Source organism: Acipenser ruthenus, chromosome 38 (genome assembly GCF_902713425.1).
Source record: "Acipenser ruthenus chromosome 38, fAciRut3.2 maternal haplotype, whole genome shotgun sequence".
In the NCBI taxonomy this organism is placed as follows: Eukaryota; Metazoa; Chordata; class Actinopteri; order Acipenseriformes; family Acipenseridae; genus Acipenser; species Acipenser ruthenus.
In genome coordinates, this window is record NC_081226.1 from 2,503,233 (window position 1) to 2,644,061 (window position 140,829).

The following is a 140,829-nucleotide window of genomic DNA, read 5'->3' on the forward strand; positions in this document are numbered from 1 at the left end:
ACAAACTACTCATTTTAGACACTGACGTGCTGTGACTGTTAAAATCTAGAGCTAAAACTGATAAATTTCTTAAGAGCAAACATGTGTCTGGAGGCAAAAGCCACAAAGGAAATAAAACAGCCGCTGCTCGTGCTCGGGAATACCCAGAAATGTGAGGACAGAAGTAAACTGCAGACCGTGCTTGTCGTTTCTGAAGAAACTATCAGAGCCCAGTTTTCTTTACTTCAATAGGAAAGCATAACTTCAAACACGTGACACACTGTCCTGAGAAAATGGAGAACATTTTTTTAAATTATTATTTTTATTTTTCTTTCAGTCAATTTTATTCAGAATCAACACTATTTGAAAGAATATGACATTTGAGGGAATTGTTTTTAGCATGTACTGTAATAAACTTTGAAAACAGCCCTATAAAAAAAATATATAAAAAAATAAGCGGGTTGGTTTTAACTTTTAAAAGGCTACTAGAGAATTCAAGCATTTCTGTTGCAGAAATCGTGGACCGTTGCTGCAGAATTTGGAAACATATGCAGCACTTTTCATGGGGGACTAAATGTAGTTGATGTAAAATAAGGGCTCTGCTTTTTCAGTTTGCTTTATTATGAAGGTAACACCACCCCAAGCTTGGAAAATCCAACCCTGTGACAGGGCAGACGCCCTGCACATGTAAATAGTGTATTTTTATTTGGATTGTAAATTAAGTTGAAATTCACAAGTGTGTGCTAGACATGGCAGGGCTGGGAGTTTGAATCTCATTGTAATGAAACAGGTGTGGCCAGGTGTTAATTGATTAATTGGCTGTCGATTAACCCTGGACATCGTCAATAAAGGAAAAGCCAGAGCCTTTGTTCATTCTACGTCTCAGCAAACAGAGATGAATTTGTGGGAAACTCTGCCGGCTGCAGTGTGAAGCAGGGTGAGCAATGGGTTATCACTGTATGTAGACTGGGATAACCACAACTGTAAGACAGGGGTTCATTTAGATCAGGGCTTCTCAAACCCGGTCCTCTGGACACCATGTGTCTTCTGGTTTTCATTCCAACTGAGCTCTCACTTACTTAACTAAACCTTTAATTGAACTAATAATTTGCCCAAATTAAGCCTTTTTTTAATTGTTTTCACCTCTTAAGCAGATGGAGAGTTCAAGTTAACTCTGAAATTGTATAAGTAACTTGAAATGTGCAATTTTGTAGGAGCTGAGAACAATTAAAAAGGTCTACTTAAGCAAATTATTAGTTCAAGTAAGGATTTAGTTAAGTAATTGAAAGCTCCGCTGGCATGAAAACCGGACACATGGGGGTCCCGAGGATTCTATTCTCACTCAGTTTATTTGGGTTGGGCAGAAGGTTCCTGGAGTGGGACCCTCCTTTTAGTGGAGGTAGCGCTCAGCCGCCTGCAGGCCAACTTTGTTTTATTGGTTGTGTGTGTTCAGTCTTTTTATTTTGAATTTTTATTGTAAATAAAGATCACAACCTCAAGTCTCTCTCCTATCTGTTAGGGAATAGACCCTTACTAAATCTATTCTTTTCTGTTGTGCGGCCTCAAAGTAATAATATAACAGGAAACTGTAAGGCAGTGAGAATAATTGCTAATTACTAGAACAGTAAATGGATTCATTTGTCAACAATATGAACTTTGTGTTTCTACAGGGCAGCTGAAGAATGGAGTGTATAGCTGACTATGCAAAACTACTGGCTGGGGTGGAAAAACTAGACTTCACCGGCCAACAGAACCCTTGTGATCTCGCCCTAACAGGAGACGATGCATTTCCTATAGCCATGAATGACAAAGGCCAGGTCTTGATAGCCGCTTCCAAGTATGGCAAAGGCCGCATGGTGGTCCTGGGCCACGAATCTTATTTGGTTGACCACAAGCTCTCCTGGTTTGTCATTAATGCTATCAAGTGGCTCAAGCCAACACCCGATGCTGTTATTGGAATCCAAGCAGACCTCGCCTTCATAGCCAACAATCTGATTTACACAGGAGACAAGGTGCAGTTAAGCGACTGCTTCTCTGATAGCATGGGGGTCTACTGCACCAGCGCCTATGATGAGGAGCATGCCGACAGGCTCATCGCGTTTGTCAAGCAGGGAGGTGGCTTGTTGATAGCCGGCGAGGCCTGCCAATGGTCCGGCGATAACTGCGGCCAGCATCCTTTCACCAGTTTCCCCGGCAACAAGATCACTAGCGTGGCTGGTATTTATTTCACTTCTAATACCGCTGAATGTGGACTCTGTCCAGTGGACAGAAAGATACCTGTAAGCTGGCTGTCGGTCGTGTAAGTATATTCTATCATTTATATGTTTTATAATAATAATTTTTTACTAGTGTTTTTTTTGTTTGCAATTACTTGTAATCTGATATATCTATCTATAGTGATTAGAAAGTTCAATGCTATGGTCAAAAGTTTTGCATTACCTAGAATTTTATAATTGAGACAATTAACAACAACAAAAAACAAACTATTAACACAATTTATATCTTTCATTTAATCCAGGAAATCACTAAATGATATTGCAAAAGACTACCGGAAGCCATAATAGTAGTATAGTATTTCATGTTCGATTCAATTTGTCAAACTACAAAGCAGTAATTCAATATGTTAACGTAACATTATTCAGCAGGTTTAATTTGACTTCATGAAGCAAAATTTGTTAATGTTATAGGGTGATGGAAAATCTTTGGCCATAGCTATGTATTGTGAAAGGGCACCCCTAGTGGTTGGAAGTAGGCGGCTCATTTCAAGTAGGGACCCGTGTGTGCAGGTGGAGGCAGACAGACAAAGCAAGACTCTTTAGAGCAGGGGTGCCCAATCCTGGTCCTGGACGGCCGATGTCCCTCCTGGCTTTTGTTGCAACTGTGCCCTAAATTACTTAATTGGACCAATCAAGCCCTTATTAGAAGCTTAATTGGTCCAATTAATCCATTTAGTGTACAGTTTGGACAAAAACCAGGAGGGCATCGGCCCTCCAGGACCAGGATTGGGCACCCCTGCTTTAGAGTAAAACGCTATTGCGCTCGTTTGTGTTTAGCACTCTCTAGTGCGCTGCTCCAAAATAACAGAATATGATTTCTTCATATAATAAACAAACAAAAAACCTGTGCCGGAATATACTTTACCTAAACAGAGAACTGCCATAACTAATGAGGAGAGCTATTCCCTTTACCTCAACAAAACAAAACAAAAAACACAGTTCAAAATTGCTGAAGAACACAAGATAACATTGAACAAAAAAGAAAGAAAGAAAAGCACTCTGACCTCTTTACAAACTTTCAGCACAAATCACGTTTTGCTTCCTCTCCTCAAACTCCCTCTCCCCTTTGTCTTCCAGCTTGCTCTTTTATATTGTCTACAGCTGGGACCCTTAAATTGGATGTTAATGATCTAGCTATAGCCAATTTTCCCACAACCATTTATTTAAGAATCCTCATAATACTGGCCACTAGTGGTCATTACATGTCCTACAGGAAAAATACATTAGATTAGTCTATTATTCTGTTGATGGTGCTAATGCCTTACCCCGTCACTAATATACTCTGCACATTTTTGGTTCAAGCTGTGTTGAACAGGCTATGCTATTGTTTTCTCATTCCATTAAACACAATTGTTGGATATTCAGAACCACTTAAATAAACCCTATTCACAAGCCACTACCGCAAACACTGACCTAATCCCCATTGAAATGATCATAAATCCATGAATGTCATTCATTAGGTAAAGTTCTCTTGAAAGACAATAAGCATTTAAATACCCAACAGCAACCATCAACACCAAAACATGCCAAAGGCACCATGATAAATAAACGTCTGTCTGATTGTTTTCTCTTCTGTCACAACCAGACAAGGGATGGACTTCAAAGAAGATCTAGAGTTCCTACTGAATGGGGTGACTCAGTTTGAGTTAAATGGCAGTGGAACCCCCTCTTCTGTGCTGGTCCACGGGCCGATGGCTTTCCCCATTGCCCTGGATGAGCACAACCAGGCCTTCATAGCGGGGGCTCGTTACGGGAGGGGCCGGGTCATTGTGATGACGCACGAGGGCTTGATGTCTCACGCTCCGCTGAAGCCTTTCCTCTTCAACGCCATGCGGTGGCTCGATGGGGGCCGCAGGGGCCAAATCGGCTTTCACCCCCAAATCCAGTCAGGCCCAGCTCTGTACAGCCAGGATGGCTTCACCTGCGAGCTGACTGATTTCAAAGAAGGCCTGAGCGTCTACTGCTGCACCTCCTACAGCAGCCAACATGCATCGGAAATCCACGAGTTTGTGGCAGAGGGAGGGGGTCTGCTCATCGGTGGTCACGCCTGGAATTGGTCGTACCAACACATAGATCAAAATGTGCTGGTCGATTACCCAGGTATTGCTACTTCAGGCATTATTATTATTATTATGAATTGGTTATTTAGCGGACGCTTTTATCTAAAGCAACTTACAGAGACTAGGGGGTGAACTATGCGTCAACTGCTGCTGCAGAGTCAGTTGTAATAGGACCTCGGTTTTACGTCCCATCCGAAGGACAGAGCACAAGGAGATGAAGTGACTTGCTCAGGATCACGCACAGTGAGTCAGTGGCTGAGCCGGGAATTGAATAGGGAACCTCCTGGTAACAAGCCCCTTTTCTTTAACCACTTGACCACCAAGCCTTCTAACCTAGCATAGGATGTGGACTGTAATCTCAGTAAAATTCAGAACAAAAAGTAGGACGAATTACTGTGTATTTACATAGATACTTAGTAAATACATGTGTACTTACACAATTAGTGTTATTATGCATAGTTACAATGTACTTGATGTGTAAATTATTTTGCATAATATAACCTTATCCCATTTCTGATAATTGTGTGCTTGCATATATCGTGCAAAAAGATTGACAAGTACATAATAACATTGTAATTATGTGTTACTACACATAATTGGAGACCCGTGAAGTGTTACCAGCCTTTCTCATTCCCAACATTTTTTATGCTCTTCTCAGGCAACCAGATCCTCAACAGATTTGGGTTAGGCATCCTCTCCTCAACCCTTGAGGGTCGTACTTACAAAGCCCCAGAATCCGTCGAGCACGCCATGAAGGCCTACCATTTTAGGACAATGCTGTCCAAGTTTGCCGAACATGTCCTGGAAGAGAAGGAGTTGGCGGAACATGAGTCGTCTTACTTGAAGAAGCTGGGTCAGGACTGCTCCTCGTTCCTGAGAATGAAGGCAGAGCACAGCCCTTCGTACGATTCCATTCGCCAGCTTCTAACCCAGCTGCTGAAAACGTCGGGGGTCCCTCAGGTTTGAACTTCAACCTTCACCCAGGGGTGTCAAACTCGGCTCCTGGAGGACCACGGTGTCTTCTGGCTTTTGTTCCACTGGAGTGCTCAATTAATTAATTAATTGGTCTAATTATTTGATTAATTGGACAAATTTAACACTTTTCTCCAGGTCTCAAAATGTTTCGCAGCTAGTGCACCTTGAATCAAGTGCGTTTTTTTAAATCAACTGTAAAAATATTAAACATGTTCAATTGAACAAATAATGAAATCAGTTAAGTTCATTGAGAGCTTAAGTCGGAATGAAACCGAGAAGACCCTTGAGGGCTGGAGTTTGGCACCCCATTTGATTTCAAACACAAGCATAGGAAGTCACAGAAAGGATATCACTTTATTCAGAAATACCAGGAACCATCATCAATCAAATGGGTTACTGGAGTAATTCAAAACTCATAGTTGTATATTGAAATCAATCTCATGTTTTGTGTGAGATTGTAATAACAGTACACAAAGTATAATATTGTGTAAATGGTGTGCTAGTAGAGTCTTGATGGACCCAACAACCTTTTCTAGTCCCAGACAAGTTTATATTCCTATTTCCAGGCATCAAGATCAACAAATTTGGGTTAGGCATCTTCTACTCAACTATAATAAACACCCACAACATGAAAGTTGCTATGCTAAAGCCTTGGTCACTTTAATGCTAATATACATGTATGCTACTCTGATCCCTAAGGTGTGCGATGAGTGTCCAGTGAAAGACTTCAAGGACAATGTTCTGCTCAACCTGGGCATGGAGCTCTACAACGTGACCCCTGATCCAGATGCCATTCTTCATTATATTATCAAAGACATGCCCAACCTGCCAACTGTGTCTGGCGTACAAGTTCGAGTTGATGCAACAAATGAAGGTAACTCAAACAGCGGGGGCCCTATTGCTAAAGTTTTAATTCGGCATTGTACCGAGAGCCCTGCTACTATATAAATAGATAGAAAATCTACTTGATGATTTTCTTCTGAGTCTCTTTATTGATTTCTTTTTTGGAATAGCTGATGAACTTTGGAGAAGTACAGGCCTTTTTCTTCCTCCCGGGAAGCCCACACACATTTACGTTCCCTCAAAACTGGTTGGATGCAACTTCAAGGTAAGATTCAATTACAAATACATGGCATCACAGTTGATGCGTTGTTAAAACAGTGACAGTGGCTAACTCTATCATGCTAGGTGCTGTTTTAGAGCAATCTGCTGGCTTTATCATGCTGTTGGAAACTGTGGGTTCTAATGAATGGGGCTCTGGTGGGAAGCTGATTGGAGTCGTTTTGCATTGCAGGTGCAGATTGGTTGTCAGTGTGATAATCTGAATAACGCAGACGTGCTGAAGCGTGCTCCCGTGGTCACACAGAGGTTTGGGATCGACCAGGAGAAGATTAAGGTTTCCAACTTGTGGGGGGGTCTGATCTACATCATAGTGCCGAAGGGAGCCAAGCTCGGTCCAGTGGATATAACTGTGGAAGAGGCGGTCATGGCTCCCTATTACAAAGGAGGTAAGTACTATAAGCCTCAGTGGTATGGTGTAATCGACCCCAGGTCTGATGGGGTGTAATGAATAATTTTCCACACTGTATCATTGCAGGAGAGACCAGTACCTCGGATTGGCTGCAGACTGTCCGCCACTACCCTGCTCCGTGGGCTGAGTTGGAATTTGATAACATCATCATCTCCATCCCATCTGAGGAAGTGCGCGGTCTAGACAACCCTGACACTCTCGCAACACTGTGGGACAAGATCATGAAAGGCATTGCTGAGCTGGCTGGCATTCCTCACAGATTCCCGAGGAAAGAACGCTATGTGGCTGATGTTCAGATCTCTCATGGCAAGTGTTTATCAGTTTGTTTGGATCATTTATCCATTCGTTTTATTTATTGCTCTATTTATTTAACCAGGAGATTTACACATTGAGACCGAGGCCTCGTTTACAAGGGGGTCCTGGAAAATACAGACGATCACAAAGTATAAAAAAAACATTGCAATGAACAAACAACACAATAAAAACAGTGTGGTTCAAACTTAATCGGCAGCATGCAGAGATCATAGAATAATAGCATTCGCAGGTGGTTCTAAGCAATTCTCTGATATGATCTTTATCAAATTCCACCTTCATACTATAATGGAAACTGTTTCACATCTTTGGGCATTGATATGCAAATGATAATCTCCTCCCCCCTTTCGGAACCACTCTGATTACATTGACAACCGAATTCACTTTGCTAGGAGTGAGGTAGGATTGGGATGTGCCATTGTATTAGCCCAATAACAAACTCCAGGGTGTTCAGATATGATCCAACATGTTATACAATAGCGCAAATGCTATGATAACATTATCGTTAATAGTACCAGATGCCAGAATATGTGATTCATGATTCTTCTTGTCCGGATTTAGGATGGATGCATGCTGGATACCCCGTTATGATGCACCTGTGCTCGGGAAAGGAGATTCTTGACGTTGATATCATAACAAAGAACGGAATATGGGGCGCCATTCATGAGCTTGGCCACAACCAACAGAGAGGGTGCTGGGAGTTTCCTCCACACACCACAGAGGCCACCTGTAACATCTGGTCTGTCTACATTCATGAGACGGTGCTAAATATCCCCAGACACGAAGCTCACGGAAACATGCAACGAGAGATACGGGAGAACACTGTCCGCCAATACCTGGAGAATGGAGCCCAGCTTCAAAACTGGAGTGTCTGGACTGCTTTGGAGACGTACCTTCAGGTAAGCTTGCGTCTTATCTTTTCAGAAAAAAATGGTGTTTAAAATATGAAAAGTTTATGGCCTTGGTACTGCAGTAAAAAAGTCAGCTCACTGGATGGATGGAAAATATTCTTTCAAACAGCTTTTAAAACTGATTTGGTACCCAATTACAAACATAAGGGAGGACCGCTTTTCTTGTTTTGAAATCAACACGTCTATCAATGGATTCATTGAATGATTTTTATTTTATTTTTGTATTACTTCTAAAAGACAATTTCCCCGAGTTCAAATGTAACACATTTGTGCGGAGTCCAGGGGAGGAGTTGTCTGAACCGGCTAACCTTTACGCCTGTGCTCTTTAGTTGCAGGAAGGGTTCGGCTGGGATGCGTTGAAGAAGGTCTACGCAGACTACCATGAGATGAAAACGTTCTGCAATGACAGGGATGGCAAGATGAACATGTGGGCTGAGACCTTTTCCAAAGCAGTAAACAAGAATCTGGCTCCATTCTTCAAAGCCTGGGGGTGGCCCATTAGTGACACAGTGACCAGCAAACTGGCAGCTTTGCCAGAATGGAGCGAGAACCCAATGAACAAGTATACATGTAACATGTAACATGCACCGAATCGTAATCCTGCTTTTGGAATTCGGATAATATTTGTTCCCCCGTACATGCATGTTTGTTTTTTATTTTCATGTACATTATTCCTGTGTAATGCTAGGGCACGGGAGCAGTGTTTGCAGGCTGTTATCATGCTTTATTGTAGTTGAGACTGGACCTGTCAGAGCGGGCTAGGGTTAGGGAAAGTGGTCTTAAAATTAAGGTTTTAGTTGAAAATGCATGGGTATTGACTTGTGTGCAAATAAAGATTACTGTGCTACAAAAAGTAAGGGGTTGCAAATATTCCGAAGGAACATATATTCTTTGACACCGACTAACTAGTTCTCATGAGGTTTAAGATTCTTATACAGCAGGTACTCTGCAAACCTACAGGGGTCATCAGAATCTGCACAAACTTACTGTAATTCTGCAAAGAGGCTGCATGAAGTACAGTTAAAATGAGTCAATGGCTGCAAGTCATAGAAATGTACTTGAAATGCTGAATTATCTATTGCAGATATTTTGAAGCAGGTTTTGTGGAAATGTTTTGCATCACCCAGTAAAATAAAAACGTTGCATCATAAAGTTGAATGAAAGCTGATGAATAATGTTACGTTAACATTTTTAATTACATACCGCTTTGTAGTTTTCCATATACTTAATGACAAACTGACACACATTGAAAAATGTGACATTTCAAGATCTAACATGAAACACTGTACTGCTATTATGGCTTCCGATAACCTTTTATAATATCATTGTGTAGTTTCTTTGATTACATGATGGATAATAGATCTAAATTATGTTAAAATTCTAGGTATAGATACCACAGCTGTAGATACTTGCAATTTTATTGTATGTGTACTAAATGGTGCTTCAAATTCTATTTTACAAATGATCTAATACCACATGCGTTTACTGTAAACTGTAAATACGCCATACGTTTCATGTTGGTCATAATGAAAGTTAAAATACCATTACCTGCAAAACAACTAGACAACCTTGTGACAGTCGGGCAGTTCCTACAGAACAGTACCCTAATCCCAGACACTGGACAATGACCACCCCAGCCCCGTGCACACACACAGAAAAAAAAATAGTTTGAAATGAAATAGAAGCCCAGCAGGGTATAGGTCAATCAAAGATCTAAATAGATCACTTTCTGTTTTGCTTTCTGGAATTTCCAGTGTCACACCCACATGTATTCGTATTCTTTTCCCCCTCGTCATTCAAAATGAAAGTTAAAATGCCTTCATCTATAAATAAAGCTAGTCATTGGATATTCCAGAATGTATTTACAGGTACATGTAACTGGCAGCGTTGTGTGTTGCGCTGCTGTTGCAGATTCTGTCCGCAGACGGTGAGATGAGATGAGGTTAAGAGCTCTATAACCACGAATGCAGCTCTTTTGTATAGTGGTTAAAACGCTTGCTTGGCAGTGCCTAGCCCCCGCCCGGTTATATGCACACCATTATCTTACACTGAATGTTCAAAACAAGGTAAATATTATGCAATTAGTTCTAACATTTAGCCTCCCGTACAAAAGTTTCTCATGGTATATTTGCAGCTTACCATATATTTCAGCATTAATGTCCTATGCAGTGGTCATTACCTGCTAGATAATTGAGCACAGAAAGGTGCATATGACGCTGTTCTACGTGGTTACAACCACGCACCGTGCTAAACCTGGTTCAGCCCCATTATTATACATGACTTTATAATCTACACAGACCATCTTACATTAAAATATTAAACACATTTACACAATCGTCTCCACTCAGCCTTGTGTGACTCTATGAAATGTAACTGTTATATGTGAAGTAAACTGCAAATCAAATGTGCTTATTTTTTGGGGTATATCAAACCATTTTTTACTGGAACTTAAACCCATCTTTAATGACCGGGTCCGTTCTTGTGTTGTGGTCACATTCATAGGTTCTTGGTCAAAGGTCGCTTAACCGGTTCTGTTGCGGTCAAAACACGAAAATGCACCCAATGGGGTGTTTACATAACAGCTGAAAAGAGAAAACATTGAGGACCACAAAATAAAAGCTTTGAGTCTAAGGCGGCTGCCCTGCTCTAGTTACAACTCTGGCTGGAAGTGTAACTACACTATGAATGTTTATCCCCACCCAAATTAAAAAAAAATGCATACATTACCTGTTTAACAGGAACAAGTACTTACAAATATATAAAGGAGCTTCTGCCTTAACTAGGAGGAATATGCATCTTCTAAGACTAAGACACATTTTGCAATGGATGTCTTCAAATCTTTGAAGTCGCTTGACACGTTTAACTTCAGTTTCATGGAATTAATCAAGAAATGACTGTGGTAATTGTTCTTTATTTTTTAGAGGATTTGTTGGACGATAATTTCTTTTGCCTGAGTGATATTTACTGGAACAGAGTTAACGTTGCCTTTTGTTTTCTGGGTCCAGTTTTTTTTGTTGATCTGCCTCAGTGCAGGTCTTCAAGAGAGAAGCAGGATCTGCTGTGGCAGGTTTAAATGCAATTGCTCGGTCAAAACATGCCTATCCATTTTCTACCCAGGCGCTTGCTGGTGTGTCATTTTGTTTCTAGATGGCAGGTATTTTGTCTGTGCAATGTCGGTGAACGGCACAGAAATACAGTTCACAAAGAAAGCACTGTCAAAAGATGCAAGATTAGAACTACTGATGGTTTGGTCCCAAGTAAGTATGTGCCATTTTTTGTAATTTTTTTTTGTTATGAATGAAATTCCTTACAGATCACACAAATTTACCAACAAGATGGTTAAACTAGCTAGTCATTGGATATGCTACTCTTAAAATCTAATTAAGTCTAGTACATTTACACCACTTCAATACATGGTTAAAAGCTATGCAGTATATATAAAGGCAATGAAAACAAGGGATATGATGGCTTCTTTCCATTATCATTATCATTATCATTATCATTATCATTATCATTATCATTATCATTATCATTATCATTATCATTATCATTATCATTATCAAGAATAGCCTACCTAGGACACATACCACTTTCAAATTAGTTCTGCTGATATGAAAATATGACTTCTGTTTAAACATTCTATATTTCAACTCAAGAGCAAGATTTTATTCAAGTTCACTCATTTAAAAAGACCCAGGTTCTGGATACTCGGGTCACAATCTCACGTAGTGTGAAACCACATACCTGGGTCATACTCGGGTTGACCCGGGTCACAGCGATCCATTTATCAAAAGCCGTATGAAATCTGACCCGGGTAGTGCATGCCAGTGTAAAAGGGGCTTTAGACAAAAAATCACCATTAATTTAGCTTTCATACCATCATTTCTATAGCTCCCTTTTCTGTATTACTGGGCACAATTATGCAGACAATAGGGTAAATAACACTTATAATGGGCACTCTAAATAAAAAAAAAAAAACACCTTGCTGATTGCCACTTTTGAAACATGTAAATACAAAGGTCCACGAGACAGTAATGCAACATCCAATTGATTTTAATAAATAGCAATACTAAAACTATATTATTAAAAAGAGTTTCTTCCTTTTCCACCAGATGTTTGGTATCGGAGCTCTCTGCTTCCTGTCGTTAATCTCTCTAGTACTCTACAAAGTCCGAGGCTGCCACATCAGACAGGGCTGTAAGTGGAACCTCTATCCTACAGAACAGGAGAACTATGAAATGGAGCTGGAGGCTGAACTGGTGAAGAGCATGCTGGCCTTCAAAAAGGATCAGATCAAAGACATAGTCATGCAATTTAAAGATGATCTCAAGACAGAAACTAATCCAAGTTTTGATCAGTGTTATGAAATGATGAAACCTTACGCAAACCCAAGGGCAACATAGAGAAGATTATTTCCCCATATAACCAGCTTCTAACAAATCACGATTTACATGTGCATTGGTGGAGTGTTGTGGAGTAATGGGTTACGTTACTGTAAACGGATTACTGTAATCGGATTACATTTATCAATAGCTTGTAACTAATGGTTCCCTTTTTCAGAAAGTGGGAACACATTACAAAAGGTGAAAAATAAGTATTTTTAGGTTCATAAAAAAAGGACCAAGACAAATGCAGAATATAGAAATCAGAAAGTGCAAATCAAAGCGTGTCACATGAATGCTGTTTTTATATCATCTTGCTAGAGAATGGCATCAAAAGAAACAAAAGGGTTTGATTGCTGGATCTCGTGCCTGGGAACAATGACATCAGTTAGGATATAATATCGCACTTTAATGTATATTTAAGAAGCTTTTTAAACTTCCAATACAAAAGACAACCCTTAACGTTGACAAGAGTAGTTCTACATTGTGTCATGCTCTTACCAGATCATACAGTATATTGTGCCAAGTCTATTTAATTTAAAAATTGTTACTATTGGTTCCTTGTGTTTATCTTGGTAGTCAGTGTTGGAAATGCTATTCAAAGTATCTCTGAATATTACCTGAATATTATATATCTTTTTTAAATCTATAAACAAGTCCATATATATTAAATGGTATAAATAATTTTACATACACTATTTTGTAAATAAACTAAAAACAGGGGCTAATCATATGTGCACTACAACACACAATAAATGTTTCTGAAAATGAATGTGGATCCTGGTTTATTTTCTATATACAGATCTATAGGTTGGTCCCTATGCTCAATTTTAACTTGTTCCACTTCAGACCAGTTCAACTAATTTACTGGATCTTCCGATTATTAGAAAACTATTCAGTACCATCAGCCAATCAGCTTTAAGCTCTAGCGGGCTCCTATCAGACGGTAGATGTCTGCTGCCAGGTCAACGCATCACCGGTGAATCAAATTTAAAATCAATCCGTGCAAGTACCAACTTTTCCATTTTGACTTTCAGTACTGAGAACTCAGTCTAACAAAGCTATTGGACAGCAAATACTAAACAAAGACACAGTTGGTCCAAATGTTTTTATTATCCACCAAAACCATCCAATCACAGCCAGTCACCTTGATGGGTGCTCAACATTTTTCAGCAACAAACCTGAGACACAGACAATTCAGTAGTATTGCTCCATTCAGATAACAGGCACTGTTCACAAACTAGAAGCAGCTCTGACAAGGAATTTTTTTTTTTTACTTTTTTCTTAGGTACGCTACAATTGGAACTCATTTAAATCATTTATTTGGGATTTTCTCAGTTAGTTGCTCGAAATGGACTAAACCACTGGTGAGCTGCCATTGACCCACAGAGACTGGCAGAGTGTGGTGAAGGTAAAGCCATGAAAATACTTGCATTTAATAAAGAAATGAATCAGAATTTTTATTTTGTTCAAATATAGATTACATTTATTTTAATATTTCATATCACATTTTAACTACTAACAAAAGAAAACACAAAACCTTGTATAATGTACTGTTTGAAATTTAGCCAATACTGGGTGGTTCCGCTTCACGCATGTTCTTCTCCACTATTTCCATACTGTGCTTCCTTCCTGCAGTACACGACTCCAACATCAAGAGGGCGCTCTCCATCTCGCTAAAATCAAACACCAAGGTGTCATTAGGGTCTTCCGAACCCAATCTCCAGTGCTTCTCCTTATTGGTCGAGATCTTGGGAAATATTAATGAATTTGATATTAATTCATAGTTTCGGTCAATGTACAGTATCAACAACATAAGTACTTTTGTTAATAATGACGCCATCTTGTGACAGCTTGAAAGTACACTTAGTATCCCGGATTCAATTTGAAAGCGAGTTTCAAAACGAAGGAGCTTGAAAACTAAAAGCCCTTGAAAGGTTTTTTAAAATAGAGTTCTTAGAATAACCAAGAGGCCATCATTTGCCAAACCATGAATAGTCTTGCAAGAGAGAAGCAGCATTTTTAAGGAACATCGTTTATATTCTGTACCTCCTCATCTGAAAGTTCTCCTTGGCTGGTGTTGAGGGCAGGCACTGGTTCTGCCTCTCTCACCTCTACCTGAAAACAACAAACCATCAATCACACTCGCTGGCAACACTGCCCTGGCAGACTTGGTGCACATGGTGGGTGCTCGGGTCAGGATCGAGGTGCATTAAAGCTGTGAGGTGCTCTCAATGTGCCCACCTGCATGCAATTCAGACCTGGCAGAGACTGCCAATAGCGCAGGTCACAACATCCCAGTGAGATTTTTTAATCATTAAAATGCAATTTCCTTTCTTTTAGCAGTGAGACCGCTAAAACTGATGCATCTGAAATGAGTCAGGATTTGTGGGGTGGTGTAACTGTGGTTGAACCAGACCTCAATTTAGCACCAACACAGTGGTCTAAGTAAGAGCATGTTGCAATTGACACCACATGTGTGGAATTGTGGTGGTGGTGTTTGGATTAATGTCCATTGATGAAACTCATTTCACTTGTGACCCGAGCAGCTTGATTGGAGCCCAGGGCTCCAGGGGTGAGAGGCTGGGAGACCAGTGCATGGTTTCTCTCTTGTGGGGAGATGCAGACCTCCTGATCAGAAGGGCAGTCCTCCTCCTCCTCCTCCTCCTCCTTCTCTTGACTGGTGTTTAGGGACGGATCACGTTCCTCCCCATTCTCCTCTACCTGCAAACAACCAAACCACGAATCACAATCACTGACAATAAGGAACTTCTGGGTAAGCTATCTAAATGATTCCTTAGGCCCATTTCACGTTATGTGTGTTACAACAACATTAAGGACTCCTTTTTAGTTTTTATAATTTTTAAAAATCTGTATAATGTGAAATAATGTATAATGTGAAATAATGTGATATCTTGTAACAATTGTAAGTCGCCCTGGATAAGAAATAAATAAATAAATAAATAATAATATGTACATCACAAATTGATGCAGACATCTGGAGAATCACTCATCAAGTTGAGATTGAACATTTCATTTCATAATTCTTACTCTATTCTGTACATTCAATGCATATGTTATGATCATCAACTTGCCCTTTGCAGTGATGGAAATAAGACTCCCATTGTGTAGCAGTTTGATTAATTCCTGGTTTTACTATGAGTTTAATGAGACACACCTGAGCTTGTTACCTATCCGCTGGAGCTAATCAAGTTCGTAGTAAAACCTGATGTAACTGCTATGCAACAGGAGTCTTATTTCCATCCCTGTTTTGTCACAGTTATGGCATGTGTCACTTTTTTTTTTTTTTAAACCAAACCTATCCGTTCTGCCTGTGATACACAGTACTTTATACACCTACCTCCTTTTCCATACGATCCCACTCCTTCCCCTGACTGGTGTGGAGCGCAGGGCGAGGGTCTCTCTCACTCTCCTCAGCTACCTGCAAACAGGGAACAGCAAGAACTGCCACAGAACCCTGAGATGGAGTTATTATTCCACTCATTGACCCAATCCAACAGTGGGGTAGGGTAGCAGTGTGGAATAGTGGTTAGGGCTCTGGACTCTTGACCGGAGGGTCGTGGGTTCAATCCCAGCTGGGGGACACTGCTGCTGTACCCTTGAGCAAGGTACTTTACCTAGATTGCTCCAGTAAAAAACCCAACTGTATAAATGGGTAATTGTATGTAAAAATAAGGTGATATCTTGTAACAATTGTAAGTCGCCCTGGATAAGGGCGTCTGCTAAGAAATAAATAATAATAACAGTGCCCTCTACCGGATAGTCTATATAGTGCACCAGGTGTAAACCCTCCGATTGAAACCTGGCGAAACAACTGGCTATTGACAGGCAATAACCTCATGCAATAAACCTAACGCTATTGAATAGTTTGAACTAGAGAGAAAATATTTGAGAACACGTTATGTGTTAAGTTTGTATTTTAGTACGTCATGGACCTGTGAAACAGTAATTCAACACGCAATTATAATTTAGATGACGTTTCATTAAAAATAAAATAACTTTTTTTTTTTTTTTTTAAATGCGCAAAGCACTTTTTTCCCCCAAAACATTTTCATTTGTAGCCGTATGGAGTTTTTTTTTTTAAATTTCAGAACCCCAGTCAATCGAGTATGTGCACTATTCAAAACACAAATGCTGCTTTAGACAACCAAACGTTTAGACAGTTTATCTTCCGTTGTGTTCTCGTGTTTAATGTTATTACATTCACAGCTTCAGTGTGTTTATTTTTTTCTGCACGGTAAACCAGGTGAACTCTTCCTGAAATAGGTTAAACGCATCTTACCTCATACATAACTGTATCAAACGAATTCCAATCGGAGAAAAATATAAATGGTGTCGGCTTTGTAGAAAACAGCAGCTTCTGCCAAGAACTAACAAGCCTATGGAAATCTCTCAGCTGAATCTGCAAACTAATTAGGAGGAGTTAACCCTTTGGTCACCGCACAACCGATTAAACTGCGCGAAAACTGAAAATCTAACCATTTTTTATTGCAAAAAAAAAAAAAAATGACTAGGTACATAACATTAAATAGGGATTTCCTGCTACACGAATTACATCACAAATGTGTACAGTAACGATATATTTTAGACATGTATAACTGTATGAGTTTAAGGATTGTGGAGAAGAGTTTTATTAGTTGGTGGAGCTTGCCAGCGATTTCACGCAGAAGAGACGCCGTACCGCTGTTCTGACTGATGAAGTGACGCTAATCCAGTCCAAAACTGACCGGCCAATGAATAACACTGAACTATGATACACAGATGTCAATAGTTATGGGCCCTGGTTCTTAATGTTATGCCACTAGATTTATTTCCATAAAGATAGCTCATTCTATCACAAAACCGTATGATTACACACACACACACACACACACATACATATTGTAAAGTGTGTGTCACGTTATTCACATCACTTGCTGGCAACAAGCACACCAGCTAGGAATGTCTTTTTACAATACACTATTTTTCAGTTTCAGAAAATCTAAATACACCATGAACAAGCCAGGAACAACGTTGTGCCATTAACCGTGCAGAAGGTAATGAAACTCCAGCCCTATGTTTGCCATTTTGGCTCCTGCTAAGCACGATATTACTACACTATACTGACAATATATTGGCGCCAGAATGACGTCAGTTGCACGTCTCTTATGGACCTCGTGATTAATTTTGTAATTATTGTTTAGTTAGTCCAAAAAAAGGGATCACATCTCATTCTCTTTGTCTATCATCTCTGGAATGATACGGCTACCATTTCATCTATCAACGAACCTCGCCTTGAAATTGATCTGGCAGAAGCGAAATGAAATACAGGCAGGGAAAATGAGTCTGACGTAAAGCTGTCTAGAGCAAACTGAACCACATTAGCCAATGAGAGTCAGAAGTGGGCGGGTTTATGCGGCATTGTCGGAAGGAGAGAACCACAACAAAGCGAGTTGCGTGGTGTGAGATATTTTCAACTATTTAACCTCACCACACGAGTCAGACTCAAAAACACAGTTCTCTTTTATATATTAAAAAAAGATTTACTGAAAAACGCAGTGGAACGCCGTCCTTATATCGTTGTCAAGGTAATAATCGATGTCGATAACGTTACCAACACATAACTGTATTTTACATAGCGATTCTTTTTCGGAGGTATATATTATTATGCATATATGGTAAAACCAAACACAATGTTTACCTTAGTATATTTACAGCCAAACACAATAAAGTAGTATGGTGCGCCATAAATATTAAGTAAAGTATCTAGAAGTTACTGTACTACGTTAAATTCAAATCATTTTAAATGTGGCGTGTAATTTAAGACTGTGGTCTTAATGCTCGCACTTAGGCCTGTAGCGCCTTAAAATACGTTTTTAAATATAACTACCCTCTTTCCCTTTCTCGTAACGACAATAACAGTTATACAAAAGCAATATGTAAATGTCTTCAGCCTGATTTTAAACTACTGACAGCAGTCCTTTTGTATTTTTTGTATTGACAATAAGAAACCCCAAAAGGCTGTTGCCCGCTAGGTCATCTAATTTATTTATTTTTTATTAACTCAAATCCTTGGACAATATTGGAAATATGTAGTCATTTTCTGTTCCACAGTTTAGAGTTAATCTTGAAGTTCTAACACTATAAGAAACTCAATATATCAAACTAAAGGTGTTAGCTAAAATGTTGGTCAGATTTAGTTAGACACATGTTTTCAGAGTTTTTGACTGACAAAAAAAATTATTAATCATTTGATATTTTTTTTTCTCCCGTAACTTTAAGCACTCTATTCCAAGATAAACAGTACTAAAAATAAAGACTGTTTAACATCTCTCGCCCTCTATAATTAATGTTACAAAAAGATTTGTGTGGTCCAGTGGTTAAAGAAAAGGGCTTGTAACCAGGAGGTCCCCGGTTCAAATCCCACCTCAGCCACTGACTCACTGTGTGACCCTGAGCAAGTCACTTCACCTCCTTGTGCTCCGTCTTTCGGGTGAGACGTAATTGTAAGTGACTCTGCAGCTGATGCATAGTTCACACACCCTAGTCTCTGTAAGTCGCCTTGGATAAAGGCGTCTGCTAAATAAACAAATAATAATGTACAATAAATAAATAAATAAATAATACAATATCTACAGCACCTCATCTAGTTTAAGAAGTACAGTTTTGCCCAGAGTGACCAAAACGTTGATGACAAAACATTTTAAACCTTATAAACCTTTTTATATCTACACACCACAACATTCTACCCAAAACATAAGAGTACAAATGGTTTCATTTTTTAAATAGCTGCTTCAGATCAGTTGGTTTGAGATGGATTACAATGTGGGTTCACTAATTCTCTTTCCTTTCACACACAGGTGCTGAAGAGACAGCGGAGGATGGAACCTGGTAAGATTCCAGAACAGAACTGCGCAACAATTCCAAAGCAGGTCCCTGGACTGGAACGTGTTCACATTAAAGAGGAGGTCAATGACCCTGAACTGGAAACTGATCTGATTGCTCGAGATATCAGTGAGATCGGATGTATCCATGTTAAAGAGGAGGCACCTGAACTGGAATGCTGTTCTTTTGCAGAAGACGTCAGTGAGTTAGGATCTGTCCATGTGATGGAGGTACCTGAGCCAGAGTCTGCCTGCATTAAAGGAGAGAGGTCTGAGGACTTACATGCTAATGCTGAAAAGGAGGGAACTGAACTGGGATCCAGTCAGAGGAAGCATCAGCTGTCTAGCAATAAACAGGAGTTATCCAGTCAGATAACATGTAAGTAAAACAGGTATACTGCACTTAAAACAGGACCAAAAACAACAGTGCTGCAATGTGCAAAGTAGAAATAGAAAGAAAAAAGGTCAAGTTTCTTTGTTGATTCCAACAGGATTGTCCTCTACAAGCTGTGGTTTTTGTTTGTCATTATCAGTTGACTTTGTGGAGTGAAGAACTAAGTTCTATTTCTTAGCAGATTATTTATTTCTTAGCAGATGCCCTTATCCAGGGTGACTTACAATTGTTACAAGGTATCACATTATTTTTTACATACAATTACCCATTTATACAGTTGGGTTTTTACTAGAGCAATCTAGGTAAAGTACCTTGCTCAAGGGTACAGCAGCAGTGTCCCCCACCTGGGACTGAACCCACGACCCTCCGGTCAAGAGTCCAGAGCTACAAAGAAGCCATAAAATGGAGGACCCCCCAAAAAATGTATAAGTACTGGCCTATAAACTAACTGTCTCTTCTGTCTTTCTTGTAGTGGCGCATGAAAGTGATTCCTATCCCTGTCCTCACGGCAAAATCTCTTTCACTGGGAGTCAGCACCTTGAGAAGCACATACAGGGCGTGCACCAAGACAAAGACCTTTCAGAGGAGACCCTGTATTGCTGCGTTGAATGCGGAGAGAGCTTCAGTTCGATGGACACCCTTAAAAACCACGTGCGAGGTCATGCAGGAAAGACCCCGCATCGCTGCGACGATTGTGGGAAGAGTTTTAGCCGCTTGGGCCACCTTGTAAAACACCAGAGAATTCACACAGGAGAGACACCCTTTCACTGCACTGACTGCGGGAAGAGTTTCAAAGAGTCTGGCACGCTTAAGAAACACGGGCGAATTCACACAGGAGAGACGCCGTATCACTGCACTGTGTGTGGGAAGAATTTCCGCGAGGCTGGCACTCTTAAAATACACCAGCGAATCCACACTGAAGAAACACCTTACCACTGCACTGAGTGTGGGAAGAGTTTCCGGGAGATGGGGACCCTTAAAAAGCACCAACGCATTCACACAGGCGAGACTCCCTATCACTGTAACGAATGTGGAATGAGTTTCAATCAGTCAGGAACCCTGAAAAAACACCAGCGAATCCACAGTGGGGAGACCCCCTATCACTGTAGCGATTGTGGAAAGAAATTTCGACAGACCGGGGATCTTAAAAAACACCAGAGGATTCACACGGGAGAGACGCCCTACCTCTGCACCGTTTGTGGGAGAAGTTTTCGGGAGTCGGGAACTCTGAAAAAACACCAGAGGGTTCACAGTTGATACAGGAATGGTTCATCTGCTTCTTACCAGAGCACAAAAGGACACTGTGGCTTTGGAGAGAGTCCAGCTATGAGCAGCCACACTAATCCCAGGGCTTAAAGGAATGAGCTGTGAAAATTGGGAACTGAATTTATTTAGCATAGCACGTAGAAGAGTTAGGAGGGGGCTTGATTCAAGTATTGAAAATCCTAAAAGAAGTTGACAAAGCTAAACCTAACAAACACAGGAATCAAGACCAGAGGACACTGTTAAGTGCAGACAGACTTTGAACACTTCTTTACAAAGTGTTCTTTACAAGGGTATGTTGATGTTGAATCATTGGGATCCTTTAAGACCCAACCTGACAAAGCAGGGATGGAAATAGGACTCCCATTGCACAGCAGTTTGATCCATTCCTGGTTTAATAAGACACACCTGAGCTTGTTATCTGTAGACTGTGGCTAATCAAGCTCCCAGTACAACCTGGAATGGGTGAAACTGCTGTCCTATTTCCATCCCTGAATATGGATTCTAAAGCCTTGGTTAGAACTAAGATGCTATGATAGTTATTGCGGGTTACTGCTGTCATTACTTGTGATGTGTTTTTCCCCTTCTTTGCTTATGTGCAAAAGATGATTATTGTAACCCATTGTTTTGTGTCCCTGAGACAACAGCAAATAAATACTTCTGAAATTGCATACTTGTGTAATATAGTGCAAATCCACAGACGTATACAAATGCATGCAGAAGTTAACATGATGAACTTTTTACATGTAGACGTGATTAAACACACTTCAAAGTGCAGCTGTTACCTGCTGGTTGTTGTCCCCTTTCTCTTCACATAGAAAAGCAATTAAAAAAGATGCTATGCTTTAAGAAAAAAAATGAATCCAGTAAGAATTGAACTCGGGTAATTCATCTGCCTGGCACCCCGTCTGAAAACTGCAGCGAGGCTTTACAGAAATGCATATGAATTCAAAACATGCACAGAGAGAAGCAGTGTCAGCAACATCAAAACGGTTTTATTTGCACAATTTTATCATCATGTACAAGCAGGCTGAAGCATGGCAAGGTGTTTTTTTTTTTTTTTAAATCAAATGTAACGGACTGCAGATAAGGCAAACAGCATCACTCAGTACAACTGGTATTAATATAAACAAGTTGCTTTAAATTGACTATTAGTTCATCAGAAACCAGACATTTAATTCATAAATCACAGTGATTCCAATAAGCTCAAGAACATGTCCATACAGTTTCAATGCAACCGGACAGTCGATTCTCAAAATAATCAAACATATCCATATTGATCTAATTGACATTGTATAGGTGGACCAATACTGTACCTGTTTTAAGGGATTTAAAGAGAGAATCATATGCAACACATTCCACACACCCATGCGTACATGCTCCTAAATAAAACACAATTATCTTTTAATGGCAATTCCAAAAATGTCTATTCTATATGGTTGTGGAACTGTGCTCATGCGAAAAACAACACAAAAACAGAGATTAGATTAGTTAAACTAGGGCGTGGATATTCAAATACTGTCCCACATGTACCTGACCCTTGTGGCTGATCAAGTCCACCCAACAATGCAGAATGTCCACCAGATAGGATTTAAGGAAATCCACGGATCTCATTCCAATTGATCTTCATCCTCTGCCAGCCTAATAGACGGAAAACGGGCTACAATACAACGTTAAGTGTCTTGTGGAATCAGTGCCACACAAATCTATGAGGAGCACATCACTGTAGCAACTCTACCTGCAGTTTACAATATAATAGCAGAAGCAGGCACACAAGCTTATGTTTGAGGACAAGCAGCATTCAGTGAAAAGGTGTGCTCCTTTACTATATTGGTGTATGAGCCCATGTGCTTGTGTAATAAGAACATCACGCTAGCACAGCCCCCATGACTGAAGACAAGTGCAAAGTCAAAACGTGGGGCCGAAGATGTTCAGAAATTTACAGTACTATACAAGAAGAAGTTGTGGTCCACTTGATAAAAGGACCATACAAAAAAAAACTTCTAGGTGGACTTCTGTTAAATGTTCCTGTTATTCCCTCTTATAAAAGTATTTTATACAAAGCACAGTGTTCTATCCCTCAATTCCAGTCACAAAGGGGCTCATCTGTGCGTTCGCTGGTGTTTCTTCAAGTTTCCCACCTGTGCAAAGCCCTTCCCGCACACAGTGCAGTGAAACAGCTTCTCTCCTGTGTGAGTTCGCAGGTGTTTCTTCAGGTCTCCAGACTGACGGAAACACTTCTCACACTCAGTGCAGCGATACGGTTTCTCTCCCGTGTGAATGCGCTGGTGAGTTTTAAGATCTCCCGAAAACCGAAATCCCCTTCCGCATTCCGGGCAGTGATACGGTGTCTCTCCCGTGTGAATGCGCTGGTGTTTTTTCAACGTTCCCGACTCGCGGAAATTCTTGCCACACTCAGCACAGTGATAGGGATTCTCTCCTGTGTGAATGCGCTGGTGCGTTTTGAGCTGTCCCGATTCCCGGAAACACTTCCCGCATTCAGTGCAAGGGTAAGGAGTCTCTCCTGTGTGAATTCGCTGATGGGCTTTGAGGTGAGCCAGCTGACTGAAACTCTTCCCACACTCGGCGCAGTGATACGGCGTCTCTCCTGTGTGGGTTCGCTGGTGTTTTTTAAGGTCTCCTGATTTTTTAAAACTTTTCCCACAGTAGTTACACTGAAGCATCGTTTTCTTTGTGTGAATTCGCTGGTGATTTGTAAGGGTATCCAAGGAATTGAAACTCTTCCCACATTCAATACAGCAATACAGAGTCTCCTCTGAGTAAATGCTGGCTTGGTGTGTGCCCTGGATGTGATTCTCAAGGTAGTGCTCCCCAGTAAAATAGATTTCACAGTGAGGACAGGGATAGGATTCATTGTCTTGGTCCTCATCACCTATAAAAAAAAATATATATATATTAGAACACCTCGAGATTTGTCATTTATATACCTACCTGTATTAAAAACTCGGTCTCATGCATTTGATCATGTGTGGCTATGTGTGTCTTTTCTCTTACTATTTTTAAATTAATTGCACGTGTGTTCTATTAAAGTCAAGTAATTTGCCCATTTTGCCAGTGTTCTAAGATTTTCAGTTCCTGTGGTTTGATTTCATCTACACAACAAATCAAAACTACAGAAGCAATGGGGCGTTCTAATCAGCTTGCACGCTGCTGTACAATACTAGAAACAGGAGTTTAGTGAACAAAAACAAAGCATCCCCAGGTGCAGAATGTCATAACGGATCTAATGGTTTGTAAAAATGAGGCTAAAAAGATGTGTGAAAAAGATCTATATGTCCAGGGGTAGAAACAACGATGCAATGGTTAATATCTATCAAATCTCTTTATTGAAATACTTCTATATTACAGCAGTGTAGCTGTTTCATTATGACCTGTAGCGTTGACATGGGGTTATATTGTATTGGACAACACTGGGAATGAAACTGAAAAATCAATGATCGTGGCTGTGTACCAAACATTAAGACAGTGATTCAAAGTGTACTGGTTGCCATCTTAGGTCAGATCAAAGTGAAGGGTGCTGCTAGATTTTGCATAACATTGAAGATCTGAAAATAGTAATTTCGAGTTAAAATGGTTTATGAAATTTTAGCAGTGGTAGGTGTGGGGATACTTCATTATGATCCAGCGTGCCGATGGTGTATGCTGCTTTAGTTCAAAGGCCTGAAATATTGAAATTCAGTCAAGCCCTTTTAAGACTAAACTTCATTCGCAACAATTATTATTTATTTATTTAGCAGACGCCTTTATCCAAGGCGACTTACAGAGACTAGGATGTGTGAACCATGCATCAGCTGCAGAGTCACTTACAACTACGTCTCACCCGAAAGACAGAGCACAAGGAGGTTAAGTGACTTGCTCAGGGTCACACAATGAGTCAGTGGCTGAGGTGGGATTTGAAACGGGGACCTCCTGGTTACAAAACATGGAAGAAATTAATTTTCATCCAAACATTTAATGGTTAGAACTTCAGAAGGCTGCAATTAAAATCCTGTATCTGGTCTACTGAAATTGGGAAGCAGCCTAATGTTGCGTAGGACCATGCGATACAGTACTCGACAATTCAGAGTACAACAGAAGCACACCCGTTTTACTTACATGGTATCTTGTTGTCTATGCTGGCCAAGTGATTCATTTCCACTATTTCTACATCACAGTCTTCCACTTTTGTCTTGACAGACTCAAGTTCAGGATCATCTAGAACACAGACCGCTCCAAGCTCACTGACATCCTGTGCCATTTGATCAAACTGTAATCCAGGGACCTCCACTTTGAAGTGGACAGATTCCAATTCTGGATCGACGATCTCCTCTTTAATCTGGACCAACTGAAGATCGGAGGCTTCCTCTTTTATAGTGGCCGATTCAAGATCACGGGTCTCTTCTTTCACGTGTACAGAGTCCTCTTTCTCTTCATCAGATGGCTGGTCTGCGAGCGGCTTTCTTATCGGAAAACCCTCCTGTTTTGAAACGGGTTTCATCGTTAAAACGTCTTTTGTATCCCCGAGAGCCGATGCCTGTGTCAAAAAGAAACGTGAACAACGTCTGAAGACCGCTTTGCAAGTTTGATGCCCTGTTCACAACTTATATTTGCTGCAGACTACAAGTCCTTCCAGCTCAAATGTGTGCAGACGAGACACAATCTAAAATACTGCAATACTGGAGTATTATTATTATTTATTTCTTAGCAGACTTCCTTATCCAGTGTGACTTACAATTGTTACATTATTTTTTACATACAATTACCCATTTATACAGTTGGGTTTTTACTGGAGCAATCTAGGTAAAGTACCTTGCTAAAGGGTACAGCAGCAGTGTCCTCAACCAGGGATTGAACCCATGACCCTCCGGTCAAGAGTCCAGAGCTCTAACCACTACTCCACACTGAGTAACAGAGCAATTAAAGTTATTGCAAACCACTGCACTGGGCTCAACCTCTGATTTGTGCCATTTGAGAAATCTGTATTTTAATTTTGTTTCATTTGACATTATTATTAATAATAATAATAATAATAATAATAATAATAATAATAATAATCTATTTTTATATAGCACCTTTCATAGCAGACCACCATCACAAAGAGTTTTACAGAGGTAGGCTGTGAACTGTGCATTATATGCAGAGTCACTTACAATAGGACATTGATTTAACATCTCATCCGCAGGATGGAGCACATGGAGGTGAAGTGACTTGCACAGGGTCACACACAGTGAGTCAGTCAGTGGCAGAAGTGTGATTTGAACCGGTGACCTTCTGGTTACAAGCCCTGGACTTTAACCACTGGACCACACTGCCTCCTATGTGGAATAAGTCGAGCTAGAAAATCCTGATGCTCTCAACCTTCTAAGAAATACAGTACACAAGTTGATATCACATCACACCTCTAATTGACTCTTAGCATATTCATAAGCCAATCCCAAATTGTACAAGTATTAATACAATCTGCTTTCGGGTCTCAGACAGTAACCCGCTTACTACCATTAATAACTGTTTGTCAAATTGTCACAATTCATGCTAAGGAACAAAACTTGCTAATTAAATTGTCTGTATCACTCTATGTTAATATTCACCTGCAAGTGAATTCACCTACCCACCATATACATTATATACAGACATATGATGCAACATCATTGTAAGAGTTTGTTAATAACCAACTCTCTTTGGCTAGTCTTGGCAAGTTTACCATGGAAAGGCTTGCAAAGCGTCCTGTAACTACAGACCGGTCCCATTTCACTTTCAAAATTCATTCTGTGTATACCGTAAAATAAAATTACCTTTACAAAAGCTAGCAGCACATCTCCAGTCAGCGAGGGCTATCTATTCGGTTACTTCTTCTGATTAACGTTTTCTTTGGTAAGGTACACACTGAGATACACACATCTTATCAATGCACTAGACTAGATTACATTTATTCATAGACCTCAACGTTCCTGCTTTGTTTCTCTCGCTCCTTCCTGATACATGTCATTAGACCCGCCCCTTCAAGCCCACTGGCTCCGGCTGTAGATTCTTATGTGGAGGACTGTGTTGATTGGTCTCTTAAGAGATCGACCTTGATAGGACTGCGACCTTCGGCCAATGTCTACGGTGGCCGGGAAGTGCAGAGGTAACACATCTGCACAGAAAGTTTGCAACACTGTTACAGAGAACTGAGAGAAGAGATCAACAAACAGTAATGGTTGAAACATCGAGTTTTATGCAGCCTGCTGTATTATAGATATAATTGTGTAAGCATTTTTTTTAAATATATATTTAAAGCGCTATGCGCTACTACATGTAACCTGTATAACTCCTCTTTTTCCCTCTGGACACTTATCACTTCCTTAAATGCGCTTTACTTGCTCTTATCTGCCCCCTATTTTTTGCATTTAATCCTGTACTTTAGAGTACTGTAATCTGTCACAATTGTTATTTAATCTGTAGTATTTTGTATTTAATTATATCCTGATGTAACTATCACTGACACTGTTATCTGCTACGTTACTGAATCGTATTTTGTCATACTTGTACTTGCTTGAACCAAAGTCATCGTATTTTTATCTCGCTCCTAATTGTATTATTACTTGTACTGTGATTCTTGAAATGTATTTTTGTTTACGACTGTAAATCGCCCTGGATAAGGGCATCCGCTAATAAATAAATAAATAAATAAATAAATAATAATAATAAAATAATAATAATAATAATAATAATAATAATAATAATGTAACTAGAATAGAGATCCACATATTATATTACCGACATTCTAAAGAACGTCCTTTCATCACAATTCGGTACGCGGTTCCATTGAAGTAAAGCTATGCACACCCTGAGATACTGACAGATTTCAAAATGTGTTACAGAATTCTTCACTTCCAATATAAAGTGGTTGTTTTTAGCACAGGTAGCTCAGACAATCCCTCACACAGTTAAGGAAGCAACCGTTGTTTTGATTGCACGCTTTACCAAATCCGGGTGTTCTGAGCTAACGTCAAACCAGTGAAGCTCCTTTGAGATACCATGTGGGCAATCCTGCAGGGCTGCCATACCACCTTGGATATTGTCATACCTCTGATAGTAAGTGGAGGCTGCTGAAAGAGGTGGTGTTTGCTCAGTGAACTCCTCCCATTGTGCCGGAGGTCAACCAATACCCCACCGTGGTGTTAGTATGGAGCAGTGTGCTGTCCTTCTGCAGTCTTCTCTACTCTCTGCAGAAGAGCTGGGGTATTATCCGTGGTGTCCTCATGGATTCACTCCTATACCGCGCAATACGATTCTATCCTGGTTGAATACCAATAAGAGGCAGGAAATAATTGAAACAAGATGTTGCAATGATTCCTTCCTTTTCACTCATCTGTTGCACTTGTGTGGGTGTTAGAGCAATGATCCCCCAAATTCATTATTTTTCATTTATATAACTACATCAAAAATCAAAATTACAAAAACAGAAAAAAAAACATCTAATTCCTTTCCATATAAATGAAAGATCATGAATTGGAGACTCCTGAGATTGCATGTCTTTTTATTACATGAAGATCAGGTCCACAGCTATAATGATGATCCAGTTATCCCAACTGTTAATCTCTGCTTGATAGGTGTCCAGGACAGAATCTAAATAAATAGACATAAAAACAAATATATATTTTCTTGTTTATTGTTTTACAGCATTACCAAACAAGATGTAAGAAGAAAAAAAACAGCATTGTGCCATTGTTTGTCTGCAGACAAAATAATTATTAATTATTATAACACAACCACAGACTTTTCAACAGTCTGGCTTGGAGCAATCCCTGCACTTCTCTGTATGTTCCCACTCATTGATCTAGTGAATATGAATAGCAACTAGACAGGCACAGGTTCCCCACTTATCAATTTTAAATGGCTTAACAGTCAATTGTGCAAAAAATGGTCTATTTCATTCTTTAAAAAGACAAGGATCTAGAAGATGGGAATCTTTTCTGCAAGCGCCAAAATTGTAATATTTACTATAGCAGTTGTTTCATCTTTAAAAACTTCAGTCTTCAGTACGTTGTCTAGGCTCACAGTAATATATATATATATATATATATATATATATATATATATATATATATATATATATATATATATATGTATGTATTTGCTGTCAGGATTTTCATCTTCTAGCCCTTGTTATTTCTGCTGCTCCTCTGTTTAAAATAAGTTCTCATAGTTTCCTATACTATCTAAGAGAAAGGAGTGTGTCTTTTAAACTTGAATGTATTGCTGGGTAAACGGATCTGAGCCTGAAAATAGCACAGGTTGTTTCACAGTATTTCACACATTTCTAGATTTACTATCTCTACGGAAACCTTTGTGGATATGTATTTTTTAATTTTCCTGTGGCAGCAAATTCTTTAAGAATGATGCATGAACTATGACTCACCCTGTATATGCATATCAGTACTGTACAGGGATTCACCATAATATTTCAACTTAGAATTACTAAATATTGTCCCTAAACCAATTACATTATTTTGACTTGTATATAAGTGTACAGTGGGTATTCAAAAACCCTAAAAGCCTTTTCCATCTTTTCAAAGTTTTACATTCAGTATTAATTCCTAGCTGACACATTTCATAATCTCTGTAGAGGTTCAATCTTATGTTTCCATCAATGTGGAAAGCGATACATTTTTCGGATTTTGATTAAAAATGTTTATTAACAAGCAGTAGTAAAACCTCCAGAGGATAGATTTTTTCACGCCTGGACCTTCTTATTATAAGCCCCATGGGCCTTGTGCACAGTTATGATGATGCCAACTGTCTGAAGATGTTTTGTGATACCCACTCTCTTTCTGGGGGCCACGTTGCAACTCGCAACCTAATTTCACTCCTGACCTGAGCAGATTCCAGCCAAGGACTCCACAGAAACGAGAGGCTGGCAAATTAGCTCACACTGCGCCGCCCATCCCTGAAACCCAGACAGGAGAGGCTAGTGAATTAGGACATCTCTAGGTCTTGATCACTGCAAGGCACCGTCTCATCGTTCTTGGCATGGCAGCATCACAAATATTTCAAGAACAGATGGAGAAAGATCATGTACACTTCAAAGCCCCACTGAATTTATCCTCGTGATTGGGTATAGAACCAAAAAACACAGAAACAGAATGTGTTTTAACACAACATACTGAAGAAAAACAAATAAAATCAAAAAGTATTTACAGTAAAGAATAATATGCCTCAATTGTGATTTGTTTAGTGAGAGAAAGAATTGGCCAGAGAGAGAGAGAGAGAGAGATCAGGATATCCCAATCTTCTCCCATCCCTAATTAAACTGCTAGTGTAGTTTCTGTCTTATTATTACTATTGCATGGTGTTTGCAGTCATGTGGAGTGGTTATGTGGAAGGCTGTGTTTTTTTTTTTTTCACAGTTACAACAGATTTCACTCTTTCCATCAGCTTTACCCATTGTCATGGAATATGTATTTGCCTGTGAAATTCCCATTTCTGAAACAACAGTGTAAATATTAAAACATATATATATATATATTACTTAAAAATAAATAGAGCAAGCGTTTGCCTTATTGACGCACTACCTGTTACCCTGCATTTAGGAACCTGGCAGCCTGTTTAGTTTGCTTCCGGGTAATGATTAAACACATTGCATAGAGAAGAGCGATTACTTTAAAATTAAATTCAACGAAAAAAAAAAGCAGATCAAAGGTTACATGGTCAAAGGATTTGAATAGAACGAAGATTCATCCCGGCACCTAGGATTCTCCAGACAAGCTCACAGCCAGGTAAAGGCAGATTGACAGAAAACAATTATAATCTAACAGTGTAAGAACAATACAACCCAGAATTGTTGCACACACAAAACAATACAAAAAGGAAATATGACAAAGCAATTAAAATGTAATTCGGAGCTACTTTAAGTAGATCCCTTACTGGTAAACCAGGCTGTTGCTAAAACGACCTCAATTATTTTGTTACAGACTATGGGCTCGCTCGCGTATAGAAAGCGCATCCTGGGTGCTTCAAGTAGAAATCGCCCGCAAACGGTTTCCTCACTGGTGCGCGGCTACAATCTCCATGGCGACTGGAACTCGTAGGGAGGGAGGGGGGTACAGTGGCTGGCATCAAAATTCCTCATGTACTTTCGTGCCTGAGGGAGGAGTTGAAGAGAGATGGCATGAGATTTGGTGGATCTAAAGTATTAAGCCTATATAACTGCACTTTAATCTTAAATATAGTGTTTACAGATAAGTACATGCACAATGCAAAGACCATGCATTCTTATACTGTTCTGTGAATGCTGTGGACATTTAATTTACATAAAAATCATTCTAGTTTAGGGGTCGCATACAACTCAGTTGCATCTTTCATACAACACATTACAAATACACTTGCAGTATAAAAACAGCAATCTACATTCACCTTTAAATATTAGAAATGAGCAGTTTTTAAATCATTTGAATGTATTTATTCATTAAGTTTAATAGGGTTAGGAAATTAAACAAAATCTACCAGCCTGCACACACAGACACGCTTACCAGGAACAAAGCCAGCTGTCTCCTTCCTTCTAAAGTCATGTCCTCGCCTGAAACAGAAAGAGGGGACAGTGAGAATCTAGGTCATGAATAAGGCTGTATTTTAGAATGGCCTTAAATACAAATAAATACATTAAATAAATAAGAAAGGGTTGAATTAAACGACTATTATGTTGGTATAAAGACACGTTTTTTGTTTTTAAAGGCAGACCCACCGACGGTCCAGGGAAATTCTGTGGTCTGGTCTGTCTGGTAGGATTGTAATACGGAGGTGCACCAGTCATCATCCACCTCATAGCGACTGTACACTGAGGCTGTGGGTAGAGGCAGGCAAACAGGTTAGCATACTGAGGAAGGCTTCATCTGCAAAAAGGACAACTATCTGTAACTCATTCCTCCTTTACATATGTTTTCTACAATGGTGGCTGTAAAGTCTAGTACAACATTCAAGGTGATACAGTATCTTGGTAGTCCAGTGGTTAAAGAAAAGGTCTTGATACCAGGAGGTTCAAATCCCAGCTCAGCCACTGACTCACTGTGTGCGACTCTGAGCAAGTCACTTAACCTCCTTGTGCTCCATCCTTCGGATGAGATGTAAAACAACCAAGGTCCTATTGTAAGTGACTCTGTAGCAGCAGTTGTTGATGCATAGTTCACCCCCTAGTCTCTGTTAGCTGCTTTGGATAAAATATTTTGACTAAATAATAATCTTATGTATTGCCTTCCTCAAGAATAACCTCTTCCAGTAAGAGCATGGCTGGCTGTATAGCCTTCTTTAGGAACAGCCTTGTAGTAACAGGGTTATCGTTGCATATAGATGTTACCTTCTTCAATAGCGCTGCTTGCACCCAGCCATTCTCTGACAGCACGGACCCCCTCTTCAGTCATTACCTTGGGGTACCTGTGAGCATCAACAATGTCAGAGGCACCATAGTAAATTCCCAGTTTTTTAATATCATTTTTTATCGTTAGGGTCAGTAGTAAACCTAAACTATTACAATAAAGCCCATTTCACCATCTTGACAGAAGAGTGTAACTACAAAATTCCAAAAGAATTAAAAAGTACCTTATTCCTGATTTTGATATTAAGACTTTAACGGCTTGTTTCACAGGCCCTGATTAGCACAGATCATGGACTTCTTTACAATAGGTAGTCCAAGAATAATGCCAGGTCTGTGAAACCAGCCTTAAATGCTTGCATCTTTCTTATGATTTTTATTCACTGTTCTTGCTCAAAGCCAACCATTTATCAATCACAAAACTTGGCTTCTGCATTACCTCACCTGAACTGTAGGAGGCGCAAGAGCAAGTAGTTCCCTCTGTTGGACATGATGTCCTCCGGACCTCTGTGACAAATAGAAAAAGAAAACAGATTCCTATTCTTATTCTGTATATACAGCCCCAATGTCTGAAGCCTGTTTGGAAAGCATGCAATAAAACCCATTCACAAGTAACTAACCAAACACCGCGATTGGATAAGCAGTCTAAAAAAAAATCATGACCAAGTTATGCATTTTAATTTGAAAATCTGTCATTTTTAAATAAAGAAGGATCTATCAAACCTACGTAGTTGTAATAATTTCATCCTTGGTTCGTCTTATGAGAAGTACAGGACCCTGGTACCTATAAAGAAAGCAAAGAGAGGTGTTGAAGTTTTGAGAATCAAATTATTATTATTATTTAGTCACTTAGCAGACGCTTTTATCCAAAGCGACTTACAGAGACAGAGTACAAGTGACTTGCTCAAGGTCACACGGTGGGTCAGTGGCTGAGCCGGGATTTGAACCGGGAACCTCCTTGGTATCCAGCCCTTTTCTTTAACCACTGGCCCACCATGCATATGTGTCCTTTTTATTTCCCTGTGCAACTACAGTAGGTTTACATTGTATTTCTTTGTCACAATCATGGCATTTGTAAAGTACAGAGGGCCCTGGGCTGCAGGAGAAAATGCCATCTTGCAAAGTAAACCGAGGCGTAAATGACATATGAAGTAAATAACACACATTCTACTGTACAGCTATGGATAAAGGTTTTGCATCACACAGAATTTTAGGATTGAGACATAATTGAAAACTAAAACTAAAAAAACCTTTATGAACAGAATATAGATCTTTTATTTAACTTCATGTAATCAAAGAAACTACAAATTGATATTGCGAAAATCTACTAGAAGCCATAATAGTACGATATTTCATGTTACATGTAGAAATGTCCAATTTGTGTCAGTTTTTTGTTAATTATACGGAAAACTACAAAGCAGTATGTAATTCAATATGTTAACATAACATTATTCAGCAGGTTTCATTCGACTTTAGGAAGCAAAGTGTGTTAATTCTATAGGGTGATGATGCAAAGCTTTTGGCCACAGCTGTACAGTGTTTCTCTCCTTTCTTTAATAGGTCACTTCATTGTAGTAACAGATTTATTTTACTCAAGGGAGTTTCTTTTTTTGTTTTACTGACATATGAATAATACTGTTTTCCATCTAATTTAAAATGTAAAAATATTTCTGAATATTCACTTCTACTTTGAAAACATATTCAAAACTCCTCCCAGCAATAATAAACCTCAATACCGACACTAAACAAGGATTCAGGTTCCCCTGAATCCATGCAATCAGGGGCAGGACATGGATCACTAATCTTCAGTACATTCAGGGAGATGTCTGGTTAGAAAAGGCTCACTTGCAAAGCTGCTCAGCGTTGTTGAGGTTCATGTAGTGGCGCACAGTTCTTGTTACAAGGGGCCCTAAAAGAGAGAAAGACAGAGGGGGACCATGTTAGAAAGAGCTAGCCACATGCTGGGGGCAGTGGGTCTATGAGAACAGTCACCTGCAGATGCTGTTAGCCGACTTGTTTCCTAAAGCTAGAGACAGCATCCCAGAGTCACATTCAAATCAAATGTTCTTGGCTTGGGTTTCTGCAATGATGACTGCCAATAAAAATATCATACTGAACGCTACACAGAGATTGTCCTGCAAAGCACGCAAGGCAGGTTTATGATGGATCCAACCAGCCAAGGCGTGTGGCTTTTTTGTGACAAGCAACAGACGTGCTAAAGAGTTCCTAAACCTAAAAAAAACATGCACCTTTGTTTCCACCACTCACGACTAAAGCCATTCTCCAATGACCAGTCAGTCAGTGTACAAATCACAGCCCCCACCACATCAGAAATCCATCTGCTGGTGGTACTGATCTGAACTGACGCAAATCAGATTGCAGAGAAAATCCCAAACGGTTAGATCAACAAGTGAAATATAACCTTGCTGATTGGGACAGGGGTGGGGTTAAATCTATCCTTGCCAACAATCTCAGCTGTGGCCATTCTCCAATTAGGTACCAATTGGGGAATGGCCACGTGTATAAAAAGGGAGGAAAAGGTGTCTGGGGGGGGTGTTTGGAGTAGAGTAGAGTAGAGTAGCGTAGTCAGTGAAGGCAATGACCAGCCTGGATTCTGTAGGGGCTTTTATTGTATTCCGTGTATTCTTTTGTTTGAATTTTTTATTTTTGGCCCTTGTGCCCTATTTGTTTTTTTTTAAAAACATGCGCTTTTGCAGATGCATTGCAGCTTTCCAGTTTCCTTCCTGCTGGAAACAGCTTGGGCCGTGACGCTATCCTGTCACACTGATATTCTTCTTTTTCAGAGGAAAGTAAAAAAAAAAAATAGACAAGGCAGGTGACTTACTCCAGCTTTCAGGCATTACTTTGAGGGCAAGAGGCAGCAAGTCGTCAAATGAGGCGTCCAGGACCAGAGCACTGACTTCTGGGTAGGACATGGCAGCCCAGGTGGCTACAAGGAGAAACAGAGTTATAAAATTAAGTTCTTGTTGAGTAATCAGTGTCTTTCGTGTTATAATGTTAAATAATAAATAACAAAAACTAGTACGACACTGACGGGGGACAAAATACCCACAACATGAAATGAAAACAAGACTGCATTTTGAAACCAAAAAGGTTTACAGCCACGGGCGCGACCAAGGTTTGGGTTGAAAAAAATCGACTCCTAATTCCATTTCGCATTCCCTTTAACAAATTCCAGTTCCTCATTGATCAAAATTACAAATAGCAGTTTTCTGTCAAAATGAGCTTCCCACAGTGGCAACAAATGACTTTAACTGGAGTTGAACACATGAAAGCAGCTGAACAATCACACTGTTAGTATGTCTCAAATATCAATTCCAATTCCGTTGAAGAAACTGGAATGGATTTTAAAAAGGAAAATAGACCCTAACCCTGGGTGCACTGTTTAAACATTGAACATTTTGCTCAGCTGGATTGAGATCTTGAGAGTTGTGTTGGCCAAGGAAAATGGCAGAAGTCTGTCTCATAAATATGAGCAAGATCTATTTATGATTTTTAACGATGCCCTGTCACTGAGGGTAGTCAGTGGAGGTCCGATTGCGAGGCTGTCTTGACCAGAAATCAAAAGGACTCAAAAAGGAGGAGTGGGGTGGAAGTCCCAAACAAATGGCCAATGAGTGTAGCCCATGCATGAGGCAAATACCTGTGAAACCACCAATAGACCAGGCATAGATGACAATGTCCTTCATCTCGAAACCCAGCTTGTGAATAGCATACTGCACCACGACATCCATCGCATTGGCTTCATTTTGAGGGAATGGCACTCCCTGCAGACAGACAGAGAGAACCTCGATTGCTGTTTCTGTTTAGATCATTCTTTGTCGTGCTTATTCCAGCCATCTGAATGCTTCTCAAGGCTGACTGTGGGGAAGCAAGGTGGGCCAGCTTATCAGTGTTGCGCAGGCTTCAGAGAACAATGCTTGATCTATGGCAGGGGAGTCAATCTCAGTTCCTCTCAGGGCCGCGGTGTCTACTGACTTTCGTTCCATCCAAGCTCTCCATTACTTAATTGGTCTAATTATTTGAAACGTCCAATAGAACAAATGAATAGATGAAGTAAATTAATTGAGAGCTTAAGTTGGAATGAAAACCAGAAGACCCAGAAGACCCAGAAGCCCTCGAGGACTGGGATTTTACACTCCTGATCTATGGGCAATGGCAATATGCTTCCTCCACACCATATTATTATTATTTATTTCTTAGCAGACGCCCTTATCCAGGGCGACTTACAATGGTTACAAGATATCACATTTTTACATTATTTCACATTATACAGATTCACATTATTTTACATACATTATACAGATATCACATTATTTTACATACAATTACCCATTTATACAGCTGGGTTTTTACTGGAGCAATCTAGGTAAAGTACCTTGCTCAAGGATACAACAGCAGTGTCCCCCACTGGGGATTGAACCCACAACCCTCTGGTCAGGAGTCCAGAACCCTAACCACTACTCCACACTGCTGACCATAACCAGCCTTGCGAAGTTGAGTTTTGATTGAATTTAATGAGTGTAGGATAAAACGTTCTGAACAGAGAGAAGAGTATTTCTAGTGGACTTCACTCATATTCACAAAGCGTTGACCACCATGCTAGGTTACAATGCCTCAAACATTTTAGGAGCTCATACAAGCACTTTTTTTGTTGCTAGATCTGTAACATTAGCAGTTTGCTTTTTATTTTAAAAAGAAAGGGTGCAAACATAGCGTGGTGGTAAATGCCTTATGAATTAGGTCTTTGCTGCTTCAATGTGTGGCTATGGGTGGGACATTAATGCAGAATGGGTGTGAATGAAGCCAATACTCACTGTGCTTCCTCCAAAGCCAGGGTGGTTCCAGCCCAGAACAGAGTATCCAACTGTTATACAACACAGGGGCAGGTGTAAAACAATTTCAGGGTCACAGGGAGAATTTACAAGTCATTTTACACCAAAGATATAGCTGCAATCAGCCCATATGGACCTACAGCCCAAAAGATCAGTCCAACGTATAACAAACTCTGGCTTGTGAGGCTGGATTAAAAAAATATAGAAGGGTGTCTAAGCATTGTATCATATGTGATACAGAAATGGGCATTACAGGGTTAATTATTCAATAGATACGCAAGTTTACATTTTTTGGTGGGGGCGGGGGGGGGGGGGGGGGGGGGGGAAGGAATATTATTATACTGGAAACCCCAAAATGAGATAGGTCAGGTCATGGAACAGGGAAAGAGAAAGAGATTGAGGAAAGAATGACAGTAGTCTTACCTTCCAAAGGTGTGTTCACACAGCCCACTTCATAGAATCCTGCGTTTCCTTCACAGCAAATAACCTGAGGATCACAACACAGGTGGCTACAGGCTTTTCGGACTGAAACGACTCCTTGTGCATCGATGAACTGTGATACTTCTACGAAATATACTATCGTGACACATAACCAAAATTACATTGCAACTTGCAGTCACCCAAATGGTTCTTGAATGACTTTTACATGTGACTTAGGTTCTCCCAAGCTCCCCAACTTCATGTAAGCATTCTATGTGTTGTTTTAGGTCGCGATCTCCATGACTTTAATGACAACTGCTTGGGCTGGCTACCTTTAAGTCGTTGGATTGCAGCTGTATTGCTAAATCCTTTTCCATTCACTACTCATGTTTAGTATAGGTACAACAACAATACAGTAAGGTCCACTGCATGCAATTTACAAATCTGCGTTTCCACCCTTAAAAAATCAGCTTTTTAGAATCCTCCTTCGATCCCCCATCCCAAGTTCAATTGCTCACCAGTTTCTTTCCTCTCTCTCCCTGGCTGTTCCTCTTGTCTACGAACATGGTGTCAATATCGTTCCCATCACAGGCCACCAGCTTTGCCCTCTGACCTCCACACTGGGGGACAGAAAGTGAAGCACAAGACATAAGGGTTCGGCTTGAACAGTTTGACATACTATCAACTGTCCAGTTCACAGAGGGGGCACCAATGCTTCAGAAATACACAATCGAACCTGATGCATTATTACAGTCCCTTACACAGAGAATCTTCCTGCGTGTGAAAACATGTCAAATACAAAAATTGCAGGTCACATGGTCAGACCAACCATTATAAGGAGCAGGGGTTTAAATTCCTAAACTTGAAACTAACATAGAGAACGTTTAACCAAATCAGAAAAAAAACACCCCTCAATATTTTTTTTATAAATCACTGCAATGTCCATTTGTGTATAAGACTGTATACAGCATTTAACTGAATATGACAATATGTGAAGAAATATTGTATATAAAATAAATTGAACTGCACTGTACACTTACAGCTATGTTAACTCCGAGGTGGACACCTATTTTTGACAGCAGTTAGCATTTAGGAGCAATGCACAACTGGCTAACACTTAAACTCCCTTAGTAGTGAGTTGCAATGCAGGAAGTGTTTCGTTACAAGGAAATAGCAATAACTTTCCATCTATAGCGCCGTCTTTAGGATTTCAGCATAGTACAAATGTATGCACCAAAAGGCTAGAGCAAAGAAGATAAGGAAATGCATTTAAGGATGTTGGTGAGCACTCCTTCAATAAAGTCTCAGGTGCCAGCTGTACTTACCTCCTCTACCAGGCGAGCCTGCCCCTGGTTCAGCATGGGCATCATGGCTTTCTGCAGGAGGCAAACCGATCCAGGGTACAGCATTCTCCGCCCAAATGAGTTAGCTATCAAGTAACTACAAAGAAAGAGTTAACAACGCGTTACTGATAATATACAGTATACAGCCATGGACAAAGGTTTTGCATCACCTAGAATGTTAGGATTGAGACAAAAAACGATATCAACATCATTTTGATATTTTATTTAACATCATGTAATCAAAGAAAAAAAGTGTACCGGAAGCCATAATAGTAGTACAGTATTTCATGTTAGATTTTGAAATGTCAAATGTATCAAAGTTTATGGAATTGCAATTCAAGATGTTAACGTAACATTATTCAGCAGGTTTCATTCGACTTTATAAAACAAAATTAGTTAATTCTCTAGTGTGTTACAAAACTTTTGACCACAGCAGTGTATGACATTCTATTCTCCGACACTGAAAAGAAGGCGTCAAACGAAATGCTAGTTTGCGTAACTTGGTTTCTTCCAGTCTCACTCTTGCTGCTAGTCTCGCTCACCTGATAATCTGACAGGGCAGCTTTCCCACAGAGTTCAGAACGCTGTCTGTCGCTCCTCTGTGTTTTGGCTCTGGCTTCAGCAAGGCCACGCCACCTGGAGACTGTCCCTTCCTGGGAGAGCCAATCACAATCACACAACACGCAGGTTACCGTGGGAATGTAGGCGGAGCAGCCAGGTAAAATGAAACAACTGCTCCACTGTCAGTCATTCTGCAGTCTGGGGTACCACTGCAGCTTGCTCCTTAAAGTTTGAATGTGTTTGAAGAGCTGATGATTATCTATTCAGTGACACCACAAGGACGCAAGGGGTCTGTTTGGGGCACAAATGATTCACCCCAGTCATTATTCATCTGTCCTAATACTGACTAGGGGTTAACATGCACGGTTTCATTATTGTTTTTTTAAATAGATTGCTGCTAGATAAGTTTGTTTGATTTGTATGTGGGTGGTTGGTTTTATGCCATGATTTTTTTATTGGCGCTTTACCAACTTTGTGATTCAGCGTTCCCCATTCTACAGGAACACCTACAGAGATGACTATTCAACACAGCCTTGCTCATCTGTTTTAATCTTTTTTAAATGTGTAAGAAAAGTATCTTAAAACATCATGGACACAACACCTGTAAGACCCATTCCTCGTTACCTGTGCTACAGTTTAGAGCACACACACCCTCCTGCATTGTAATGTAGGCTACATACTTGGTTTAACACATATTTGTAAAGTTAAAGCCAGAAGCTTCCGAAAGCAACATTTTATTGATTCCAATTTTAAAATCTCATAAGGAGTGATTTCCAGAATCCTTAATGTTGCTGTAACACACAGAATATGGAGAGGGCCTAAAAGGATGATAGCATATACAATAAATCCATACTCCACACACCTTGCGTTGTTTCCCTATATAGGTCCCATACCGTAAGCAGTTTTGAAAGAAACACATATTACAGCAAATGCTCATTAGACACTAAATATCTGGTGGCGTACTGAGTTAAATAAAACTGCTAGTTTTACTCTGTGGTCTGTTACACGTGCATTTCCCAAGTCCTTTTCAGCTCAGTGTCAGTGCAGGCAAAGCATGTCACTGTCTGCAAAGCATGTCATTAGAGAAGCACATAACATTGCAGACGTGAAATGAAGGAAGGAAAACAGACCACCAAAAAGTGGTCTGTTTGACTTAATTCCTTCATTTCCCCTCTGTATGTCTCCACGTTTCACCGACATGCAAAGCGAGAGCTTTCTCTAACCTTGATACCAGGTACCATTTCAAACTGAGATCTCATTGTGAATGGAAGTGCACGAAAGGTGATGTTAATGGATTCCCACCCACTGGCTAAAACATCTTAATAAAATAATCTCTAAAACAATACTGTTACCTGCTACTGACTTCATCCCAACGGAAATCGGCAGGCCAGCTTCGGAAGTCAAAGTTATAAGAAGCCAACTTTTTCTGGAGGGGGGGGGGGGGGGTGAACGACAAGAATTACGAATGACCAGAACATTCATCAGTGTGAGAGATATTGTCTTGTAAGTAATAAGATAAACATTATGGCCAAAAAATTTGCATCACCAAGAATTTTAGAATCTAGGCTAAATATTAGTTGTAATGATGAAGTAATGAGTAGAGCAATGATACCTTGTTCTCTGGACTGTTGTTCTTCTTGGTCTCTTCCAGAATAGTGATGAACTGGACGTACTCAGGGTTGGTCCATCTTCCGATTCCTAAACAACAAACATGAAGACCTTTAACCCTATGGAAGCTCTCTTTAACCCTCATTGTTGGGACCTGACAGCCGGATTAGAATATTTTATACATGCAACTGCATTGAAAGCTGTCACTCATTCAAGCTACGCGACACCCACACACCACCCCTTCTGAATGGATGTCATAAAGCAGTACGTGTTTACTCACCTCTCAGACAGGCCACTCCCAGTAAAAGGATGAGCAGCGTTCCAGTATACTGACCAATTGGGACCAGTTTAGACAAGCAGATGTACCCTGAGACACAACACATACAAAAATGGATCAGAAGTTTTCAAACTCCACAAATCAATCTTCAAGCAAGCCTGCCACAAAAGTGGCCAAAGAATATTTTTAAAGAATTTTAAAAACAAGATCAACATGTGTCCATGGTCTTCCCATTCACCCAGCCTCAATCCAGGTGACAAATCTGTGGGATATCATGGAAATTACCAGGAATTAACTCTGTTTGAAGAAGTCAAACACATGACTTGGGCCAAAGACATCCTTCAGAAATAGCTTTATTGTTATTTGGTGGCGAGCAGTTAAATATAGCATAGTATATATCGGAAAGAGTTGATGTGATTTACTAAAACTTTTTTTCATTAAATATATTTTATTATAACTACGTACGCTATCTGATGACAACAATGCATGATGAAATTATAAGTAATAATAAAACACCATGAAAGGAAATTGATTTTGTTTTTAAAACAATGCATTTAACCTCCACTATCAGTTTAATAATGTGAGAAAAAAAGTTTTCTGCCATTGCCTACCTTTTCTGTAGAGGTAAAACACGAGGAGTGGAGATGTGTAGTAAGAGAGAGACCACAGAATGGAAGCCTGGAAACAACACAGCGCTGTTATATAAGCGAGGTGCACACTACCATACATCCAGAACTACAGTATGAAACAACACAGAACTGTTATACAAGCGAGGTGCACACTACCATACATCCAGAACTACAGTATGAAACAACATAGCACTGTTATACAAGCAAGGTGCACACTACCATACATCCAGAACTACAGTATGAAACAACACAGCACTGTTATACAAGCGAGCTGCACACTACCATACATCCAGAACTACAGTATGAAACACAGCACTGTTATACAAGCAAGGTGCACACTACCATACATCCAGAACTACAGTATGAAACACAGCACTGTTATACAAGCAAGGTGCACACTACCATACATCCAGAACTACAGTATGAAACACAGCACTGTTATACAAGCGAGCTGCACACTACCATACATCCAGAACTACAGTATGAAACACAGCACTGTTATACAAGCAAGGTGCACACTACCATACATCCAGAACTACAGTATGAAACACAGCACTGTTATACAAGCAAGGTGCACACTACCACACATCCAGAACTACAGTATGAAACAACACAGCACTGTTATACAAGCAAGGTGCACACTACCACACATCCAGAACTACAGTATGAAACAACACAGCACTGTTATACAAGCAAGGTGCACACTACCATACATCCAGAACTACAGTATGAAACAACACAGCACTGTTATACAAGCAAGGTGCACACTACCATACATCCAGAACTACAGTATGAAACAACACAGCACTGTTATACAAGCAAGGTGCACACTACCATACATCCAGAACTACAGTATGAAACAACACAGCACTGTTATACAAGCAAGGTGCACACTACCATACATCCAGAACTACAGTATGAAACAACACAGCACTGTTATACAAGCAAGGTGCACACTACCATACATCCAGAACTACAGTATGAAACAACACAGAACTGTTATACAAGCAAGGTGCACACTACCACACATCCAGAACTACAGTATGAAACAACACAGAACTGTTATACAAGCAAGGTGCACACTACCATACATCCAGAACTACAGTATGAAACACAGCACTGTTATACAAGCGAGGTGCACACTACCATACATCCAGAACTACAGTATGAAACACAGCACTGTTATACAAGCGAGGTGCACACTACCATACATCCAGAACTACAGTATGAAACAACACAGCACTGTTATACAAGCGAGGTGCACACTACCATACATCCAGAACTACAGTATGAAACAACACAGCACTGTTATACAAGCGAGGTGCACACTACCATACATCCAGAACTACAGTATGAAACAACACAGCACTGTTATACAAGCGAGGTGCACACTACCATACATCCAGAACTACAGTATGAAACAACACAGCACTGTTATACAAGCGAGCTGCACACTACCATACATCCAGAACTACAGTATGAAACACAGCACTGTTATACAAGCAAGGTGCACACTACCATACATCCAGAACTACAGTATGAAACACAGCACTGTTATACAAGCAAGGTGCACACTACCATACATCCAGAACTACAGTATGAAACACAGCACTGTTATACAAGCGAGCTGCACACTACCATACATCCAGAACTACAGTATGAAACACAGCACTGTTATACAAGCAAGGTGCACACTACCATACATCCAGAACTACAGTATGAAACACAGCACTGTTATACAAGCAAGGTGCACACTACCACACATCCAGAACTACAGTATGAAACAACACAGCACTGTTATACAAGCAAGGTGCACACTACCACACATCCAGAACTACAGTATGAAACAACACAGCACTGTTATACAAGCAAGGTGCACACTACCATACATCCAGAACTACAGTATGAAACAACACAGCACTGTTATACAAGCAAGGTGCACACTACCATACATCCAGAACTACAGTATGAAACAACACAGCACTGTTATACAAGCAAGGTGCACACTACCATACATCCAGAACTACAGTATGAAACAACACAGCACTGTTATACAAGCAAGGTGCACACTACCATACATCCAGAACTACAGTATGAAACAACACAGCACTGTTATACAAGCAAGGTGCACACTACCATACATCCAGAACTACAGTATGAAACAACACAGAACTGTTATACAAGCAAGGTGCACACTACCACACATCCAGAACTACAGTATGAAACAACACAGAACTGTTATACAAGCAAGGTGCACACTACCATACATCCAGAACTACAGTATGAAACACAGCACTGTTATACAAGCGAGGTGCACACTACCATACATCCAGAACTACAGTATGAAACACAGCACTGTTATACAAGCGAGGTGCACACTACCATACATCCAGAACTACAGTATGAAACAACACAGCACTGTTATACAAGCGAGGTGCACACTACCATACATCCAGAACTACAGTATGAAACAACACAGCACTGTTATACAAGCGAGGTGCACACTACCATACATCCAGAACTACAGTATGAAACAACACAGCACTGTTATACAAGCGAGGTGCACACTACCATACATCCAGAACTACAGTATGAAACAACACAGCACTGTTATACAAGCGAGGTGCACACTACCATACATCCAGAACTACAGTATGAAACAACACAGCACTGTTATACAAGCGAGGTGCACACTACCATACATCCAGAACTACAGTATGAAACACTCAATCGGAAGATCTGGAACCCTGGAACACTTCATCAATATCTTACTAACAGAATGTGCAGTTATTACAGACAATACTAAACGTCCATGTGTTGTACGTTGCTATAAACCATGTCAGAGTTTTGTGAGTGATCAATCCCAATGCTTCAAGCCAAACAAAGGGACTTTGATTTGCTTACCGACCTTTAGAAAGGTTTATCACAGCATTTTTAGCACACTTTCTCTATAGATCTAGCACAGTCTACCTTGGTTTGCCATGTATATTAACATACCATACCTCGCTATTCTCTACAATGCTTACCTGTGCTTTCTTATACTTTGCTATGCTTTTACTATGGCAAGCTTTTATAAGGGGCGATCCATGTAAAAAACATTTTAGAAGGGGGTGGGATTTTATCTAAACACATGGGTAAAAGATGTTGTTTTTATACAGCGTGCCGTGTGTGAATTGAATGTGTTTCTTCCAGTGCAGACGTGCCCCATTACAACAGGTGAAAGAGCAGCCCACTTACCCAGTTGAGGATGCTGCTGGTGTGTCTCTCCAGGGCTCTGGGCTGGTAAGGCCATCCCAGCTGCTGGAACCAGAAAACACAGGAGCAAATTAGGCACACTTAGGGAGCTGATTTCAGTGAGCAACATAATGTCTTTCAAGGACTTTGTTCAGAAATCAAACCTAACTTTCTAGTATCAGTGGAAGTTTTCATCCTCCCACGTTTCCTTCTTATCTCACTCTATAGTGACACTCTCCCGGGCTAATTCCTACGTGCTTTGTTGAAACAAAGGTTATCGTTGTTTTGTACTTTATTTTGGACCATTTTCTGAGGAATATGTTTGCGTTAACGTTATCAATCTAGCAATAATCTACAAAACGGAGGAGTTGAACAACTGAACACTCCTTCCAGCATTTAACTAAGAGGCAATCGTTTTTATTCCTCTCATAAAATGTGTGGTTGTCTTTTTAACTTCCCAGATAAGCGCCATTGTGTTTAGTATTACAGCACACATAGCAAGTAAAGGTTATTGAGAGACGGCTGACTGCGACAGGTACGCAGGTGCAACCGCACACACATACATATCATTCATGTCCCTGGCATATTATGTCATGTCAACAAATACGCACATCCGCATTGAAGCTTGTTCACAACAGTGTGTCAACAGCAATACAAAATGTAACAAAAATATACACTTTTCATTGCTTAACAGAACGGAGGACGCGTTAGACAGGCTGTTGCATCATACACAACGGATTTAAAGAACGACGGCAAGTCTCAAGTCATTGAAACTTACCCGGACGCCACCCAGTCCTGGTCCTGGTCCGGTTCGGTTTGGCTCCGCTCGATTCGGGTCGGGTTCTCTGTGAATTCGCTGTAATTTGGGCCCGGTTATGCAGCGGAGCCAAAGGTTCATCATAACGCCGGCCTTTCTTCCAGCTCTGGTGGGTACGGATGCCAAAAAAGGACAGAAAACACAGCCTCCCCTGTCCATTCACAACGTTTTGAAACGCGAAGCTGAAAATAGGGTTGCAGAAGCTGAAAGTAAAGCTGTCTTTGATTTTCTAATTGTATTTCTCAACGCCTTCTCTTTCCCGGACGCCCTTAGAAACGAGATGTATATCTCAAGGGCTCGATCCTGGTTAATTAAATCCAGTTGAAATCAGCTACACGTTTAGGGGTATACAGTATTGTGCCCAGGTCAAACTTAGGACCGATAAAGAAGAAGAAAAAAAAGGGTAGGAAGTTTTATAAGACTCGAGGTAAGCTTAAAATTAGAGAAGGATGGAATAGGTGGAATAGAAAGGAGGAGGTAACATTAATAAGGCTTCTTCTTCTTCTTATTATTATTTATTTATTTTATTTATTTCTTATAGGGCATTCAGTATTGAAAGAACCCTTATATAGAATTGGAGCGCATCAGTATGGAATGTAGTGCAAAGGAATGTGTTACATACAGGGAGGTGAGAGACGATATGTGGAAAGAAATTAGGGCTTTTAATATTTCATATATATAAAGAATATATATATATATATATATATATATATATATATATATATATATATATATATATATATATATATAGTTAATGGGAGTAAAATAGAAAAAAATAGTATTATTGGATGTATTGGAAAATATATTCGAAAAACCGGAAGATTCAAGAGTATTTAACATACTGAGAGTTCAAAAGTTTAAGTCTTCACAGCTGTTTTAATAGCCAGATCTGAACAGTAGGTGGCGACAATGTTATGACAGAAACTTGGTGGCCATTAACTACATGGAAGAAGAAGAAGAAGAAGAAGAAACTTCGGGCCGGGATCTAAGTTTCAGACCAGGGGGGCGAGTAAGACCAGGGATTCATGTTAAGCCAATGGGACCTAAACAGAGGGAAGAAAGAGTTAACTAAGGCCAGGTTCTCACTTGCACAATTGAACTAGCCCGTAAATCACTGCGATTAAGTTCCTTAGATTCATCATTTAAATGTAGTCATTTCCGCAACCTTGCGATATTGCAACTTCCACACATCTCTTGATTTTCACACTTGCAGATATTCACAATGCAAGCTGAGTTGTGTAAAAGCTGCATACAGTTGCAAAATCCTTGAATATCTGGCCCTATGCATGCACTATGTAAGTTGTTGTCAGGTATTTTTTCTAACCAAGTAAAAGTGTTACATTTATGTGTGTCAACAAAAACAGCGGTTAGCTGCAGCTAGGTTTCCTTTCTCTCCCTGCGAGCTGCTGCTGCTGTCTCCCTGTTTGTAATGTGTGAAACTGAGTGGAAGAAAGCAATAGAGAGGTGTCTTTAGCCAGTCAAGAATTGTATGTATCTGTGAACAGGCTTGAGTTATGGGACTGAAAACCAGCTTCTGTATCAAGAAGTAGTACAAATTTTAAAGTAACAATAGGCCTAATAATAATAATAATGTAATCATTTACTGCTGATTTGATACATGTATTTGATGTAGACTGCTTAAACCTTATTTAGTTCGACTAGAATGTCTGTTCAGGATGTCTGGCCTGCTCATTAAGTTTGGTTAGCATACCCCTTTAAATACCAGCATTCGTAAGAGCTGGCATTCAAACGTAACAACAAAGCAAATATGTTTTGGGGTGAATGCCCATCATGTTTACCTCACTGTAGTTTCTTTTCACTCAACCCCATCCCATGCTTACCTGCAGGCACCCTGTATCATTACCCTGGCCTTCACAAGGCATCCCACAATACACTGAGACACCCACTTCCTATAGCTAATAACACCTGACCTCCTCATATGGAACATCCTGTTATTGGGACTGATAAATAAAAATACAAAAATACTTTCTCCTATTTGGAAACGGGGGAAACAACGGCTACATATACAGTAGCAACATATATAGAATCATAAATGTTCAACTAAAACTATAATAATAGTCAAGTCGACAAAAATGTTGGTTTATGCTTTTAATGGCTTAATGTGTGAGAGATAGAATTTGATGCAGATACTATAGTTCATAGGCTATGGATGTATGGGATTGGGAAAAGCAATCAGAAGCAAATAATGATTGGATAGATTTATATTACTATTATAATTATTATTTACATATATACAACATGCATCTTAAATGACATCAACAGCGTAATAAATCCACGCATAAACTATGTGTGCAACACATAAAACACAGCTGAGAATGCTTAGGAATGCTTCAATGCTTCAGGCCACATTTGTACATCTTTTCAGAAAGTTCTGGGTATTTCTTCATTATACTTGCATGTGGTGAATCTTCAAAACCCCACTGTCGCCCAGAAAGCCAACTTGGGCTACTCCAAGGCTGAAATAAGGATACACTTTCTTGGGAAATGTATCCACCAAAGTATGGATGTGTTCCATGTTCTCAGCATTGTAGAAGGACACCTGACCACATTCCTTATCCAGATAGACCCCAACGACTCGTGCCCTATTACCTAGCGCTGGTCGGACAGGAGAAGCATCTGGGATCCAAAATTCATTGCCATTTGTGAGCCACATGGCCCAGAAACCATTCTGCGGAGTAAGTGGGAGATTGCCCTTTCTCTGCACAGACTCACTGGCGATGCCCACTGCCCACCCTTCTCTGCTCGGGACCCTAACCTCCCAATAGTGTCTCCCAGTGGCGAATCCCTGCAAAGACAGCAGGTCTAGGCAGGGCTCAAAGCTCTTGGGACTGAGTGCTGAGCTTGGGAGCCTGGGAGACTCTTCTACTGAGGTCTGGTCTGCAGAGAGCAGGAGGGAAGGGTGAGCAGAGACAGGGTCTAAGGTGAGAGGAGCAGGGACTGTAACAAAAGAGAAAAAAGTATATCTGAAACATACATCCCCCACCAGAGATCTAAATTCAAAATTAGAGCTACAACAAAAAGGTTAATGCTGCATATCAACAGTATGTAAAGAATAGAGACGCCTTCATATATCCCCACAAATTGATTCTCAGAATAATGTACTAAATAATGTTTCATCACAATTGGATAAGGTGTGCCTCTTCCACACCTGTATCTATGACGCTCCACATGCGCTTCCACGCTGCGTACTGCAGGGGTCCCCGGTGAGCTCCATGTCTCAGCTCATGGCAGATCAGCTCTGGAATCTCCTCATCATTATTTGACCTGTAGGTAAGAGGGATGCAGTTCCTTCTTATTGTCAAAGAATACATCGCCTCCTCATATGGAACATCCTGTTAATGGGACTGATAAATACAAATACGATAAAAATACATGCAGGCTGGATGTGGGGTATTTGGGTACCGCTGCACTTGTGGGACAGAATAGAAAGAAAGAAAGAAAGAAAGAAAGAAAGAAAGAAAGAAAGGTGACTTACCTCTTACAACTGTTGAGTGTGAGTCTCTCCTACATAAAAAAAAAAAAATAAAACTGAATTACAAAATTAATATGGAGCAGTATCGGTGACTTTTTTTAAAAAATACAGATTATTATTATTATTTATTTCTTAGCAGGCGCCCTTATCCAGGGCGACATACATTTGTTACAAGATATCGCGTTATTTATACATTCAATTACCCATTTATACAGTTTTTTTTTTTTTTTTACTGGAGCAATCTAGGTAAAGTACCTTGCTCAAGGGTACAGCAGCAGTGTCCCCCACCTGGGATTGAACCCACGACCCTCCGGTCAAGAGTCCAGAGCCCTAACCACTACTCCACACTGCTGCCAGATAAACACTGTATGTATAGTTTCACTATAGTTGGAGGACTGGTTCTCAATATACAGCTACAAATAGAACTAACGCAGTTTCAATAGGTAAAAGCTGTATAATATAATCTTTAATGACACTACAAAAATGTCTGGCAGTAAAAATGGAGACAATACCCACTTTTGTCTTCTCAGAGTCCTCGTTTTGGAGCATGGTCATTTCCATCTCTATGAGATCTTTCTCCTGGGTGATGAGCAGAAGCTGCTGTTCCATAGATTCAAGAGCCCACTTGGCTTCCTCTTGTAGTCTTCTGATCTGCTCCTTCTCATCAGTGTACAGAAACTGGTGCAACTGGTCAAACTGGGCTCGAATCTCGGTTTTCAGTTCGTGCAGCTGACACTAGGATATCGAAAAAAGAATTTCAACATCACTGCTACGCCCCCTGCTGTGTCACAGTGTAAACTGCAGCTTACAGGAGATAACACACTAAAATGTCACTGTGACTATTATACCACAACTTTTGTTACGTATACTGAGAGGCTGAGAGCAAGGCGTTTAATCAGTAAGCAGTGGTTTTAGAACAGGCGTCATTAATTAGTGTAATATTTTCTGTCAGAGTAACAACTCCATTGCTGACCTCCATAGAAAACAATGGGGCAGCAATATCTGCCTGTTGTTCAACACACAGCAGCTTCTAGCATTTTACAGCAATTTACTACACTAAAAAAAACTTACTGCTGGATAGTGCAGTTTATATGTACTGGTGGTGGCTGTATCCTTACAACTAGTTAGGCTGTTCTCTAGCTAAAGGCATGACTCTTGTACAGACAGAGCTCCACCACATATCCCCAGATTCTAATAGTCTCATTGACTTCTATTTAGGAATGTCCCTACCAAGTTTCAGTGCACTTGGATATGAAGCTGTTCTCAGGGTAGAATGCAGGTATGTGTATGGTCTATATAGATCCCAAGTGCTGATGTGATGAGGCTGAAATGCACTTGCCTTGGTCTCTGTGGTATGTTCCCTCTGCTCGTTCCAGACCCGAGTCAGTTTCTGCCAGCGCTCTGTCAAGCGCTTCAAGCCTGCAGCTCTGTCTTTCTGAGCAAAAAACAAACAAGCAAACAAAAACAACCCCTACAGAAAAATGTGTGTCACAACTAAGAGAGTCTGGTCTACAACCAAATAATACAAGTGCCAACTACCGAAAACAAACACCATCTCAAATTTTGGCACAGGCTCCGTTTGTATTGAAAGGCCTGGGACAGAATAGTAGGCAGGGGGTGTCCAGGTCATTATTAAAGCACGTGACAGCTTGTGTTTACCTATTCAAAACTCTAAATCGAGTAAACTATAGCTAGTTTTTTTTGGTATATATACTTACCTTGTTGGAAAGTGCATTCGCTGCTTGCAATGGCTTGTTTGGTTTAGGACGCACTTCCTCATCTCTGCAGAGCTTCACCTCCTCGAGGCGTTGCGGGCTGTAAAACTCGTCCTGCGCACCTCGAGACTGTCCCTTTCTTTCTTTCTTTAACTTTAGCTGTTTGAAGCTCTCTACAATATTGGCGAGCAGTCGGTTGGGTTTGAAGTTTTTTTTCTCCGTGAACTCCTGTCCGCATTCGGGACAGGAGACCGAACTGTCAGTGCGGTTGGAATACTGGCGAATACACGGCGCGCAGTAGTTGTGGTCGCAAGGCAGAGAAACAGGATTTTTAAAAAGTTCGAGACAAATAGGACAACTTAGATCGCTGAGAAGCCCCGAAGAACTTATACCACCAGCAGCCATTTTTATGTATTCATTTTTTTTACACAGAGAAAAATCTACTTTCGATTTCCTCACAAACAGGCTCACCAACTTCTCAGTAAATAGACTGCAATGTGGGCGTGCCCACTAGCGCATTATGCAATTCACAATAGTGTGTATGATACTGGCTGCACATAGATAATGCGTGGTTATTTACCTTAAACTCTAGCGTGGCACATTCACGGACGTGATTAAATTTTTACTTGCAGTAAACTGTGGAGGAAATAAAGACACACGTTTTCCCATTTCTTGGTGTTTCCGGCGTTTGTTAAAGGGCTTTGAGGAAGCACGCTCGCCAACCTGCGTAAATATCATTCCTACAGAACATACGTGTCTAAATATTCAAAGGGTATTTGTTTTAAATACTTTCTGGTGGGTTTTATTTTCCCAAACTGCCTTAAATATTAAAAAAAAATCCTGACAAACCATTTGGCGTACTGATTTGCCTATATTTTGTTTATTTTTTAAATTTTATTTTCAGTTACATCTGTATGTTTGATGTGTGCGTGTGTGCGTCAAATCGTACATAGGCCCACTTGGGCTCATTCTGAATGTTGGTGATTTGGGAGGGGGCTACAGGAAGAGCACTGAACTTAAAAAAATAGGTAGAAGTGGAGATGGGGGTTGGTTCAGGTGATGGGGGTTATTAGGAAGGAACTGGTTCTCAAGGTATGGGGTTGGGGTGCCAGAACAAGAGATGGCGCACAAACCAAAATTGGTCCTCTCTCTAACTTCCATACAATAACTAGCCGATGTTCGTATTAAATTCAATTTTGGAGTTATTAAGAAAGGAGTAGAGATGTATAGAGCTTTAAATGAACATATAACTTTATATTAACCTGAGTCAGTGATAATCATTATTAATTGAGAGTTTAATCAATATTTTATTCATAACAGACAAACCCTTCGCTCGACGTAGAAGTGGATATATATGAAATTACAAATAAAAAATCGTTTTGCTTTAAGAATCATATCATAATTTTAACATAATTTGACAGTCCATTTTGCATTGGAAAATGTTTCAGCAATCGTGTCATATGAAAGCAATCTCATCATGAGTCTTATTTTTAGTGACTGTTGTTAAACCACAGACTTCCCCTTTCCACAGTATAGCTGTCCTCCCTGCTTTCTTTCAGTCTCATAGCTCTCAGTGTGTCTGTCAAGAGGACTCTGGGGGATAGCTGTGCACCATGAGGACCCTGCTGGCTCTAACTGTACTGCCATGGCTCACCCTGAGCAGCACCACAGGTAAGGGGGTTTGTCTGTCTCTCTGTCTGTTTAAATGGATAAATGAAATGCATGGTGTATCATCAGCAATCAGGGGTTCAAGAAATTGACCACAAAGCACAGTTATGACGCTTGGTGGTCTAGTGGTTAAAGAAAGGGGTTTCCAGTTCAATCCCAGCTCAGCCACTGACTCACTGTGTGTGACCCCGAGCAAATCACTTAACCTCCTTCTGCTTGTCCTTCAGATGAGATGTAAAACCGAGGTCCTATTGTAAGTGACTCTGCCCCCAGTTTCTGTAAGTCGCTTTGAGACTAAATAATAATAATGCAGGTTGATATATATGTGTTGTTTCTGAACCTTAAAATATTTTATGTTTTTATGTTGTACCTAATGATTACTGTTTATGTTAGATACAATCACTGTACTTGTAAGCAACAACAACATAAAGGGTGGACAGTAACATTGCTGTACATTTTTTTTCATTTGCAGTAAAAAATATAACAGTTCCGCCAGAAGTGGAGGTGGATTTTAACTGTAATGCGACAGCACTGCCTGTGAGATGGTTGTGGTTCCCCAAACACTACAAGTGTGCCGGGGAAAGCTCTACGAAGATCATTTACACCATCGATAAGCATGGAAACAAGGCATCAGCAGAGAGGTTTAAGAAGCGCTTAACACTGAGAGGAGATCCGAAAGCTGGAGAGCATGCTCTGGTTTTAAGTGATTCAGTCATGAGCGATTCTGGGACCTATACCTGTGCAGATTCAAAAAAACGTATACAGCGTTATGAACTAGAGGTTACTGCAGGTACATTAACCTTCTTTCTTTCTTTCTTTCTTTCTTTCTTTCTTTCTTTCTTTCTTTCTTTCTAAATCAAGACCACTGTGCAATAACTGTTTCAAATCCATTGTTAAGTTGCCATAGGTGGTAATGACAATTGCATAAATGGTATTTAAGACCTCGCTGTCACAAGGTAGGCAAATTAGCTGTTCGTAAAGTACATTCTAATTGCTGATTTACAGTATGTGGAATAACTTCTTGTGCTCTCAAGATACATGTAAAAATGTAACAAGCAGTACATATCCCCATAATCTAATACTCTCAATAACCTATTCTAAATAATACCCATTGTCATTCCTTTATCTCTGTTCTACAGGGTGCTATCACAATGTTCAGATCAAGAACATATTACGTTCAAGGACAGAACATGTCATATTATCTTGCTCCTCCTGTGCTGGCAGAAAGCAGATAAAGAACTTCAACTGGACCTTCAATGGAAAGCCAGTCAGTGATTTACCTGGCATTAGATATATAAGGAATTCAGTAGTAATTATACAGAATGTGACCGCTGATGATGAAGGGAAGTGGATCTGTGCGTCTGTGGATGACCCCTCTCAATTCTCAGAGTATTGTCTAGACTTGGGGTCAAAGACTGGACGGAAGAACAATGAGAACAAATATCCGAAAGATACAACACAGGCGACAGGACTGAATAAAAGTGAGGATGGACTTAACTTGAAAGACTGAGTCAGTTCTGCTAGAAATTTTTACATATGAAAAATTTAATTGTATAGCTAATCTTAATGTGACATAATTTCCATGTGATACAAACTGTCTGACACAAACACATTCTACTTGGCTGTGTAATATCAGTGTCTACTGTTTATGTTATACTGTATATCAATTAATATTGGTTAAGAGAAATTGTAGTCTAAATAAATAAAATTAACATTATCTGCACAAGGAGTGACGAAAGCTCTGTTTTTAGATTTTTTTTTCTTCTTTTTTTTTCTTTTTTCTTCTTTTTTTAGATGACTCGGAGATTGACGGAAAAGGCGGATTGACTGATCCTTTGAAAGCAGTGATACTGGCGGTAGTGGTTCTTATTGTGGTGGCATCTGTGACTTCAGTGTGGCTGTACAGGAGGAAGAGATCTCACAGGTATGCTTTAGTTTCTGTGTGAGGATTGTGATACATGCTTACAAGTGTAATAACTAAATAATAAAAATAAAATAAAAAATAATAACTAAAATTGGTGGTCAGCTTTTAGAAAGAAAATCTTGTTACAAAATCTAGCTAGCAGATCAACAGTCGCATGTTTCAAAGGTTAAATAGAATTTAAAATAATAACAATAATATCAAGTGTCCCAGGTGACTCACCTGATAAAAACACGTCCGCATGGTGTGCAAGGTGAGTCATCCAATCAGAGGAGCGCAGGTTCGCGTCTTGGTTCTGCTAAGTCGTCAGTTTTCATGGGGGATTCCGAGTGCTGTGGGTTAGAAAGTCAAAACCGACATGCTGCGATGAGGGAAAAAATAATAATTGGGGACTCTAAAAAAAAAGAAAATTGTACAGACAGATAGCTAGTGTCTTATCTAAGATTTAATAACATTCTAACTTCTTTTGATCCTGTTTTAGGTTGAACCAAAATCTCACTGTTAATTCAGGTAAGGGGTTTTACCGTTGTGCCAGTCTGTCTGTCTCAAACTAAGGTGGGTACTGGACTCAGGGACTGGAGAACAGAAAATTCAAAGGGATTTTAAAAATGTAAGATGTAAGAACTAAAAGAATGACATGAAAATAGAGAACGTAAAACATTCCAAATGAAAATGGATTTCATTCTAATCACTGCTTTTCCTGTGTCTGTGTTGTTGTCACTATCGACTGCATTCCTTCGTGCAATATCTTGAAACAGAACGAGGGGAAGCTGAAATGTAGCATTGAAATATCTTCTAGGAGCATTCAATACAATCTCTCTGATAATAGCTGCAAACAATATAAATAGGCAAAAGATGTTTACCATATTGTGTTCATCTTTGATATAGGGAATTATGGCAATACATATTAAGTAAGATTTATGTTAGCTCTATGTACTTTAATGAACATTTATATTTTAGAAAAACTGACCATATACAACTATGCAATATTTAGATGGCTGAGACAATTGAGACAGTGTATGTACACATGCATCACAGGGCAAAATGAAGTCTAATATACTGTCGTCTTCCAGGATAATTCAGATACCATAGCTATTCCAGTAAAACTACATGTCTGCTACATTTTTTTCATTTGATCTTGTAATTGTGATTTCTGTTCTGTCTACAGCTCCAAACCGTGACATTTCTCCCCCGGTGTCTGTAGGGACTGGTCAGGCAATGACAGGCACTGCTACACAGGTATGAGGTACACTTACGCATTAGCACCCTTTTTAAAGACGGTGCCAGTGATAATGTTGCTAGAGTATGAGGTAATGGGTTTCTTTTATTGTGTGGAGAATCATTTATTTATTTCTTTATTTATTTGTTTTTAAAGTTAATTCAGAATAGGCAAATATTTTGAATACATAAAGAAACAGCTGCATCCTGGAACCTGGTATTTAGATCACATAGCTTGGTTGCCACTCAGCCATTGGCGTGAGTTTGAACTACAACACCTAAAATGATTACCTAGGTGTTATTTACAGGGGGACGTGGCCCACTCACTTTTCCAATGATGGGGAAATGTCCTCCTCACATTACAGAAGTACTCAAACTTTTATTTCGCAATAATTTAGTCATGTAATCACTAGTCAATTTAGTCTCCACTAGGACCCAGCGGAAACAGCAATCAACTGAGGCAGTGTTGGCTCTCAATGCATTATGGGTGATCTGAAGCAAGGAGGAGAAAGCAGAGCCCGGTCGTAAAAAAGTGTTTCTACAAGCTTTTTTTTCTTTCTTTTCCTTGTGATGTTTCTCAATCGCGATACCATTTCCGATGTCTGTGGTCTCAGTGCTATACAAAATATGTTCTATTGGAACAGTGGGAATGAAATAAGCGTTCATTTTAAATTTCATTACTATATGGCAGCAGTGTGGAGTTGTGGTTAGGGCTCTGGACTCAGCAGTGTCAACCCAGCTGGGATTGAACCCACGATTATCTGGACCAGAGGGTCGTGGGTTCAATCCCAGCTGGGTTCACACTGCTGCTGTACTCTTGAGCAAGGTACTTTACTTAGATTGCTCCAGTAAAAACCCAACTGTATAAATGGGTAATTGTATGTAAAAATAATGTGTAAAAATAATGTGATATCTTATAACAATTGTAAGTCGCCCTGGATAAGGGCGTCTGCTAAGAAATAAATAATATATGCTTCAGCTACAGACACTGCCCCTCCCACATTTGAAAGCAATGTTAAACCACTAGGTGATTATATCCCAGAAGGCAACAGCAGCTTTTTGATCTATGGCAGGGCTTCCCAACCAGAAGACCCATGGGGCCCCAGGACCAGGGTTGAGATCCACAGCTCAATGGCATTGTCTTTGAAATAGCTGCATATTTCAACTTGAAGTGTAATTAAGGTGACTACATGTCTCCGTGTTCAGCGGGACAGTTTGGGGTAGTTCAGGCTTTTCAACTCACAACCCAATGCATTCTGGTAAGCGTAGTCCTGCTTCTCTTCAAGGTAATAATGGTACCTGAGACAGGTAAAACTTGAGCTGAAAAGTCTGAACTGGCCGAAACTGCCCTTCTGAACACAGAGCCATGTCAACCAAAGAATGTTAAAATATAAAAAGGGGTGCCATTGATAATAAGATCTAATTTAGCACCTCCTTTGGACAGGGGTTTATTAATATTATATTTTATTATGATGGGTAATGGTATTGATGAATACAGAGTCTGACTACGGCAACTGGAGATCGTTTCAGGACTTGTGTTTAATATTTCTTTTCTGTGTAACAGGATGAAGATGAGGGTCAGTATACCTCCCTGACTGTAAGGGAGCCTGCAATCTACTGTGATCTCAGAGTACAATAGCGCCCTCTGCTGGAGACAGCAGTGGTGCGCAACATGCAGCCACTTCATATGAGCCCAGCCTACAGCTCTGGCCAAAAGTTCTGCATCACCCTATAGAATGAACTGCTTGTTAGTCTTATAGTATGAAACTGTTACCATGACAACGTGCAGGTATGAATTCACCCAGAGTATTTAAATAATTGGTATTTACCTGTGATAATCTGATAACCCAAACCTGTAACCCAACAGCATTTACCAAGTCACTGTGGTGTGCACGGACTTCTTAAACCTAAGTGATCTTTAAACCGGGGAGTTTTGAATAGAGTTATGAAAATGATCCTCTAATGTGTTTGTGTGGTTTCTTTGTAAGACGAGACCAGGTGGCCAACGCATTGTGTAAATAAAATAAATGTTTGTGTGCTCTGAACTGTGTGTTTATATTATTGTAATGCAATACAATGAATGATAATTAGGACCATAACCTAATATTTGCTCTGATCTCAGGATTGATGCAGCATTGCTCCGTCAGAGGCCTTGAGGGATGTTCGTCCATTCAGTCATTAATATTTCAACTGTGCATGGAGGATTGTGATGACAACTGTGTCAATCAAGTTCATCCCAGATATGCTTAACAGGATTGTGATCAGAGGATTGTGGTGCCTTACATCTCGATCATGTGTGCACAATTCTGACTTGGCAGCAATTTGTAGCTGAAACAAAGGACTAAAATGCCTTTTCTGTATAAACAGTATACTTGATAGAAGTATGCAGTTCCACTAAGCTTCTACTGCCAACAATTTGAAGCAGTGAACTCATGAATAATCTCTTTACAAACCTGGACTGCATTCCAAGACCCCACCTACTGAGTGAATCTCCAAAGAAAACACCACTAACAAAACAAAACACCACCTTAGCTGTATAAGGCTAAGATGGGAAATGTGCGTCCGAAAATGAAACATTTCGTTGTTTTCGTATTACGAACCTGCAGTCAGGAATATTTGCTGACATTAACTTGTCTAATGCCGTATTCTTACAGTAGTTTGCAAATGTATTAGAACACCTCAAGATTTGTCATTTATTTCCTTTATATACCTACCTGCATGAAAACCTCTGGGTGTGAGAATTTCAATTTTGAGTCAGTAATCAGTGATATAGAAACAATAGGCACATGTGTGAAAATGTTAGACCGCTTTGTGCTTTAATTAGGCATCTAAAACCACTTCTATAAAGTTTTGTGCATTTTACCATTTGTTGATCTGTGTTCCTTTTCTCTTACTATTTTAAATGAATTGCATGTGTGGCCTATTAAAGTCATCAATTAAATTAGACAATTACCGGTACTAATTTTCCTATTTTGACAATGTTCCAAGATTTTCAGTTACAGTGGTTTGATTTCATGTGCACACAAACCAAAACTACAGAAGCAGTCGGGTGTTCTAGTACATTTGCACACTGCTGTAGGTTTATTTCATGTGTGTCGTATCCTATGTGGACCGGAGATGGGGTTTGGTTCAGGGGATGGGGGTTATTAGGTTGAAAATTGGTTCTCAGGGTCAGCGGTTGGCGGTGCCAGAACAAGAGAGGGAGCACCAACCAAAACTGGTTCTCTCTCTAACTTCCTTGCAATAACTGGTCGATGTGCGTATGGTATTCAATATTAGAGTTCAATATGAAAATGTTTTTTTTTGTATATATGGATAGAGCTTTAAATGTATATTAAAAATATCCTAAGCCAGTTATAATCAATATTAACTGGGAGTTTGGTATATCAATATTTTATTCATAACACACACATCCTTTGTTCCATGTAGAAGTGTATATATATATATATATTTCATAATAGTATCATAATTTTAACATAATTTGGCAGTCCATTTTGTATTGGAAAATATTTCACCAATCTTATCATGAGTCTTATTTTTAGTGACTTGTTAAACCACAGACTTCCCCTTTCCACAGTATAGCTGTCCTCCCTGCTTTCTTTCAGTCTCATAGCTCTCAGTGTGTCTGTCAAGAGGACTCTGGGGGATAGCTGTGCACCATGAGGACCCTGCTGGCTCTAACTGTACTGCCGTGGCTCACCCTGAGCAGCACCACAGGTAAGGGGGTCTGTCTGTCTTTCTGTCTGTCTGTCTGTCTGTCTAAATGGATAAATGAAATGCATGGCGTATCATCAGCAATCAGGGGTTCAAGAAGTTGACCACAAAGCACAGTTATGACGCTTGGTAGTCCAGTGGTTAAAGAAAGGTGCTTGTTACCAGGAGGTTTCCATTTCAATCCCAGCTCAGCCACTGACTCACTGTGTGTGTGTGACCCTGAGCAAGTCACTTAACCTCCTTCTGCTCGTTCTTCAGATGAGATGTAAAAACAAGGCCCTAATGTAAGTGACTCTGCCCCCAGTCTCTGTAAGTCGCTTTGGATAAAAACATCTGCTAAAGACTAATTAATAATAATAATGTACTTTATAAGGTATCCCTCAGCACCGCCTAGCAGGTTATTATTTGTTTATTTAGCAGACGCCTTTATCCAAGGCAACTTACAGAGACTAGGGTGTGTGAACTATGCATCAGCTGCAGAGTCACTTACAATTACATCTCACCAGAAAGGCGGCGCACAAGGAGGTTAAGTGACTTGTTCAAGATCACAGAATGAGTCAGTGGCTGAGGTGGGATTTGAACGAGGGACCTTCTGGTTACAAGTCCGTTTCTTTAACCACTGGACCACACAGCCTCATGGTTGGTGTTGAATATTAGAGAATTGCTGATATATATATATATATATATATATATATATATATATATATATATATATATATATATATATATATATATATATATATATATATATATATATATATATATATATATAGGAGCTGCAGAATACAGGCTGATAAAACTTACTTTTACTCAGCTTCCATTTAACTTTATCTATACCATTTAGGATTAGGATATATACTGTATATATTGTGTATTTTTTCAGAACTTTAAAATATTTTTATGTTTTACTTTATGGTTTCCATGGCTTACTATTTATGTTATGATTTATGACAATATTGAGTTGCTGAATTTTTTTTTTTCCATTTGCAGTCAAAAATATAACAGTTCCGCCAGAAACGGATGTGGATTTTAACTGTAATGCGACAGCACTGCCTGTGAGATGGATATGGTTCCCCAAACACTGCAAGTGTGCTGGGGAGAGCTGTATGAAGGTCATTTACACCATCGATATGCAAGGAAACAAGGCATCAGTACAGAGGTTTAAGAAGCGCTTAACACTGAGAGGAGATCCGAGAGCTGGAGAGCATGCTCTGGTTTTGAGTGATGCTGTCATGAGTGATTCAGGGACCTATTCCTGTACCGATTCAAAAACAACTGTACAGCGTTATGAACTAGAGGTTACTGCAGGTACATTAACCTTCTTTCTTTCTTTCTTTCTTTCTTTCTTTCTTTCTTTCTTTCTTTCTTTCTTTCTAAATCAAGACCACTGTGCAATAACTGTTTCAAATCCATTGTTAAGTTGCCTTAGGTGGTAATGACAATTGAATAAGTGGTATTTATGACCTGGCAGTCACTAGGTAAGCAAATTAGCTGTTAGTATCATGGTAAAGTACATTCTAATTGCTGATTTACAGTATGTGGAATAACTTCTTGTGTTCTCAAGATACATGTAAAAATGTAACAAGCAGTATATATCCCCATAATCTAATACTCTCAATAACCTATTCTAAATAATACCCATTGTCATTCCTTTATCTCTGTTCCACAGGGTGCTATCACAATGTTCAGATCGAGAACAGATCAGGCAAAGATGCAGAAGGTGTCACATTATCTTGCTCCTCCTGTGCTGGCGGAAAGCAGATAAAGAACTTGAAATGGACCTTCAATGGAAAGCCAGTCAGTGATTTACATGGCATTAGACAGACAAGGAACGCAATAACTATAGAGAAAGTGACCGCTGATGATGAAGGGAAGTGGATCTGTGCGTCTGTGGATGACCCCTCTCAATTCTCAGAGTATTGCCTGGACTTGGGGTCAAAGACTGGACGGAAGAACAATGAGAACAAATATCCGAAAGATACAACACAGGCGACAGGACTGAATAAAAGTGAGGTTGGACTTAACTTGAAAGACTGAGTCAGTTCTGCTAGAAAATTTATTTGTATAGCTAAGCTTAATGTCACATAATTTCCATGTGATACAAACTGTCTGACACAAACACATTCTACTTGGCTGTGTAATATCAGTGTCTACTGTTTATGTTATACTGTATATCAATTAATATTGGTTAAGAGAAATTGTAGTCTAAATAAATAAAATTAACATTATCTGCACAACGAGTGACGAAAGCTCTGTTTTTAGATTTTTTTTCTTCTTTTTTTCTTTTTTCTTCTTTTTTTACGGAAAAGGCGGATTGACTGATCCTTTGAAAGCAGTGATAGTGGCGGTAGTGGTTCTTATTGTGGTGCCGTCTGTGACTTCAGTGTGGCTGTACAGGAGGAAGAGATCTCGCAGGTATGCTTTAGTTTCTGTGTGAGGATTGTGATACATGCTTACAAGTGTAATAACTAAATAATAAAAAAATAAAAATAAAAATAATAATAACTAAAATTGGTGGTCAGCTTTTGGAAAGAAAATCTTGTTACAAAATCTAGCTAGCAAATCAACAGTCACATGTTTCAAAGGTTAAACAGAACTGAAAATAATAATAATAATATCAAGTGTCCCAGGTGGCTCACCTGATACAAACGCGTCCGCATGGTGTGCAAGGTGAGTCATCCAATCAGAGGAGAGCAGGTTCGCGTCTTGGCTCTGCTAAGTCGTCAGTTTTCATGGGGGATTCCGAGTGCTGTGGGTTAGAAAGTCAAAACCGACATGCTGCGATGAGGGAAAAAATAATAATTGGGGACTCTAAAAAAAAAAAAAATTGTACAGACAGATAGCTGGTGTCTTATCTGAGATTTAATAACATTCTAACTTCTTTTGATCCTGTTTTAGGTTGAACCAAAATCTCACTGTTAATTCAGGTAAGGGGTTTTACCGTTGTGCCAGTCTGCCTGTCTCAAACTAAGGTGGGTAGTGGACTCAGGGACTGGAGAACAGAAAATTCAAAGGGATTTTAAAAATGTAAGATGTAAGAACTCAACGAATGAAATGAAAATAGAGAACGTAAAACATTCCAAATGAAAATGGATTTCATTCTGATCACTGCTTTTCCTGTGTCTGTGTTGTTGTCACTATCGACTGCATTCCTTCATGCAATATCTTGAAACAGAACGAGGGGAAGCTGAAATGTAGCATTGAAATATCTTCTAGGAGCATTCAATACAATCTCTCTGATAATAGCTGCAAACAAAATAAATAGGCAAAACATGGTTACCATATTGTGTTCATCTTTGATATAGGGAATTATGGCAATACATATTAAGTAAGATTTATGTTAGCTCTATGTACTTTAATGAACATTTATATTTTAGAAAAACTGACCGTATACAACTATGCAATATTTAGCTGGCTGAGGCAATTGAGACAGTGTATGTACACATGCATCACAGGGCAAAATGAAGTCTAATATACTGTCGTCTTCCAGGATAATTCAGATACCATAGCTATTCCAGTAAAACTGCATGTCTGCTACATTTTTTTCATTTGATCTTGTAATTGTGATTTCTGTTCTGTCTACAGCTCCAAACCGTGACTTTTCTCCCCCGGTGTCTGTAGGGACTGGTCAGGCAATGACAGGCACTGCTACACAGGTATGAGGTACACTTACGCATTAGCACCCTTTTAAAGACGGTGCCAGTGATAATGTTGCTAGAGTATGAGGTAATGGGTTTCTTTTATTGTGTGGAGAATCATTTATTTATTTCTTTATTTTTAAAGTTAATTCAGGATAGACAAATATTTTGAATACATAAAGAAACAGCTGCATCCTGGTACCTGGTATTTAGATCATATAGCTTGGTTGCCACTCAGCCATTGGCGTGAGTTTGAACTACAACACCTAAAATGATTACCTAGGTGTTATTTACAGGGGGACGTGGCCCACTCACTTTTCCAATGATGGGGAAATGTCTTCCTCACATTACAGAAGTACTCAAACTTTTATTTCGCAATAATTTAGTCATGTAATCACTAGTCAATTTAGTCTCCGCTAGGACCCAGGGGAAACAGCCAATCAACTGAGGCAGTGTTGGCTCGCAGTGCATTATCGGTGATAGATTGTTACAGAAAGCAGAACCTGGTTGTAAAAAAGTGTTTCTACAAGTTTTTTTTTTCTTTCTTTTCCTTGTGATATTTCTCAATCGCGATACCATTTCCGATGTCTGTGGTCTCAGTGCTATACAAAATATGTTCTATTGGAACAGTGGGAATGAAATAAGCGTTCATTTTAAATTTCATTACTATATGGCAGCAGTGTGGAGTTGTGGTTAGGGCTCTGGACTCAGCAGTGTCAACCCATCTGGGATTGAACCCACGACCCTCTGGACGACACTGCTGCTGTACTCTTGAGCAAGGTACTTTACTTAGATTGCTCCAGTAAAAACCCAACTGTATAAATGGGTAATTGAATGTAAAAATAATGTGTAAAAATAATGTGATATCTTATAACAATTGTAAGTCGCCCTGGATAAGGGCGTCTGCTAAGAAATAAATAATATATGCTCCAGCTACAGACACTGCCCCTCCCACATATGAAAGCAATGTTAAACCACTGGGTGATTATATCCCAGAAGGCAACAGCAACTTTTTGATCTATGGCAGGGCTTCCCAATCCTGGTCCTGGGGACCCCTGTGTCTTCTGGTTTATGTCTTATTAAGCAAATGATCAGTTCAAATTAAGTAATTGAGAGCTCAGTTGGAATGGAAACCAGAAGACCCATGGGGCCCCAGGACCAGGGTTGAGATCCACTGCTCAATGGCATTGTCTTTGAAATAGCTGCATATTTCAAATTGAAGTATAATTAAGGTGACCATATGTCTCCATGTTCAGCGGGACAGTTTAGGATAGTTCAGGTCTTTTCAACTCACAACCCAATGCATTCTGGTAAGCGTAGTCCTGCTTCTCTAAAAGGTAAGAATGGTACCTGAGACTGGTAAAACTTGAGCTGAAACGCCTGAACTGGCCGAAACTGCCCTTCTGAACACAGAGCCATATCAACCAAAGAATGTTAAAATATAAAAAGGGGTGCCATTGATAATAAGATCTAATTTAGCACCTCCTTTGGACAGGGGTTTATTAATATTATATTGTATTATGATGGGTAATGGTATTGATGAATACAGAGTCTGACTACGGCAACTGGAGATCGTTTCAGGACTTGTGTTTAATATTTTTTTTCTGTGTAACAGGATGAAGATGAGGGTCAGTATACCTCCCTGACTGTAAGGGAGTCTGCAATCTACTGTGATCTCAGAGTACAATAGCGCCCTCTGCTGGAGACAGCAGTGGTGCGCAACATGCAGCCACTTCATATGAGCCCAGCCTACAGCTCTGTCCAAAAGTTCTGCATCACCCTATAGAATGAACTGCTTGTTAGTCTTATAGTATGAAACTGTTACCATGACAACGTGCAGGTATGAATTCACCCAGAGTATCTAAATAATTGGTATTTACCTGTGATAATCTGATAACCCAAACCTGTAACCCAACAGCATTTACCAAGTCACTGTGGTGTGCACGGACTTCTTAAACTTAAGTGATCTTTAAACCGAGGAGTTTTGAATAGAGTTATGAAAATGATCCTCTAATGTGTTTGTGTGGTTTCTTTGTAAGAAGAGACCAGGTGGCCAACGCATTGTGTAAATAAAATAAATGTTTGTGTGCTCTGAACTGTGTGTTTATATTATTGTAATGCAATACAATGAATGATAATTAGGACCATGACCTGATATTTGCTCTGATCTCAGGATTGATGCAGCATTGCTCCGTCAGAGGCCTTGAGGGATGTTCGTCCATTCAGTCATTAATATTTCAACTGTGCAGGGAGGATTGTGATGACAACTGTGTCAATCAAGTTCATCCCAGATATGCTCAACTGGACTGTGATCAGAGGATTGTGGTGCCTTACGTCTCGATCATGTGTGCACAATTCTGACTTGGCAGCAATTTGTAGCTGAAACAAAGGACTAAAATGCCTTTTCTGTATAAACAGTATACTTGATAGAAGTATGCAGTTCCACTAAGCTTCTACTGCCAACAATTTGAAGCAGTGAACTCATGAGTAATCTCTTTACAAACCTGGACTGCATTCCAAGACCCCACCTACTGAGTGAATCTCCAAAGAAAACACCACTAACAAAACAAAACACCACCTTAGCTGTATGTTAGAGATTTAAAAAAAAAAAAAATAGGGTAAGACTCTTGTTTCGTTGTTTTCCTATTACGAACCTGCAGTCAGGAATTGCTGACATTAACTTGTCTAATGCCGTATTCTTACAGTAGTTTGCAAATGTGTTAGAACACCTCAAGATTTGTCATTTATTTCCTTTATATACCTACCTGCTTGAAAAGCTCTGGGTGTGAGAATTTCAATTTTGAGTCAGTAATCAGTGATATCAAAACAATAGGCACATGTGTGAAAATGTTAGACCGCTTTGTGCTTTAATTAGGCATCTAAAACCACTTCTATAAAGTTTTGTGCATTTTACCATTTGTGGCTCTGTGTTCCTTTTCTCTTACTATTTTAAATGAATTGCACGTGTGGCCTATTAAAGTCATCAATTAAATTAGACAATTACCGGTACTAATTTTCCTATTTTGACAATGTTCCAAGATTTTCAATTCCAGTGGTTTCATTTCATCTGCACACAAACCAAAACTACAGAAGCAGTCGGGTGTTCTAGTACATTTGCACACTGCTGTAGGTTTATTCCATATGTGTCAAATCCTATGTGGACCGGAGATGGGGGTTGGTTCAGGGGATGGGGGTTATTAGGTTGAAAATTGGTTCTCAGGGTCAGCGGTTGGCGGTGCCAGAACAAGAGAGGGAGCACCAACCAAAACTGGTCCTCTCTCTAACTTCCATACAATAACTGGTCGATGTTCGTATGGTATTCAATATTAGAGTTCAATATGAAAATGTTTTTTTTTTTGTATATATGGATAGAGCTTTAAATGTATATTAAATATATCCTAAGCCAGTTATAATCAGAATTAACTGGCAGTTTGGTATATCAATATTTTATTCATAACACATACATCCTTTGTTCCATGTAGAAGTGTGTGTGTGTATATATATATATATATATATATATATATATATATATATATATATATATATATATATAGTCCATTTTGTATTGGAAATATTTCAGCAATCGTGTCATATGAAAGCATCCTCATCATGAGTCTTATTTTTAGTGACTGTTGTTAAACCACAGACTTCCCCTTTCCACAGTATAGCTGTCCTCCCTGCTTTCTTTCAGTCTCATAGCTCTCAGTGTGTCTGTCAAGAGGACTCTGGGGGATAACTGTGCACCATGAGGACCCTGCTGGCTCTAACTGTACTGCCGTGGCTCACCCTGAGCAGCACCACAGGTAAGGGGGTCTGTCTGTCTGTCTGTCTAAATGGATAAATGAAATGCATGGTGTATCATCAGCAACCAGTGGTTCAAGAAGTTGACCACAAAGCACAGTTATGACTCTTGGTGGTCTAGTGGTTAAAGAAAGGGGCTTGTTACCAGGAGGTTTCCAGTTCAATCCCAGCTCAGCCACTGACTCACTGTGTGTGACCCCGAGCAAATCACTTAACCTCCTTCTGCTCGTCGTTCAGATGAGATGTAAAACCGAGGTCCTATTGTAAGTGACTCTGCCCCTTGTCTCTGTAAGTCGCTTTGGATTAAAACACCTGCTAAAGACGAATTAATAATAATAATGTACATTATAAGGTAACCCTCAGCACCTCCTAGCAGGTTGGTGTTGAATACGAAACAATTGCTGATATATATTTAGTATGAGGAGCTGTAGAATACAGGCTGATATAAATCTTACTTTTACTCAGCTTCCATTTGTACCCTCTTGTTCTGCTCTGTGTTAAATCTGAACTTGTGTCATGGGTTAACTTTATCTATATCATTTAGGATGAGGATATATACTGTATAAATTGTTGTGTATTGTTTCTGAACTTTAAAATGATTTTATGTTGTACTTTATGGCTGCCATGGCTTACTGTTTATGTTAGATACAATCACTTTACTGGGAAGCAACAAAGAGTGGACAATATTGAGTTGCTGTAAATTATTATTTTTTCATTTGCAGTCAAAAATATAACAGTTTCGCCAGAAACGGAGGTGGATTTTAAATGTAATGTGACAGCACTGCCTGTGAGATGGATGTGGTTCCCCAAACACTGCAAGTGTGCCGAGGAGAGCTCTATGAAGGTCATTTACACCATCGATATGCATGGAAACAAGGCAACAGTACAGAGGTTTAAGAAGCGCTTAACACTGAGAGGAGATCCGAGAGCTGGAGAGCATGCTCTGGTTTTGAGTGATGCTGTCATGAGTGATTCTGGGACCTATTCCTGTACCAATTCAAAAACAACTGTACAGAGTTATGAACTAGAGATTACTGCAGGTACATTAACCTTCTGTCTTTCTTTCTAAATAAAGACCACCATGCAATAACTGTTTCAGATCCATTGTAAAATTGTCATAGGTGGTAATGATGTGGTATGCAAATAATTCTTCCAGCTAGGTTATTTTGAAGGGTAATAATTATTTATTACTTTCATTCTACAAAATAAAAGCAAGGGTGTCAGTAGCACACTCCCTGTGAAGGCTGTAAATTCAAAATATGACGACAAAGTTGATGACTATGACATGTATGAACAATTTGTACAAAATAGTATAGAGTAAAACAAAATGGCAATTAATAGTTTAATGACAATTGAATAAGTGGTATTTATACCTAGATGTCATTAGGTAAGCAAATGTAGCTGTTAATATCATGGTAAAGTACATTCTAATTGCTCTCAAGATACATGTAAAATGTAACAAGCAGTACATATCCCCATAATCTAATACTCTCAATAATCTATTCTAAATAATACCCGTTGTCATTCCTTTATCTCTGTTCTACAGGGTGCTATCACAATGTTCAGATTGAGAACAGATCAGGCAAAGAGGCAGAAGGTGTCACATTATCTTGCTCCTCCTGTGCTGGCGGAAAGCAGATAAAGAACTTGAAATGGACCTTCAATGGAAAACCAGTTAGTGATTTACATGGCATTAGACAGACAAGGAACGCAATAACTATAGAGAAAGTGACCGCTGATGATGAAGGGAAGTGGATCTGTGCGTCTGTGGATGACCCCTCTCAATTCTCAGAGTATTGTCTGGACTTTGGGTCAAAGACCGGACGGAAGAACAATGAGAACAAATATCCGAAAGATACAACACAGGCGACAGGACTGAATAAAAGTGAGGTTGGACTTAACCAATATGTGAATGGAGTTTTACTTGTTTCTTTATTATTATTTGTTTATTTAGCAGACACCTTTATCCAAGGTGACTTACAGACACTAGGGTGTGTGAACTATGCATCAGCTGCAGAGTCACTTAGAATTACGTTTCACCCGAAAGACAGAGCACAAGGAGGTTAAGTGACTTGCCTAGGGTCACGCAATGAATCAGTGGTTAAGGTTGGAGTTGAACTGGGGACCTCGTGGTTATAAGCCATTTTCTTTAACCACTGGACCACACAGCCTCCTTAGCACTTTTAGCACTGTAAAGCCCTCCTGGCTAGATACTACAGTAATATATATATATATATATATATATATATATATATATATATATATATATATATATATTGTATAGACTCCAAATGGGCTTTTTTGACATTCTGACCTTCATATATAGTGAACTACAGAAAATGTAACGGTATAGCTAATCTTAATGTGACACAAAGAATTTCTACTTATAACATTAATACCAGTGTCTACTGTTTATGTTATACACTGTATATCAATGAATATGCATAGGGTAAGAGCAATTACAGTCTAAATGAATACAATTACAATTATCTGCACAAGAAGTGAAGGAAACAATAAGAAAATCTGAAAAAATATACAATATACTCTTTTTCAATTTTTTTTTTTAGATTAGGATTCTAAAATGATTATTTTCTTCTTTTTTTTAGATGACTCGGAGACTGACGGAAAAGGTGGATTGAGTGATCCTTTGAAAGCAGTGATCGTGGTGGCACTGGTTCTTATTGTGATGGTGCTGCTGACTTCAGTGTGGCTGTACCTGTACAGGAGGAAGAGATCTCGCAGGTATGCTTTCTGTGTGAAGATTGAAATCAAGATCTCTGGTTATTGTGATAAGTCTCATCGCTCGACAGTGCAACCTGCTGGCCAGACACCCAGCGGACACCTGCAGGGCTGGCCTTTGTCCTCCAGAGGGCGGTAGCTCGCTGACATCCGCTCTTGAGTTCCTGGGTGTAGAAGAGGAAGCTGTCTCGGTTGTGGGATCGGAGGACGCCCACTGAACATTCAGTTCTCCTGAGCTGTGTGGGGAATTTCTGCGGTGAGGGGAAAAAAAGAATTGGACATTTTAAACTGGGGACAAATTGGGGGTAAAATAAAATATTACGGACAGACAGATAGCCAGTGTCTTATATCAACTTTACTAATCATCTAACTTCTTTTGATATTGTTTTAGGTTGGAGCAAAAGCTCACTGATAATTCAGGTAAGGGATTTTACCATTCAGCCAGTCTGTGTGTCTAAGGAGAGTACTGGACTCAGAAGCTTTAGCCCACAAAATTCAAATGGATTCAAAACCTCTGTATATCTGGGCAGACTTGTATCAAATGTTATGTTAAATATTAGGTAAGATTTACTTAAGATTTAATTATGTTAGCTCTATGCACTTTAATGAACATTATATTTTAGAAAAACTGACCTATATAACTATACAATTTCTAGTTAGCTGTGACAATTGAGACAATGTATGTACATATGTATCACAGGCCAAAATGAAGTCTATTATACTGTCGTCTTCCAGGATAATTCAGATATAGCTACTCCAGTGAAAGTACAGATGGTTTTGTCGGCTTTTTTCATTTGATCTTGTAATTGTGATTTCTGTTCTGTCTACAGCTCCAAACCGTGACTTTTCTCCCCCGGTGTCTGTAGGGACTGGTCAGGCAATGACAGGCACTGCTACACAGGTATGAGGTACACTTGCGCATTAGCACCCTTTTTAAAGACGGGCCAGTGATAATGTTGCTAGTGTAAGAGGTCATGGGGGGTGCTAACCATTTTCTTACTCCTTATGAGCGCTACCAATGCGGAGAATCATTTAGTTCTGTGTTCTTTTTTTAAAGTTGTTTCAGGATATGCATATATTTGGAATACAACAATGTAAATAAACAGCTGCATCCTGGTACCTAGGTCACATGCCTTGGTTACACAAAGTGATTATATCCCAGAACAGCACCTTTTGATCTACAGCATTGTCTTTTAGACATATATAATCTAAAGAACCAAAGAATATTAAGAGAAAAAAGGCAAAACCATTTATATTAAGAGTTAGTGTAGCACCCCGAGGAAAGACGGTTACTAATATTGTAGTTTATTATGATGTGTAATGCACAATTCTTGATGAATAGAGTCTGACTACGGCAATTGTTTTTGCGTTTAATTGTTTGTTCTGTGTAGCAGGAAGAAGTTGAGGTTCAGTACGCCTCCATAAACCTCGGCCAGACAAAGAGACAACAGCGCCCTCTGTCTGTGGAGGAGTCTACCGTCTACTCTGCTGTCAAAATAAAATAGCACCCTCTGCTGGAGACTCCAATGATCTTCAGTCTGCAAAATATGAACAGCAGCGGTGAGCAGAAAGCGTCATATCAGCCCACCCTATCTTAGATAGGATTACATTGTTAAAAGAGAAAAAAAAATCCCCTCCGACTGCTTGTTAGTTTTAGCACGAAACTGTTACCATGACAATGTCTAGGTATGAATTCACCCAGAGTATTTAAATAATTGGTATTTACCTGTGATAATCTGATAACCCAAACCTGTAACCCAACAGCATTTACCAAGTCACTGTGGTGTGCACGGACTTCTTAAACTTAAGTGATCTTTAAACCGGGGAGTTTTGAATAGAGTTATGAAAATGATCCTCTAATGTGTTTGTGTGGTTTCTTTGTAAGACGAGACCAGGTGGCCAACGCATTGTGTAAATAAAATAAAATGTTTGTGTGCACTGAACCACTGAAGCATGTGCAGTATAAAGACAGATCTTGTGTGTTTTTTATTATTTTAATGCAATACAATACATGATTATTAGGGCCTTGACCTAATATGTGCCCTGATTTCAGCATTGATGCATCATTGCAATTGTGCAGGTGCTTTGAGGGCTGTTAATCCATTCAGTCATTATGCAGGGAGGTACACAGAGGATTGTGATGACGTATACGTCAATCAAGTTCATCCCTCACATGCTTAACTCGATTGTGATCAGAGGATTGTCTCTGTCAGGCGCCTCAAACCATTTATGCACAATCCATAGTGGATGCTTGAAAGTAGCCATCGCCATCAGGGTACATGTGCAGCATGACTGACATTCGTTCAACCTTAAAGAGTAATCAAGGGATCCTGGATTTATAAGGAGAACATGCCCCACACCAGGGTGAGGCCAAATCAAACAGGATATGTCCCAATAAAGTGGCCAGGCAGCGTTTGTTGGGGAATAGAACATTACCTTAACAAGAAACTTCCATTATAAAAAGCTTAGGGTAATAGAACCTAGTGAAAGTATGGTAAAGCATACATACGTAAGCATTGTAAAGCCCAGAGAGGCATGGTAAAGCATATTAACAAAGAAACATGGCAAGCACACTGTAAACTATGCTAAATCCACAGTGCAACCATGGGAAAACTGCAAAACTACCGTTGTAGAGTTTTATAAGGACTGTAAACAGGATTTCACTACATCGACGGGTTTTGCTGCAGAATTGGCCTTTCTTTCATAAAAGGTCCAGACTGTAGGAGCAATGCCTTTAAGCAGGGTCAGAAGTTAGCAGTATTCAACCAAGTCGCTCTGTAACCAGGGCAGCAGGTTCACAGAGATCTACGTTCCTTGAGTCTTATACTAAACTGAGGATCTGACTTCCAGCTCCTCTGTTTTACACATGGCCTGGCTAAAACGGCAATAAATACATGCTATTCAAAATGAGACAGGGCTGACGCTACACCAGCCCTCATCGGTAGAATAAAACTTATTATTATTTATTTCTTAACAGACGCCCTTATCCAGGGTGACTTTCAATTGTTACAAGATATCACATTTTTTTTACATATAATTACCCATTTATACAGTTGGGTTTTTACTGGAGCAATCTAGCTAAAGTACCTTGCTCAAGGGTACAGCAGCAGTGTCCCCCACCGGGGATTGAACCCACGACCCTCCCGTCAAGAGTCCAGAGCCCTAACCACTACTCCACACTGCTGAAACACACGGCTCGAGATGGTAACCTGCGTCTACAGCATGGGTAGCATAGGGCAACAGTGTGGAGTAGTGGTTAGGGCTCTGGACTCTTGACCAGAGGGTTGTGGGTTCAATCCCAGGTGGGGGGACACTGCTGCTGTACCCTTGAGCAAGGTACTTTACCTAGATTGCTCCAGTAAAAAAAAACAAAAAACTGTATAAATGGGTAATTGTATGTATAAATAATGTGATATCTTGTAACAATTGTAAGTTGCCCTGGATAAGGGCGTCTGCTAAGAAATAAATAAATGGGTTTAGTTTAGTGATCTGCTATTGTATCCTTTATGAGCACTGCTGCTTATTCCGTGGTTTACTCTTTGTTTGACGTCCAATAAGACAGATTTAGAATCTTTCTGAGAACTTATTGCAATCAGTTCTCAGAAAACAGGAAAGCATGTTAATAGCAGAAGTATCACCCTAATACAAATACAGCAATAGAACTGTCGACACATTAAGATGAAACCACAGAGTAACTGATTTGTATGCAATGGATTTTAGATCCTGTAGCGTTGCAGAACATTTGATTTGATTTGTTTCCTATGTGCTAAAGTCCTGTGCAGTGAATTGGTGTTATTGTCTTTTTTGTTTGATTTTAAAAAGGATGCACTCTATTTCTGCTGTGTCTTTTACTCACACTTCCTGCTGTATCTCCCCAGCACCCCCTCCCAGTGTTCTCCAGCAGTCAAAGACATACTTCTGCTTTTTAAAACATTAAGGAAGTCTCAGGGTTTCTCAATGTGCTGCTATTTTACGTGCAAAGCAAACTGAATCAATCTTCAAATAAGTATATATATGTATTACATTCTCAAACTGTAATAAGGTATAATGCAAAATGCATGGCATTATATTTGCTATGTATCTCATTATATTTTGTAATATACTCCCCATATATAAATTAATGGCACATGGATATATTGCCTTATAATATATTCTTATTGCAGCGATCTCGGTTAACGCAGGCAGGCACATCACACAGGGCGAGGCAAACCACACACAAGCGGAGGGCGGGCGCGAACCCGGGACCTCTCGCACTAAAACACAACGCCGATACCGCTGTACAAGAAAGCAGACTTCTTTTTGCAAGGAGCGTACATCGAGCTTATGTCTTTGTGTGTGATTACGTCACCTACCAGCCCCCCGTGCACGCTACACTATTATACCATACCGAGATTCATTGAAAATGCATGGTTACAAAATACAGTATATTTATTATTATTATTATTATTATTATTATTATTATTATTATTATTATTATTATTATTATTATTATTTATTTCTTAGCAGACGCCCTTATCCAGGGCGATTTACAATCGCAAGCAAATACAAATACATTCAGGTGTTAAGTAATACAATAAGAGCAAGAAATACAATAATTTTTGTTCAAGTGTGACAAACCACAATTCAATAATACAGCAGATAATAGTGATAGTTACATCAGGATATGATTAAATACAAAGTACTACAGGTTAAACACTTGGCAGATTACAGTATTCTGAAATACAGGATTAAATGCAGTAAAATAGGGGGCAGATAAGAGCAAAATAAAGCACATTTAAATGAAGGTTGATAGTGTCCCAGGATACAAACAGAGGAGTTCTACAGGTGCTGTTTGAAGAGGTGAGTCTTAAGGAGGCGCCGGAATGTGGTCAGGGACTGGGCAGGTCAGGGCGCCGGAATGTGGTCAGGGACTGATTAATCATGATATAAAGAATAGTGAATACTCTGTATACTGTGGCGACGGCTTGCTATTGGTTCAGCGGGAAGAAAGAGACACTACAACAGGATTTTTTTTAGCGCTAAAATGAGCGTGTATTGCTCCAGCTGCGGGATAGGCTGGGGTTTAAAAGTGTCATTGGTTTGTTTAAAAAGAAGGTATCAAATGGCTATACGCTACTTCTCTCAGCTCTCTAAGCAGACTCAACAGCACGCAGGTTGCAACTTATATCGAGTCATCAGGCGGGAAAGAGCGGACCTGGTTGGAACCAGGCTGCAGCAGCTACACAGACAGACAGACAGACAGACAGACAGACAGACCCACAACACATACTGAACATGAACACAGCATACAACTATTTACAAGCAAGTCCCGCCCCCAGCAGATCAATGCAACACCAACATGTCCCATTACAAGTCCTGCGGGACCCGGTGCTACAATACATTTTGTGTTGCGTCCTCCTAAACGGCAGGGGGCGTAGTTTAATCAGTTAAACATTGGAAAGGCTGATCGAGCGCCTTTAGGATTAAAAACAATGTGAGACAAATCACCAATAAATAAATAATACTAAATGTTTTTATATATCGAAGACATAATAAATAACTGACAGAACTTAGCACTGTTAGTTTGAGTGCATTAGCCCGCTTTGTTTTAATCAGGCAGCAGTGCGGGCACATTTGAATAGTGGAGTTCTTGAGCAAGGGGTCCTGATAGGCAACTCCTCCCACACGTGGATGCCGGTTTGCAGTAAGTTTCATCAGAAAAGAAACTGAACCGGTTTTATAACAAAAAGCAGATCGGGGGAAATCTGTAACTCAGAGAAAATCAGGTTGATCTGCTGCACACACAACTTAAGAAAGGTATGCATTTCTGTTTGTCTGGAACGATAAGAGATCAGATTATAATGCTAGGAAACTGGTAAACTGACATATTACACATCATCATAACATACGGACAATACGTATTCTCTAATTTAAGCTCGCAATTTAGTTTCATATTTACAAAACGCATACTACCGTATATAGCTAAATATATTATATCAGAAATAAAGAAGCATTTGTGTTTATATGTTGTGACATTTTGATTTGAGAAAGTACCAGGACTGTAACTCGGTGTTACGCAGATTTCTATATCCCCTTAGATTTGACGCCTGCGTAGATCAAGATCGCCGTGTTTGATGCTTCTGAACAGTATTTACATGTAATAAAATTAAAATGTTATAGAGTTTTATCAGGTTACTTTTAATCAAGGATTCCGTGTATTGTTGCAACGCAGGAGGCTGAGCGTTCTGTAGAAAATCAGTGGTGTTAAACGAGCTGTTTTATTTTGCTACAGAATTAGTTTTGTCTTGTTTTCAATATTTTTTGCAAACTGCAGCAGAACTCAATGGCAGTGCTGAGAGCACAGCGGGACTCGCGCACAGGAATATCACGCATCCAGGTCCAGCTTTGAAAAACTGCATCTGCACAGGCATGGGATCATGCGGGGGTACAGAACTCTATAAATAATACCTGGATTTAGTTTTCTGATGCATATTCGCCCCACTCTGTAATTCTGTGTGTAATAGTATATACTGTACTTAGTATTGCTTTTAGTTGTATAATAAGGTCTGATATATTTTCCTTGCTTACTAAATGCAGATTTGGCTAGCATCGAAAAAAAAAACCAAAAAACTTGTTTTTATACTTTACAAAATTGATTTCGTGAGTTCCTGCCTCCAAATGCATCAGGTAGAATACAAAAACGTTTCCCCGCAAATAAGGTGCGCCATTCAGTTTAATCAGATTAAAACCGAAGTAATTCGGATGTAAGAGTCATTAGTTGTCATTTCCGTCCGTGCCTAGTATTGGTTAGTTGTTGTTTTTGTTTTTATTTATTGTTTTTCTTTCACAATCATTTATAAATTGTTATGTGAACGAATGTATTCCCAACATTGTACGAATATTTGTCACAGCATTACCACATATACAGTTAACATGTATGTATATGTGTGTGTGTGTGTGTGTGTGTGTGTATATATATATATATACACACACCTTCTAAGGTTAAAAACTAAGAACTACACTGAATTACTAAAGATCAGTAGTGAAGAGTTTGAGCAAAAAATGTTTCCTGTAGCTGCATAAACAACTCCCAATAGTAAACCCACAGGTTCGTGGGATATTACTGGGATAGTGCAAATTTAGCAGAGGTCTGATTTGCTCAGTTTCCTGGCACCTAGTCTGAACCCCAGGACCGGATACAGGACTACTGCGAGCCTCTAACCCTATATAGAAATAATTTTTCACGTTTTAGATATATTATATTTCAAACACCGCAAGTCAGACAGATGCATTTCAGGCCATTTGATGTTAAATAACTCCTCTTGTGTCTGTCTTCCCAGAGTCCTTTCCCTTTTTTATTTTCCGTTCCGTTCTCCAGGATGTCCACTCTCTACGTCTCTCCTCATGCGGATGACTTCCGCAGCCAGACCGTCCTCATAGCTGCTGAGTTCACGCCCCCTTCATCCAGACCCCGGGTCCAGACAGGGGGCGGAACCTCGCCGGCCACGCCCCTTCCCTCTCTGGTGACAGATGGGGGGCTGGTCCTAGCGGGCGTGGCGTCCGTGGGCTACTTCCTGTGTCCGGAGAAGATGGCCGGCAGTGGGCAGTGGGACTCCGCTCTGGTCAGGCAGTGGGTCAGTTTTGCGGAGAATGAGGTCACTCCGGCTGCTTGTGCCTGGACCTTCCCTCTACTGGGAATGCTTGATCCCAACAAACAGGTAAGAGAGGGTTAGAAACCTTCCCGAGTCCTGCACCCAGTCCAGGCTTTCAGAACTCCCCTTGTTTTGATGCGTTATTGAAATCAGCAGGTGCCAGGAGTTTGAACAGCCAGCCCCCACCTGCTAAATCTGCTCTGAACCGATCACACTTGAAAAATTCTCACCTGTGATTCTGCAGGTTGACTGTTAGGAGCTGTTCATGCAGAATCATTGAAATAATGTACTTAATTGATGGAAGATGCAAACATTATAGAAGGTTAAGTGTGTATATATATATATATATATATATATATATATATATATATATATATATATATATATATATATATATATATATATATATATATATATACACACACGCATTAGCATAGGGCAGCAGTGTGGAGTAGTGATTAGGGCTCAGGGCTCTGGACTCTTGACCGGAGGGTCGTGGGTTCAATCCCAGGTGGGGGACACTGCTGCTGTACCCTTGAGCAAGGTACTTTACCTAGATTGCTCCAGTAAAAACCCAACTGTATAAATGGGTAATTATATGTAAAAGTAATTTGTAAAAAATAATGTAATGTATTGCTCGTGCTTTTAAGAGGTTAAAGGTGGCTTTCTAAGCTTTAAAGTTCCTGTGGTCTTGGCTAAGGCATGCGTTTGTTTGACCAGGTTACGGAGCGTGCTCAGACAGAGCTGAAGAAGGTTTTGACTATGCTGGACTCTTTCCTCAAACTCAGGACTTTCTTGGTTGGGGAGAGTTTGACCTTGGCTGACATCACAGTGGCCTGCTCCCTGCTCCTGCCTTTCAAATACGTGAGTAACTAGAGTCAATTATTATTGTCCAGAATTAAGTCTGTCTCTGTGTGGCACGTTAGTTTGGCATATATCCGATTGGGAAGCTTTTGGGCAGTTGTCCTTGAAGTTTCAGGCACATTTATTTCTCATGAGGCAGAGGACATGGTGCTTTCTCTATTTTTACATTAATAACTAACTACTTGTTTTAAAATGTAAAAAGGACATGATACCATTTGCAGAAATGAACCTGTATATTTCCACGTTCTTATTTATTTATTTATTTTTTCCATGAAATATTATTAAATTGCAATTAGCTGTATTCTGTTAAAAGGTGCTTCTCACAGTGGCAACAAATGACTTCAACTGAAGTCGCTGAACAGTTGAACAATCACAAACCACGATTATGTTTCTAAAATATCCAATTCCAGTCGTTCAAATCTCGGAAAATAGTCAAAATCAGCAAATTCGTCGTTGTCTAATTCAATTGCCGACTTTAGTAGGCTACAACGTGTTCTGAGTCTGTGGGTCTGTCTGTCTGTCAGGTGTTGGAGCCTGCTGTTCGGAAGCCCTTTGTCAATGTGTCACGCTGGTTTGTGACGTGTGTCAATCAGCCGCAGTTCAAGAAGGTGCTGGGAGACGTGAAGCTGTGTGAGAAGGCTGGGCAGGTAAATCCAAAAACCAGCAGCCTGCAATCAGGAGAACAGGTACCCAAAGGTAGGTGTTGACTACACCTGGAGCCGTGATTGAATTCTGTTGTGTTGAAGAGCGAGATATAACGACACTGGCTTCAGACAGGCGCCATGAGAGCTTCCTATAGAGTTCTGTAGTATCAAACTGAACATGATTGTAGGACACTGTCCAGGGCTTTAATGAAACAGAACTGAACAGTGAAAAACAGGACGTCACATTTTCCAATTTTCCATATATCCGGAAAACTGCTTCTGCAAATACGATGGAAACTGATGGATTGTCAGACAGTGAGGATATATGGATTTATCTCTCTCTTTGTCTGATGTCACAGCAGGTATAGAAGTAAGACTCCCATTGCATAGCAGTTTGATCCTGGTTTTACTATGTGTTAAGACACACCTGAGCTTGTTACCTGTTCACTAATCAAGCTCCCAGTAAAACCTGGAATGGGTGAAACTGCTATGCAATAGGAGTCTTATTTCCATCCCTGCACCGTTACTTTTCAACATGTACCTTGAGAACACAAGAAGTTATTCCACATACTGTAAATCAGTTATTTTAATATACTGTACCAAGACACTATCATGTTTGCTTATGTAACGACATCTAGGTCCTTCATACCTGTTCGTTGCCATTGTGTGTCCTGTACTCTTCTGTACATGCTGTTGATAGCTGACACAGTCATCCACATGTATACTGATATCTATTCATTTTAAGATGTACATGACTAGGGATGTATGTCACTGATATACTTGATATTAATCCAGCTGCACTACTCCAGCTGCTGATGGCTAACCATTTGAGATGCCTACTTCACATTGAAACGCCTCTTTCCATCAGTCCCAGGGCAGGAGGCCTCCGCTCCACAACCGAAAACCGAAGCCCAGCTGAAGAAAGAAGCCAAGAAGAGGGAGAAGATGGAGAAGTTTCAACAGAAGAAAGAGATGGAGCAAAAGAAACAGCAATCCCAGACTGAGGTACGACACAGCCCCATTGAGAGTCCCACCATGCACATTGTGTTTGTAATTGAAAGGAATATGTGTAGATATTATATGAATACTGGCTGCACTTGAGGCTTACAGTGGAAGACTGTTGCCCCACGAGAAAAGACAGTGGGCAATTATGTTCACTGGAGATAACTTTTTTTAACCCAAGGGGGTGGAACGTGCAGTCCATATCTGTTTAAAGTATTATTTCCCCTCTAGAGATGAAAATACCCTATTGAAGGGGATCTAGTAGAGGCAGTCGTACACATGCAAATGTATTAGAGCACCTCAAGATTCGTCATTTGTATCCTTTATTTACCTACCTGCATAAAAAATGCTTTGTTTGAATGAAGTTTACTGTTTATAAATTATAAATCACATATGAGAAATTAACCAATCGCTGTTCAGGATTTGTGGAAACATTTGAACATTTTTTTTTTTAGAAAAAAGCTAAACCTGAGAAAAAAGAAAAAAAGGAACTAGGGGTCATAACCTATGACCTCCCAACTCCGGCTGGAGAGAAGAAAGGTGAGGGCTTTGGGTGGGGGAGTGTGGGGTTTCTGTGTGCCGTGATCTGATGAGAAAGTGGCCTGGCTGAGCTTCCTACTGTCGGATCTCAGAAGCTAAGCAAGGTTGGGCCTGATCAGTGTCTGGATGGGAGATCTGCATGAAGTTGCTGGTTCTTCCTAGTACCTAGTTCTAGGTCAGATTCCCTCTATCTAACTGCAGTCAGACCATGTGACCTATCGCAAAAGCTACCAGGATGCAGCTTATTATCTGTCCATAATTGGCACATTGTCAGAGCGCAGAGGGTTAGACTCTCTACCAAGGGAGCGCATGCCTTTTCAAACTGCGCTTCAACTGTAGAACCCCATTCCAAAACAAACTCTATTCAGACCTTAGAAATGAAGACTCATTGTTATAGTTTTGCCTTTCCAACTGTTTAGATCCATGCATTTTACTGTTATTGTGTTTTTATTGCAATTGAGGTTTTTGGACTGTATGGACCTGTGTTTTGATAAGGGCAGTTTCTGTGCTTTGAGGAGTCTTGATAACTGTAGTTGACTGACTCTGTCTGTCTCTCTGTCTCTGTAGATGTGCAGTGTGCAATGCCAGACTCCTACAGTCCCCAGTATGTAGAGGCAGCTTGGTACCCCTGGTGGGAGAAACAAAGCTTCTTCAAACCAGAGTACGGGGTTAGTATATCACCAGGCTTCAATCAGATGCATAGGTACAAGATTTTAAAGTGTTTGAATCTAACCCAAAGATTCCATACATCATACCTGTTTTGTAACTTCTGTAGCTACTTAGGTCTCAAATGTGCAGTTTTGGTAGAAATACGTGTTATGGCAAGCTTCATGGCATGTATTTTGATTTTAAAACATCATATCTGGTATGATAATCATTTCAATGCCACATTTGTTCTAGTTTCTGAATATTTCAGTGATACAGATCTTTTTCACTATCCATTTTCTAAAACAATTCAACCTGATACTACATTCTCCTTTTTTAAAAAAAATAGATTATTTCAGGGAAAAATAAAAAGGTTGACAATTATTTTATAGACGTTTCTATTTTGTCTAGCGGAAGAATCTTTCTGAGCCAAACCCCAAGGGTGTGTTTATGATGTGTATCCCTCCACCCAACGTGACCGGATCTCTTCACCTTGGCCACGCCCTCACAAACGCCATCCAGGATTCGCTGACTCGCTGGTAAATACGTCACAGCCAAAGTACTTCATTGTTTCTCTTCATGCCTTCCCCTGAAGATGGCGCTATCCTTACACTATTGCACTACTGTTATATCATTGTAGACATAACTAGTTGTAATCCTAACTGGTTGCATCCTAGTTCATACTGTATTTTAGTAGTATTATTTACAGTTACTGTAAACTACACTGTATTTAAATATTCATCTTGCATCGTAACCCTGTACTGCCCGGTAACACCTGTAAGTCACCTTGGATAAAACCGTCTGCCAAATAAATAAATAATAATAATAATTATCTTGGTTAACCAGGTTAATACCATTTATATCCGTGGCAAATTAAAGGCATCCTTCATATCATTCATAATTTAATCATATTGAATTTGTTACATGTTCTGTTTTAGTTATTTTATTTGCCACACTTACTAACTACCACACTGGGAATATCCTTTTCAAGCTCTGGTCTGCTTCTGAAACTGGTTTAAAAAAGGACCACCTTGGGTGTGCAACTGTAATTTCTGCCCCCCTGGGAACTGTGAGATTTTTCATCTACTAACTCGGTTGCAGAGGGGACAGGTATGACAGTTGCTCACTCACTCACTCCTGATTTTTAGGAGCCACTTTTCCAAAGTAATGGCAGGCTTGCTATGGTGGATATCCACTGTTGTGATGGCACTAACTTGGGTGTTTGGGTTGATCTGTTGCCAGGCACCGAATGCGGGGAGAAACCACCTTATGGAACCCTGGCTGTGACCACGCTGGCATTGCCACGCAGGTGGTGGTGGAGAAGAAGCTTTGGAGAGAGCAGAAGAAAAACAGACACGACCTGGGCAGAGACGCCTTCATAAAGGAGGTGTGGAAGTGGAAGAACCAGTAAGTGGGGCTGCAGTTTAAGTGTTTGTATTTTCATTTTTGATCAGTGGTGTAGTTAAGCTGGAATGTGGCGGAATGCCATTCCGGTACTATTTTTTATAGGTAGCAATGGTGAAGTCAAGTCCAAACTCTCATAATAGGCAAGCTGAGTCACATGACTCCCATCTCCTGCACAACTGTCTGATTCAGTCAGTAGTCCTCTTGGTGCAATGAAAACTGTTTCTTTAAGGAGGGCTGAAAATGCTGATGAAGACGACAGCAACAAGTGCATTGACTACGACTGTGAACACAAACACCAACGACACACACAGACACACATAAAGATGTTTTTTGTGTTTTGCAGGAAAGGAGATCGGATTTACCACCAGTTAAAAAAACTGGGATCCTCTCTAGACTGGGACCGAGCTTGTTTTACCATGGATACTGTAAGTACAGTCGGCTGACAGTGTTATGACGGGTCTTTTTTTTTGTCCAACCTCTAACTTCTTTATCTCTAAGGTAAAATGCTACGAATGGTTTGTTAGTTTAATGTATGGTATGAGAAAACTAAGCATTGTAAATATCTAGTGGACCAGTTCAGTGGATTGAGTCATAGGTTGGCAAGATACTGGCATGGTGGCATTGGCCAAAAAACTTGTCTCGTTTATCTACTTGAGTTATTTAGCTTGACCTCAATTAAACAGATGAAGGCACTAGTTTCTCATATTTGGACCCGCGTCTGACACCAACCCCCCTATTCTCTCTCTAGAAATTGTCCTACGCCGTGCAGGAAGCGTTTGTTCAATTGCACGAGGAAGGGGTGATCTATCGGAGCAAGCGTCTGGTGAACTGGTCTTGCTCTCTCAACTCTGCAATCTCCGATATCGAGGTAAGGATGGCGATGTAGGGGTGGCCAAGCTTAAACTTATATAGGGGGCTTGGTGGTCCAGTGGTTAAAGAAAAGGGCTTGATACCAGAAGGTTCCTGGTTCAAGTCCCAGCTCAGCCACTGACTCACTGTGTGTGACCCTGAGCAAGTCACTTAACCAACTTGTGCTCCGTCCTTCGGATGAGACGTAAAACAGCAGCAGTTGTTGATGATGCATAGTTCACTCCCTTTCTTTTTCTCTTTCTAATGGTTTATTTAAACATTTTAAATAAATGTATATTACTTTATTTCTTGAGTTGGTTCCTAGATTTTCTTTCCTTCACACACGTGTATTCTCTCTCTCTCTCTCTCTCTCTCTCTCTCTCTCTCTCTCTCTCTCTCTCTCTCTCTCTCTCTCTCTCTCTCTCTCTCTCTCTCTCTAGGTAGATAAGAAGGAGCTGACAGGTCGCACCCTCCTCCCTGTCCCAGGATACAAAGACAAGGTGGAATTCGGGGTTCTCGTCTCCTTCGCATACAAGATTGAGGGCTCTGGTGAGAGGCAACAAGCTACATCTCCCAATACCAATTTTAAATGCCTGCAGTCCTCCCCGCCAGTAGGGGCGCTGTTCCATGTGTAACTCCTGTCTGTGCTCTTGTGTATTTCAGATGAGGAGGTGATTGTCGCCACCACTCGTATTGAGACTATGCTTGGAGACACAGCCGTTGCAGTCCACCCACAGGACGCCCGATATCAGGTAGGTACCCCATAATGTCACCAGACCTTCGCAACATTGTGAACCACTCATACAGTTGTGATGTAATGTGGTTAGCACGTGTTTGAGAGTATCAGAATCTTGAGGTATATGGTTGTTCATCTGTCTTGCATGTTTAAATATATCTAGGCAATTTTAATATCAGTAATTCATCCATCATCATCATAATCATTGTCTTGGAATACACCACCCCAAAAAACAGAGCACTTCTCTACTTGTTTAAACATATTGTTATATTCATATTCTTGTTATTTCCATCGCTCTTTCCACAGCACCTCAAGGGGAAGACAGTCGTTCACCCATTCTGCGATCGCAAATTGCCTGTTGTGTTTGATGAATTTGTGGATGTCAACTTTGGGACAGGTGAGATGAAAGCTGGAGAAGGCAGCTGCACTGTGGACTGGATTCTAGAGGTTGTTGTTGTTGTTCTGATTGTTGGGTTTTATTGCCAGTCCAGCCCGCTCATGCCCCCTAAAAATCTTTTTTTCAAAAAATAGCCAACGGTGTGATGGCACCCCCAATGTTCCCCATTTACGATCTATCGTCAACCACAGAACTGCCTCCACAGAATTTGGTTCGTTTATTAATTTTTTTCCCCCCATGTGCGCTCTCTCTCTCTCTCTCTCTCGCGCTCTCTCTCTCTCGTGCTCTCTCTCTCTCGCTCTCGCTCTCTCTCTCTCGTGCTTTCTCTCTCTCGCTCTCTCTCTCTCGTGCTTTCTCTCTCTCGCTCTCTCTCTCGTGCTTTCTCTCTCTCGCTCTCTCTCTCATGCTTTCTCTCTCTCTCTCTCTCTCGTGCTTTCTCTCTCTCGCTCTCTCTCTCGTGCTCTCTCTCTCGCTCTCTCTCGTTCTCTCTCGCTGTCTCTCGTTCTCTCTCGCTGTCTCTCCTTCTCTCTCGCTGTCTCTCCTTCTCTCTCGCTGTCTCTCCTTCTCTCTCGCTGTCTCTCCTCTCTCGCTGTCTCTCGTTCTCTCTTGCTCTCTCATTCTCTCTTGCTCTCGCTCTCTCGTTCACTCTCGTTCTCTTGCTCTCGCTCGTTCTCTTGCTCGCTCTCTCTTTCTCTCGGTCTCGCTCTCGCTCTTGCTCTTGCTCTCTCTCTCGCTCTCTCTCTCTCATTCTCTCTCGCTTGCTCTCTCGTTCTCTCTCTCGTTCACTCTCGTTCTCTCGCTGTCTCTTGTTCTCTCGTTCACTCTCTCGCTCGCTCTCTCTCGCTTGCTCTCTCTCTCGTTCTCTCTCGCTCTCGTTCTCTCTCGTTCGCTCGCTCGCTCGCTCTCTCGCTCGCTCTTGCTCTCTCTCTCGTTCTCTCTCGTTCTCTCTCTCTCGCTCTCGCTCTCAGGTGCTGTGAAGATCACCCCTGCTCATGATCACAATGACTGGGAGGTGGGACAGAGGCATGATCTGGAGTTCATCAACATAATAGATGAGAACGGCTTCCTGATCAACGTGCCCCCTCCATTCCTGGTACTGTGTCTGAGCCTGTCTCCCTAACCATTTCATTATGTATATCAATGTGTCACTTTGTTTGTGGGGTCTGTATACTGTGTCTAAACATGAAAATGTTCAGTTTAAGAGCAAAAAACTTCAAATCACATTTTAACTTCATTTTGAGTAGTTCTGAAGTTTCCATAAATTCAAATTCATCTTGCTTATCGTCATTCTGATGATGTGTTATTACTGTCCCTTGACCCCCAGCGATGTCTCTAAAACGCCAGAACAATCCGATAATGTCTCTTATTCCGGTATCTGATCTGACAAATGCAAATGAAACTGATGCGTCCGAGTATCATTCAGATATGCCTGCAGTAAAAATGGCAGTGGCTGCATTTTTGAAAATCAACGAGGGATGACTCAACTGGTAGCCATAGAGACGGCATAACTGGAGGAATTTGAAGTGCTGGAACTGGGCTTTTAAAAGCAATATGTAAAGCACTTGGCCAGTTCATATGAAAAAGTCTGAATTCAATATTTCGAAGTGCCCCATCAAGCCCATTCCTGACGGTTGCCATGGTAAGGCCAATGTTTGTGCTGATATGCCAGGGAAGCCGCAAATAGACTGATCCCTGAAGCCAGCATTAAACTTCAGTCATCAACACCGGGCCAATAGGGAATTCACGTGACCTGGAGGAGGAAAAGCACTGAAGGCTCATGTATTAAATCAAAGTCTTGGTTGCCCCCCACCTCTACTATCTAATTTTATAATAGCATGAAATAAATAACAGTTACTCTCATGTAATAAACTCGCCAGCGCCTCCTATAGGCTTTTTGGCTTCCATTCGGCTGTCATCTGTTAAACTCTTGATTTTTGTTCACATATTTGTAACCATTCAGGTACTGTGTGATTATTCTGTGATAACGAGGACCCTCTGTAATGTGCGTGCGCTGGTTTATCCTCATGTAAAGTGCTTTCTCGCTTTCCCCCTGCCCCTCTCTCAGGGGATGAAGAGGTTTGACGCCCGCAAGGCTGTGCTGGAGGCCCTGAAGCAGCGGGGGCAGTTCAAGGAGGTGAAGGATAACCCAATGGTTGTTCCTGTGTGCAGCCGCTCCAAGGACGTGGTGGAGCCCCTGCTCAAGCCCCAGTGGTACGTGAGCTGTGAGGAGATGGGCAGGCAGGCAGCCGAGGCAGTGAGGTCAGGAGAGCTCAAGATCATCCCAGAGACACACCTCAAGACCTGGTTCAACTGGATGGACAACATCAGGTAAGAACTGAGACTGTCTGATGAGCAAGATGCCAACTGGATTCCCATCCAAATAGCAAACCAGTTTGGGGAAATGAATCCCGAGTTCATTTTCTTTCAGATTTCAATTCTAATAATCCTGCTAAAACATTTTTTTTATTAAAATGTTGTGTGTTGTTCATCATTCTCTATTTATGTTACTGAAATTCAGCATTTAAAAGTGGAACAAAATCATGTCAAACAAATAACCCTTGCCTGGTTTTTATAACAATGATTGGTTCTGCCTCCACAGGGATTGGTGTATCTCCAGACAACTGTGGTGGGGTCATCGCATCCCAGCATACTTTGTGACTGTCAACGATCCCTCTGTTCCTCCTGGGGAGGTAAGCATTGAATCCAGGAAAGGCGCGGGACTGTGGCATTGGTTTCACTTGGATACGACACCACTGCCATTCAGTCCTGTACCCTTCTCTCTCTATATACAAGCAGACCCTGGCAATCGTGGCTCTGTTCTGGATTACACCAATGTCCACTGTGTGTTGAGTGGCTAGTGTGAAACCACTGACCAGACTCATTTCACTTGAGCTGCACAACTGGAACCCAGGCCTCCAGAGGTGAAAGAGAGACGAGGCTACTGAATTAAGAGACTGTCTTATCTGTGCCACCTAGCCCCTCAAATCGGAACTAGGCTAGGGCATTGTTTAGCAAGTTTATTTCATGTGCAAGCGGATGAGGCTTATAACTTCTGTTACTCCTCCTACACAATATAAGCAGCCTTAGACTAAATTATTTTCTCAGGACACAGATGGAAAGTACTGGATTAGCGGCCGCAGCAAGGAAGAGGCTCTGGAGAAGGCAGCGAAAGTGTTTGGAGTCCCAGCTGAGAAGATCTCACTAAGACAGGGTAAGTATGAATGCGTGTGTGTGTGTGTGTGTGTGTGTGTGTGTGTGTGTGTGTGTGTGTGTGTGTGTGAGTGTGCCAGCTTCCTAACACAATATTGCAGTAATCGATACTTTCAGAAGTATATATTAGATGTGTTTTTTTTAGTAAGGGTGAGATACCTGTGTCCTTTACGCACGAATGGTTTGTCGGGACTCTCAGGCTCCCCTGGACGCACGTCTGTCCGTCTGATCTTTATGTGGGTCCTTTTGATCTTTATGGATTGGGACTCCCACTGTTTTCACCGGGACCTCCAAAATGTCCTCTGGGACCCTCAGTTTTTTTGTTTAGTTGAGAGTCCTGGACCCTCAATGGGAACGCAGTTTAACCCCTTGCATTCCTTTCAGACGAGGATGTGCTGGACACCTGGTTCTCTTCAGGAATCTTCCCTTTCTCCATCTTCGGCTGGCCCAATCAGGTAAGAGAAACGGGTTTGTCTCTCTTTCCTCCTGCTCAATAATTAAAAACTGTGCATAGAGAAAAGTGCTCCACATTCAGCAAGCAATACGACATTTACTTCAATGTACAATTCAAGTAACAACAAAGCAAATAAAAAAAAAAAGCATACTGAATGAATAAAGTGTGTTTAGCAGAGTTGAACTAAACTGATCTGCAGACACGTTTAAACTCCACTTCTCTCGTCTGTCTCTCATATATCCCTTTCAGTGACTGAGTGCATGCTTGTACCACGTTAAATTTCTTATCTGTGGATCTATTTTATAATGCATAGATGTCTTTTTTTCAAAGTTCCATAGAGTTCACACACAAACTGTTTTAAAATTTCATAAAAATAAAATGAAAAAAGTGTTGACCGATTTGGGGATATTCCTGTGTGTGCGCATTGCTCCTCGTTCTCTCGTGTGTGCTGTGTATGATGTTCCTCTGTGTGTGTCGGTTGTCTCACGTGCTGTGTGTGATATTCCTGTGTGTGTCTGTTGTCTCTCTTGTTGTGTATGCTATTCCTCTGTGTGTGTGTGTCGGTTGTCTCTCATGTGTGTTGTGTTTTTCCAGACCCAGGACCTGCGTGTGTTCTATCCCGGGACGCTGCTGGAGACTGGGCATGATATCCTGTTTTTCTGGGTGGCCAGGATGGTAATGTTGGGTTTGAGACTGACCGGTAAACTACCCTTCAAAGAGGTGAGACACAAGATGACCAAGGAGGGCTGTGTCCTATGCCACAACTACATATTTCTTTTTTTTCCCCCGAATTGTGATAACTTGGTTAGAACCAAGGGAAGTAGCTTTCAATGTCAATAATTGTTTTCACTGTTTCCTTTCCTTTTGCTTTTGAACAGTTCTGTTGCTATGTAGGTGATGGTGATCTACTTTTTATGACGCTGATTATTTTTTTTTGGAGGTTGCTGTTCTGCTCCAGTAGTGATTGAGGATTAGTTTCTCCTGTGTGTTTCAGGTGTATTGTTCTGCTCCAGTAGTGATTGAGGATTTGTTTCTCCTGTGTGTTTCAGGTGTATCTCCATGCAGTTGTGCGGGACGCTCACGGCAGAAAGATGAGTAAATCTCTGGGCAATGTCATTGACCCTCTGGACGTCATCACTGGTATTTCCATTGAGGTAGTGTGGTCTTTAAATCCGTGCTCACCAAAGTCTTGAAACCTGTTCTCTCACCTCTTATCACAACATTGTCACTGGTTAAGTGCTGACCGAGGCTTTTATTTCCGCGTCTGTACATACATTTGTCACGCTACATTTTTGCTTATGTCTTAAACCTCTTCTCCAGTTGCAGTGATACTTGGTATTGCCATTATTCAGCAAACGTTATTGATGGTATTCAATTCTGGGGGTGTCTGTCTGTCCGTGTGTGTCACAGTAACATGTTTCCATTACTCTGGAAAAGGTCTTATTAAATTGTGATGAAACTTGATATTAACATTATTAAGAATACGTTATTGGGGATATACAAAAGTGTCTCTGTCTATACACTCTAAGGTATTCCACATACTTGTCAGAAATCTGACCTCATTTGCTTATATAATTACATCTATGTCTTTTCATGAAACTCTTCTTTGCAGTTTCTTGGTCTATATTCACCACACTCAATTATCAAGCAGAACTACTAATACTATATTCATAATATATTTTTTTTTTCATAGGGCCTTCATGCTCAGCTTGTTGACAGTAATCTTGACCCAGTGGAAATTGAAAAAGCTAAAGAAGGCCAGGTAAATAACTCCACTGTATACCTCAATGCACAGCCCTCCTGCCTTGTTTAATTGCTGGTTTTTATTTATTTTTTTATTCCTTTCTCGCAGAAATCGGACTACCCCAATGGCATCCCGGAGTGTGGCACTGATGCCTTGAGATTTGCCCTCTGTGCTTACACCAGCCAAGGTAACGCAGTCCACCTCGCCATGTAAATGAGGGCCAGGGCAAATGAGTCAACAGAACTTTATCAAGACGTTACCAAGAAATACATAAGTTACATTGCATTAAACAACACGCATTCCAACACAAAAACGTTTCTCACCTTCGATTTGGTAATGGGTAGAGCTGCACAAACCGCTTTTTATTCGGAACAAGGTCTCTGCAGGGGAGGGGCAGTGGCGTTGATCGGGCTAATTTTATCATTGCAAATGAAACAAGTTAAGAAACAGCTGCTTGGATTTGTGTGGACTGATATTCTCCAGAATCTAAAACAGCAATCATTACAAACCCAGGCAGCTGTATCTTCACTTGTTTCAATTGAAATGGTAAATCAGCCCGATCAACTCCAATGACCCTCACCTGATTTCTGTGGAGCGCTCAATCTGAATAATCAAACTGTACTATGGTTTAAAAAAAAAAAAAATTGTTTTGGGCCATTGTTGCTCTTCCCTGTCATTAGATTATCGAGTAGTCTGAGTGATTGGTTCAGCGCTTTCCTGGTGTCTGATCTGTTCTTTGCTTCACTCGTCTTTGCTTCAGGTCGTGACATTAACCTGGATGTGAACCGGATTCTGGGCTACAGACACTTCTGCAACAAGCTGTGGAACGCAACCAAGTTTGCAATCCGAGTTCTCGGAGAAGACTTTAAACCTGTGGCCAAGGCTCAGGTAATTCCGGTCATCCCTTTGGTCTGTATGTTAAAGAACGTAGCGCTACTACATGTTTCACAGTTTTAATTGTATGCTTTTACATTTTCTAGAGGTTTGCATTCATTCAGTCGTTGCGTTGTTCCCCGCTGGGGGTCGTTCTTGACGATCATGTTGATTTAATGCACTTGTTGTACAGGCACTCACCGTCATGTTCTTTGGGAATTCAATCAGAACCTTCTGCTTTTCCGTCATTTGTCGCTTAAGGGGTCCCCAAATGACTCGCCTGGTCAAAGCACGGCCGCGTGGTGTGTAGGGTGAGTCGTGCAGCGCAGGTTCACATCTTGGCTGTGCAAAGTTGTCGGTCTTCGCTGGTGATTCCGAAGGGAGCATCGCATTGGCTCTGGCGCTCCCGTGGATTAGGGAGGCAAAACCGGCAGGGACTGTTTCTCATCCTCGCACTGCAGTGGACCCTACCGGCCAGGTGCCAAGTGAGCTCGGGCAGACACCTGCAGGGCTGGCGTTTATCCTCCAGAGGCCGACAGCTTGCTGGCATCCACTCTCGAGTTCCTGGGTGTAAGAGAGGAAACTGGCACAGTCGTGGGATCAGAGGACACCCACTGAGCCTTCGGAGCTGAGCTGTGTGGGGAATCGCTGCGATTAGGGGAAATAACTGGGCATTCTAAATAAAAAAATGTTCGACAGGATCCGAAATATACTTATACAACAAGAGAGGTAGCCGTGAATAACATTTTCAAAGCTGTGTGATCTATTATTTATTTTTATACCGGATCTCATTTTGGAATCCATATTGCATTCCTTCAAATCTAAAGACAGAACAAGCAAGTGATTTGCTCTGTTCCAAACTACGCTACGCTGCGCTGCTAAGCAGATGCGGAGCGTGATCAAAGAAAAGCAATTCTCCCAATTCAGCTGCTTTTAATCGAGGTTTGAACATGCTTTCTTTTAAACTTGATAAACAGAAATATCTCGCATCGTCTTCGGGGGCTTCTGGATTATTCAGCTATCCTCATTCATGTAATAAGTACAGTACTCTAGGAACGTATACTTCAGATACGGAACAGACCAGAGGATTTCCTAACTTCCATTCTCTTCAGTGTTATTTGCCTGTCCTTGTACTGTAGCATCCCTGGTGTGTGTCACTGACCCTGTGTCTTGTTGTTTGTGCTCTAGCTGTGTGGCAGTGAGAGTCTTGCTGATCGCTGGATCCTGTCTCGCCTCTCTCTCGCGGTGCAGCTGTGCGACTCTGGCTTCAGGAGCTACGACTTCCCAGCAATCACCACTGCCATCTACAGCTTCTGGCTGTACGAGCTCTGTGACGTCTACCTGGTAAATACGGTCTGTCTAATGGATTCAGTGCCTGTGCAAGATTGAAGGTTAGGTTATTGGATTTTGCTAGGTGTTTGGTTTGGATAATTCACTAATTTGTACCAGGTTTGTTAATACAATTATTTTGGAACATGTGAAAAGGATTGACTTGAAACTGGAGTCTCTTCTCTGTTCCAAAACCTCCCATGACCTTTTTGACCTCTGCAGGAGTGCTTGAAGCCAGTGTTTGCAGGAAGTGATGTTGCTGCCATGAGCGTCTCCAGGAACACTTTGTACACCTGCCTGGACGCCGGGCTCCGCCTCCTCAGCCCATTGATGCCATTCGTGAGTGAGGAGCTCTTCCAGCGGTTACCACGGAGATCAGCGCAAGCCCCGCCCAGCATCTGTGTTACACCGTATCCAGAGGCCTCAGAGGTAAACACAGGGAGGGAAGGAAAGAAAAGAGGGGGGAGGGTACAGAGAAGGTGTTCAGAGGTCTCTCTTTTCACGTTTTCCTTACTACGTTGTGGTGGTTCAATCTTCTGAGCGGTTCTGGGTTCTGTTGCTCCAGTATTTAGTTTGTTTCTCAAAATCTACCTTGTGCTTGACTGAAGTATCTGGGACGACAACCTTACTCGGTCAATTCAAATCATGTGACAGTGTAACCCTTCATCTTCATCAGACCTTCCTCTACTCTCTCTTTATTTAAATAATGTAGAGTTGGTGGGTCTAACTGTTTATAAAAAAAAAATTAAAAAATGATTTGAAATGAGAAAGGCTGTTCAGTCCTGTCATTAAGGATTGTCCAGACAAGCTTAAAGCCAGGTAAAGGCAGATTTTGAGAGAAATGAGAAGTCAACATGGGAGCAACAGACCTCATAACCACTGGGAATAATTGAAAAGACCATAACAGGGTACAAAATAAAAAAAAAAACATGACATTTGAAGATGGCATTTAAGAAAATTAGTCTTTCATTATTTTTTGAGCGGACGTTTACAGGGACGCTTTCTCTCTTTAATTGAAAAGTCCTGTTTGCGTTTTCAGTTCTGCTGGAGGAGTGAGGAGACGGACAGGAATATGGAGTTCATCATGACCATCATCAGAACCATCCGATCCCTGCGAGCCGATTACAACCTCACCAAAACCAAGGCTGACTGTGAGTACCAGACAGTCGCAGGAAATTCCTGCCCGATTTTTCTTTTCATGGATTTCAAGATTTCTGTGAAACGTACCATGTAATATGTAGACCCCCATAAAAATAAAATAAAAGAATATTGCAAATATACATATTTTTGTTAATCACTTAAATACAGCAAACATTTATTTTGCTGATGCACTGCCTGTCACATTTAGAAACTTGGCAACCAGTTTAGTTTGCTTCCTGTAAATGAATTTACTATTGGACAGCACTGTACAACTGTATACCTAGGCTATCTGAACTTGTCTTGTGTGTTATTGTGTCTGTGTATTATTATTATTATTATTATTATTATTATTATTATTATTATTATTATTATTATTATTGATGCTTATCTCCCTTGTGTTGCCAGGTTACCTGCAGTGTTTGGATGCAGAGACTGTTGCTGTTGTGAAGCAATACAGCCCCTATATCCAGACCCTGTCGTCCTCCCAGACTGTCAACACTCTGCAGAGTGGGGAGCCCCCTGCTGGCTGTGCTGTCGCTATAGCATCTGACAAGTGCACTGTCCACCTGCTGCTCAAGGTGAGGGGGCTAGAGGGCGCCACTGAGACGACCAACATGAAAGCAGAAAAAGCCATCAAGTCCGGATTCAGTTGAACAAACATGTCAAATACTAAAGTCTGATGTCTGTAACGTTTCATGTTTGACAATGCATTTGTTTGGTTTCTGTAAAGGGAACTAAAGGTTACTGTCTGTTTTTGTAATGCTTTTATCAATTTTATGCCACGACTGATGAGGAATGACCAAATACCGTCCTGGGATGCACAGACATAAAACTGACAATGTGTACGTTTTTTGTATAGGAAAATGTGAGGACCTATGAAGTTATGTAAGATATTATGTAAGATTTAGTGCAATTATGCTGTAGGTTGGTTGAAAACCTTTGTGTGTGTTTCAGGGTCTGATCGATGCAGAGAAGGAGATTTCGAAGCTGAGTGTGAAGAGAGGGGAGCTGCAGAAGCAGTTGGAGAAGCTGGCAGAGAGGATGGGGAAGGCAGACTACAGGGACAAAGTGCCTCAGAAAGTGCAAGAGGGCGACGCTGAGAAGGTGAGGCTTCGAGAACGGGACCGACAGAGACTCTCACAGTGACTTAGCTTTCTTTCTCTTGTACACTTTTTTTTTCTTTCATTCTGTTTTCTCATTTCTGGTTTATTTTTAGTTTTTTCTGTGTCCTTTTCTCTCTCGCTCTCTCTAAGTGTAGAAAAGCTATTAAGTATTCAAGTAACAGTGCACACAGTTGGATGTTAATTATATTCATATCCTAGGTCTGTCTGTTGTCGGTTTTTCATCTCTTGCTGTTGAAAGCTCTTTGGTTTTAGACAACTGAGCTGTGTGTTTTTTTTGTGGCTTCACAGTTCTCACAAAGTTATGCGAGTCGCGTGCAAGAGACCTGCAGCTATAGTTTCTCACGATTTCAGCAGACAGGGGTTTTTTTAAATTTTTTTTCTTCTCCTCCCCATGAACAGGATATCTGATGTTAGGGTAGTTCCGAGTACTCGGACCATGCAAGTATCCGTCATGATTATAATGACACGTGCGACCCCTTGGTATTGCTCGTTACTTGTAGTGGGAAATTAAAAGAAAAAAGGATTCTTATATGATGTCATCCATCATCATTATTTTATAACAATACCATGCATAGGTATGCCTAAACCACTTGCAACTACGCAAAACAAAAAGTTGACAAAATGGGGTCTAACTAAAAATACAGTTGACCATGTTTTGTCCGTCGTCATTGAGATAAAAACCACGTTTTATATTTGCATGCATTAGTTTTACTTTGTTTGTATTTTCAGATGAAGCAGAGTGAGACAGAGTTGCAGAAAGTCCAAGAAGCTGTGGAAAATTTCAAACGGATGCTTTAACCAAAAAATTTCCAGGGACCCCGGAGGAGAACAGCGCCACTGCTGGAGCGGAGGAGAAAGTACACATAAATCATAAAATCATATATAAATCAACTGGGACAAGATCCTAACAGTGCAAAACGATACACCTTGCAAAAAAAAAAAAAAAAAAAAACATTTTAAAAATAAAAACTATAGTCTGCTAAGCATTGTTGTGTTGGTCTTCTGTAATAAAAGGAATATAGGTCTTTTTAAACCCAAATTTATCCTTGAAATTAAATTGTATGTAGGATTTCTTATTAGCTGCTAGTGCTAATACGAGGTCAGTGATAATAGGCCCAGTTTTCCACTGTTCGCTCATGATTTAGCATATGGAATTCATTTAGCAAGGTCAAAGCATCATGCATGTCCTGTTTCATATTTTAAATGCTGCATAACTTTAATACTGGGGCATTTTCAATACTTAATAAGGGAAAGTTTTATAAAAAAAATCCACTGAATTTTAATAGCGCTAAAAGAGATGGTAGTTTAAAGTCTTGATTAGAAGTCATTAAAAAGGTGGCATGTTGTAAGAGCTAAGAAAATAAAGAAATGCATTTGAAATTATTTTTTTGTCCAAGCATTGCTGGTTTGGTTTATTGTGGGCAAACTGAATTCAGGTCAGAGTCTTATTTGATTAGACAGAAGCGCTGTGGTGTGGTTGCTTGTTATGTGAGAGACTGCCTGAGATACTTCGCCACAACACCACAGAAACTAACAGCAGTTCCAACACACACCTGTCTCTGTGAACAAAATGGGTTTCGGCTTGCTGCTATGTACCTTATAGATAATTAATTAAATAATTCCAGAAGTCTTATCTGTTGATCACTTCCGTGCGTCATGTTCTGTAGGTCTTCTATGCATGTTTAATAGAAGTTTTAGCAAACTTATATATTATATATATATATATATATATATATAATATATATTTGCCGTACCGCGTTTTATCTGTGACCTATATAGTGAAAGGACGGTGTCATTTTTTTATATTGATCAGATATCATAATGCTAAGCAACATAATGGTTACTGAATTTGTGTAAAGAAGGCACTTGCATTAAAAACTAAGAACAATAACCTTCAAACCTGCAAAACTGCACAAGTGGGCCTAAAGCACACAGGGTTTGATGCACATACAAACGTGGCGATAGACAAGTATTTTCAAATATACCCGAAGGTAGATTTTAAAGGTGAAACAAGTTCTGTAGTTTCATTTCTGCCTGTCACTTGTAGGCAAAATGACCATCTTCTAGATCCATGGTTTTGATCACTCACAGTAACAGCATGCCAGAGCAGTGAGCTGTTCAGAGCGGCATGGCTCAGGGCAGGTGTAATTTTACCCGCTGATAGACATTCACTCTAGGGCAGTCTGATTGGCAAAGAGCAACACGCTATTTATATAGCATACTGGGCCTGTTGAGCACAGTCTTTGTAAACCTGGAGAGAGAGAGAGAGAGAGGAGATACGTATCCTGAAATCGTTGGGGATCAAAGGTTCAGAGACAGAACTGCATATCTCTCAGTCCTAAAGGTATGTGGAATAAGAAAGGTGACGAGGTTTTGATGTGATGTTTACTTAAGATTCCTCACTCCTTGAAGATTTCTGGTGTTGTCTGGAAACTAATTTAATTTGATTGGTATTGCCTGCAAGTGAGTATTCCACAGTTACACATCTATAGCGTATGTGTTTTTTAGGACACAACAAATGCGGCACCTAGTTTTAAACTAAGTTCAGAGAAGGATCAGTTACCTGATTCTCTGGGAGATAGCTCGGGTACGGAGTTGATCTTGTCGGGAGAGGATTCAGGTAAGCTTGTCTCACTCGAACTATTGAGTGCCTGTCTTATAAATCTTACCTAACTGTGTGTGAAGCTGAACTTTGAACTCTGCTTCCGCTACGTTTACCTAACGATATCTACACACTATCAAGTCCTTGCCGTGTGTTATGTTGTTCCCGACACAACATATGCAAGGTCAAAATGTACTCCATTTTATCAAGTCCTTGTTCCTGCATTATCCGGGCTGGTTGAGTAGATAAACATTCTCACAACTGCTGCTGGGCTCCAGCGTTCTTTGTTGATTCCTACACTGTGACTTCAGGGTGGACTTAAAGAAACAGATGTTATAGGAAATATGGGTAACACTTCACATTAAGTATTTCGAATTACTGTGTATTTACGTAGTAGTTACTTAGTAATTACATGTGCACTTGCACATAGTTACAATGTACTTTATGTGTAAATCCTTTTTGCACAATATATACAAATACACAATTGTATCAGAAAAGAGTTGGGGTTATATCGTGCAAAAAGAAATGACACATTAATGACTATAACTATGCATAATAACATTGTAATGGTGTGTAAGTACACATGTAATTACTGAGTAGCTACTCTGTAAATAGACAGTGATTAGAGACACTTCATGGAAAGCGTTTTTGGTTTTAAACATGATATCCTGGCACTAGGTTAAAGAAAGTTCACATTGTTCCTGGTTCACAGCTTCGGTTGTTTGACCTCAGCTGTGTCTTTGCGGTCAAAGCATGTTGCTGCAATGATGGGGAAGTGGTGGTTAAAGACGGGGAAGAAGAAATGGAAGGAGGTGGGTTAAAATAGATTTTCTTCAGTTTAAAAAGACATTGTAAAATCCACTCAACACACACAAGAAGAAACGGATTCCTAAAACGCCCTCGCACAGTAGCTGAAACGTTTGTCTGCTTGAGATTTATGGCCGAGTTTTCACTGTTGTGGGTGAACTGCAGTACAAATATCTCTCATATATTGTTTTAAAGACAGTGCTTTTAAAGCTGTTTCTGGTGCTGAATCCTGTTATGAAATCATACAGTAGATTTACTCTCATGAGTCAGGCCATGTGACCTACAGTGCATCGTGGGATTATCTGACCAAAAACATTTCTCTGTGGATTCTGTTAATCTGGCTGTTCCAAGGGTTCAAACACGTATGGGGGTGTAGAAAAAGTATAGAAAACTGAACTAATAAAATTGGAGTGAAAAAACACAAGCAGCACTAAAATAAAATGCTGACACAAATTGCGGTTAGCTAATGTCTCTAAAATATTCTCGGTGTTGACTTGACCCAGACACCTGACCCCGACATGCAGCCACGACGTGTTGATATAGATAAGGGCGCACATATAGGGATAAAATGAAAGTTGCAAGAAAACAGCTCCATATGTCTAGTGGTTAAAGGAAAGGGCTTCTAACCAGGAGGTCCCCGGTTCAAATCCCGGCTCAGCCGCTGACTCACTGTGTGACCCTGAGCAAGTCAATTAACCTCCTTGTGCTCCGTCTTTCGGGTGAGATATAGTTGTAAGTGACTCTGCAGCTGATGCATAGTTCACACACCCTAGTCTCTGTAAGTCGCCTTGGATAAAAGCGTCTGCTAAATAATAATAATAATAATAATAATAATAATAATAATAATAATAATAATAATAATAATAAATAATCAAACAACTTAAAGATCTTATAACGTGCCTTATGATATGGAGAGATAAGAGATTCACTTTTAAACTCCTTGGTTGGTACTCCTTTGAAAGGAGGGGGACAGTGTTGATGTTTCATTTTAAAACCTTCGTCAGCTCGCCTTCAATGGAAAAGAAAGCTACCCTTACGAGAGCAAAAGCTGAAGTGAGAAACCACAAAAGAAAGGTCTAGCCGTCTTATATATCAGAGAGCTTTCGACAGAGAGCGATACAAACCCCCAGCTGAGACACCAGCGGTAAGAATATTATGATCATATTTATATTAGTATCATCTTTATATTGTTTTGTACGGTTTTAAAAATAGCTCATTCATGTGTGAGAAGTTTGTTTTTGAAAATGCAGCCTCAGTACGTCTGTTACAGTAACACGTTTGATGTATTAAACATAATTTAGGAAAAGGCACTAACTAAAAATTGAGAGACCTGGAAAAACTGGCAACACTTTAGTTTAGGTATCCGTTATATAGACCGTTATAAAATCTATAAATACGTTATTCATTATTATTATTATTATTATTATTATTATTATTATTATTATTATTATTATACACTTTTGTCATTGTTTGTACTATTGTTCATAATCAGTTATAACGTATTTTGTCTGTCTTTTCTGGTCTGTTTCACCAATTGTATGGGGCTGCTTTGTTTTTGCAATACAGTTATTATACACTTTTGTCATTGTTTCTTTCTTTTTTGCTATAATTTATAATCACTAAAGTGTTACCACGTTTTCAAGTTCAACTCATTTTGATTAGCTTTACTGTCAAAAAAACGTTCAGATGTGTTGTGGATACGAACCCACAACCGTTTCAGTTTTTTAGAGTGTTAGCAGAGGACGCAAGGCTCGGTTATCTAAATCGTGGGTTGTATAGTTATTTCCTTTACTATATTAGTTTGGAAACTACAGAAACCCAACTGATTCCAGTTCTCTAATGTAACAGATGCTATTTTCAACTAGACTCTCACTAACAAAACCACTTCAAAATGCATGCTTTCTTCCTTTTTGTTGGCTAAAAAAAAAAAAAAAAAAAGCTATATTCCTGTCCTGGAAATACTCCAAGCCACCTGATTTACAACTGTGGAACAATTTATTGTTAAATAATATTAACATAGAAACTATATTGTATTCTTTAAAAAACAAAAATCTAGTATAATGCATCAATTTATCTTACTAACATACTGACATTTATGAATAACTCCTGTTACTATCTTCTTACTATATTATATTAACGCTATATTGCTATGAATTGTAATGAGTTCAAGTTAAAGGTATACTGTATTGTATTGTGAAAGCCTATTAAGAAATATGGCAAACCATGATAAACTATGGACAACTAATACACAGTATAACCATGGAAAAAACATGAGAAAACAAAATGACTGTGCAAATGTAATGTATTCACTTTTATTAGGACAACAGCTGTAGAAATGAAACAACACAGGGTTTGTAGTTAAGATGAATACACTGTGCAAGCCAAAGATTTTATTGCGTTGTACCTTGTTAGAAAAAAAAGCTCTGGAATCTGTAGTGGGTTATAGGCGTCTTATAAATGCAACCCAAAAATAACAGTATCTTAAAATGTTGTGCAGGATTGTTGTGAATAAATTCGGGTGCAGTTTGTTAGTTATTTATCTGGCAGACGCCTTTATCCAAGGCAACATACAGGTGTTACAGGGCAGTACAGGGTTACAATGCAAGATGAATATTTAAATACAGTGTAGTTTACAGTAAGTGCAATAATTGTACTTGAATACAATATGAACTAGGATGCAACAAGTTAGGATTACAGCAAGATATATCTACAATGGCATATCAGTAGTGTAATAATGGAAGTTTGCACTACTACGCTACTAATGTTTAATTGTAGATATAGTTTGTATTATGTTAAACAGTTTATTTATGGTCACAAATATAATAATGTCACCCCAAATGTAAATTTTAGTGAAGCTGCATGGATATAGACTTGCATGCAAAGGCTTTGTTACAAAAAAATAAGGGTGTACAAATATTCATTATTCATACCGCCCTCTGATGGTGACAACATGACACGACTTCAGAATCAGCAAGCTGCTTTACTTTTGTGGATGCTGCATGCTGTTGACTTCTCAGTTACTGCGTGCTGCCTTCTGCTCAGTGCTGTGTGGCTTGCTCTGCAGCGTGAGATATATCCGTTAGAGGCTGACACACATGCTGTGGGACAGAGATAAGGGATTCCCACGAAGCAGAGAGAGTACTAGCTGTCAACACCCACTCACACATCACTGGCTATAGCAACACCCAGCCATGAACACACGTTAACTGCATCTCTGCTCGTTGGAATCTGCTATACAGACAATCCAGTCACAATAGAGGGAAAGCCAGCGTTCTGATTGGTGAGTTGGGTGATTGTGAACACGCAGTGCATTATATAGAATAAGAGATGGCTTGGAGACCTTATAAGCTGGTAAAAGTTTTCTGTGATGTGTCATGAGCTGTCTTTCACCAGCTTAATAATGAACACAGAATGCCATCTGTTGTTATTTGATATAAATCCTGCACGTTTAAGAATAAGAAACTATTTTATAAAAGCAAAGTAGTAAAGTAGTGTTTAAGCTAACACAAATGAGAACGCAGATCAGCTCGGGGAAGTGTTAAGGTAGGATTTTTTGACCAGTGTTTTCATCCTCATTGCTGTGTATAACCATTCTGAAAGTAGGTCTTTGTTAACAGAAACCTGTCAATGTTAGCCTTTTTTTTTGGGAAAGAACGATTTCAGGTTTGTTTCCAATGTACAGAAAAGGTAAAAACTGCATTTTATGTCCTAGACAAAAACAGTAAAATTGTTAAATCGTCCTGCTTTTGCTTGTATTCCCATTTTAAATATATATATATATATATATATATATATATGGATTACTTGTTTAATAATTCTGATTGTGTGTTTAATAATTTATAGTCTATTTAACTTCCTGGAACATGGCTAGTTTTTATTCATATTTGTTTAACTATCTTGGAAGTGCCACCAGCTAAGTTAGCCTTTTAAGTTAGTCCCTTTTGTGTTTTGATGAACACAATCATTTTTATAATCTATTTAACTTATGATTGTGTTATTATATACTTATTTTAACTGCTTCAGAGTTGTTACAGCTTCAATAATTTGAAGCGGGGGAGAGTCTTGTTTTTTTTGACTCTGTAAATCTGGTAACCCTAACTATGTATTCTAGAGCAGTCATTATTATGCAATTAATATTGATATGGAAATTATACAGTATAGGTCAGTTAAAATTGAAAACCTGGTGCCAGCATCTGTAAGGTTATCATTTGTATTACATTTCAGTTGACAACATAGAGCACATTTGCTTAAAATATAAAAACACAGTGAAACTAAAATGTCAACCGCTGTCTATTTTAAGAATGTCAAAGGCATTTTTCCTTCTAGTTTTTAAACCCGATTCTCTATTTTCTAGGAATTTCAACAGACTAAAAAACATGTTCTAAAAAAAAGTGCTTTTAAAATCTCTTAGCAGTTCAAATAGGCATATCTGTAACTGCTCAGCATAATTATTATTAATAGTAAAACAAATTTGTAAGATTAAACGAAAAATGTTTGGACAATTAGCCTTTCTCAATGTCAAATGTTCGACTACAAGTCTTTCTCAATAGATATAAGATTAATAGAATGAGTGGGTCACAGAAAATGTAAGCAGACAGTCCTTTATTTTGTAAAAAAAATAAAAAAATAAAAAGCGGACTAGACCAGAATTGACTGTATACCAGAGAGCTGCACTTGACATGCTTTGTGTTTATTTTGTGGTTTGCAGAGTTGAAAGTGATATTATATTGCTGCACTTGTGTCTCCATGCCTGAGCGATGGGTCTCTCTCTGGCTGTGCACACACTCTTTCTGTGCTCCCTAATGATCCACGGCTCCTGGGCTTTCTTTCCTAACTTCTGGTCCAAGATTATGTCTCTAGCCTGGAATTCACACACCCATCAGAGCATCACAGAGGAAGCCCTTCTCCTGATCACCAGGGATCTCTTTCAAGAAACCCCCAATCTCCAAGGACGTACTCTTGATCCACAGCTATTCCAGGTATTGATGACGAGTAACATTGAAAGAAAGACATCAGCACATCTGTTAAAATATGTACAGCTATGGCCAAATGTTTTGCATCAGCATTTTAGGATTAAAAATAAATAAACTATATGAGCCTAATTTAGATCATTTATTTAACATCATGTAATCAAAGAAACTACAACATGTATCGCAAAAAGTCTACCGGAAGCCATAATAGCAGTACAGTATTAGTGTGGAGTAGTGTTTAGGACTCTTGACTGGAGGATTGTGGATTCAATCCCAGGTGGGGGACACTGCTGCTGTACTCTTGAGCAAGGTACTTTACCTAGATTGCTCCAGTAAAAACCCAACTGTATAAATGGGTAATTGTATGTAAAAATAATGTGATATCTTGTACCAATTGTAAATCGCCCTGGATAAGGGCGTCTGCTAAGAAATAAATAATAATTTCAAAATGTCAAATCTTTCAATTTGGGTCAGTTTTTCTTAAGTATATGGACAACTACAAAGCGGTATGTAATTCAATATGTTAACGTAACAATATTCAGAGGGATTAATTAGATTTTATGAAGCCAAATTGATTAATTCTGTAGGGTGATGAAAAACTTTTGGCCACAGCTGTACAGGTACATGGGTCAAATTCTATTTCCTGTTTAAAAATCAACTGACCCCACAGAAACTAACAAGGAGACGATGAAGGATAAACAGTGCAATTGTGTTTTGCAGTGTACAGTATTTTAAAATTGGAAGCCATTGAACTTATTGTCATCAATCCTAATAGACCCTTCCTCTCCTGCTGTGCCATAATAGACACTTAATTATATTACAATATTTGGTTAAGCATTTTACTACAACATAATCTTAAATAACTGATATAAAATACTCTGGAGCGTATCAGAAATGACGCAGCTAACACAACCTAACATACTTTATGCTGTCTCATGATTTTACTGGGATAAGAAAGGCTGTTAGTCCCAACACAAACTCAACGTGAGGTAAAGTCAGGTTTACAGAAAAAAATAGCTCAGTATTGAAGCAACAGAGCTTTAGAATTGCTCAGAATAGTACGAGAAATAATTTTACACATCAATGACATTTAAAGCTATGGCACTTACTCTTGAGGATAACTGTGATATTTCAGACATGCCCGTTTTTCTAAACTCTGCTATTTCAATATTCATCAGGGCAGCTTCACAGCCAGTGAGCTCTTCAAAGCTTACTATGGCAGTCAAGAGACAGTGTCTACAAAGCAGTACCAGCAGGCCGTGAGTGAGATTGTCCAGGCCAACGCAGCCATGGACTTCCTGAGCTCCACACGCAGCGACCCGCAGCTGCACTTCGACTCGGAGAGGCTGAAAGAGGCCAGTGCCATGCTGCAGAGCATCCGGCACCTGGCAGTGCAGTCACTCCAGGCTGGGGATGAGAGCGGGGCCCGGCATAGACTGGGCTCCCTGCTGCACTCTCTACAGGTAGGCAGAGGGCGCTGTGTCGGGGGGGGGGGGGGGGGGGGGGGGGGGGAGAGAGAGAGAGAGAGAGAGAGAGAAAGAGAGGGAGAGAAAGAGAGAAAGAGAGAAAGAGAGAGAGAGAGAGAGAGAGAGAGAGAGAGAGAGAGAGAGAGAGAGAGAGAGAGTTAGGCACACCACAATGTACAAGGTGTCTCAAAAGATCAGGCATTAAACATTCGGTAGTGAATTGAATCTTCCAGATAATGAAAACAATGACAGTAGTATACAGAGACCCGGTTGTTTAAGGTATAATGATAATCCTTCACAAGAACATACCAGTGGCATATGGAACTAAAGCATAAGCATATAAGCCCAGCACTGTTCTCTGTATTCGATTTCCTCCCAGGATTTTTACAGCCACAGTAACTGGGTGGAAATGGGGTACAGAAAGATCCACTCCACTCTTCTGGGAAACGCAGAGGAAATTGGTCCAGTCGCGCCAGGTTTGTACATGTTATGCAGGACTTCTTTTTATAGGATACCTTAGTCTATAAAGCCCAGTATGTAATGACCCATTTCCCTGTGCACCATGCAACTGGTCTGTAATACTCAATCTCATCTTGTTTCAATATCCATCTGGACCAGTTTATTCCACAGTCTACAATCCCAACTGCAGCTAGACATTACATAACCATCAACACACTCTTCAAGAGTGCCTACATTGTATAAGATTAAAGATGTCTAAGATTAAAATAAACTACCTCTCTTTGTCCTTTGCATTGGACACTCATGTAACTTCCTCTATCAGTGTGAATTTGAGAGATTAAATCCTGCCAGTGGAAATGGTTTAACACCAGATTTAGGAAAGGCTGATGGTGAATGTTTAGTTCAATTTGCATTTTTCATACTGATGTTTGTATCCAGATAAAAAAGGCAGATCTATCAATCTGATTATAGCATGCATCTGGATAAGATGTACTAGAATATTGATATCATTGTGATTTTTTTTTTAACGTTGACCATTTGTCCCTAGAGAACATGCAGACCTGCAGAGACTGTGATCACTGGACCTGCAACGACAACATTCTGGAGAAAATCAACAAGAAGAAACTTCTGACCTCTGGTTACTATAACAACGACCCCCCAAAACCACCAGGTACACAACTGAAAGTGAGCCTGCCACACCTGGCTTGGGTTCTCACCAACAGCCAAATTAATGAATTCTATAGAGTGACGAAAAACTTTTGGCCCTAGCTGTACAGTTGTATGTTACCCTGTGAACACCCCTGCATGGAGTCAACACCTCAGTCAACCTGTATAATTCCCTAATTACACAGCACTCTTCCCCTCGTGGGCAGGTAAATGCAGTCACGGGGGGCTGTTTGACCAGAGCCGATATCAAAGTGCAAGGGGCGGGATCAACAAGGACAGCACCTCCCTCTTGTTCTCGCCGCATCACTATCTCCATGACGAAGCTGCCCACCTCGCTACCATGGCGACTGTCAGTGTGCTGCAAGATCTGCGGGACACTGTGGGAACCCAGGCCTTCTTAAGGTAACGTGTGTGTATATATATATATATATATATATATATATATATATATATATATATATATATATGAAAGTGTTCGTGGAATGGCATTATGGGGCAAATGGGAGCCACAACCCATTTGGCCTTTATCACTGAGTGGTCAGTGCATGCTGCTAGAATGTTTTATTGCCTGAGAAAAAGGGCAATTCAAATGAGCAGAACCAACCTCACCTTACCTGGTGCAAGTAAGGTTGCTGACACACAGAGATAAGCCAACAACTAAACTTTGCTCACAAAATGGTGTAGAGACTGTATAGAACAGCAGCACTTGGTGGTGCATTCGAGAAGCACCCAGATCCTCCATGAACACACACCAGCGTCGTGTCCAATGCTTTTTCCAGAAATTGGTAACTGATATCATTGCTTAATTTCTGGTAATAACTAGTGGCCACATAATTATGTATAATGATAATGATTATGCTGTAAAAGTGTGATTTTAAATTCTGCTTAAATCCTTGCACACTCCTTCACACACAAATACATAAATAATTGAGTTTCCTTACAATTGAACATTCACACATATTGTACAATACACAGAGACCAAATATAATAGGAGATCTCTGACGTCTGTTCCTTACCCTCATATTGTGTTTCTTGAGTAAGCCTCTTTCGGCTGGTTTCACAGACCCTGATTAACACTAGTTACCTATGGTAACACCAGGTAATCCTGGATTAGTGCTAATCAGGCTCTGTGAAACTAGCCATTATGTTGAGCAGGCTGTATTTCTGGTGTTTGTTTGCAGTTCTCCCCTACGCTCTGTGTGTCGTGCTTGCATGTGATTTTGTTCAGAAGGCGCGCCTCCTTTGCTCTCAGTGTATTGTTGATTTTGAGCAGGTCCCCTCTCTGAGCTCTGTTCACGGTTTGTTCAGCAGGCTGTTGAACGTGGGTGCGGAGACAGTGCTCAGCTTTGTGATCGACACCACCGGCAGTATGTTTGATGAGATCAGTGCGGCGCGAGAGAGAGCTTACTCAATCATCCTGGAAAGACGAGGAACGATCCATCAGCCTTCCCAGTATGTGCTGGTCCCTTTCCATGACCCAGGTGAGGGATAAGATCACTGTAGTGGAGGGGGACCAGATTTAGAAAGATCAGTATTAGCTAAGGGCAGCAAATCAGAAACACTTTACATTGTCTCTAATTACTGTGTATTTACATAGTTGTTACTTAGTAAATACGTGTGTACTTACACTTACAATGTATTAGTTGCAATGTATTTAATGTGTACATTGTTTTGAACGATATAACCCTAACTCTAACCCTAACTCTACCCTCCCTAATCTAACTCTAAACCTAACCCTAGCCCTAAATCTAACCTCCCTAACCCTAACTCTAACCCTAACCCTTTACCTTTTTTGATACTTATGTGTACTTACATATATCATTGTGGCAGGGTGTATGTGGCGTGTTATTGTTGGTGTAGGTATTATTACATAGAGTGTGGGTTATGTAGCACAGGTGATGTAAAGTGTAGAATTGTATTTAGGCACTGGGATTGCACAATCACTCCACATGCAGATTAAAATGGGTTTTAGGCTGGAAGCACAGGGTGCACAATTAGTTGGCATGCAGATGTACCGAGATTCCAATTGAATGATTGATTAGCAATCAGTTTTCACAAACACAGGGTTGGGTGTTCAGTGTGGAGAGAACGGGAGAGAACGAGAAATAATTTAATAATATGAACAATTGCTATTGGTGTTGGAAGCACCATCACAGTACTTGTTTGTTTAGTGTTCGTCCACTTTGTCTATTTGTTTTGGCCACCATGCCAGTTTGTTTGTTCAGTGGTTTTTTGTGTTTGTTAAACCTTTATATTCGGTTTTTTCAATAAAAGAGCGGAGCGCCATTGCACCTCAGTTTCGCCCGCAGTTGCTGTGTGTGTTGCATTCATTTCCTGGTCTGACGTCACCCCCTCAGCCAGCCTGTTCACAATCATCCAAAAATAGAAATACACGTTAAATGCATCATAACTGTGCATCTTAACATTGTAATTATGTGTAAGTACATGTGTATTTACCAAGTAACTACCCTGTAAATACACAGTAATTAGAGACAAAGTATTATCCAAAACTGTAATGTTCTCTTGTGTGTGTGCTCCTGATACAGGTGTGGGGCCGCTGTACAGAACCACAGACCCAGACCAGTTCATAGACCTCCTGGGGAGCTTGAGTGCGCTAGGAGGAGGAGACGAGCCCGAGATGTGCCTTACAGCACTACAGGTACGTTCTACTGCCACTGAAACGTCCTCCCTGATCCTTATTGTTAAACAGAAGCTGGGCTCTAAATACTAAAACCGTAACATAGTTATGTCATGCCGATACTCAGCTTGATACAGTACAATGCAAGAGGATGTGTGTATGTTATTTAAGTTGTGTTTGTTATCTTATCAACTTCCCAGAGGGCAAACAGTGAACAAACCATTGTTTTATGTGCAAGCTGATTGGTTGCTGAGGCTGGCGAAGTGAGTAATCCACATTAAAACATTTCTATCAAGACTTTTAATTGAATATTTTTCCAATTCAACTGAAAACTGTGGATTTGAAACAGAAAACACAGAGACCTGAGGATTAGTCAATCGCTTGTTTTCCTCTCTGAAAGCCAATCACTTTGAAAACCGAGATGTATGCTGAGCCTCGTCACAGAGCGAGTTGGATGGTGATACATTAATCTGGCCTTATCCCTCACCAGGACTAAACCATTTCCACCAGATAGGGGGTTGTTCTGTGCAGCCTGAACTACAGCAAGCTTACATACCAGTTTGTTTTTGTGCTGTATAGATTTAGATACATGTCAGCGCAGAACATGAAAGTAAGACAAGAGTTGTCTTTTTTTATTGATTCCTGACGTCGGCTGCATTTGTTTTACAGCTTGCGTTAGTGAACACCCCACCTCTCTCTGAAATTTTTGTCTTCACTGATGCCTCTCCCAAAGACAAACATCTCCAAAATGCAGTGGAAGCTCTCATACTGCACAAAAGATCCAAGGTGAGTATCCCCAGTTTAAATATATATCTGTTTAAAGATACTAACGCGTCATTGCCACTGTAGTCCTGCTGCCTCCCTGCATTGTCACTGAAGAACATTGGTAGCTGATTTTATTGTGCAGTTTGGTCTCCAGCTCTTTCCTCTCTGTTCCTCTTAGGTGACCTTCCTGCTCACTGAGGACCCCAGCAGGACTGGAGGAGTGAAAACAGGCACAGGGAGGAAAAGGAGGGAGTCTCTCTCTCCTGATCGGTTCTCAATCTACACCAATTTGTCTGCCATCTCAGGAGGCCTGACTGTCTTCAGTACGGATAAGGAGATACAAGACGTCTCCGTCCTCATTCAGGACAATACTGTCTCCGCTGGGGTAATGGCACACTTTATCTATTTTGTGCCCCACTTCTGAGAAAGTATTTAAACTTGTTTCAAGGGTTTTCCAACAAACAAAATAATTTACAAAAAAGGCTCAGCAACCTTCCTGGGTCTACCTGAGCTGGTGATTAGTGATTTTAATAGTGATTTTAAGGATATCATTTTCAACCCCTTTGCTCTGGGGCTGCATTTACCTTTTTGAAATCCTAAAATGAATGTTCTTCACAATGCAGAGGTCCACATTTGTTACCTACAGCTTTAATGCAACTGTCATGTGCACCTGTTTGTTTTTTCAGGTAACTCTGCTTCATATTGAGAAAGATTCCCCCAGTCTTGCATCTTCCTATATCTTCTATGTTGATCCTGCAGTGAAGAACATCATCATTCATATTTCAGGGGAGTTGATGGATTTCACGATCTACGACCCTTCAGGTACTATAGATCTGGAATTCATTTTACACACGTGAGTAGTTGAGAATTGCAAATCTGCTACAGATCAGGAGACGTGAAGATCCACAGACGACCTCTGTTTCCACTTTAAAGCCAATTCTATTTTCACCAAACCCAATATAAGCAGCACATGTTGCCAAGCTACTGAGCCCTAGAAGCCCGACATAGCCTGGCTAGTCTGGACAAGCGTGATGAGATGATTGGTTGTCAGCTCTGTTCCTCCCTAACCAACGGGAGAGCAAAGGCCAATGCAGCGCACCCTATTGTCCCCCAGCCAAGATCGTCAACTCAACTCAAACAGGATTCGAACCAGCCAACTCAAGATTGCTTGACTCGTCTTGCATTCCATGTTATTAGAGCCTTTAACCTGGGAGGCATCAGGGGATACCATGTTACAGATATTTCTGATCATTTAAAATGTACTTGGGGTTGTTCTTTTCTGATCAACTAGGATGCTTCTGTAAGGTTTAAAAATGAAGGTAAAATGGTATTAACTGCTTTGTTACGCTATAAGGATGAGACCAGACCATCTTTCAAATGTGAACAATGATTGCCATTTATTAGTTCCAAATACCCACATTACATTCTATATTGAACGGTATTGTTTAGATGCAATATGTGCCACTTGTATTAACAGAGATAGTCAATTGATCAGATTACCTCCCCTGGAGAGAGAGTCACAGACGCTACACAGATTGTCCAGGATGATCTGGCGGTATTGGAAGCTTCTCTGTGTATGCCTCAATGCCTGGTAGTTATATTCTAGTAGGCTCAGAACATACGTGACTACAGTTTCTCTTTTCTTATTAATTATAATAAAAATAAGTCATTCAGCTTTTACAACATTCAAGTGCAACCAGCTGCTAACTACTCTCTTTTTACAAGGTTCATCTCTGGTTTATTTTTTATCATACTTCTTTTTCCCATACATTCTTCTACATGCTTTATCACTTCAGTCATTCTAAAGATACCTTATCAACTATGCCAAAGTCAACTCCAGCAAACTGGTTTGATTACCAATACATTTTTACTCTACACTTACATCAGGGTTACACATGACTATTTAGCCAGCTTCACTGGCGTGGTGTAATACATTTTCCCTTTCATTTCAGGTGAATCCCAGTACCTGTTCAACAAGCGTGGGGATTTAGCAGTGATTGAGTGCTTTGTGGGGTTTTGTAGAGTCAGCCTTCTGTCACCAACCCCCGGCGAGTGGAGGATAAAGATCGTGAATCGGGGCACTATCAGGGTGAATGTCTTAGGTATCTACTCAGCAGTTTTGTGCAAGTAAATTTCGATTTTGAATAGTTTTTTTAATTCTTTTATTGCCAAAAGATGATCTGCACTGTAATGTGCAAGTGCAGGTCATGAGTGTTGGGAAGGTGTTTGAAGTAATATATAAATTCTGGTATAACTTTAAGTCAAGTAATTTTTGCTGTTTCTGTTTTTGAGACTTTATCCCTCTAGCTTTTAACAGATTGCGGGCTACTTTTTTGTACCAGTTTGCTGGCTAAGCGGTTACTTTGATTGCTCCGGTAAAAACTCAACTGTATAAATGGGTAATTGTATGTAAAAATAATGTGATATCTTGTAACAATTGTAAGTCGCCCTGGATAAGGGCGTCTGCTAAGAAATAAATAATAATAATAATACTTGTTAAAAATGTCTTGACATACCTTGGCATGTTTTGGCATGATATTAATTATTATTATTATTATTATTATTATTATTATTATTATTATTATTATTATTATTATTATTATTATTATTATTATTATTGTTATTAATTAATTAATTAATTAATTAATTAGCAGATGTTTTTATCCAAAGCGATTGACAGAGACTAGGGGGTGAACTATGCATCAACTGCTGTTGCAGAGTCACAGACAATAGGATCTAGGTTTTAAGTCTCACCCAAAGGAATAGAAGTTTAAAATGTATTGTCTATTTTGTGTCCCACCTCCAGGCCAAAGCACCATTGACTTCCTGTACCACTTTGCAGTACCAGCCAATGGCAGCCACCCTGGGCTCTCCAGATTGGAAGGCCGACCAGCATCAGGTCAGTATAAAGAATCAGCTGGAAGGGAAATACTTAAGCATTAATGTTTGATGCATTGGTCATTATATATGTAAATGTACAACAGAGGATTGGGTTAAAAAAAATGTAATCCTAAATGTAGGTGACTGGAATGTACTTGTTGCTGAGGAGTGTATATGGTCCCGATATATACGTCAGTGCTGATGCGTTGATGATGCCAGTGTTAGTGGTTAGCTGAAAATTAAAGCCATTCTCATTTTTTTATCCGTTTTGGTACAGGTGTCCCAACCTTTTTGGTGTTGGCAGTCACTGGCTTGTCTACTGACAGCGCTGTGACATTTAGTCATGTGACTCTGCTGGGAGCCAATGGGGAGAGCCTTGAGAGAGTGACGCTCAATGCCACAGACACTGGAGGAGAGTTCATTGGTGAGGTCGCAACATTACCCAGCCAACCCTTCTCTGTGAAAATGACAGGAAATGACAACGAGGGTAACATCATAGAGCGGGCATCTGCAGAACTGAACCATGTGGCACAAGTACTGATCCAAGTATGTTCCCTTGTACTCCATCTTCAAACTCGCTCTGTTTGAATGTTCTGTGTCTGAAATGATTTATTCTTAAGTGTTAAGGCCGCTATACACCAGGCTATACATGCAGCGACATGACCAGATTGGAAAACTGCCAGATCAATGCAACTATTCAAATTTCCTATTAACAAGACTATGAAGACTGGTACATATTTGTCAACATTACGTGGACATTGTGAATATCTTCTCTGATGGTATTTTAACATACATAGTAATAAATCATTCATACCAGGCATATCCAGTTCCTTTGAAACTGACTCCCATCTATTATCTTCAATCTCTGTATCATTAGAACTGTAATGCCCTTTATCATAAAGCTCTGGGTATTTTTCTTTTGGCTATTGCTTCAACCCGGTGCAGACCGTGCATCGAAACTGTTCTCTGATTGGTCAATTCCCTAGTTGGCGTGTAAAGAAATTGCAAAAAATAGGATTCAATCCTATTTTGCATCGCTCCAGTGTCATCTGTGGTGTGAAAGATACTTATCAAAAGTATAGGTTCTATTAATTTTGTCGCATCGCTGCACATATCCGCTTGTCGCATTGCGCCTGATGTGTGGCGGCCTTTAGTCTGTATGATATGATTATAAATTGTCCTGAGTGGCTTACCTAGTAGAAGCACTGGCGCTTGGAGTACAGGGTGTGTCATGCAAGCGTGGCTCAAATCACGATCTTGTCTGGTGACAAGGAGGGTTGCATCAGCCCTTGGATTCCCGCAGACTAAGAAAGGAAAATCAGCTGTGGATTGTTCACCTGTCCTTCAGACACCTTTGCTGTTATGCCTTTAAATTGTTAAGTGCGTGCACAGAGAGTATAAAGTACTGAGACGTCAATGAGAGCTGCTACTGCTCCAGACGCTGTGTACCCTAGTGCTAACTCTGCTGTTGTACTGAAGGTCCCCACAGCTCCTACCCTGTATCCTGGGAAAAGTGCCCACCTCTGGGTAAACATCTCAAATTCTGGAGCCACCAGGGAGTTTGTCGTCATGGTTACAGACGATAGGAAGTTTGTGAAATCATGGACCCCTGACCGGTAAGGAGAGAGACGGTCTATTTCAATTTCAGCACTTCATAAATGTGTTCATTGTTGACTGTGTATCACTACCCCCGCTTCCAGGCTATCTGTGGCTCGAAACCGGACATCCCAAGTGCAGATAGACCTGACTACTCCAGTCGGAGCAGAGCTGGGTAGCGTGGTCAGTGTGTGCGTGACTGTCGAGGCTGCGGACAGGAGTGACCTCAACTTTGCTGTTCTGCACCTAAGTGTAGCAGATCCGGTCAGTATGAACTTGAATTGTGTTTTATACAATAATGATATCAAAGCTCTCACCTTCTCACTCATACTTTCTCCCCCTCCCTTTTCTCTCCTGCCTGGAGGATTATAAATGTACTGGTGACTTGCAGTGGGGAGTATTGTGTTATAAACTGTAAGTCAACTTCAACCAGAATCAAGTGACCAGTGTTCTTTTTGCTAAGCTTGAGACAGTTTGCCACATATTGCCTAATTGTTGAAGGCTGTGTCCTCATTAAATGGGCAGGGATTATAGCACACTAACAAATTGTTTCAAATATTCTTAGAGTAAATGGTTCCTTGTTTCTTGTTTTCTTTGCAAGGTCTTGTGAAACTTGCCATTTTTAAAAATAAAGATACATGGATTGTGGGCTTCTTATGTAGTTCGTTTGGCCAGGATTAAAAATGAAAGTTGATGCATAATTTGTAGTCCAATAACATTTTGCGTGAGGAAGGAGGCACTATCGTATTTCTTTTTATATAGTACATTGTTTTTCTTACTCTCTTCCATTCTCTCGACAGAATCCTGACCTGCTTCCCCCCTCCTGTATTCAGTCTGTAGTAAGAGACTCCTGCCCCTCTCTCTCACAAAAATCCTGCAGTCAAGCCTCCTGGTCCACCAATCTCCTCTTCAGCGACCAGGGGCACTCTGGGATAGCAGGCATGCAGCTTCAGCAGGGCCAGGGTTTGCTCAACCTCACCGGGGATCCTGGGAAACAAGGGGTGCAACTCCGGAAAGGTCAAGGCAGACTGAACCTAACAGGACTGGACATGGGGGCTGAAGTAGTCGGCACCTACACCTCAAACTGCTGTTCCCTGAAGGCAGAGCTCTTCTTGTGGGATACAGCAGGCAATCAGGGCCTCTGCAGTATCTTAGTTCACCAGCAGAGGGCATCAGGGTATATACACACAGCTTCCAGGATTCAAACTCTGTTTACCATGCTCCTGTTTCATATTGGAGGGCTACTGCTTCAGCTAGTGACCTGATGGGGTCTATTTTATCTAAGCAGTGGACTGAAATACTGCAGTCTTTACCTCTTTGTTAATCTTGCTCTGTTTCCCCACCCCCGAGGTTATTAATCATCATTGTAAGGGCAACTTATTTGTTTAATTCTGCAGTATATTTTTTTTCTGTAAAGGAAAACTAGAAAAAAAGAAAAATGAAAATTGCTTATGAACATGTTTTATACACATTGATATGTAAAGTTTATGTTTGAAATGGTTTCCCTTGTGCAATTATCACGCTGTGCAACTTAGTCACCCAAACGCCATGCCTGCCATGAATATATTGGACTTAAGGTAATAGTTACTTACTAAGTACATTGTAATTATGTGTAAGTACACATATATTTACTATGTAACTACTATGTAAATACACAGTGATTAGAGACTTTTCATGTAAAGTATTACCCAAAACTGGATATTGAAACTTAGGGAACCTGAATATTTTTGATACCTCTCTGTATATAATAATAATAATAATAATAATAATAATAATAATAATAATAATAATAATAATAATAATAATAATAATAATAATAATAATAGATTCAAGAGATTTCATGAGCTGCATAATTAAAAATTAAGCAAGCTTGAACCCAAGGCACTAGCATTTGTCATTAAATAACATATATTTCCTTTCTAATGGGAATGGAGAATGGTTATTGCTCAATGAATGAATCAAGCCCTGTGCCACTAAACTCAAAGCACAGGCGAGGAAGAAATAAAGCAAAAGAACAATACACATCTCCAGTAGAAAGTCTCCAAAATACATTTATAACACACATTCAAAATCAAATTTAAATGAAGCAATCGCAGTAATGGATGTGTCAATATGCCAATGCATGTGTTGCTGTATACAGAAGTCACCCTGTGCATAGAACAGCACCACATACTGTGCATTAAATGTTAAAAGATTTGTGTATGATTTATAATAAGATAATACATTGTCTATACAGTGTGACACTGTACACATAATGTATTCACTTAATGTAAAAGAAAGTTACCCAAGAAAGGTAAACACCAGTATTCTTACCTTTTCCAAAAGATAATCAAGGCAGTTAAAATGGGAAACCAATAGAGTGTGTGTGTGTGTGTGTATATATTTACATTTATTGTTGAAGAAATTCCCATAGATTGAATGGCAGACTCTCTCACAATTGTTATAAACACACTTTATATTGCAATGTATGTTTAGTTAATAGTAAGGATCTTACGGTGTGTACCATCTCAAATATGAGCACAGACCCTTCTTAATTATCACTGGCACAGCACTTAGAAGTTTGAGCTAATATCATGGCATGCTGCCCACAGCCAATGCATACTCGTGAAGGCAATGAATCTCACATCACAATCAGCCAGTTTCTTTATATCCCTTACAGCTCACAACTGTACTAAATAATCACACCCCTAAAACAGCTTTTCACTCTTCTTTTTGATAAATCAATTTTTAAAATCAACATTTATTTTTGAGAGACTTTACCATGTCTTTTTCAACATTGTGATTTAAATGAACTAATTGATATTAAAGAACCCTATTGTATACCCAAAGCCATTTGCCCCTCCCCAATGTCTGAGAAGCATGTTTCCTTGAACAATGGGTATAGTTTTATAATGCTGTCATGCCAGCATGGTCCTGTATACAGCACAGTGAGAATCTACACAATTTACATAGAAATAATTCACCACAGAAACAGACAGAACTGACCCAGAAGCAGTAGCACTGCTCCTGGAAGATTATGTATAGTTTTTTTTTAAGGTCATCACACAAGTAGTTTCCCTCTGTACAGTCCAGTACAGTAGTCTTTATAATATATTATCATAATAATTTACATTGAAAGAATTCACTTTTGAAAACAGATGAAAGGGAGTTTCTCAAAGCAGCACATATCGTGCCATCTATAGACTCCGTCTGCCCCCCGCACCATTCCCACACAGTGCTCAAAGTAAGGCTTGCTGGGCTGCCCAAGGTCCCAGTTAGTGTAGCTCAAAGGCTCCTCCATATCAGCAACCCAGTACCAGCTATCAGCAAAGACGTTCTTCATCAGCCCAATCCAGAACCTCGACGCTCTGCTGCTGCCGACCAGCGCCGCCACATCGTCCTGTGCAGCCTGGCTTGTGAGCTTCACCAGACCAGTGTACTTATCGTTACAGTATTGAGAAGCATTTGGCCAGAACATATTTTCAGAGATCAGATAGATTCTTCGAGGGACTGGGATCTCTGTTAAAAAGATACATAGAGACATATATTTTTTTACTTTATTGTACAAACATTTGCTTGCCAATGGCTCATCCAGTGAAGGCACTAGAATGCATGGGACATTTTTGGGTTGGAAAATGAGCTCAGTTTAGTGTGCCAGAGCAAGAACATCAAGCTATTTTTCTTTTCAGAAAAATGCAACTAATTATTTATCACTGTTTAAAAAGGACTGAATGAACGGTGGTTAAAAGGATTGTTCTGACTGTATTTGTACTTTTAATATTTCATTGCACATTAACCCATATGTAACATTGTAACCAAAAGTATATACAACAGTGTACTTGCTTTTAGGAGGGGGAGATGGAGTTGTTGCCGGGAGACCTGTGGAAAGAAAGAAAGAAAAGTTTGATTAATCTTGGTAAACGCGGCAAAATGCGAATATTCTTTTAATGAAAGGGTGCACACTTTTTACAAGCTTTCTTCAAAAAATGTTCTAGGTAGCAAGTCATGCGAGGCTTTGAATTGCACACCGTAATTGATTAATTAATGTTTAATTGAGACTCAAAAATAAACAAGCAATCAACAATCAACTACATGATTAATTGTTGTATCTATACTAATTGACTATCTTCTGGGGTAACTTTAGTATACTTATTTATGTTTATAAAATAATAATGCCTTGACAAGCACCTAACATCGTGGTGATAATGCTGCTAGTTCTGCATATTCAGAGCTAAGAAAATTGATTTTAAAGACTTAGCTAGCATTTATTTAAAAGGGACAGTGTTCTAAAGTTTCTAGTATTAAGAAAATGGTTAGAAATCCAGTGGTCATGTTACTATCACTATTCCGAATATAGAAAATTGATAGAAATCTAATATCGAATTGCTTTTGATAATGCTAGGAATGTTGGCTATAATAATTACCTTTGTAACAGATGAAGTTTTTTTTGCTGCCACAGTCTTCCGTCTTCCATTTATTAAGGTATATTCCCTGGACATCCAATACTGCGCACAATTTGTCTCTTGGTTCGCCTCGTATCCAGTTTGTATAGTACAAAGTTTCTCCATTCTCCCAGAGCCAAGGATCCTTTTTTGAAGTCCTTCTCAGTCCTATCCAACAGAGCTTAGTGGTTTTGAGTATCTCCCGTTTAATTCCTAGAAACCCATTTTGGTTTGTGAAGCTCAGCATGTCAGTGTAGTGTTGTCTGCAGTAGGATAAGGCTTCCTTCTGGCTCATCATTTTAGTAATCAATATATATTCCATCTGATCACACACATGTCCTGGAAATATATATATAAAAAAACCCTGCCATTGCTGTGTGTAATCATTATGTAAATCATTTTCACTCTTTATTACCATACGAGCCCAAGGGGGTGAACTATGCATCACATCTGCCACTGCAGAGTCATTTACTATTGGACCTCATGGTCCATGGCTGAGGTGAGCTTGAACCCAGAACCTCCTGTTATCAAGCCCTTTTCTTTAACCACTGGACCACCACACCTTCTTCAAACATCCCATTTGAATGTAGCCTCACTAATACAGCAGAGGTTTTATTCAATTGTGGCTTAAGGAAATGTTTAAATGATCAAACAGCCAGTCAATTAACACATACACCTATAAAGCATATAAAACATCAGGTAGGTTAAGTTAGATTGAAATGTCAAATAATGTTTCTGAGCGAATTTAAGTATGAGTTTTCGGTAACATTTCATTGTTTCTTTAGTCGTTTGAAAAAGTTCACCTACCTGGAGAGCAAACGGTATGATTGAGAGGAATGTTGGGACCTGAAGCACAGGCTGCAAAAACACAGTGACAAGAACAAGCTTATTGCTAAATCATTTAGGCATTCACACAATGTTTAAAATGAACCAGAAACAGCTGCACCAGTTCATTCAGTGTCTTACATTATACACTTGCATTATGCACTTGCTTTTGATATTATAAATAATGCAAAATTCGGCATGACACGATGCTTAATATTTTTAGAGGTGTCATGAGTCAGCATTTACAGGCGGAGCAGCTGAAGATTCAGTTCTTCCAGATTAGCTAGAAAATGAACAGCCCCAAAGTCTGAGCGCAGTGAAGCATATAAATATTTCGGTTTTGAGGTGGCTGATATTCATACAGTCGCCCATCCCTAACTTGAATGGATCATAGACATTACAACCTGTCAGATCAAAAAGATTGTCGCGTTAAGTACATTGTAACTATGCATATTAACATTGTAATTATGTGTAGATACACATGGATTTAATATTATTATTGTTTATTTCTTAGCAGACACCCTTATCCAGGGCGACTTACAATTGTTACAAGATATCACATTATTTTTCCATACAATTACCCATTTATACAGTTGGTTTTTTACTGGGGCAATCTAGGTAAAGTACCTTGCTCAAGGGTGCAGCAGCAGTGTCCCCCACCTGGGATTGAACCCACAACCCTCCGGTCAAAGGTCCAGAGCCTTAACCATTACTCTACACTGCTGCCCTGTGTAACTATTCTGTAAATCCACAGTCATTAGAAACACTTAATGTAGTTTTACCCAAATATGACACTAGGGCTGGCAAAAAAATACAACTAATTGACAGACCCAGTGGCAGAGATTTTTGCTGGAAGAGTAATCTAAACTGAAACAACTTCAGAGAATGATGAAGAGCACCGACATGCCAGGCTATTAAACAGATTAGAGATGCAGTGCTATGAAATAATGTCGATGAGGGTTGAAGAGGGGTCGGTCTGGCAGGAAAGGCCGTTCCACACAAACATGTGCACATTTAATTATTATATCTTTCAAAAGACAACATAATCAATCAAACAAAGAAAGGACTGGCTTATGAAAGGGAAACACAGCAATCAAACCCAGGTGCAGAACAGGAGAGGTTTGCTATAATGGGTAATAAGTCTGGTAAATAATGACTAGAGCAGTGACAATAGAAAGCGATACTGAGCACACATCCAAGCATATTAAAAACGATCAGAAATGTAATATTATTGTAGAGGATTGCAGACGGGGAAACATAATTAAACACTAAATAAGTACTAAGTAAATAAATAAAACAAACAATTATGTGCATGTTAGATTTTCCTAAGTATTGTGACTCCATGACATCGCACGGTATTGATAATGACACAACAATTTAGAAATACGAAGCCAAATGCCTTCCCCCCAATTTAATGAAGTGTCCTGCACAGCTGTGTTTCAATGGAGAGCCTGCAGTCCCTATTCGGGTAATGTACAGTAGATCATTGTTTAAGAGCGAGCAAAGGTGATATTGGGACAGAGGTACTGAGCGGCGATGGAAATGATTCGATTTGGTACTGAGATAATATGTCAAAGGGACATTCTTATCTGGGAATTATAAATGTACAACATACCAGTATGCATTCGTAATCACAAATAAAATATCAAACATCTACCTGCCTATAATAGCACTCCCAGTTAGGGTAATGTAGAGTAGGCATGGAATGTTCCATAGCATTTACACACAGAACATGTAGAATGCATATCCCACATTCTAATATGTAGAATACTAACGGCATGTAGATTAATTCTAAGTGTTTCTTATGCTTGTCAACTAACAGTTGGAGTGACGAATTCAAATCCTGAAAGTGGCACCAAAATCGTCCTCCATAGCACACTTGACTACTCAAATAAAGACAGCCTCAATAAAAATAACCAGCCGCAGAGTCATAACCCCCCCCTAGCATATGCAACAGTTGCTTCCCCCTTTAAATCAGAATTGAAAGAACTTACCAACCACAATGAAGAAAGACAGTCTCCACATTATTGCTCCTTTCCAGAACATTTAGATTTCATTAGATTTCTTCTGAAATCAAATAAATAAATAATAATAATAATAATAATAATAATAATAATAATAATAATAATAATAATAATAATGTTCAAATGGCAGATGGTCACACCTTCTTCTTCGTATGGAACGATACAAAACAAACAGATTTAAAATTGTCCATAACAGCTACAGAAGCTGTTAACAATAATCCATACATTTAATACAACATGCATAGATGTTTTCTATCAATAATGATAATTAAAATAACTCCATGATTGAAATATAGGTATTACATGCTAAGTATTCAAGTATTACAAAATTAAATCTATCAAGTGAACCATCACTACTGATGTGCTTATCCTTCATTTACAAAACACTGTGAACATAAAAAACAATATTTTATTAATAAGGAGATACAATATATCTCTATGGCTGTAATGTAATATATTAGTAGTATTTTGTAGTATTTTGTAGTTAATCATATCCTGATGTAACTCAGCTTGTACTTGCTTGAACAAAAGTCATTGTATTTATCTTGCTCTTATTGTATTATTACTTGTACTGTAACACTTGAAATGTATTTGCTTACGATTGTAAGTCGCACTGGATAAGGGCGTCTGCTAAGAAATAAATAATAATAATAATAATTGTATAGGGAGATGTTCCATACAAGCTGGTATTCACTTTTACACATGATTGACCCTGAGTGGGTGAAAATCACTTTGCATTTTGTGTTTGCTATAATATAGAGTTAAATAAGAATAAATAAACAGCATAGATCATTGGTTAACATGTGTTTAATAACACATATTTAACTGATCACTGAGGATAATGTTTATGCACAGCTCCACTGTGAAGCTTCTGTATCATGCCAGAACACATTCCTTCCAACACTGTATAGCTTCTGCCTGACTCGGGTATAAACTTTGTAGGTTACTGCTTTGAAAAATGTACTGCATGTTTTTTTTTTTAAATGAGATAAAACCAATTTAAGAACAAGCACTTTGTATGTTTTTTTCCCTGTGATGTACTAATATAATACAATACCTCATTTACACTATACGAAAGAGGCCAGATTAAAAAAATGAGTCTAACATGCCCATTTACCCCCCGGTATCACTTCTTCTTCTTCTTCTTCTTCTTCTTCTTTATTTCTTAGCAGACGCCCTTATCCAGGGTGACTTACAATTGTTTCAAGATATCACATTATTTTTACATACAATTACCCATTTATATAGTTGGGTTTTTACTGGAGCAATCTAGGTAAAGTACCTTGCTCAAGGATTGAACCCACGACCCTCCGGTCAAGAGTCATACATAATTGTTGTTACAGTAACTACATATTCATCTTTAAGTTGCTATTTATCATGGTCTAGTATTGTGGCGATACCTGACAGTTGCTGCACCCATTCTAACTTGACTTTCAATATAGAAGACTGTCTTAAATACATATTTCATATAAAACATTCTTATTACATTCAACATGTTACCACATGTAAGGCAGTATATTTCATGCGTATTTATGTAGTGATACAGAAAATGTTTTATAGGGAAGTCAATACGTTACCATTCAAAGCAGTGCCAAAATGTTCTTATCTCTGGTTTGAAATGAACTGCCGATATGCTCAGTTCATGACATGATTTATAACCTTGGTGTAATTCAGGAGGCGTGGCGATGGCTCCCTATTTAAATCCCAGGGTAAGCCTCCTGTATTGTTTGCTACAGTGGTGCTCCTCATTGGAAGGGGGTGAATCATACCTGCTAAACTCTCTCTCACATTTTTTTTTTTCCACATAACAGACATTTGCCCCGCCTGTTGAAACGCAATGTATCAAGGATGGAGATAATGGATGTCATGCAGACATTGGCTGACTGTCTTAAAGCTGCAGTACTGTCTCCAAAATTAAATGCATGATTTGAATACACATGCACAATAAGTCCCTGCTTTTCATTTATATTTAATAGATCAACCATTCACAGGTGTTCTTAATATTGAATATATTTGGAATATGTTCTATCAGATCAAGAACATTTCATATTGGAAAACAGTCAAGTTGGAATCAGTCATGATCTGCCATGACAAGATGTGATATATCTAAAAAAAGGGGCCAAATGTAGCAACAGGAAACAATTGTAATATTTTTTTTCAGGATAGTTATTATTATTATTATTATTATTATTATTATTATTATTATTATTATTATTATTATTATTATTATGTGCCCTACACCTTTTGATTTATAACTAGTTTTTAATGTTTGTGGTCAGATAATAATAATAATAATAATGTGTGAGTTCCATGTTATAATATGATACAAAGACAGTACGAGACAGACACCATTCTATTGATGCTCAGAAGCTCCTTTATTGAAAACCAAGACAACGGAAATGGGAATTTAATTTCATCTATACAGTCCTAAGAAAAAAATATAATAAATTTACCCTGCACCCACACCACACATATTCTCAAAGTGTTTACTTCAGTCTATATATTTTAAGGAAGATGTGTTAAACTATATGTCATTTATGGTTAAATAGCTACATTGTTCCATAGTTTAGCTTTGTGCACCCTGCTCTGTTGACTTGCCAGTTTGTTTGCATCACTTCAGGTAGGGTTTGATACAGACATTCTGACTGCACTGAAGCAGTTTCAAGTTGTGTGTTTCTTATTTTGTCACATGAACACGATGAATCAGTGCACGCACGTAGAGAGGGTCCTCATAATCGCATGATAATTGAGCCCTACCTGAAAGATTCAAGATATTTGTATGCAATTGATTTTCTCGTATTATAGCCAGATGCAATCCAAAAGTCTATAAGAGGCTAGAAATGTAAGTTTGGTGAAGATTGGTGCACCACGGCAGATAGACGGACAGTCAGTGCGTAAGAGGACCCAACAATTAGGAGTGACTAACTGCTGTAAAAGAATGAAGTAAACAGCTCTATATAACCTCCAGAGCTCAGGGGCACCAAACACAACTCAGACAGTTTAAATATCCACACTTTTATATCTAATATGATGAGTCGGTTGTGTAAAAAACAGCTACAGTCAGGAAACTCATGCAATAGATTATTTATTAAAGCTCAGACTAGACAACACTACTACATTATACATATTGTTACACTACCTTTGGCCTCGCCTTTTGAGGAACCCCTGCCCATAAATGATCTCACAGATAAGTGGAGAGGTTGACCGCAGGGAAGCCATGGGCAGGGGGGCAGGATAGCTGCCCTCCCCCGTTAGACGAAGCCAAAAAGCAGGTGGAGGCTGAGGAGGAAGAGGCGAACTCTAGTGCACAGCAGTGATGTAATAGATTGAGGTAAGATAGAAATCCTTTCCTTTTCGATCACTGGATGTATTGTTTATTGAACGACAAATAAGATACTAGCTATTTGATTGACGATTTTGATCTGGTATTGGAAGCACCTAAAATATGCATGATGTTTACGTGATCTAAGGGTTAAAATGAGTTCCCTGCTAGAACCACCACTTTGCTTAATTAAATGCTTCCTTTAAAATCAGGCTTCATCAGTTTCAAAAAAGTTTCGCAACTCATAAATAAACAAGATGTTATCTACAACACAATCACTAATTTGCCTATTTTGACAATTTCCCAAGATGGTCAGTTACTGTGGTTTGATTTCATAAGCACAACAAATCTACTAGAAGCAATGGTGTGTTCTAATAAATGTGCACAGTACTGTAGTTTAGATGGCAAGATTCAGGGCTGTCAGTATTAGCAATGGGCATACAGACACACAACAGATACAGTTCTGTAGTAACACCCCTTCATGCTGAAGGTTGGCTACAATTAAAACATCTGCATTTTCCTGAACTGAATCATACAAGACATTTAAAATGGGAAACCAAGAGACGGTATATATTACAATAATAATAATAATAATAATAATAATAATAATAATAATAATAATAATAATAATACTACTACTACTACTACTAATAATAATAATAATAATAATAATAATAATAATAAGACCTAAATATGAGTTTAGGTGGTTTTACATTTCAGGAGAGCATCAATTCTAAAATAAATTCCCAAATATTATGTTAATATCATCCAGTCGGACTCTCTCCGTTGGAAGACTCTTCAACTTGGAGAGCAGCCGCCTCATCAGTTAGAGCTCTGAAAGTGAACAGAAGACAGTTTCCCTTTAGGATCCACTCATTGAATTGCTCCTCACCTTTGTGCATTCATTATGGGTGACTCTTAGTGCAAGGACTCGAAATACTGCTTCTGTTTTATTTTATGATGAGTCTGTATTAAGGTGCTTCCATCTGAGTTCAGGAGCCGCTCTGCAGTTCTAGTTTCCTGCCATAGATATATCTATCTATCTATCTATATATGTAACACAGGCTGGATCAGATAAAGAGAAAAGATCTAGCTGATCTACTGTAGCCTTGGTTACATGTGCCTATGGCAGTTGACAAAGTAAAGAGAATATAAGACTGTGTTAATTTAAAAAAAGCAAAAGGAATTTTAAACTTACAATAATGAAAGTAGTTAAATAACTTGTTCATTCTAGAAATTGCGCAAGAGGGTTTGGTGGCATCACAACATGATCATTGTCACAAAGAGTAACTGGAATTGACCATATTGTGTACTAAAGACACTAAACCCCAGCAGGTGTCTTTGTGTTCAAACAAAGAATCCCTTTTGGCTTCTTAAAATTCAGGTTTTCTTTTTTTTCTAAATCAATTAATAAAATCAACATTTCTATGAAGAACAATTTTTCCACCTTTGTTTCTGACATTTATCAAACATTTAAAATCCAAAATACTATTTGCAAATAAAGTCATTTGCCTGACCATAATTTTCCTTGAATACTGGGTATAGTTGTATTGGGTTGTCACACTAGCATTGCCCTGTGTACAGTAAAGTAAGAATCTATATAATGTATATAAAAACAATTCTGCATTGAAACATAAAGAACTGACTTCATATTTGTTGAAGAGTGGATAGATTTACCTTTGAAACAGATAAAGGGGAGCTTTTCATAGCAGCACAGATCATTCCACTCAGCCCCCCCATCCTCCCTCAGCACCATCTCCCCACAGTGCTCATAGTAAGGATTGTTGGGCTCCCCAGGGGCCCAGTTAGTGTAGTTTAGGGGGGCCCTCTTATCGTTACCAGCAACCCAGTACCATTTATCATACACAACGGTCCTGTGCAGGCCGGTCCAGAATCGCGACGCAGTGCTGTTCCTGACGAGCTCCGACACTCTGTTCTGTACAGCCAGGCTTGTGAGGCTCACTAGGTCAGTGTAGTGATCCCTGCAGTACTGCCAAGCCTCCGGCCAGACCATACTGTCAGAGATCAGGTGGAGCTCCTCAGGAACTGAAATATCTGTTAAAAATACACATAGTTATGTTTACTATAATGCAAAGTCCATTTGAAGTGATGTTAAGAGTTTAAGTTCTTCATACTAACTTTCTGTTGGTGTCTGAGATGATGTGTGTTCTATTGTCACGGAAACGTCGGCACTCTGATTGGTGGTTTGAACAGCATCTAGAAAGAAAGAAAGAAAGAAAGAAAGAAAGAAAGAAAGAAAGAAAGAAAGAAAGATAAAGAATTAGCCAGGGGGCAAAAATAGAAACACCTGAAACAACACTGTTAATAATGCCTAGTTTCCATGAGCACAGATTGACCGCCAATCCGAGCTGAACCGGGTTCTCCCCCATTCCTCCTGAAGCCCCATTGATAGTCTACCCGAGTCGAGTGAAAGAACTCTGTGTCCAGGCAATGCAAGTTTTCCTCGAATGCTGGCGGTTCTTTCCCAGCAAGCCTTGCAGCTAAGGTCACATTCATTTGTTTACAAAACCAAATGGATGGACGCTATTGCTTTCCTTCCGGCAATCCTAACAATTCATTAGAGCTTTTTGCTACTAAAAATATATATATATATATATATATATATATATATATATATATATATATATATATATATATATTAAAGCACAGAGAAACCTGCTCACCCCAGATGTGGATGAAATGTTTAAACTGTTTGTTTAATTCAGGCACTTAGACGGATAAATGGCCCCTTTCATAAATAATAATAATAACTAGAATGGAAGTTTCTGGAGAAACTTCGTCTGCGTTGTAAAACACGACAGGCCATGGTCATTTGTGGATATGGCATACTTGGTTTTCTAGACAGGTTCTATAGTTAACATGACTATCTGCAGTGTTTAAGGAGCATTATACTGTCAAATCTGCAGTTAGAAGATTTGGCCACCAGAGGGCAGACAGAGAAAGTTGGAATGTGGCATTTTTCTGGGCACTGCGCCCACATTTCAAATCTGATCACTACAAAAATTAATACCAACCAAATTCAAACATTTTGGAAGAGCTGAGCGAAAGAATCGAGTTGATTGGTTGAAAACTGTAGGAGTAGGAGCTGTCCAGTTTTTAGCTGTCATTCTTGAAACAGATAAATGTCCATATCTAGCTCTGGGAAGGTCAAAGGTCAACGAATCCCACGTTGACTTTTAGAGAACCAATGCATTTCTATACATGTTCAATTGAAACTATGACCCTGTCTTGCTTCTAAAAGGAGTTATAAGCCATTTAATTTTTGGGGGTCATGACCTGTTACCCCCAAATCCACCAGTCCGATCGGCACCAAAAGTAATAGCAACTCAAGTGAGATAGAGTGCAGTAGTTGTGCAAAGTTTTAAGTTGATCAGTTCAAAGCTCTAGGAGGAGATGCATGCGGAATTTTGTTGGAAACTGGAATAATAATAATAATAAAGAAACCGAGAGAAAACAATGTCTGCGTTTTACAACGCAGACAATAATAAAAACAGAGGATATTTGTTCATACTAACTCTCTGTTTCTGTTGGTGCCTGATAGAATGGTGTCACTGGAGCCAAGGTGTTGCCTGGTGTCTTTGCAGTACTGGAGCTCTGAGAGGAGGATTCAACAGCAGTGGAGTTGTCTAGAAACAGAGAAATAAAAGGAGTATTCAGTGAAGTATTCACTTCAGTTATCATAAAAAAATGAAACTTGTAGACGCGGGAACCTTGTTGCTCAAGTAATTGCTCAGATGTGGACACAGCAATTGCTCACAACTGAGTTGCGCGATTTCAGGAGCAATTGGGTAGCGCAACTGAACGCTCAGGTGTGAACCTGGCTTTAGACGGATAAATGGCTCCTTTCATAAATAATAATAATAATGATGATGATAATAATAATAATAATAATAATAATAATAATAATAATAATAATAATAATAATAATAATAATAATACAGAGGATATTTGTTCATACTAACTCTCTGTTTCTGTTGATGCCTGAAAGAATGGTGTCACTGGAGCCGAGATGTTGCCTGGTGTCTTTGCAGTACTGGAGCTCTGAGAAGAGGATTCAACAGCAGTGGAGTTGTCTAGAAACAGAGAAATAAAATGAATATTCAGTGAAGTCATTTTGCTAAACAATGGTCTCAATGGTTGCAGGCCAAGGAAAAAGCCACTCTTAGGAAAATGTCACAAGTTCAATCACTTAAAGTTTGCAAAACAGCATTTGAATGATGGATATGAGTTCTGGTGAAAGGTTTTATGGAGTGATGAAACAAAAATCAAGCTATTTGGTCACGCTGATAGTCGTTACATTTGGAGAAAATTCTGATGAAGCATACAAAGAAAAGATCACTCTACCTACTGTCAAGCATGGAGGTGGTAATATCCTTCTATGGGGCTGTTTTTCCTCTAATGGAACAGGAAATTTAGTTCTAATACATGGAAAATGGATTCCACAGCATACCAAAAGATATTGGCTAATCATCTGAAACCCTCCACTACAAAACTTAGTTTAAAGCACAACAGAACATTCCAACACGACAACGATCAAAAGCTCATATCAAAATCTACTTCAGAATGGTTAAAGAAGAATAAAATCAAGGTTCTGTAATGGCCTAGTCAAAGTGCTGATCTAAATCCGATTGAGAATCTTTGGTATGAGTTAAGAAGGCTGTGCACAAGAGAAGTCCTCAGAATTAAAATGACCTGGAACAATTTTGCGTTGAAGAATGGTCAGAAATCACTAAAGAATCATGCCAAAAGATCATTGGCAAATATCCTAATCGTTTAAAAGAGGTTATTATTGCTAAAGGCATTTTCCTTGTCAGGGTATGAATACTATTGAATTAGCATGTTCTGCAAATAAATTGCTGAAATGAATAATTGTAGACTTCTATTTCTTGTAACTTTTTTTCCTCATACACTAAAGCAAAACTTTTGCTGCAAAAGATTGTTCCTATATTTTCCATTGGGGTATGTAAACTTTAGACTACAACAGTATACGAGGTAAAAAGCCTTGCACTCCTTTAATATGTCATTGATGTTGGTAACGTTACAAAAGGTTGACTGTACCTTTATAACAGATAAAGGATTTCTGATTGTCACAATTATTCACGATCCAGTTCTCAAAATCATTTCCATTGGTTTTTAATATAGTGCACAATTCGTTTTTCGGTTCGTCTGATTTCCAATATGTATAGTTGAAAGTTTCCCCATTCTCCCAGAACCAGGAACCGGTGGATGTATTCTTTCTCAGTCCGATCCAGTGGTCCTGCTCAGTGTTTTTGGTTGTCAGCTGTTCGATGTCTAGAAAGACGTCTTTGCTGGTGATGCTCACCAAGTCAGTGTGATATTGTCTGCAGTAGGATAAGGCTGCCTGCTGGTTTAAAGGTGTGTTAACTAAGACATATTCCCTCTGATCACACAGTGCAGATGGTCCTGGAAATAATAAAAATGATAATAATAATAATAATAATAATAATAATAATAATAATAATAATAATAATAAGGCTTAATGTTGTAAAACACAACCCCAGAGCAGACATTTGTTTTTAAATCAACTTATTCTACTTGGCTGAATGCTGCACCCTCTGGATTAGGAACCAGGATGTTGCTGGTTTAATCCCAGCTCAGTCACTAACTGTGTGTGACCCTGAGCAAGTCACTTCACCTCATGTGCTCCGTCTTTCGGATGAGACGTCAAACAAACATTGTCCTATTGTAAGTGACTCTGCAGCAGCAGTTGTGATGCATAGTTCTCCTCCTAGTCTCTGTAAATTGCTTTGGATAAAAGCATCTTCCAAATTACTAATTAACAATAAGGGCTGTCATGCTATTCCTCAAATTTGAAAAAAAAGGTACACTCCGGGGATGCACTGGGAACTTCTACACAGCATCAAAGCCCTTTCTAACATATTTCAATGAACTTCAACACCCCCCTCATTCCCTAAGTCAGTTCATGACCCGGTGCCTCAAGTTTAAATCCCCTCACTCTTCCTTTTGCTCACCAAAACCTTTATATTCAGTATCGCCTTTCAATTGCAGCATGCATTTACAGTGCCCTCTGTTGATTTTAAATCTATTGGCAAACACAGCTGATAGCTGTAAGTTTATTTAGCTGACTTTACAAAATCATTCAATCATTTGTGATGTCCTTACCTGCAACACAAATGAAATTTTTATTATCTGTACAGGTCAAGGTTTTCCACTCTCCAGATGATGTCATGGTGCCACAGTGCTTAGAGTTATCTGGTTGCCCTGATGCCCATTTCTGATAGCTAGGGAGGTCATTTGAGGACCATTTGAAATTGCTTTGGAAGTCTTTTTTCAACCCAATCCACATATCAGAGCCGACACGAGAATAGATGCGAAATACGGCCTCTTGCTCCTCTGCATTCAGAATGCTCACCAGCTCCATGTTCAGACTTTTGCAGTGTTGCAAAGCTGTATACCAGTCCATGTCAACAGTGACAATGTGGTATCTTCTGTTAGGACAGCCAGCGAGACTCCCAAACGAGGCAAAGGCTACAAAAAACACAGTGACAGCCCTTAGATACTTTAAAAGGGGGTGACACATTTAACATTTAGACACTTTGGTTTTGTTTACTGGTAAAAGTTTAGCAATTCCCTATTCTCAAACTCCTAAATTCAATCAGTACATTAAGAATGAATGATAAACACACATCTAAACAAACATTATTATTATTATTATTATTATTATTATTATTATTATTATTATTATTATTATTATTATTATTTCTTAGCAGACACACTTATCCAGGGTGACTTACAATCATAAGCAAATACATTTCAAATATCACAGTACAAGTAATAATACAATTAAGAGCAAGATAAATACAATGACTTTGGTTCAAGCAAGTACAAGTGTGACAAAATACGATTCAATTATACAGCAGATAACAGTGTCAGTGATAGTTACATCAGGATATGATTAAATACAAAATACTACAGATTAAACACTTGGCAGATTACAGTACTCTGAAGTACAGGATTAAATGCAGTAAAATAGGGGGCAGATAAGAGAGCAAGTAAAGCGCATTTAAGGAAGGGTGATAAGTGTCCCAGGAGGAAATAGCAGACAGACAGGTAGAGATACAGGAGGGAATGGTGGAGTCAGAGGTGGGGAAGGAGAGGAAAATCTGAGCATCATCAGCATAGAAATGGTATGAGAAACCATAGGATGTGATGGGGCCCAGGGAGCGGGTGTACAGAGAGAACAGGAGAGGACCCAAGACTGACCCTTGGGGGACTCCTGTTGAGAGAGGGCGAGGTGTGGAGGTTGCTCCACGCCAGGTTACCTGGTAAGTGCGGTTGGAGTGGTAGGAGGAGAACCAGGCCAGAGCAGTGCCAGAGATTCCCAGGTCATCGAGAGATGATAGTAGAATAGAGTGATCAACAGTGTCAAAGGCAGCAGAGAAGTCGAGGAGAATTAGGACAGAGGAGAGAGAGGCAGCTCGGGCAGACTTTAGTGAGTTGGTGACAGACAGGAGGGCGGTTTCAGTGGAGTGAGCAGAGCAGAAGCCAGATTGGAGAGGGTCGAGCAGAGCGTGGTTGGACACATTAGCAATGCATCGTGAAGGGAAGTCTCGCTGATCTGTACTTTTTGTGGGAAATAAAATCTCCTAAACTATTTCCTATACAGCAGATGGAATACATGTGTGTTGCTTAAGCCAAACAGCACTATTATGCCAGTGTAGATCTCAATTGTTGTAATCCTAACTTGTTGCATCTTATTTCATATTGTATTTTAGTATTATAATTTGCATTTACTGTAAACTGCACTGTATTTAAATACTGACCTTGTATTGTAACCCTGTACTGCCCTGTAACACCTGTAAGTCGTCTTGGATAAAGGCGTCTGCCAAATAAATAAGTTTGGATTTACAGAAATTTGAGAAAGTGCACCTAACTCATTACCCAATTAAAAACCACCTTGCAAAAATAGCAAACCTGTTGATAGGTTAAAAAGCCTCTCACACAACAATTGGGAATTTGAACTGACAAAGTATATCTTACCAGCCACAAGGAAGAGAAACAGCCTCCACATCGTTGTTTTTTCAGATTGTTTCTGAAATGGAAGAAGATATGCAGTATAATTAAACAACACTCTTGTTTGTTTTATATGAAATATGTATATTTTTTATACAATATACATACATATTCCCAATGTGCTTGTAACATTGAGATGCTACTGGACTTTATCTAATCTCCATTTGTGACCCCTGGTCCTTGCTTCTTTTTTCAGGTCGAAAAAGTCCCCTGGGTCGACATTGTCTATACCTTTTAGGATTTTGAATGCTTGAATCAGATCGCCTCGTAGTCTTCTTTGTTCAAGACTGAATAGATTCAGTTCTTTAGGTCTGTCTGCATATGACCTATCTTTTAAATTTGGTATAATTCTGGTCGCTCTTCTTTGCACTCTTTCTAGAGCAGCAATATCCTTTTTGTAACGAGGTGACCAGAACTGAACACAATATTCTAGATGAGGTCTCACTAATGCATTGTAAAGTTTTAACATTACCTCCCTTGATTTAAATTCAACACTTTTCATTATATATTCGAGCCTTTTTTTATAGATTCCCCACATTGTCTAGATGAAGACATTTCAGAATCTTTGGAGATTACATCCGATTTTTGTTTATTCCCGCAGAATTATGGATAACACAATACATATGTTGTTTTCTTTCTGGCACTAATGAGCTTCCATAGTTTTCATAAAACAGTGTAAATACATTTTCACAACATTTTTAGGTTCAATCAGTTTTAAACACTAAGTCAACTCTCCAAACACATTGCCATGAAGACATTCAAATCTGCAGGTTTTGTGCCTGCAACAACAACAGGTGTTCATTTGCACAGGAGCCCTTCCAAACAAATCAGCTTAGTCATCCCATTTAAATACACAGAAAGTAAAGTAAAAACAAATGTAAATTTCAGACTCATTTCTGTAAAAATATGACCTTAAGTTATATACTGTATTTTGCTTGTGGGCACAATGCAGTTAAATAAAATGCTCTAGCTCTCTATTCTACTTTCTATCCTTCTTTCTTTCACAAAAGTATTAAACTAACCCTAGGTTTATATTTAAAAGAGCAAAACAACAGAAACGATTTCAACTGTTTACAATTATTTAATGAAAATGCCTCTTATCACAGTTTTTTTTTTTTTAATATTTGGTACTCTTTTTAAAACTGCTATAACGATAGAGGGGCCTTAATTAAAATGTCCTCCTCAGACCAACTAAACATACATCTCTATGTAATGCATTGTGATTAGTAATAACATAATATTCATTATTATTGTGTCCACTTTTTACATTTTAAATATATTTTGAACCCAAACATATGTATATAGGTCATGAATACAGCACATTTATGTATAGCGTCAAATATATATTTTTCTAACCACTTCTTAATCATACAGGTAGCAGTAATATAATATAATATATCATATTCACAGCTCTGTATTTTTAACACATAACACTGGATTCCACAGTATAACAATCCTAGCTAGAGAAACACCGAAATCCCATGTAAAGTATTCATATTATACTAAGAATTATTGTAAGTAACATATCCTTGTTAAAAAAAAAAATTGCATGATATACGTTTTTGTGTTCCGTTACAATCAAAACCAAAATAGAGTTATACTGCCATATATCTCCCTACTGTAATAAAAAAAGAGCTCACATTCAGAACACACCACAGATTATAACAGCCGATAATTTATGAGTTTGACAGAATTAATTACATGTACACATCACCTTAAAATATATATAATCTAAGTATTTAAGTGTGCCTTTTACATTAAACAAAACGTCATCAGCTAATATCCACACGTCCTCTCACTTATAAATGTTTAAGTCGATAAGAATGAGAATGAAACTTTAAACACATTAGACTTCAGCCGATAGCTTTAACATGTAATTGTATAAATCTGACCGAACATAATCCGTCTGAAAATAAGTATTGAAGCATATTATCAATTGTACGCTTAAATATATATATTTCCATTAAAATCAATACAAAAACTATAGGAAATCAATGTATTTTTTTTATATAGCGCCTTTCATGGCAAGGCATCCGAAAGCGCTTAAAAAAATGTAACTATCATATCAAACATTAATTACAACAATTAACAATCGAAGTATAAAAAGTCTATTGTCCATAAGCTTGGAAAAAACAGCAGGTTTTTAATAGATAGTCAGTACTTTACCGTTCAAAGAAGTTTTCTCCTCTCCGGTTTGAAACGCAACACAATAGGGCAGCGTTTGAAGTGATAATATGTGTAGTAGGATGGGGAGGAATAGGAAACTCCCATTGACTTCATGCAGGAACTAATGATAGCCACTCCCAGTGCATAATCACTGCTGTTGAGTTTATTGCATTATAGTTTGATTAATGTTAGATTCTATATCACTGACTGTAATAAATCACTAATGAGTTTATGAAAGTAAAATGTGAAATTGGTTTTAAACCCTAATATAGAAAATTATATTTAAAGGAAGAAATCAGTCCTTATTGAGTAAAATGTTAATATAAATGTGAATCTCTTTTCATTTTCTTCAAACATATGTTGCCATGGAGACGTTCAAATGCATTTAAAGACATAGCAAATAAAACAAAAACAAAAAACCAAACTCTATTTCAGGCTCGTTATTAGTTCTTTAGCAACACACGTGGTAAAATAAATGCCATTTGAGAGTTATTGTGTAATTTGTATGATATGTTACAGAATGCGCTTCTTTCAAAACTTTTTAAAAAAATATCTATTTTTTATTTATTTATTCATTCTTTAGACAGGAATAAACCCATTGAGACCGAGGCCTCATTTACAAGAGTGTCCTGGCAAGATGACCAGAAACAGACAGCAGTCATGTTACATCATTAAAAACAGCAACACTCTAAAAGACAATATCATACATTCAATCTGGGATCAGACACATTTACACTGCGATCATTCTAGAAACCTACTCATTAAAATAAACGTAGACACTGTTCTATGTGTTCCATCTGGTCCATACTATTCCATGCCATAGGGGGCGCTGTAACTAAAAGCTGATTGGCCAGCACAGGACCAATCTAAGGCACTTGATAAATAAGGGTAAGACTACATCGTAAACTGTACTTAGGTATATTTTACCTGTAACATCGAGCCTAGGTAACCTGGCAACAAAAATATTACAGCTTTACATAAAGTACCCAGTGTAATGCAATTTCCTTCTATAAGTCAGCGACATCCAATTTAAAGAAGCAGGTAACTGGCAGTGATGGGTTTGAAGATGGCATTCTAATAGAAATATTGCTGCTTTGCTCATTATGCAAGCCTAGTTTTTTGATTGCTCAACAGAGGCATGTAAAAATAAAGTATCGCCATAATCAAACAAGGGAAAAACAGATCTCTTAATAACACGACGTCTACTTTGAGGTGTAAAGTGTTTTCACTGTTGAAAAAGAAAATCATGTTTTTTGCGCTATTTTCTTTGGCATAGTTGAAATATGCTAATCAAACTTCACCAATGGATCCAACCAGATGCTTATAACTAACTATCTGGCCACATCAAACAGCTCTCCAGTCAGTGATTGAAGGGCTTCACATTTGAAACCTGCTGTACACAGTGAACAGAAACGCAGGATTGGGGAGATTAGTGAATTTTTGTTTAATTAGCTATCAGCTGTTAATTATATCACATTATATTATAATGTGATATAATTGCATTGATGATAACACTTTGATAGTCTGCTTCATTATTATTAATTAATAGACACCCTTATCCAGGGTGACTTACAGTTGTTACAAAGCATCACAGTAGAAATTATCACATTACAAACGATCTCCTTGCAAATTATCACATTATACAATATTAATTATTATTTATTTATTAACATAATTAAACACCACTCTTGTTTGTTTTATTTGAAATATGTATATTTTTTATACAATATACATACATATTCCCAACGTGCTTGTAACATTGAGATGCTACTGGACTGTATTAATAATAATAATAATAATAATAATAATAATAATAATAATAATAATAATAATAATAAGTGTTGACCATGGATGACCAAACACTGTAAGGTGTTAACCACACTACCCAGTAAAATATCATAACATTAGAAGTGGATAACAATATATCAGTCATAAAAAGACATCTTCTTTCTTTAAGAAAGTTTACAAATGAGAGGAGGTCATTCGGCCCATCTTACTGGTTTGGTTGTTAGTAGCTTATTGATCCCAGAATCTCATCAAGCAGCTTCTTGAAGGATCTCATGGTGTCAGCTTCAACAACATTAATGGGGAGTTGGTTCCAGACCCTTACAATTCTTTGTGTAAAAAAAGTGCCTCCTATTTTCTGTTCTGAATGCCCCTTTATCTAATCTCCATTTGTGACCCCTGGTCCTTGCTTCTTTTTTCAGGTCGAAAAAGTCCCCTGGGTCGACATTGTCTATACCTTTTAGGATTTTGAATGCTTGAATCAGATCGCCTCGTAGTCTTCTTTGTTCAAGACTGAATAGATTCAGTTCTTTAGGCCTGTCTGCATATGACCTATCTTTTAAATTTGGTATAATTCTGGTCGCTCTTCTTTGCACTCTTTCTAGAGCAGCAATATCCTTTTTGTAACGAGGTGACCAGAACTGAACACAATATTCTAGATGAGGTCTCACTAATGCATTGTAAAGTTTTAACATTACCTCCCTTGATTTAAATTCAACACTTTTCATTATATATTCGAGCCTTTTTTTTATAGATTCCCCACATTGTCTAGATGAAGACATTTCAGAATCTTTGGAGATTACATCAGATTTTTGTTTATTCCCGCAGAATTATGGATAACACAATACATATGTTGTTTTCTTTCTGGCACTAATGAGCTTCCATAGTTTTCATAAAACAGTGTAAATACATTTTCACAACATGTTTAGGTTCAATCAGTTTTAAACACTAAGTCAACTCTCCAAACACGTTGCCATGGAGAAATTCAAATCTGCAGGTTTTGTGCCTGCAACAACAACAGGTGTTCATTTGCACAGGAGCCCTTCCAAACAAATCAGCTTAGTCATCCCATTTAAATACACAGAAAGTAAAGTAAAAACAAAATGTAAATTACAGACTCATTTCTGTAAAAATATGACCTTAAGTTATATACTGTATTTTGCTTGTGGGCACAATGCAGTTAAATAAAATGCTCTAGCTCTCTATTCTACTTTCTATCCTTCTTTCTTTCACAAAAGTATTAAACTAACCCTAGGTTTATATTTAAAAGAGCAAAACAACAGAAACGATTTCAACTGTTTACAATTATTTAATGAAAATGCCTCTTATCACAGTTTTTTTTTTTTTTAATATTTGGTACTCTTTTTAAAACTGCTATAACGATAGAGGGGCCTTAATTAAAATGTCCTCCTCAGACCAACTAAACATACATCTCTATGTAATGCATTGTGATTAGTAATAACATAATATTCATTATTATTGTGTCCACTTTTTACATTTTAAATATATTTTGAACCCAAACATATGTATATAGGTCATGAATACAGCACATTTATGTATAGCCTCAAATATATATTTTTCTAACCACTTCTTAATCATACAGGTAGCAGTAATATAATATAATATATCATATTCACAGCTCTATATTTTTAACACATAACACTGGATTCCACAGTATAACAATCCTAGCTAGAGAAACACCGAAATCCCATGTAAAGTATTCATATTATACTAAGAATTATTGTAAGTAACATATCCTTGTTAAAAAAATAAATAAATAAAAAATTGCATGATATACGTTTTTGTGTTCCGTTACAATCAAAACCAAAATAGAGTTATACTGCCATATATCTCCCTACTGTAATAAAAAAGAGCTCACATTCAGAACACACCACAGATTATAACAGCCGATAATTTATGAGTTTGACAGAATTAATTACATGTACACCTTAAAATATATATAATCTAAGTATTTAAGTGTGCCTTTTACATTAAACAAAACGTCATCGGCTAATATCCACACGTCCTCTCACTTATAAATGTTTAAGTCGATAATAAATCATATGAGAATGAAACTTTAAACACATTAGACTTCAGCCGATAGCTTTAACATGTAATTGTATAAATTTGACCGAACATAATCCGTCTGAAAATAAGTATTGAAGCATATTATTAATTGTGCGCTTAAATATATATTTCCATTAAAATCAATACAAAAACTATAGGAAATCAATCAATGTATTTTTTTATATAGCGCCTTTCATGGCAAGGCATCCGAAAGCACTTAAAAAAATGTAACTATAATATCAAACATTAATTACAACAATTAACAATCGAAGTATAAAAAGTCTATTTTCCATAAGCTTGGAAAAAACAGCAGGTTTTTAATAGATAGTCAGTACTTTACCGTTCAAAGAAGTTTTCTCCTCTCCGGTTTGAAACGCAACACAATAGGGCAGCGTTTGAAGTGATAATATGTGAAGTAGGATGGGGAGGAATAGGAAACTCCCATTGACTTCATGCAGGAACTAATGATAGCCACGCCCATTGCATAATCACTGCTGTTGAGTTTATTGCATTATAGTGTGATTAATGTTAGATTCTATATCACTGACTGTAATAAATCACTAATGAGTTTATGAAAGTAAAATGTGAAATTGGTTTTAAACCCTAATATAGAATATTATATTTAAAGGAAGAAATCAGTCTTTATTGAGTAAAATGTTAATATAAATGTGAATCTCTTTTCATTTTCTTCAAACATATGTTGCCATGGAGACGTTCAAATGCATTTAAAGACATAGCAAATAAAACAAAAACAAAAAAACAAACTATTTCAGGCTCGTTATTAGTTCTTAGCAACACACGTGGTAAAATAAATGCCATTTGAGAGTTATTGTGTAATTTGTATGATATGTTACAGAATGCGCTTCTTTCAAAACTTTTTAAAAAAAATCTATTTTTTATTTATTTATTCATTCTTTAGATTGGAATAAACCCATTGAGACCGAGGCCTCATTTACAAGAGTGTCCTGGCAAGATGACCAGAAACAGACAGCAGTCATGTTACATCATTAAAAACAGCAACACTCTAAAAGACAATATCATACATTCAATCTGGGATCAGACACATTTACACTGCGATCATTCTAGAAACCTACTCATTAAAATAAACGTAGACACTGTTCTATGTGTTCCATCTGGTCCATACTATTCCATGCCATAGGGGGCGCTGTAACTAAAAGCTGATTGGCCAGCACAGGACCAATCTAAGGCACTTGATAAATAAGGGTAAGACTACATCGTAAACTGTACTTAGGTATATTTTACCTGTAACATCGAGCCTAGGTAACCTGGCAACAAAAATATTACAGCTTTACATAAAGTACCCAGTGTAATGCAATTTCCTTCTATAAGTCAGCGACATCCAATTTAAAGAAGCAGGTAACTGGCAGTGATGGGTTTGAAGATGGCATTCTAATAGAAATATTGCTGCTTTGCTCATTATGCAAGCCTAGTTTTTTGATTGCTCAACAGAGGCATGTAAAAATAAAGTATCGCCATAATCAAACAAGGGAAAAACAGATCTCTTAATAACACGACGTCTACTTTGAGGTGTAAAGTGTTTTCACTGTTGAAAAAGAAAATCATGTTTTTTGCGCTATTTTCTTTGGCATAGTTGAAATATGCTAATCAAACTTCACCAATGGATCCAACCAGATGCTTATAACTAACTATCTGGCCACATCAAACAGATCTCCAGTCAGTGATTGAAGGGCTTCACATTTGAAACCTGCTGTACACAGTGAACGGAAACGCAGGATTGGGGAGATTAGTGAATTTTTGTTTCATTAGCTATCAGCTGTTAATTATATCACATTATATTATAATGTGATATAATTGCATTGATGATAACACTTTGATAGTCTGTTTCATTATTATTAATTAATAGACACCCTTATTATTATTATTAGTTTATTCAGCAGACGCCTTTATCCAAGGCGACTTACAGAGACTCGGGTATGTGAACTATGCATCAGCTGCAGAGTCACTTACAATTACGTCTCACCCGAAAGACGGAGCACAAGGAGGTTAAGTGACTTGCTCAGGGTCACACAATGAGTAAGTGGCTGAGGTGGGATTTGAACCAGGGACCTCCTGGTTGCAAGCTCTTTTCTTTAACCACTGGACCACACAGCCTCCTATCTTATCCAGGGTGACGTACAGTTGTTACAAAGCATCACAGTAGAAATGATCACATTACAAACGATCTCCTTGCAAATTATCACATTATACAATATTATTATTTATTTATTTATTAACAGACGCCCTTATCCAGGGCAACTTACAATTGTTACAAGATATCACATTATTTTTACATACAATTACCCATTTATACAGTTGGGTTTTTACTGGAGCAATCTAGGTAAAGTACCTTGCTCAAGGGTACAGCAGCAGTGTCCCCAACCTGGGATTGAACCCACGACCCTCCGGTCAAGAGTCCAGAGCCCTAACCACTACTCCACACTGCTGCCCTCAATATCACATTACAGAATGTCACATTACAGGTAAGAGCCATTGCAAAGTACAACAAGATCAAATTCAAATAAGAGCAAAATAAAGAATGCAGTAAGTAATTACATTTAAGAGCGAGTTCGACTAAGAGCAGTTAACTTACAGTAAAAAAAATAAAAAAAAATAAAACTTGCTTCTATGAGTAACGTCCAGTAATAGCATGTGGTAAGTATGACAAATGGCAGAGAATGGTACGGTACAGCTAATATCATGCGATGGACAACCCACTTA

At 39.3% G+C, this 140,829-nt stretch overlaps 13 protein-coding genes across 26 annotated transcripts in view; 7 read left to right on the plus strand and 6 right to left on the minus strand.

The window, feature by feature from the left end:
• The first annotated feature begins 835 nt into the window (after positions 1 to 835).
• Positions 836 to 8,901, plus strand: LOC117433566 (TRPM8 channel-associated factor homolog). Its single transcript, XM_059009151.1, has 10 exons — positions 836 to 916; positions 1,650 to 2,278; positions 3,841 to 4,355; positions 4,974 to 5,275; positions 5,990 to 6,164; positions 6,304 to 6,398; positions 6,585 to 6,798; positions 6,888 to 7,127; positions 7,695 to 8,032; positions 8,374 to 8,901. Exons 2-10 carry the CDS (start codon positions 1,662 to 1,664, stop codon positions 8,623 to 8,625), a joined length of 2,748 nt encoding a protein of 915 aa, XP_058865134.1. The 5' UTR covers positions 836 to 916; positions 1,650 to 1,661; the 3' UTR covers positions 8,626 to 8,901.
• Positions 8,902 to 13,582: 4,681 nt separating this feature from the next.
• Positions 13,583 to 17,724, minus strand: LOC131707078 (cyclin-dependent kinase 11B-like). Of its 3 annotated transcripts, none has more exons than XM_059009194.1 (5): positions 16,730 to 17,724; positions 15,784 to 15,868; positions 15,055 to 15,146; positions 14,476 to 14,544; positions 13,583 to 14,176 (listed from the first exon to the last, which is right to left on the minus strand). In XM_059009194.1, exons 1-5 carry the CDS (start codon positions 16,736 to 16,738, stop codon positions 13,991 to 13,993), a joined length of 441 nt encoding a protein of 146 aa, XP_058865177.1. In that variant the 5' UTR covers positions 16,739 to 17,724; the 3' UTR covers positions 13,583 to 13,990. The 3 variants fall into 3 exon arrangements, with proteins under 3 accessions (XP_058865177.1, XP_058865178.1, XP_058865179.1); XM_059009195.1 differs by having other exon boundaries at positions 13,584 to 14,176; positions 15,784 to 15,891; positions 16,730 to 17,721; XM_059009196.1 differs by lacking the exon at positions 15,784 to 15,868 and having other exon boundaries at positions 13,584 to 14,176; positions 15,055 to 15,150; positions 16,730 to 17,187.
• A 109-nt stretch (positions 17,725 to 17,833) lies between these two features.
• LOC131707071 (zinc finger protein 239-like) lies at positions 17,834 to 21,874 on the plus strand. Its single transcript, XM_059009177.1, has 4 exons — positions 17,834 to 18,014; positions 19,287 to 19,317; positions 19,504 to 19,689; positions 20,177 to 21,874. The coding sequence occupies exons 2-4, from the start codon at positions 19,308 to 19,310 to the stop codon at positions 20,959 to 20,961; spliced, it is 981 nt and encodes a 326-aa protein (XP_058865160.1). The 5' UTR covers positions 17,834 to 18,014; positions 19,287 to 19,307; the 3' UTR covers positions 20,962 to 21,874.
• A 68-nt stretch (positions 21,875 to 21,942) lies between these two features.
• Positions 21,943 to 27,005, minus strand: LOC117434132 (gastrula zinc finger protein XlCGF17.1-like). Its single transcript, XM_034056712.3, has 3 exons — positions 26,760 to 27,005; positions 25,084 to 25,501; positions 21,943 to 23,860 (listed from the first exon to the last, which is right to left on the minus strand). The coding sequence occupies exons 2-3, from the start codon at positions 25,463 to 25,465 to the stop codon at positions 23,070 to 23,072; spliced, it is 1,173 nt and encodes a 390-aa protein (XP_033912603.3). The 5' UTR covers positions 25,466 to 25,501; positions 26,760 to 27,005; the 3' UTR covers positions 21,943 to 23,069.
• A 1,597-nt stretch (positions 27,006 to 28,602) lies between these two features.
• LOC117433549 (phosphatidylserine lipase ABHD16A) lies at positions 28,603 to 46,298 on the minus strand. 2 transcript variants are annotated; one of them, XM_059009157.1, is made up of 20 exons: positions 46,021 to 46,298; positions 45,246 to 45,305; positions 41,991 to 42,057; positions 41,383 to 41,469; positions 41,107 to 41,192; positions 40,847 to 40,920; positions 39,476 to 39,586; positions 38,916 to 39,030; positions 38,109 to 38,210; positions 37,594 to 37,657; positions 37,153 to 37,202; positions 35,979 to 36,102; positions 35,160 to 35,264; positions 34,160 to 34,223; positions 33,042 to 33,098; positions 32,759 to 32,821; positions 32,300 to 32,376; positions 31,691 to 31,789; positions 31,479 to 31,525; positions 28,603 to 31,090 (listed from the first exon to the last, which is right to left on the minus strand). In XM_059009157.1, the coding sequence occupies exons 1-20, from the start codon at positions 46,216 to 46,218 to the stop codon at positions 31,007 to 31,009; spliced, it is 1,734 nt and encodes a 577-aa protein (XP_058865140.1). In that variant the 5' UTR covers positions 46,219 to 46,298; the 3' UTR covers positions 28,603 to 31,006. The 2 variants fall into 2 exon arrangements, with proteins under 2 accessions (XP_058865140.1, XP_058865139.1); XM_059009156.1 differs by having other exon boundaries at positions 45,246 to 45,308; positions 46,021 to 46,294.
• A 1,857-nt stretch (positions 46,299 to 48,155) lies between these two features.
• LOC117971192 (zinc-binding protein A33-like) lies at positions 48,156 to 51,690 on the minus strand. Its single transcript, XM_059009168.1, has 6 exons — positions 51,271 to 51,690; positions 50,892 to 50,987; positions 50,069 to 50,287; positions 49,556 to 49,584; positions 49,229 to 49,344; positions 48,156 to 49,017 (listed from the first exon to the last, which is right to left on the minus strand). The coding sequence occupies exons 1-6, from the start codon at positions 51,670 to 51,672 to the stop codon at positions 48,467 to 48,469; spliced, it is 1,413 nt and encodes a 470-aa protein (XP_058865151.1). The 5' UTR covers positions 51,673 to 51,690; the 3' UTR covers positions 48,156 to 48,466.
• A 223-nt stretch (positions 51,691 to 51,913) lies between these two features.
• Positions 51,914 to 58,119, plus strand: LOC117964992 (uncharacterized). Of its 3 annotated transcripts, none has more exons than XM_059009175.1 (8): positions 51,914 to 51,994; positions 52,827 to 52,938; positions 53,408 to 53,725; positions 54,075 to 54,416; positions 54,730 to 54,859; positions 55,338 to 55,366; positions 56,025 to 56,095; positions 57,639 to 58,119. In XM_059009175.1, the coding sequence occupies exons 2-8, from the start codon at positions 52,881 to 52,883 to the stop codon at positions 57,711 to 57,713; spliced, it is 1,023 nt and encodes a 340-aa protein (XP_058865158.1). In that variant the 5' UTR covers positions 51,914 to 51,994; positions 52,827 to 52,880; the 3' UTR covers positions 57,714 to 58,119. The 3 variants fall into 3 exon arrangements, with proteins under 3 accessions (XP_058865158.1, XP_058865157.1, XP_058865156.1); XM_059009174.1 differs by having other exon boundaries at positions 51,972 to 52,039; XM_059009173.1 differs by lacking the exon at positions 51,914 to 51,994 and having other exon boundaries at positions 52,077 to 52,938.
• A 104-nt stretch (positions 58,120 to 58,223) lies between these two features.
• LOC117971194 (uncharacterized) lies at positions 58,224 to 65,522 on the plus strand. Its single transcript, XM_034919240.2, has 7 exons — positions 58,224 to 59,791; positions 60,779 to 61,096; positions 61,458 to 61,796; positions 62,098 to 62,203; positions 62,687 to 62,715; positions 63,374 to 63,444; positions 65,042 to 65,522. Exons 1-7 carry the CDS (start codon positions 59,734 to 59,736, stop codon positions 65,114 to 65,116), a joined length of 996 nt encoding a protein of 331 aa, XP_034775131.2. The 5' UTR covers positions 58,224 to 59,733; the 3' UTR covers positions 65,117 to 65,522.
• Positions 65,523 to 67,047: 1,525 nt separating this feature from the next.
• On the plus strand, positions 67,048 to 71,933 carry LOC117964995 (uncharacterized). Of its 2 annotated transcripts, none has more exons than XM_034909909.2 (7): positions 67,048 to 67,229; positions 67,950 to 68,267; positions 68,774 to 69,112; positions 69,834 to 69,969; positions 70,358 to 70,386; positions 70,797 to 70,867; positions 71,361 to 71,933. In XM_034909909.2, exons 1-7 carry the CDS (start codon positions 67,172 to 67,174, stop codon positions 71,469 to 71,471), a joined length of 1,062 nt encoding a protein of 353 aa, XP_034765800.2. In that variant the 5' UTR covers positions 67,048 to 67,171; the 3' UTR covers positions 71,472 to 71,933. The 2 variants fall into 2 exon arrangements, with proteins under 2 accessions (XP_034765800.2, XP_034765799.2); XM_034909908.2 differs by having other exon boundaries at positions 67,049 to 67,229; positions 71,358 to 71,933.
• Positions 71,934 to 75,602: 3,669 nt separating this feature from the next.
• Positions 75,603 to 95,938, plus strand: LOC117433663 (valine--tRNA ligase). 2 transcript variants are annotated; one of them, XM_059008931.1, is made up of 30 exons: positions 75,603 to 75,762; positions 77,286 to 77,663; positions 78,318 to 78,461; positions 78,986 to 79,157; positions 79,974 to 80,110; positions 80,563 to 80,647; positions 81,215 to 81,315; positions 81,704 to 81,831; positions 82,535 to 82,699; positions 83,043 to 83,124; positions 83,448 to 83,567; positions 83,989 to 84,097; positions 84,212 to 84,300; positions 84,591 to 84,681; positions 85,650 to 85,774; positions 86,747 to 87,009; positions 87,281 to 87,371; positions 87,787 to 87,892; positions 88,276 to 88,346; positions 88,940 to 89,065; positions 89,395 to 89,499; positions 90,039 to 90,107; positions 90,198 to 90,276; positions 90,850 to 90,977; positions 92,151 to 92,306; positions 92,514 to 92,720; positions 93,331 to 93,442; positions 93,837 to 94,009; positions 94,386 to 94,535; positions 95,285 to 95,938. In XM_059008931.1, the coding sequence occupies exons 2-30, from the start codon at positions 77,325 to 77,327 to the stop codon at positions 95,351 to 95,353; spliced, it is 3,792 nt and encodes a 1,263-aa protein (XP_058864914.1). In that variant the 5' UTR covers positions 75,603 to 75,762; positions 77,286 to 77,324; the 3' UTR covers positions 95,354 to 95,938. The 2 variants fall into 2 exon arrangements, with proteins under 2 accessions (XP_058864914.1, XP_058864915.1); XM_059008932.1 differs by having other exon boundaries at positions 75,605 to 75,762; positions 77,324 to 77,663.
• Positions 95,939 to 98,591: 2,653 nt separating this feature from the next.
• LOC117962905 (von Willebrand factor A domain-containing protein 7-like) lies at positions 98,592 to 116,400 on the plus strand. Of its 3 annotated transcripts, none has more exons than XM_059009280.1 (17): positions 98,592 to 99,108; positions 102,673 to 102,943; positions 104,113 to 104,397; positions 104,780 to 104,876; positions 105,407 to 105,529; positions 105,732 to 105,927; positions 106,837 to 107,006; positions 108,072 to 108,184; positions 108,833 to 108,949; positions 109,107 to 109,313; positions 109,615 to 109,750; positions 110,881 to 111,030; positions 111,735 to 111,827; positions 112,086 to 112,354; positions 113,288 to 113,424; positions 113,509 to 113,668; positions 114,205 to 116,400. In XM_059009280.1, exons 2-17 carry the CDS (start codon positions 102,722 to 102,724, stop codon positions 114,667 to 114,669), a joined length of 2,940 nt encoding a protein of 979 aa, XP_058865263.1. In that variant the 5' UTR covers positions 98,592 to 99,108; positions 102,673 to 102,721; the 3' UTR covers positions 114,670 to 116,400. The 3 variants fall into 3 exon arrangements, with proteins under 3 accessions (XP_058865263.1, XP_058865264.1, XP_034775113.2); XM_059009281.1 differs by having other exon boundaries at positions 102,812 to 102,943; XM_034919222.2 differs by lacking the exon at positions 98,592 to 99,108 and adding an exon at positions 99,433 to 101,244.
• A 6,625-nt stretch (positions 116,401 to 123,025) lies between these two features.
• LOC117971189 (macrophage mannose receptor 1-like) lies at positions 123,026 to 134,287 on the minus strand. 2 transcript variants are annotated; one of them, XM_059009386.1, is made up of 9 exons: positions 134,239 to 134,287; positions 132,040 to 132,091; positions 130,162 to 130,527; positions 129,076 to 129,441; positions 127,980 to 128,090; positions 127,533 to 127,643; positions 126,136 to 126,213; positions 125,674 to 126,051; positions 123,026 to 124,830 (listed from the first exon to the last, which is right to left on the minus strand). In XM_059009386.1, exons 2-9 carry the CDS (start codon positions 132,068 to 132,070, stop codon positions 124,823 to 124,825), a joined length of 1,449 nt encoding a protein of 482 aa, XP_058865369.1. In that variant the 5' UTR covers positions 132,071 to 132,091; positions 134,239 to 134,287; the 3' UTR covers positions 123,026 to 124,822. The 2 variants fall into 2 exon arrangements, with proteins under 2 accessions (XP_058865369.1, XP_058865370.1); XM_059009387.1 differs by lacking the exon at positions 129,076 to 129,441.
• Positions 134,288 to 139,703: 5,416 nt separating this feature from the next.
• Positions 139,704 to 140,829, minus strand: part of LOC131707145 (uncharacterized) — a 7,129-nt gene continuing 6,003 nt past the window's right edge. The window contains exon 8 of one of the 4 annotated variants that reach the window (XM_059009385.1): positions 139,704 to 140,829. This exon is cut by the window's right edge and continues 120 nt beyond it. The gene's annotated coding sequence lies outside the window, so the exon portion shown is untranslated. The other 3 variants (XM_059009382.1, XM_059009384.1, XM_059009383.1) reach the window with 3 other exon arrangements.

Excerpts from the sequence above, each read along its gene's own strand:
- LOC117964995 (XM_034909908.2), top strand. The coding sequence starts at position 67,172 with ATGAGGACCCTGCTGGCTCTAACTGTACTGCCGTGGCTCACCCTGAGC. Across the intron at positions 69,113-69,833 it reads GGCGACAGGACTGAATAAAA|ATGACTCGGAGACTGACGGA; the intron begins GTGAGGTTGGAC and ends TCTTTTTTTTAG. Across the intron at positions 69,970-70,357 it reads AGGAGGAAGAGATCTCGCAG|GTTGGAGCAAAAGCTCACTG; the intron begins GTATGCTTTCTG and ends ATATTGTTTTAG.
- LOC117971192 (XM_059009168.1), bottom strand. The coding sequence starts at position 51,672 with ATGGCTGCTGGTGGTATAAGTTCTTCGGGGCTTCTCAGCGATCTAAGT. Across the intron at positions 49,585-50,068 it reads AGGACTCTGAGAAGACAAAA|GAGAGACTCACACTCAACAG; the intron begins GTGGGTATTGTC and ends TTTTTTATGTAG. Across the intron at positions 49,018-49,228 it reads GTGGAGCGTCATAGATACAG|TCCCTGCTCCTCTCACCTTA; the intron begins GTGTGGAAGAGG and ends CTTTTGTTACAG.
- LOC117962905 (XM_059009280.1), top strand. The coding sequence starts at position 102,722 with ATGGGTCTCTCTCTGGCTGTGCACACACTCTTTCTGTGCTCCCTAATG. Across the intron at positions 102,944-104,112 it reads TTGATCCACAGCTATTCCAG|GGCAGCTTCACAGCCAGTGA; the intron begins GTATTGATGACG and ends AATATTCATCAG. Across the intron at positions 108,185-108,832 it reads TGTGCCTTACAGCACTACAG|CTTGCGTTAGTGAACACCCC; the intron begins GTACGTTCTACT and ends TTTGTTTTACAG.
- LOC117433549 (XM_059009156.1), bottom strand. The coding sequence starts at position 46,218 with ATGGACAGGGGAGGCTGTGTTTTCTGTCCTTTTTTGGCATCCGTACCC. Across the intron at positions 45,309-46,020 it reads CAGGACTGGGTGGCGTCCGG|CAGCTGGGATGGCCTTACCA; the intron begins GTAAGTTTCAAT and ends TTCTGGTTCCAG. Across the intron at positions 40,921-41,106 it reads ACAACAGTCCAGAGAACAAG|AAAAAGTTGGCTTCTTATAA; the intron begins GTATCATTGCTC and ends CCCCCCCTCCAG.
- LOC117433663 (XM_059008931.1), top strand. The coding sequence starts at position 77,325 with ATGTCCACTCTCTACGTCTCTCCTCATGCGGATGACTTCCGCAGCCAG. Across the intron at positions 89,066-89,394 it reads GTAAACTACCCTTCAAAGAG|GTGTATCTCCATGCAGTTGT; the intron begins GTGAGACACAAG and ends TGTGTGTTTCAG. Across the intron at positions 90,108-90,197 it reads AAAAAGCTAAAGAAGGCCAG|AAATCGGACTACCCCAATGG; the intron begins GTAAATAACTCC and ends CCTTTCTCGCAG.
- LOC117971194 (XM_034919240.2), top strand. The coding sequence starts at position 59,734 with ATGAGGACCCTGCTGGCTCTAACTGTACTGCCGTGGCTCACCCTGAGC. Across the intron at positions 61,097-61,457 it reads TGAACTAGAGGTTACTGCAG|GGTGCTATCACAATGTTCAG; the intron begins GTACATTAACCT and ends TCTGTTCCACAG. Across the intron at positions 61,797-62,097 it reads GGCGACAGGACTGAATAAAA|GCGGATTGACTGATCCTTTG; the intron begins GTGAGGTTGGAC and ends TTTACGGAAAAG.
- LOC117434132 (XM_034056712.3), bottom strand. The coding sequence starts at position 25,465 with ATGAAACCCGTTTCAAAACAGGAGGGTTTTCCGATAAGAAAGCCGCTC. Across the intron at positions 23,861-25,083 it reads CATAGACAACAAGATACCAT|GTGATGAGGACCAAGACAAT; the intron begins GTAAGTAAAACG and ends TTTTTTTTATAG.
- LOC117433566 (XM_059009151.1), top strand. The coding sequence starts at position 1,662 with ATGGAGTGTATAGCTGACTATGCAAAACTACTGGCTGGGGTGGAAAAA. Across the intron at positions 6,799-6,887 it reads GGCTCCCTATTACAAAGGAG|GAGAGACCAGTACCTCGGAT; the intron begins GTAAGTACTATA and ends GTATCATTGCAG. Across the intron at positions 8,033-8,373 it reads CTTTGGAGACGTACCTTCAG|TTGCAGGAAGGGTTCGGCTG; the intron begins GTAAGCTTGCGT and ends TGTGCTCTTTAG.
- LOC131707078 (XM_059009194.1), bottom strand. Across the intron at positions 14,545-15,054 it reads ACTGCCCTTCTGATCAGGAG|GTAGAGGTGAGAGAGGCAGA; the intron begins GTCTGCATCTCC and ends TGTTGTTTTCAG. Across the intron at positions 14,177-14,475 it reads GAGAACTTTCAGATGAGGAG|ATCTCGACCAATAAGGAGAA; the intron begins GTACAGAATATA and ends ATATTTCCCAAG.
- LOC117964992 (XM_059009175.1), top strand. The coding sequence starts at position 52,881 with ATGAGGACCCTGCTGGCTCTAACTGTACTGCCATGGCTCACCCTGAGC. Across the intron at positions 53,726-54,074 it reads TGAACTAGAGGTTACTGCAG|GGTGCTATCACAATGTTCAG; the intron begins GTACATTAACCT and ends TCTGTTCTACAG. Across the intron at positions 56,096-57,638 it reads TGACAGGCACTGCTACACAG|GATGAAGATGAGGGTCAGTA; the intron begins GTATGAGGTACA and ends TCTGTGTAACAG.
- LOC131707071 (XM_059009177.1), top strand. Across the intron at positions 19,690-20,176 it reads GTTATCCAGTCAGATAACAT|TGGCGCATGAAAGTGATTCC; the intron begins GTAAGTAAAACA and ends TCTTTCTTGTAG.
- LOC117971189 (XM_059009386.1), bottom strand. The coding sequence starts at position 132,070 with ATGTGGAGGCTGTTTCTCTTCCTTGTGGCTG. Across the intron at positions 130,528-132,039 it reads GTTTCTCTTCCTTGTGGCTG|CCTTTGCCTCGTTTGGGAGT; the intron begins GTAAGATATACT and ends TGTTTTTTGTAG. Across the intron at positions 128,091-129,075 it reads ATCCTTTATCTGTTATAAAG|ACAACTCCACTGCTGTTGAA; the intron begins GTACAGTCAACC and ends CTCTGTTTCTAG.